Source organism: Cajanus cajan, chromosome 9 (genome assembly GCF_000230855.2).
Source record: "Cajanus cajan strain Asha chromosome 9, NIPB_CcT2T_4, whole genome shotgun sequence".
NCBI lineage: Eukaryota > Viridiplantae > Streptophyta > Magnoliopsida > Fabales > Fabaceae > Cajanus > Cajanus cajan.
The window spans coordinates 2,762,378-2,904,542 of record NC_138525.1 but is presented as its reverse complement, the minus strand read 5'-3'; the positions used below and the strand labels follow the sequence as shown (position 1 = coordinate 2,904,542).

Here is a 142,165-nt window from a genome sequence, read left to right as displayed (position 1 = left end):
ATCCATGTAACATATATGTATATGGTGTTAAAAACCTAAAATAGTCCCTACCAATTTTAACTTTAAAAAAATATAAATTCCTTTATGGGATTACAATAAAATCCTATACATATATAACAATATACATATAGTATAAAATACTAAAAACACAAAGCTCTAACACTAACCAAGCATTTCTAAACATACATGTTGTGTCAGAACAACACAACAAGACATAGAAACTATCTCTAGCATAAGTGTACTCTTTAACTTAAACATGTTACTCCTATGATAAATATGATCACTATGGTCCACAATGAGAAAAAACAAGAGTAAGGTTGTAAACAACAAAGCATACATATAATATAAAAGTAAGATACAACTATATCAACAATTTCAACATATCACTATAACAACTAACTTATCTTAGCAACACACACAAATCAATTCATCAATCTCCAACTTCATATCAACACTAAATAACATATATATCCACACACAATTATTCAACTCAATATCATATTAACTTAACATTGTATAACTCACAACTCAACAACATATCAACATAGTAAAATATGCAACACAACTTAGCAACATGTTAACTTGAACAACACTTCAACATGGCAACACAACAACTCAATGTGTTGTCATCCATTTCAACTATGAAATCTCTTACAATACATGTCAGTAATCCAACTTAATAAGACGATTTTCTGGACTTGTTACATCAACAATAAATTTGGATATAAATCCACACAACATAATTTCTTGGATTTCGTCACTTAGACTAAGAAAGTCTAGTATTTGGTCTTATAAATGAGAATGGAGGTAGTACCTTTTCTCGCATGTGTATGATTTTTTTAAAAAAAATTATACTAATGAAAAAGAAAAGAAATTTAGAAAATCTTAACCCGTATAACTTATTGCATATCTTTTAGTGAATATTTATAAAATTTATTATATAAAATTAGTTTTAGTTAAAATTGATTGAAGTAAAATAATTTATATCCGGTTGTGTTTATTCTAAAAACAAGTTACCTGTAAAACTAATTAAGTATAATCATTTTCATTTGCCACAAGATCTACTACTTCAAATTAAATTCAATTTTATATTTAGAATCAAATTCTTAACACCAGATTAGATATGCGAACAATTAACTAAAATTACATTAATTAAATGAATTTATATGAAAAAAATATTTATTAAGAGAGATGAATCCCTCAAATAAATCTCAATATTTTAAAAGGTTAGATTTTAGCTTCCAATAAGGAGATACCTTAATTTAAAAATAAAAAAAAAACTAAAATCACGGTAACTACTCTTTTAACACAATTTTAATTAATCTAATGTGAATTATGGTGTATTATCTACCAAGAAAAACATAAAGTGTATTAACTTCTATATTAACTGTGTGTAAGTACAATTTAATTGTCCAAAATAAAATTAGGTGCGGTAAAAGTTGACCAAAAAAAAGAAGAAGAAAAATGATATGTTAATTAGAATGGCTAGTAAAAGTAGGTAAGAAAAAAATTGTTAGTGATAGCAATTAGTAATACGTATATAATGTGGTCCACAACAGCAATATAGTGAGCATAAATGTGATTTGTGAATCACAAGTGAAAAATGTAAACACTAGCCAATTGATTTATTCATTGGGTGAGGGACCACGAGGTTGAAGATGCCAATTTGAATGCAATACTCATTCACCCATAAATGGCAATTAATCTCATTACAAATAAATCAACACTGAGGCATGGGAATGAATGATTTTGTTGAAAATAAATGTGTACTGTTAACGTCATTTAAATATATTTTCATTTCCTTTGAATAGGTATACTTGCAACATTGCAACCCTCTTTCTTCCTTCTTTTTGTTGGTTCGGAACCTAAAAGGAAAGGGAAATAATCTCTTCTTTCACAACCAAAGATATAATTATTTTGCTCAAATTTTTAAAATAGTTAACTTGGAATCGATATATAATAATCTACAAAATCAAACTAAATTACAAAGAACAAATTTGTTATGAAAAACAGTGGACAAGGCTTTTACTCTATTTCTACGGATACATATATAAAAAAAAAGTTTTGTTCCTTAATCGCATCATTTATTACTCTTCCTATCGTTCCCTTAGTTGCATGTGTTGTTTTTCAAGTAACATTTTCTTGATTTAATAACACTCCTCATACTTCCAAGTTCCAACCAAGTTGCTCTCAGATCCGATGCAGAACTAATGTTTAAAGGCAAAAGACATAAGCCAAGTGAAGTATTTCAAGTAACTATTGCTCAAGAGTGAAGAACTAAAGAGAGAATTTCATGAAAATTTTAGGAATTAAAATTAAAAACATAATTTACCCAGCTTTTTACACTTCCCGTTATTACTTCACGATAGGAACCAAAAATAATAAATAAAAATTGAGAAAGATATAAAATTCTTAGAAACTTAAACTGGAATTCACAAAAAAAAAATTTAATTCAAATATAAACTTGTAAAATCAAAAGGGCCTCCCTTCTATAGTTTGTAGAGCATATGGGCTAGGTTGAAAGGCCCAATAAATTTATGCTCTGAAACCCAAATGAAATGATCCCTTCTTCATTTTAGTTTCTGCCTCTCTTCAGCTCACTAGATCAAGTAAACCAATAGTAATACTTCAATAATTTACAAAAGCCACCTACAATTGTGGGATTTTCAGTAAAATAATCTTAATCATGGTCAAGATGTTACGTCAGTTCTCACTTTTCCATTAAATAAGCACCCATGCCCATTATATTTATTGCTAATATAACATATTTATGGTATCATGATAATACATAATGAAATTTGAATTTGTGACCTTATAAGTATATATTACTTCCGAGTGACTAAAATCACTTTCCTAACATCATTCAATCTTATTTAATAAATTTGATTATATTAAACCCAAGAGAAATTAAAAATTAAATAATGTGACAGCACACATTAAATGATAATAATAATAATAATAAAAGTAGATTCTCTCCGTCTCCACGCACAAGGTAGGGCTTGAATTGAATGGGTACTATTTTGTCATGTATATTGTACTTTTTGAGCAACTCTACTGGTAAAAGTGGAAAACAATGAAAAGGGCAGACACGCTGGTCCGCATACATTATGTTGAACATTTAATGCCACAAACTTTAAAGCTTAGAGTTGAAAAGGTAAGGCATAATATATATATACGCAATATATATGCACGAGTTCCAAAGCACGTGAAATTCCAAACTTCTGGAATCCTTATATTCCCCTACCCTTTTGTTACACATACCATACCTGATACCTTAATCTTCAAGTCCTAAGACAAAAGAAAGGAAGACTTTTGGCTCATCGCACAAACATTCCTTCCTTCCTTCCTTCTGCCCGCTACTAAACTTCATATATACATCTAACCACTTGCATGCAACCACAACACAACTCACATTCATTCATATCTCTCACTCCAAATCTTCCTAAAACTTTAATATCGCAGTTTCTGCATCATGGGTGTCCTTGGAACAATGGCAAGACATTTGGACACAATAATAGGGTCAACAAATCTCTCTCCATTTATTTGCTTTTAAAAATATCAGTAATTTATTTGTTTCTAATGTGTCGTATGCATGGGTTGTATATATTCATTCCACTCCAACACATGCATTGTTATATGTATAAAATTCATTTTATAAAAACAGATTCACCAAAATACGTACACTAGTGTAGATTTTAAATTTTGTTTTTTCCCCGTGATAACAGCCTGCTTTTTGTTTTCTGCATAACAGGCCTGGAGTGATGCTTCTTTATCCTCTGTAAGTAATAAATGTCATATCATGCGATCACGTGTCATTTTCACACTTTCTGATTCATGTAATTAATTCTTAGTTTACAATTAATAAGAAACCAATTAAGCATCCTACGCAGAGCCATGCACATTTCATCTGATCGATTACATGACTAACCATTAAATGCTTGACTTTGGAGTAAATGTAATAGGTACGCATCAATGAGGGCGATTGAAAGTCCTTCAACCTTAGATGATCAACAGTGGCTAACGTATTGGGTTTTATACTCCTTCATAACCCTCTTTGAGCTTTCCACTCATAGGATCCTATGTTGGTACGTTCACCTTAATTTCATGTCAAATTAAGTTATATATAGACATAAATACTCACAGCAACTTGATACAGGTTTCCCATTTGGCCATACATGAAGCTTGTATTTTGCGCATGGCTGGTACTGCCAATGTTCAATGGAGCCGCATACATATATGAGAATTTTGTGAGGCAATACATAAAGAATATTGGAAGCTATGGAGGTTCCAATTATCCTGAGGAGTACAAGAAGGTCCTTCACATGATGACCTTGGATGCAAGGAAAGCAGTTGAACGCTATATTGATAGATATGGCGCTGATGCCTTTGAAAGAGTAATCAGAGTGGTATGATATATTCAAAACAACTATGAGCCAAAGGCAGCATATTGCTTCGTTATAAAGCTCATCTTTTTGTGTTTAACCGTTTTCAACATTTTTTCTAACTTCATATGTGCAGGCTGAAAAAGAAGCAAAGAAGCACTGAGCGATTATAGATTTGGAATGAAGAGAACGTAAACATGTTGACATTTGTACTTTCTGTGTGTACTTCAACATGAAGAAGACGGAGTTTCAGAATTATATAATTAAGACGGCAATAATTATAAGCTTGGTATAAGTTTTCTGTGTACCTTCCGTGGTTTAAGAATGTAAGGGTTTCCAATCTAGTTGATTGATTTGATATATATTTAACATTAAATGACGCTATTTCCTGATTTAGTTAAGACAACATTATCTCACTTTTTCTTTAAACCCTCCAACCAAAATTCTACCGCAAGGATTTCGAATCGATTTCCTAACCCCGATACTCGTGCTTAATTGGGATGAATCATCATGTAAGTAACAAGCATATAACATAAACGATTAAGGCCAAGCTTGAGGATCGCATAAATCATAATTAATGCTTTGAGAGCAACTTCAGCAGTTGCAACATAAAAATCGCTTTAGCTATTGTGCATAAATTAAATTAAGTTGCAAAAAACCCAATCTTGTAATAAATGAAAAAAAAAGAATTTAAATACAATTCCTTAAGTTATAAATATTGTTCTTCGATCACAATCAGAAAACCTCAATAATTTACATGATAAAATTTTGTATCAAAGATTAACATAGAGTATCGAAATAAAATTTCAATTTTAATTAAAAAATATTAAAAGTACATTAAAAATTACAACAGTTTTTTTTTTCCTAAAAAAAACTAATACTGTGTTGGATGAAGGTTTAACAGATAATAATCAGGATGGGGCAGAAAATAAAAATTTAAACATAAAATCACGCAGTCGTAAGATGAATTATCCTAGACTACTCTTCCGGTTTTATATGTTTAGCAATCTAAAACCTAACAACTTAGAAAGATACTGTGTTGGTTTTCTTCATCACTTCCAGCTCAGTAATATACACAAGTTTAAAAATACAAGTTAGGCCAATAGAATAGTTGGAGAAGTACGATTTGTACGGACAACGATTCAGACAAGAGGATCGACGGCAATACTTGCCTACTAACTTTTTCGTTGGATTTTGATAAAATTTTATGTTTATATAAGCGCTAGTATACCCGACAATAAAAGAATATATCTGACAGGTCATTTGTACATTTTGAATCAGATGAATTTGAAATTCATTTACCGATGTAATGTCTGCTTTGTGATTGAGCTTGGAATGTATTAATGGAATTTATTTATTTTAATACATTTAAAACAATTACAAAGACTTAATTCAGTTTAAACTCTCACAACATAAGATGGGAAAGCAAATTAAAGCTATTTTTTTTCCATCAAATTAACTTATTTCATATCCAGAACAGCTTGTAATATTATTTTTTTTCAGAAAAGATTTTAAATAAAAAATTATTTTCTCAAGAATAATCAAAGCCAAGATGGTAGAAATCTTTTTCATAAATGTATTTTGCCAATTCAAATTAATGTGATCCAATGGTTTATTGATGAATAACTAAAGGTCCAAATTCAAGTTCTATTGAACGAGTTTAGTAATATTATGAACTATTATTCCCTTATTCTAAAGACCATCTTTCATTTCTTTCTGCTGTATCGGAAAAAGCACATCTTTGCATAGTCATTGAACAGATGCCATGTGGGGAATACCTGGCTCAAAAATAGATATCGAAAGCGTCATCTTTGGGTACAAAATTCTGTAAGGATCTAAAACTTCAAAACTGAGAAGCTGGATGGAATTTATATCAATTTTCCACCGGTTTCAGCAACCTGGCAATATTGATACATGGACAATCCTGTTATGTTTTTAAATGGATATATACTATGGAGGAGGAAAAACAGATATGATAAAATGATGACTTACACCTAAAATCAGTATACTTTTGTCAATTTTCTCTGAATTTCTACATCACTATCACTGTCAGTAGTCACGAATGAGAATATGGCAGAAAAGTTTGTCATCCTGATCCATACTTCAAGAGGATTTTAGGATGTGCTTGGCTCTTTTAGGACCAAGTCGGACAGGACCTGACGTTACCATGCCGTCCAGTTTAAAAGAATTCACAGCAGGATAACTTACAGGATTTAGATTTTGTGCCTCATGCTGACAACATCTACTCCTAGTACTGCCCATTTGCGGATCCAGTTCGAGTGCACTTGTGTTTCGCTGCAGTTCTGCGCTTGACTTTTCTCCGGTCAACCTAGTCATACAACTCAAGTTTTCTTGCACTTGTATATGAGGTAACTTGGTAGGTCTTCTGGAATCATCAAGATTAGCTGCGGGTCTCTTCCTGGTATTTGTGCACGGATGATGGTCATCCAACTTCAATCTGTCAGAGACCTTATTTATGTTTCTATTGCCACTATTTATGGTAGAGGATGTAACTGGAACATGTAGAGGTTGAACAATTGATGCTGGAGAAAGAGGAGTCGTCTGCATGGGACTCAGAGAAGTCAGATGATTAGAAGGAAAGCGAAATTCTTCTGAACGATTCACAGATGGCGTAGTGAAATTATTTCCCCACGGATTTGGAGGAAAGCTTTGACTACTTGCGCCAGAAAATTGCTGAGAAAAGGTCCCTGGTAGCATTTCATCTGTTGAGCTTGAGAACCATGACGGTGAACTTCTGTAGGGCTTATGAAACCAAGATGTTTTGGCCTGTTCATTGACATTGGGCTGCAAGAAAGGAAATCCGAAGGCTGATTTGGTAACACTTGGATTTTTGTTTCTGTCATTCAGCTCGCCATTGCTTAATCGGGTCGAGTGACTAAAATTGCCAGGAGTAGGTAGCACCAGTGATTCAGAGCTCAATCCTAGGGGTTTAGCTCCAGGTACAAACTGCTCTGGAAAGTCATTAGATGCCCCATTAAATAATGCATACGATGTAGACTTTTGAGTAATGGGATTGAAATAAGAGCTTCCATTTCTGTTGACTCCAAGACTTCCATTTTGAGATAACTGATTACTTTGCAGATCAATAAACTGTTGAGAGAATCCAGAGTCTGTACCGCTCATCAATACGGTGCTTTGTAACGCTTGATTGCTTTGAATTTTTGCTGATTGCAATACATTGTCAGATGATATTTGCAAAGGTGAACCAGATATCCAATCCTGCTTAGAACTTCTTCCAAACAAAGAGTGTTCTAAAGCAGCATATTCAGAATAATTCCTTCTTCTGGATTCCTCATCAGTCCAAACATCTCCCACAAATTGTTGCATCTCTTGGCTGCTTCTACCTATTGGAACATCTTTGCCCATCAACCTCATTGTTGGTTGGCTGGAACACAGTGAGAAATGATCCGAACCTTCTTTCACAGAAATCACCCCATTTCCATTGTGATTCCGGACCTGGTCACATTGATTTTGTTCAATGAACGAGTTTTTTTTAAGGTTCAACTCTGAATTAAGTGGCGGGACATAGTGACTGGAACGCATATCTGAGTTAGGTCGCTGGATATCTTCTCTCTCTCTGCATTGTAACTCAGTGACAGCTAATCTGGTTGGATGATAAGGAAATGGATTAAGACCATCTTTTGGAAATGTCTTCGGAACAACATGATTCTCATTAATGCTTATATTTTCCTGGTTACTTTGATGGAGAATACTATTAATGGGTAAACCACTTAAAGAACCTTGTAGTGTACTTGATGCCTCTGACTGTTTCTTCCCCAAGTTTGCACTTGAACTGAAATTGATTAGCTCGCCATGAGAATTCAGTGGCAAACCGAAAAAATTCGGATCCAAACAGCTACTTTTAACACTTCCTTTCTCCCAGCCTGTAAAGGGGAATGAGTTATCAATCATATCTGCCGAAAACATATGAGACAACTGTCTGTCACCCATGGCCTCACCACTATTATCTTTATCTCCATAAGTTTGCAATGGAGATTCTGGTTTTTCATTTGCTTTATTATATGAAGCAGAATAAGATGACGAAGGCTCCAGAAAAGTCTTTGTAATTTCATTTAAGTTAACAGCATCAACCTGTGGATCATCCAGATGGTCCAACTTTCCACTGTAGCTGAAAGATCCAGATTCACACGATTGTGTATTTATACCAGACATCTGCTCTTCTTGGACTGCGGAAAGAGGTCTAGAAATGTCGGCATACGGAGAACAATGCAGGGTGGTTCTGTTGCCCCCATAAAAGAACTCTGAATTATTATTGTCACAAACTGCCACCTTGGTCAACAATTCTGACTTCTCTTCTAAGTGCTTTGACTTCTCTTCACTGATACTCGGCTTCAAGAAGCTTTGTACAGTAACTTGTTCCAGAGTGTTAGAAAACTGTTTACTTTCAACTATAGGGCTAACCTCCTCTCTCTTGTCGCTGTCTATATTAACGGCAATACGGTCATAATTTTTGTTTGGCTCCAAGCTTGCAGTTTCTTCATCACTTCCAGAGGACTTCTCCTTTACTACAGAAGAAGCCAGCACATCCGAAGATATTTTGAACATGGTTTCATCAAATGAATTTGTCTTTTTTGGACCAAGAATATCATCTTTACCAGAGAATTTCACATGTCTGTCCAAGGTTGGCTCTTGATAATTGTAATGCCTTTCTTCAGTACCATCTCGAATATCACTGTCACTTGATGTCTGTTCAGAAACATGTTTAAAATTCTTCTTAAGAGTGCCATGAACAGGAGATACTGCTTTTTGTTTCTTTCCAACTGAGTTGCAGTTTTTAACTTTTTGCTTCTTTTCTACCGATAAACAATTTAAGCCCAATTTCTTTCTCTCGATAGAACGATCAACCTCATGGAGTGGAACCATTTTATTACCAACTGTACCTTTTAGTTTTCTGGAACTATTGACGGCAGTTTGCACCATGCGCTTGTAAGCATCATCCTGAGAAGACAATATTAACAAAATTATGGATGTTATAATAGAATCAAAAGAAGCTGACTAAGCTTTAAGCTATTCAAAACACTCATGTCCAAAGAGAATTCACTATATCTCCAATCCCATGCTTAGGAAACGTAAAAATAATAATACCTTACGAAGCTTTTATATCATTTTTTTGCAATAAATAGTAATAAATAAAATGGCACACCAAAAACAAATATTCAAATGCTTGAGAAATGGTTAACAAATTGTATGATATATCAAGATACAGCAGTTCCAAAATTTAAGGAATGAAAGATGAAGAAACTAAATAAGATTACGGCATCATTTCATGTATAGTGATGCCAAGAATAGGTCTGTTTTACAAACTGCCACCGTAGAAAATCAGCTTTTCATATCCTTTCAACGATTTCAGCCAGCAACTTAGAAAGGATTTAAATTGTCTAAGACCGTTACAATTTATAATGTCGCTTCCAGAACCATAGTATAATGTCTTGTCAACTTGATGTCCAAAGATGAATGTCCCTAACAGTTTACTCAGAGCATTGGTTTTTCACTTATTCCAACTCTTATTTTTTCCCTCCTCAAAAAGCTTTTTGTTAAGAAACTCCGCTCATGCCTGTATCGTGTGACTGCTTGAGATGAAATGGCAGAGGAGTTTTCGAATGGAATTTATGGTTAAGTAAAAGTAGATTTAAGACAAAAAGAACAAATCCACCATATAGATAGTTTCATGGAACTACACAAAACTATATTTCCAGAATTGATTAGAAAATCACGATCTAAACTTCTCGATGAACAAACTCTTAGATTATTAACTGAAATTTTTTTTTTTTTTTTACTTTCAATCACAACAATGAGGAAAAGACTCTAGTAGCATTTGAATAATAGATTAATTGGGGTTTTAAGTGCTCCATCATCCATTTAAAAAAAATGTCAAAACGTAACAAATTGGAATAAATTAGAATCAATTACTACAAAAACTTCCCTAGTGTTTCGGAAAATTTCAAGTAGAAGCTTGTAAGATTGAAACAATTGAATTAAGAACTAATTTATATCCTTATTTTATTATGATAAGAAATTTCATAAAGGCTTAAAAATAAAAATCTTGAATTTGTCATTTTAGTAGCTATTTTCAGAAGAGCGAAACATAGAAATTTATAAATGTACACATCGTACATGGATAGATCATATGCTTAAATAGACATAAAATACACTTAGATAAAAAGAAAAGCTATGGAAATTTTTGTTATTAATCCATCCCAGAAAATGCTCGTAGTTAATAAATATAAGGTTATTTGAGCTTATATATTCTCGTACAAATATATTATTTTTAAAGCTTTAACGATTTAATGGACTTGAAAATAACTACATGAACACATATCAAACTAGATGTAGTTAATAATATATATATATATATATATATATATATATATATGAATACCAGCAAGAATGCATGAGTTTCAATTCAAAATCTTATTTTTTGATTATAAAATATATTATATTAAAGCCTTTACGCACGAATAGAAACTACATATCCCTAAAATATTTTACTTAATAATAGAACGCTAAATTAGCCTGAAAAATTAGGTAAAAAAATTTATTTTTTGAAAAAATCTAGTTGTAACCGAAAACTGGGGCTTAAAATAATTACATAATATTAAGATATACAGTTATAAGAAGAAAAACTTTACAGTTCCGTACCTTCTAATTAAGTTCTCACAAGAAGTTTTCTACTTTGGTCTCCAGTTACACTTCATGGCAAAATAAACAAAAAATGTAAACATGTAATGACAATTCTATATATTTTTTATCACAAATTTCTACCTTGTACAATTCCATTTGAGGAATCATACAGGGAGACTTTCGTTTGAAATCATAAGAGATTACTTCTAAAAATAATAACCCAGTAAAAACCGTACTTCTCTAACAATATATATACATTCGTATCCTTGTTTATACGAAGTAGAAGCTAACGAAAAACACATGCATGGATATAGTAAATATTGTTAGGACAAAGAACTAATCAGATTAAATTAAATAATATCACCATGTGGTTAAAATTATTATTGTAAGATATATTTTTATGATTCATATCTTAGTTCTTTTAGAAAAGGCAATTTCAAGCACAAGTTAATCGATCTTTTAAAATGAGAAAGACTCTAATTATAAAGGAATAAAGTCATCTATTTTAATTAAATTAAAAACTTAGTGGGACTGTAAATGAATTTTATTAGGAGTGAGGGGATGGACAATGGATGCATGAATCATGATGCTTAATTTTTTATTTTTTACATAAAATGGAGACTGCTACGTAAATGTTCGCTGTTGAAGTTCACATATAACACACCTTTTGTAGAAATTGTATTACGTGGTCCAAAATGTCCCCATTTTAAACCTGAGGTTTCCTGTCCATAGAATCTGAATGCCACAAAATTCACTAATTCACTCTTGAAAAAAGAAAATGATGGGCTGGAAAATAAATATATGATTTTAGAACCAGAGTGAGAGATTATTTTTGGAAAATAAAGTACTCCGTATTTACTAAGATTAGTCTATAAACTTATGTAAAACAATCTAGACACTACTAAGATGCCATTACCGATACAGTAAGAACAGACAAGTTTACATCACTTCTAAGGATACAGTTGACAGCAAGATTATATATCATCCTTATATCATCATCGAGTAACCTTCATGGCTAGCCAGGTTAAATATTTGATTACTTCCACTTTCAAATTTCGGTCCACATAACCATGAACTGACATTATTTTCGGTCCTCTAATGGTTCTATATACTTCCTAGGTTGGGTTCTGATAGACACTCGCATTGATTTGATCGTATCTCAAAATTGTCTGCACATAAATATGTACAAAACAGGAGTCACTTAACTTTTGTTAATCGATACATCCAAATTACTACTATTCTCCCCACAGACCAAAACTTCGGATCAGAATATGATCAAGTGTCTCACACGACGACAGAAAGTCCAAAACCATTATACCATACATTACCACCCTCTACTTCACTAATACGTCATAAAATATGCCCATGCGATAATGATCCATATCAACCCAAGTCAGAGCATTCTTTTTCTGATGATACATACCCATCTGGAACTGCATATGCAAACGTTCATCAATCCAAATCACTACATATAGATACACATCTGACAGACCCAATAAATGATCTATCAAATTCTGGACCTCCACTTGCAGATATCCCACTCGCCAAAATACATCCAGCTGTAAGCTGTGTATAAACCTCTACGTGCGAAAAACTAGCCACAAGAGATGAGAATCTGTTGATCTACCCATGGCCCATACGATAATTCCCCCGCAAATAATTAGTTAATAGTGACGCGGCTACAAAAACCCCTCATCATTAGGCTCGGCTCTTCTACCTCGTAACCCATGAGTGGCCCCTTCTAGCTAGGGTACTTGTACTGATTATACACACAATACACACTCACCCTACAGCTGGAGCAACATTCTTGCAGGCTTCACTACCCTTCTGAATTCCTTCCGCGCACGAAGGCACTTGTCTTAATTTTCTTTTCCATAACTCCCCTTTCCCAACTTTTACTTGCCGCGTATTTCGCTCAAGTACTAAATTAAAAGAAAACACACTCACTTTCTCCACAAATGTGTAGCTCTCTCTCTATAATCAGCTTTTTCAGCAGTAATTTTATGCCGAAAAAGCAAGACATATAGAGCAAGCAAAGCCGTAATCTACAGTGTCGAGTAATATTTTATGCTCAAATTCCATGAATTATATCCTTATCTGCAAGGAATTAACAGCAAATCGCGGAAACACACAGCAAATAACGAAAGATTAACTTATATTTTATGAGACGCAAACCACATACCTTCTTAACATTTGGTCCGTTGTTGAAGACATTCTTCTTTTTCTTCTTCTTCTTCTTGCTCACAACCGTCTTCTTCTCATTGTTCACGAACGACACGCCACTCTCAGCGTACTTTTCCACCTTGCTTTTCTTCTTCTTCACCTTCTTCGTCTTCTTCTTTTTCCTAATCTTGTTCGTACTGTTCTTGATCTTAATTACCGAAACGACGGGAGCCACAGCAACAGTAGGAGCAGGAGCAGCACTCGTTGAATCTCCACAGACATAATCGGATTTCTCTTCATCTTCCTCAACCTGAACCGCCTTACTTTTGCCGGCTTCAATCGGCGGCGCCACCGTGAGAATCTCCGCGATGGAGCGCTTCTTCGGCGCCTTAGGTTTGGGCTTCCAACCAGTCCTCCTCATCTGCCGCCGCTCCTCCCTAACGGCCTGCGCGAGGCAACCGTCGATGTGCGCGTTCACCGCCGTCACGGTGGCGGCGTTGAAATCTCGACAAACAGGACACACCATCTCCAGCTTCTCCTCCTCCTCAGCGGAATCTCTTCGGTCCGGTTTCGCCGACTCGCCGCCCCCGCGCGTAGATCTCAGCGCCTCGAGGCGCCGAGAGAGCCACTCGAACTTCGTAACGGTAATCGACACATCGTCGGCGTCGTCCTCGTGGAACGGCCAGTACTTCAACACGCTCTCGATTTGCGGCGACGACGACTGTGGTTGCGGCTGCGGCTGCTGCTCCTCCTCCACTTTGAAAATCTCGGCGATGGAGCGCTTCTTCGGCGCCTTGGCCTTGGACGCAGACGAGGAGGAGGAGGAGTTGAAATTCATTATCCTGATGTGGCGACGCTCCTCCCTCATGGTCTGCGCGAGGCAGCCGTCGATGTGCGCGTTCACCGCCGTGAGCGTGGCGGCGTTGAATTGGCGGCAAACCGGACAAAGCATCTCCAATTTGTCTTCCTCGTTGGCGGCGTCCTGAGCAGGCGCGGATTCTTCTTGGCTGCAATAATCGTGGTGGTCGTCCTCGTCTGTTCTAGAAAGTTCCTCGGCAGAAGGCGGATTGTGGGGATGGTGGTTGGAATGGTCGGATCTAGGGCAAAGCGTCATCGGAGGAAGCCAGGACTGAACTTCCTGACGAGAGACGTCCGTGGAGGTGGTCGATGTGAAGGGCCAGCACTTGAAGACGTCGACGGACCTCATCTTGGATGTGTAGTCCCTGCAACACCGAATCAAATCAGCCTAAACAAAGGAAATCCACATAGCACAGATACTTGGTCCGATAGATATACCTTATGGAGAATCCATCAAACGCAGCCGCCATGATGAGTGGTTACAAAGAGAGAGTCTAGGAAGACGATGCAGAAAGAGGAGGAACGAGGAGCATCGATGATTGTGATTCTATCAGTATGAGTATGAGTATGAGTATGAGTGAGAGAGAGAGAGAGAGAGAAACTAATTATCGTTCCGTTCCAAGAGAAGAAGCAGCAATTGCAATGGGAGAGGGAGAGAGAGAGTCTTGTGTGTAGCTGTCTGCTTGCTTTTCCCTAATTTATGACTGAAAGGGACGTATGAGAGAGAGAGAGAGAGAGAAAGAGCTCTAAACTCTAAACTCTAAAGTCACCACAGATACACAAGAACAACAATACAGCCACCCAAGCTCAAACAATATTTTATTATTAATGTTTAATTCTCCCTATTTATTATTGCTAATCAACTCTCCCGCTTTATTCTTTTCTTTCCATGCATCTTCTTTTTTTTTTTTTATTATTATTATTATTATTTATTTCTCTGCTCTTCCTAAAACTTTAAATATACCTATTTACTCTATTCATTTTATCTGTAATTAAGTTTTTGTCTAAAAAAATCAACTCAGTATTTAAAACGAAATGTAATTTTTTCAACGGAGATTTTATTTAAAAAGGTGAAATTCACTTAAACTAATTTTGATGATAGTATAATTAAAGGGGATGTGTATTTGTATTTGTTAAATGTTAATGTTAGATTTGTAGTATGATCTATTGTGTTATATGCCCACGCTCGTGTACTCGTATCGTATGAAACAAAGATTCTGCTGTAAGACCACAAACGAACCACCCTACGCGATCACCCCCCCACTCCACGCGCTTTCTCGTTTCTACCCCCTCTGTAATTAGAGTCACCTCTAAATAACTAGAGAATTTGCATTGTCACGTCATTCATGTGAGTAATTAGAGTCCTTTGTCCTTTTCTATCAACAGCTACGAAACATATTTTTATCTTTGGTGTTAATGTTAAACTACTCTTTTTTATCTTTATTATTAAAAGTTTCAGTTTAATTCATTCTTTTTAAAAATAATGTAATATATTTAATTAAGACTATTAACGTTAACTTTGCGACATGTAATATGTTAAACATCTAACATATATTATTATAAATAAATAAAATTCTAACACCACGTTTCACATTAGACAAAAATAATCACATTACACCATTTTTTTTTTAAATATAAGAGACTATATAGTAGCTTTTTAATAATAGAAGAATTCAATTAAATAAAAGACAAAAAGGGTAGTTTACCTTTTTAATTCTTTTTTTTTTTTGTACTTTAAAACATGTATCTTAGAAAATATGGAGAATTTTAAAAAATATTTTTTATTTGGCTGAAAAGTAACAGAAAAGAAAACATTTTGTAGCATTTTTTTCTCGCGTTGAAATGATTCAATTTCTGCTCCTTCTCGCTTTATCTATTCTCATCCAAATGAAAAGGAATGAAAATATGATAGGAAAGAGATCGATACTCTTGATCAAAGAAAACATTTGTAGTGTGCTCAGTGAGCATGAAATAAGATAAAAGAGTGAAGATATTAATTAGTGAGATTTACTATCTCTCTCGTTGATGACGAACAAGTTATTGTAATGATTTGCAAAGAAAAGAATGTGATCCCAAAAAACAAAACTTCCATCCTGTTTTCTGCAGATTTATTGAAATGGACAATGGTTAACTTGTCTCGAAATAATCAGTGGTAGACAAGTTCAGTACGTCTTCAAGTAGGGGAGCATAGTTGGATCTCAAGCAAATTAATAGCATCTTACTTCAAATAGGCAAAGATCCCCTCAAACAAGTCCTGGGCCTTAACCATTCACCTCATGTTGTCTCAATAAATATGTGATGATAGTATTAGTTACTCTCCGTGATTTAAAACTCGGATCCAACTGGTGGATTGGACCGGGAACCGGTGGTCCAGCTGATCCGAATCTTAAGTTAGATCGGTTATGTAGTCGATCCATTTTAAATCGGATTGAACCGGTCAATTTTCTGGTGAACCGATGAGTCAAACCGGTTCAATCACTTTTCTTTCTTTTTTTTATTTAATTTTTTTAAGAGATCATAAACTATAAAAATAATAATGAAAATTGATTCTCTTAATGAAAGAGCAAAGAGTCTTATTAAATATAACAATGATTACTTGTTTTAATGTATTTGTTTGTAATATATACAACTTAAATAACTTTTATAGTATATTATTAATTTTAATTTATATATTTAATAATATAATATCTATGTAGATATTACATATATTATTTTGTGATATCAATTACAAGCATATTATATATGTAAATATTATTTCTATTTTTAATTTGTATTAATATACAGTTTAACATGTAATTTTTTATGTATTTTTTTACAAATAAAAATAAAAATAATTTTAAATAATTTAAATAAGATATGAATTTATTAAAATTTATAAGTATAAAATATATTTAATATGAATATTTTTTTAATAAAAATAAATAAAAATCAAGTCATGCGGTTCAACTAATGACCCACCAGTTCAACTTTTAACCCACTGACCCGATACCTTAACCGGTTCGATGATCGGTCCGATTTTTAAAACTATGGTTACTCTTTTTGAATCTTTATATATAAATATATATATATATATATATATATATAAGTAAATAAAACTAATTTTATACGGATTAAGAAAGCTTATTAAATATTTTAATTTTTACAATTTTACATAAAATATATATAATATTTCTTAAAATATCTTTAATCAGGTAGAAAGTGTTTTTATTTTTTTATCATATGAGTATTTTTAAATTAAGAACATTAAACTTCAATAAAATTTGCTTATGTTTTAATCCAAAAAAACTTTTAAAAAAAATTGCTTTTAAACAAGTCTAAAGAGAATGTGTAATTTAAAAAAAAAAAAATTAAAGTAGCGTTAATAGATTTTTGCATTCTAAATATTTATTTATAGTTATATTATTTTTGAAAAGAATATATTTGAATATTTAATAGAAATATTTTGAATATTAATATTTACACACCAAAATCGAAGGCAATTAGGTTAGCTTTTTTTAGCATAAGACGTACTTGTTGTCGAGGCCATAAAAAGAATTGTAAAGAGCAGGACGCATGCACGTTGGTCGCAGTTGAATATAAGATGCATTCAATCTGGACATTCCTACATAAACACATACTCAGATCAATGCATCAAACATTTACATATACACAGCTCAACTCATTAATTAAACAACCTACAAAATCATTTAACTTTTCATCATTTTTCTTTTCTTTTCCATTGTTTTTAAACCATTACAATGTAATCAAATATTATTATATACCACTTAAATATATTTTTAGTCTCTAAAATTTAAGATAAATTTATTTTTAGTCTATCAAATTTAAAATTAATTATTTTAATTCTATAATTTTTTAAAAATTATTTTAATCCTTACATTCAAATTTTATTAAAAAATTTGTCAAATATTATCGCATAAAAATTATTTATTAATGTCTCTGTTACTGAAAATATTACATTAATTTTAATTAATACTGGATAATTATCTTAATCTATTATTTTTGGATATATTATCGGGACTAAAATAAAATTTTAAAAAATTACAAGAACTAAATTATTAATTTTAGATTTGAAAAATAAAAAATAATATTATAAATTTAAAGAATTAAAAATATATTTAAATTTATTATATGGATAATTTTACCCATATTAGTTCATATTTGATATTTCTTAAACAAAGTCTCTGTCTTCAAAATTTATAGATGTTAGTTAGGTGACGGATCCACTAGAAATGGTTAATCATGTTAATAAAGATTAATTTTTGGAAAAAAAAAATTAAGATGATTATGCTTGGAATGCACTAATCAATGAGATCTCCGGTTCTCTCCAACCCCTCTTCTTTCTCTACTTTTTTCCTTATTTCTCTATTGTCTATATTCCTTTTTATCCTTTGTGTGTTTCTTCTTTTTAATTTACTGGCTAGAGATGCAAGAGAATATCTAATGCATGATCACGACCTTATAGAAATAATAATTTGTTAGTATTTTTTCTTATTCCTACACAAATTGATCCAAGACTTTAATTAATAGACACACCAAAATTTCTCCTATATATGAACTATAAACACACCTACCTAATATCCATTTAACCAATTTCACTCTTAAATTTATCTTGAAATCACTAATGCATTGCATTAATCTCATTTAAGTAAAGGTGTGTTGGGAATCTAATAAGGATAAATTTCTCAGGTTATAAACATTTATAAAAAGATTACATAGAAAGAAAGAAAGAAGGCTCTTAGATAAGTAAAGATTAACTTATATATGGTAAATCGTAAAAGTTCTACCATGTTAATTATTCTAAAATTTAATTTTTAATTTATGCTTAGTTTAATTTTAATTTGCGATATTTTTATTTTTATTATTTATTTCTCTTATATGTATTTATGCATAAATTTATTCAAATAAATCTAAAATCTCTTTTGATTTTATACTTATTAAGTAAAAATATCTTTAAAAAAATTATTATCGATAATGTTGTCAAAGTGGGTCACTTGACTTGACTCAACCCACTATAACGGGTTGGTAGGTGGGTTAAACAAGTTGATTTACTTAAATTTTTAAAAAATGAAAAACTTATTAAACTTTATTAGAAAAAAAACTTCTTATAGTATTGTATGTTAAAATTACAATTATGTTAACAATAAGACAAAAAATTTGTCAAAAAAAAAAGTTAAATATCAATCACAATTATAACTTAATCAATTTATAACATCAAGTAATATTTAAATAGTTGCATAAAATATTAATAAATAATATGAAATTGACATTGTTTATCGTAATTTATAGTTAATATATATCATTTCGGTTTAAAGAATGTATTATAGTTAATCTAGTTACTCAACTAAAGTCAGAGTATTCAAAAGCGTATTCTGTCTTTCTTTGCCCTGTGGTTAGGATTTTATACTTGATTGTCATGACTTTATGGTCCCTGAGAATTTTGGGATTTCATTAGATCTTTACCCATTATTGGGTATCATATTTTGATATATAATTATATGATCATTCATTATTAAATTTTGTGTCGTATATGTGTTTCAAATCGGATAAATGAGCTGTTGAGACTCAAGTCAAATAAATACTGTTATTTTACAAGTAAGCGCATGATTGGCAAGAATTTTACCAAACCTTCTTGCTCAAACCCTTTTGGTTAGGACCACTCAACATTTTTTGAGAAGGTAAATGTATAAGATTTATTCAATAACAAATATATAATCACATAAATTAATATTTAAGAACTAAAAAGAATTAAAAAATAAACTATGTAAGTCAACTTACAAGACAACTTAGCTCATCACAAGTTATTTGTGATGAATTAAGTTATCTTGTTAATTGATCCAATTATTTTATTTTTTATTTTTTATTTTCTATTTTTTAGGTTCTTAAATTTTAGGGTTGTAAGTGAATTAAGTCAACTTTTTTATTTATTTATATAATTAAAGCAAAACAAAATTTTATATTTCAATTTTACTTAGTAATTGATGTGAATCAAGAAGAAGCAATAATGGACTAGGAATTTAAGTAGTTTGAGACTGAATAATTAATAAGTTCATTATCTTATTTTTAATGTAATTTTCGTTTTATTTTATTTTATTAAATAAATATGATAGGTTGCCTTGCCTTTTAGGTTGCTAAGGGGAAATAAATGCTAGTGGGAATTTATTGCTTAGTTAGTGGGCTAGTGAAGAGTCAATATTAAGTGTTAGTGGGAATTTATGTCATCTTGCCCATCTAAGCTTATAAATAGGAACCATTTGTAAAAGTTTGGGGAGAAAAATGAATTATTCAGAATTTGGATATTTTTCCAATTGAGAGGATTTTCTCTCTCTAGGTTCTTAGGAACTACTTTTGATTCTTATCCTTGAATTTCCTAATTCAAAGTGGCGAATCTTCCTCAACTTATCAATCTTTAGGGATTGTGGCGTTGTTCTTCCATTTCTTACCTCAATCCATATTTTTTTCTTTTAATTTCTTAATTATGAGCTTTCCAACCTAGATAGATCCGTAAAACGAATCCATCCCTCTGGGTTCATATCATTTGGTATCAGAGCTTCGGCTCTGGGTTTGGAATGGAAATGGAAATTTACTATACAAGATGTTTGGTTGACGACTCTCTATTCTTGGTTGCAGTAGATGAATTTAATTTCAGAAATGTCGTGAGCAGCAGGGCGGTTGAGAAATTATGTCTGCCCACTACAAATGGACAAGCAATGATTAAATTCTCTATTGGAACATATGAAGATGAAGTTCTTTGTGATATTGCCCCCATGGAGACATGCCATATGTTATTAGGGAGGCCATGGTTGTATAATAAAATTATAAATCCTGAACGACCTTCTATTTCTTTTGTGCATGGTGGACGAAGGATTAAGTTGATATGTCTATCATCCGACGATGTACATGAGGATCAACTGAAATTGAAAATAAAGATAGAAAAAGAAAGAGAAGAGAAGAGGAGAGTAGAAGATGAGATACATAGAGAGGAAGATGACAACTCTAACGTTACATTTTCTTCTTTTGATGTGTCAAATTTACAGGAACAAGAGGACAAGTTTTCTTGTTTGAAGAAGCATGTAAACATCATTCCTAATGCACCTTTATACATTCAGTCCACCTTTCAAAATAAAATTCAAGAGACCTTGCACCTGGAAAATGGAGTTGATTTGTTGTTTGAAGTTACTATTTTCCAAAGCTGCCACTTGAATGGGATTCAATTCCTATTCATTGAGTACGTTTGTGGTTATGAGTTTGAAGAGGTTTTATTTGTTTCATTGATGATTAATAACTTACCAACAGGTGAAGCTAGAGATGGATACAAGCGAGATGTCTTCGACCCAGGAGGAAGCATTTACGTTTCGGCAGTAGTTAGTGAATTAAATAAATTAGGAAATAAATAAAGTCTAAAGATTCGGGACGAATCTTCTCAAAGAAGGAGGGTATGATGTGAATCAAGAAGAAACAATAATGGACTATGAATTTAAGTAGTTTGGGACTGAATAATTAATAAGTTCATTATCTTATTTTTAATGTAATTTTCGTTTTATTTTATTTTATTAAATAAATATGATAGGTTGCCTTGCCTTTTAGGTTGCTAAGGGGAAATAAATGCTAGTGGGAATTTATTGCTTAGTTAGTGGGCTAGTGAATAGTCAATATTAAGTGTTAGTGGGAATTTATGTCATCTTGCCCATCTAAGCTTATAAATAGGAACCATTTGTAAAAGTTTGGGGAGAAAAATGAATTATTCAGAATTTGGATATTTTTCCAATTGAGAGGATTTTCTCTCTCTAGGTTCTTAGGAACTACTTTTGATTCTTATCCTTGAATTTCCTAATTCAAAGTGGCGAATCTTCCTCAACTTATCAATCTTTAGGGATTGTGGCGTTGTTCTTCAATTTCTTACCTCAATCCATATTTTTTTCTTTTAATTTCTTAATTATGAGCTTTCCAACCTAGATAGATCCGTAAAACGAATCCATCCCTCTGGGTTCATATCAGTAATGAATTGAATTTGCTCACGAATCCTAATTTATTTTAACAGCTTTAAATATTAAAATTAATATATGATATCTTTCATTAGAAACAATATAATATTTAAGTTAGATAAAATCACTGCTAATAACAAAATTTTATTCACAAATATTTAACATATAATTAAATATTAAAATCTTGACCTTTAAAATAACTAATAAATTAAATCAATTTTTTTTTGATAAGCATAAATTAAATCAATTTTAAGCCAGTTAATTTACGTACTTCACATTAATAAATCTTAAATTATCTCTTCCTTACATTTTTTAATTTATATATATTTATGCCATAATATCTCTTGTGAGCTTATTATTGATCATCATTGAAATTGACTTTTGTTTTAAATTGCTCTTCCAAATTGTTTTTATTTTTTTGAGTAATATATATCGTTAGTATGTTTGTGTTGCATTTTTATTAATTTGCATGTATTAAAATACGTAAAATTATAAAATAATTTCAAAATTAACATGTGATTGTTCAGAGTAATTCACAACTCTCTAATTTTGTACTTCAAGTAATTGGTGACAAGTGGCAATAATCTTGCTGTTGTTACCCCTGGGTCCAAGTAATTACTCGGTAAAAATCATGAATTTAAAAATGAACAACAAAAAGAAAAAATCTCGAAGTAAACTTTTTTAAAAGTATGTTTAGAATAAAATAAAAAATTTTAAAATAAAAAGAGATTCTTTATAACCTAAAATTAATTTATACATAAATAAAAATAAAATTTCAGAAAAACTAATAGAAAAAAGCTTTTACAAATTAATTTATATGTAATCTAATTTTAGTTTATAGAAAATTTTATTTAATTTTTCTTTCCGAAAATGCTCAAGAAAAAAATTACAAAAACATGAAAGAAAAAAAAATTATTTAGAGAGTCAAATTAAAACTCACATTCATGCTATGGGATCAAGTACTATTTTTTATTTTATTTTATAGACATTTAGAAAGGACATTAAATTTAAATAGCTTGACGTACTTTTCTTTGATTACAATAATGTTTTCACATTAGAAACGCTACTAAAATGGTTCCATTAAATGTCATGTTTGGCATAACGTTTTCGAGTTGTGGATCGTGTTTAGACATGACAATTTATGGGTAATTGTCCGAACTTGTCCTGATTTGGACGAAAAAATTTGTATTTGTCGGGTTTGAGTTCGGGTTCAGATTTTTCTCGATTTATAAAATCAGGGATGGGGCGGTGTGTCCCGCTTAATAATATAATTAAAAAATTATTTATATATATATATAAACCAAAATTAAAAATATTTATATATAAAAATTTATATTATTTTACTTTTTTTTTTTATTTTTTTAAAATTGTTTATATTTATTTTAAAAAAAAAAAGAAGAAAAAAAAAATAGGAGCAAGAGCGGGGTGGGAGCGGGGGCGGGGTGGGAGCGGGGGCGGGGCGGGAAAACCCGAACTCCGCCGCGGACAGGAATGTGGACCTAGATTTTACCCAGGCAGGTATCTGGAGCGGAGCAAGGATAGTTTAAATTTGCGAGGACGGGACAGGGAACGTAAAGCCCCGCCCTACCCCGTTACCATGCTTGATCGTGTTTTAAATCACACTTGTATTCGGCTGTTTCATGAATCTTGAACAAGATTATTTTTCAAATATTTTATAGAAAAACAAATTTAAATATATTTTTAATTTGATCTCATGTATAAATAAGAGCCAAAATTAATACAATAAATAAAAAATAGAAATGTGTGATTATCGATTTCGAACGTTGTAGTAGTTGAAGTGACTGTAGATGGAGATGGAAGTATGAAGAAGCGCGTGAAAGGGAGGCGCGTGAATATGTGGCGCCCCCACAAACAGTGCATCATTTTGACTTTAAGAGCTTTTGGTGCAAATGACCAACTTCTCCAACACTCCTTCTTTATCTTTACCATCTTTCAATCATACCATGCAAACACCATACTCTCTATTTTTAATTCCGGTAGATACACTTCTATTCCAAATTAAATATGTTAGATATGTAAAGATATTGTTGCCTTATGTTAAATGTAATTTTAATCACCAATTCTGATTTGTGTTCAAAGTAAATTAGTATTATTTGATAATGTCACAATTTAACAACCCAAAAATATTTTAAGAAAGTTTTGGTCTCTTTATTTTAATATAGAAAATAAAAATATTTATTTTTTAAAATATAAAATTTTGGTATCAAATTAATTTATTGATAGTTAAATTTTAACGTTTACTTATATTTAAGTAATATGATATTTACTAACATAATATTTAGAAATAAAAAATTTAAAAAATATACAATTTTTTTTATTAATGAGATAATTATCAATTACCCGTTAAAATAGATATAAATTAAAAAAAATTATATTTTTTTATACATGTATATTATACAACTAAATATCGCATGATTTAAGTGATGACAAATTATCGGATAATATCAAAATTTAACAATTAATAAATATTAAATTTATAGAAAAATTAAAACTTTATATTTTATAAAATATGAAAATTAAATATTTCTATTTTAAAATACAAAAAATTAAAATTACAAATAAATAAAAATAGAAGAATAAAAACACAAATTAACTTTTAAAATATGTCAACACTCAATTGCACAAAAAAATATCTAAGGTAATACACTTGTATTTAATTTTTATTAGCATGAAAAAAATGTATAATGTATTATTACACTATTTTGTTTTAGTAACTATTATTACACTATTTAATAAGACTAATAATATATATTATAATAGTAGTAATTCATCTCTCCATATATATATTATAAATATTTAACTTATGTATTTTACGTACTTAAAATGTTACTAATGTTTAATTTTTTTTTAAACTCTTAAAGTTATAAGGTATTATGAATTTAATTTTAATTATTTTTTCCATAAATAAATCATGATATCTCATTCAATTATTCAAAACGAGAAAAAACATATGTAATCTATCATCTTTTATTAATTTAATAAATTTAAGTATTAAATATACATTTATTCACAATAATTTTTTATGAATTAAATTTTTGTTAAAATATTTTATTTTAATCTCTATAATTTTATTAACTTAATTTTTAGGTCAGACGAAAAAATAAAGTTTATAAAATTATAAAGATAAAGTTAATACTTAAACTTAAATTTAGTTATAGTAAATATGTTTTATAATATCATTAAATTATAAATTATTATGTATAATAAATTTATAAATTTATAATAACTGTTTTAAAAATTATAATTAATTAATGACAATGTATACAACTAAAAAAATATATTATCATCTTATGACAAATTATTACTTGTAAAAAAATTATTCATTTTATTTTGTAAGATTTACTTTAAAGTTCACATATATATTGATTTTTTTATAGGAAATTTTGCATTCAAATCAATTTGACAAATTTATCATCCAAACTAAATTAATTAAATTTTTTTAATTGTTCTTTTCTTAATTTAAGCTTGACCTAAATTAAATTAAATGATATCTGTTGATTAATTCAGTTATCAGTTCAGGCATTTGAAACTGAAACCAACCTTAATCAAAGTAACTATTAATGTATTATTATTTTTTATCGGATAATTTAGTTTGTGTAATTGAACAATTAGGTGTATGTTGATAAATTTGACTTTATTAAACAACTTTTGATATATGTTAAACACTTTTAGTTAATTTTCTTTTTATTATTATAATTTTAATATAGTATGATTTATTAAATTATTCACGTGTCATTATTTTTTTATATATAATTTATGCTATTATTTAATTAGCATAAGTTAATTACACTCAAACATAAAATTTACATTTTTATAATAATATTATGTCAATTTTAAGATAAAATCATATTTATTTTTATTTTTAAAATATTTATTTTTAATTAAATATATGATGATCCCAATTAACCCATTAATTAAACATCAAATTAATTTGGTTTGTTTTGCTCAAACAAATTATAAAAATTGAATCAAATCCTAAACCATAATCCAATTTGATTTTGATTTCATTTTTCATCAAACTAATTTGGCATGGGAACTCCCTTACTTTCCGATTAATTTATAGTGTAAAAACTTTTTCATAAGATTAAACTCCTGTAGAATAAATTTAAAATTATGAAAGTATTGAATGGTAACTTTACATAAAATGAAAGTTTATTGTAATATAATTATTGTGAAGAACATGGTTGGGGCGTGGCAAAGTGCATAATGATAGAGGAAGTGACTGAAAATAAGATAGATGCATGCGGTCAAAGAAAACGACAAGAAGGTGGGACCCAGGCACTAATGATAATGCCAATGGTATTCGTGTCGTCTAGTGCAAACACAGATTATTCTCTTTCTCTATAATCTAATCTCACACTTTGATTTCCTTTGCATCATTCCAACACCAATTTTCATCTCTTATCTTAAGCACTTCACTCTGTTTCCCTCAGCTATATATATAAATAGGTATGTGCCTACAATATATATGTATTTTTTATTTATTTTCTCATATCTTCTGCCTAGATTGGAAACTCTTTCATTTTTTATTTCTTTAGCATATGTATGTAGCTTACTGCTACCATGCCATATATATTATTATTTCCTCATTTTATTTTATACCTGCCCCAATCCATAGTCAAGGGATCGGATCATTTCAGTGAAGAAAATGAAATATAATTTAATAGTCTGATGGAGTATGGACTTGCTCATAAAAATATGGATTTGCAGAAGTTTTTTCTTTTCTTTCTGGAAGAGTTTAAAGTTAAATATTTTTTTTATTATTTTTATTTGTGAGGGGGAGGGACTTACTGAGTAACACAGCGGTTGTGTTGAATTTTATTATTTTTTGAAATTTCAACCTTGTTTTGGGTATTTAATTTATTTGAGGTTTTTGGTTTTCTCCCAATGATGTGCTTTCCTCACCCTGTGATAGTTGAGGGGTCAGATTCAATAGCATCATTTTCTGACCCTGAGTGATGAAGAAGTAGGAAGAGATCAATAGTTGAAACAGAATCTACAGTACAAGCACCCTTCAACAAAATGAAAGGCCCCAAAGACTGTTAACTGAAGCCCCCACAACTGAGTCTCAGGATCAAACAACTGCAACACAAGATACAGCAAGAAGGTAACAAGAAATTCCTACTAGACTTTCACCATGAGAGTGGGAACATTTTGCTCAAATTGTTTTATGCATTCAATCTAGGATAGAGAAATCTTAATGATACACTCTTCATTTGGATAACTTTTTTATGTTTATTAGAAATTACAAAATCATGAGTCCGTTAAATGAGAAGACTGACAAAATTTTATTTTATTTTTAATAAATTTTAGTTAATAATGGTGTATTTAAGATAATATATCAGAAAATGTGTTACTAGCATATATCAGTGGCGATGTATGTGTCATAATTGCAATTGCATGAGATTAGTGTGCTTCTGTAGGAACAAGAAATTGAAAAATAGTGGCATTATTGAGGCAATGTTACTATAGTTTTTCTGAAGCTCTTGGGAATCATCAGTAAACCATATTATCTTTCCAACCAGAAAGAAAAGATCAAGGAGATGGTTTTCTGTTTGCTTTGATAATTAAATGAACACTTAATGATAGAGAGGTCTTGAGTAGGATGAGCTACCCTTGAGGTTTGTGTGTAACAGCAGAAAGATTTAGATGCAATAGGAGTGTTGTTCGGCTTTTATCTAATGTTCCATCCAGGACGTACAATGGTAACTGCCAAGGAACCATTTTAAATTTTTACATAAATGAAAGCACTAGAAAGGGCTCATTATCTCATATATATATATGTAGAATACCTTGTAAAGTGTAAGCCTTATACTACTGATTGCTGGACATGGGTGCAAAATCTGAATTCATCATTTCCCCTTTCATAGATAAAGAGTACACAGCCTACAAGAGGATTATGAATTTGTTAAATTCCTACTAACAGGAAAGTGGGGGAGTTAATTTGACAATAATAATACAGTGAGATTAAAAGTTCAACCAATTGTGCATAAGAGTGGTAAAAGAGTGGCAAAAGAATCTTCCAGTGGGCTAGTTAGGGATGACCCTAAATCCATATTCTCAATGTTTATGAAAAAACAAATGTCAGTCCCTTAAATATATGTTATATTTTTTAAGATTAGTCCATAGTTACCTTGGGTTTACCCAAAAAAGAAAATCCGTGGATAACAAAATAGCATTAAAGCATGACAAATGTTATTAAATGGGGGAAACTTGGTTACTTTATTTTTTATACCAAGTTTTTGTTGGAACCAATATATAAATTAAGCATTTGTTGAGTTTTCACTTTATGGTTTTGAAACTGCAAAAGCACTGGCTTCCAATTAATGTGAAAGAAAGTTGTTTGAGCATTGTTGCTTTTATTTTGAGGTAGCGCAAGAACCTTAACACTTACGAGTTTCAATTTTATGGGGCTTCACCATGGATGAGATTCATTCAATATTCATGAATTAATCTGCTAAATAAACGGGTAAGGAATATCTATTTGAGAACAAGAATGAAAATTGAAAATGAAACCTATTTGACTGATGAAGCAAGAGAGGAATTATCTGTAAATTGGAATTTATCAATTTGTGGAAAGGTCAACTCTTCCAAATTAATTAATATATTTCTTTCATGGTAGCAACCAATACTCTTGTTATCCCAATGTCCGTACAGTGGCTTCTGATCATGTCTACTTTTAGCATAAGATGACCCTTGTATATGTATATATATAGAAAAATTAATCATCGAGTCTAATAAGGGTGTAGACACTTGTTTGTTTTGTGCTTAAAACTGGTTTCTGTATATATATATCATTTGCAAGGGATATGGTGAGACAAGGTGGTGGATGAAATTGATGATCATGGTAATATATCATAACACTTTCAGTTCATTCTTGAACAACACCAATATGTTGGAAAGATCACAGGTAGCTTTCTGGATCTGGAAATCTGATCATGCTAATTACTCAATAAACAAATGGTAGCTTATTCACATTTATGAAGTTATGTCTTATAGCTAGGCTGAGTATTTAGCTTTTACATCTGTTGTACATGCATGATGGCTATGACATAATTTGTTGACATTTAAACCTATCAGATTTCAGTGTTGATAATACAATTCACGCTGTTAGGTTGTGTTGCTGCTGCCTTTAGTTATGCAGGTTTTAAATTTTCTGCTGGTTAGGATTTCTAATTTCTGTTGTTACCTTAATTTTATGAAGAAGTTGGATTATCTTTTGATAATATTTGGTTTCACAGCACGTTATATGCTTTGTGGCATGGTAAAGTCATACTTCTTAATTTTTTTTTATCAATACTTTTGTTAATTAACATTGTATTTTAAAAAGTTACAATCTTAAAAACGTGAACATAGATACTTAAATATACATAGGAGATATTTCTGTAAGAATGAAAAAAACAAATAAATATTGACTATTAAATCTTATTATGAATAGCCAAGATTAAAACACAATTTATGTAACTCTTAAATGATCATTTGATATTAAGAAACTGTTCATTTTCATCATCTATATATTATATAACTTAGATTTGTGACATATTGTGACAGGTATGAGCTACAATATATGTGACATCTCCAGGATCATTTTTCCTTATTCTAAGTTTTAATGTGAGTGACAAATAGCTTGCCTTTGAGCATCTTACTATTGACTTTATCACTATCAGATTTAGAACTTTATGTAAACTCTTTATTTTATGAAGTCTAAAAGACGATAGTAGGCGTTTAAAATTGGCCATCAATAAAGCTGAATTGAAAATGAGATAAATTACATAGCAACATATACTCGTTTACATTAATATGACCATATTAATCCCTTGAAAAGAAATATTGTAAATGATAACAATAAAAAGTATTATAGCTTAAACATCTATGAAAAAAAAAATAAAAGATTGTAATTTTTGTCATATATCCTTGACAAATAATCAAATACTAATTTTTTGTGAAATATAAAAATTATCAAAATAAATCATGTTTCTTTCAGCGAAGTCTTTTTTAATTATAGGGTTAAAAATCAAACATCTAACAACATGTCTAAATACTTAACTATCTGTCATCTTGATGGCATAAAAGAGTGTATTTACATATTGAAACATAGTCATTCCAAGTAATACAGAAGAAAAAGAGTTCTTACAAATTACGATTTACAAATCCCTAAAAGTAAAAGGGTGAGAAAAGTAGGAGTGGTTATACAGCTCCCAAAATGGGACACAAGTAGGAAGAAGTTGTAAGCTAAAATGGGCCTATAGACAAGACAAGGTTCCCTACTTCTTTTCACCGTACGTCTCTACTTTTCTTACTTTACATACAGTAATTTTTTGGTACCTTTGTACACTCCACTTTAGTATTAAACATGTTTAAGATTGTGTATGTGAGCACATGATAATTAAAATGCAATTAACAATCTCCATAAACAAACAAACGAGACACCGAAACCCAAGAAAAGTAAGATTCACATTAGCTTCGATATCTGTCTCAACCTACCATTCCAATTCACTTCTTTATTCAGTTTTTTTTTCTGAGCCAGCTTGTGTTGTCTGCTGCACAAAAGCCTCATGAACATCGTTTATAATATATTAATAGTGAAAGATTTTTTTACACCCGAATTTAATCATTAATTAAATATCATTTACTTTTGTAGTAATTACTTTAAGTTAGAATAATGTCTAACTAGTTGGTAGGATATAGATGAGTGTTTTAATTATAGTTAAACTATTAATTTCTCTCAAAAGTAACATTGAGTTATTGTTTTCATTTGTGTCTGGTGATCACTTTCAGGTTCACTGTTTGATTCAGATCGTACTAAAGCAGAATATGTAGTTGTGACATGTTATGGTGTCAGGTGTGTGTTGTTGCACTTGCAGCAGTTAATTTTACGTGTGAAAAATTAAGAATGAAGGTAACATTACGCTAGGATCACAATGATTGGTGTTTCAGAAACATGAGAGCACCGTTAGAATTGTAGCATAGCGTAAGCTGGGAAAGCTAAGTCATGCTCAAATTTTCATTTCAAATCTTAAAAATATTTATTCATGATTTTTTTTGTTTCATTTTTACTTTATTTTCATTCTTTCTCTATTAAATTGAAGATGGATGAATGTATAGATACATTTATCCTTTTCATTCAAGGCCTCAATGAAAGATCTCATATGGAAGATAGTTTGTGGAGTAGGATTAATTTCTCCCTATAGATCTGCATACAAAGAAATATTTAAACATTTCGGGATCAAATTATCTAACATCTTCTGTTTATTTAAATAGTACAAAGTACAAACGTTCATCTAATTTAGCCTTCTAATGGGAAAAGAAGCAAAAAGAACAATATTCAACGTGTTGTTTTCCGTGCTACCTAGTGCTTATTGCAAACTAACTACTTGACTGATTAAAAAAGAGAGATAAAGAGATACTAAACCTTAAACCCTAAGGGTGTGTTGGGTTTAGGGAAGAAAGTAAAAAAAAAAAAAGAAGAAAAAATAGAAAGTGAATTAATTTTATATGGTATAGAAGAAAAACAAAGAAATATTATATAAAGAAAAAAAAATAAAAAAAGGAAGTCTATTCTTTTTCCTCTAGTTTGATTGTATAGAAAGTAAAAAATGATTTTGTAAGTTATTTGATAAGGAAAAAGGAAGTTTTTTCCCCTCATATTTGTTTGTGAAAGAATTTTTTAAAAAAAGTATATAAATAACAAATATTTCTAATATTGTTTTCTTACAAAAATAAAAAAGTAATTCTTCATTTATTTTTATTATTTAAGCTACCTTTTTCTCACGTTTCTGTCCAAAATCAGATGAATTATTATTGTGTATGAATTCTTCTATTTTTTCCTTTATTTTCTTTTTAAAAGATTCCAAACAATATTGGAAGACATAAAAGGCTTGTTTGACGACAAACCTCGGTCCAATAAAAAAGTTAAGCTACCATTTTCAAGTACTGATATGTGAAAGCGATAACGAGTCCATTTTACAGTCCAACCTAATTTGTAAAATATGCTCGGCTCATGGAATGCACATTTAAAATGAGTGCTGTTTATAATCCACAAAATGATTTTTCTTTTTTAATACTACAATTTACGAACGTCCTTTTCTTCTAAGTTTTTGTTCAAGTAAGTTAACATTGTTGTTGACTTTTGAATTAATAAAGAATTTAATTATAATTCATCAATAATGTAAAAAAATCATATTATTCAACTATAAATTGAGATATATAATGAGATTGTTGAATTCTACAAGAATTATTTTAGAAGTTCTATCTCAAATGGTTTTTAATTAATTAGCAGTATAAAAATATTTATATGGACAATGTATAAAATTAAACTTGTACAGGTAGGGAAGTTCGACCACCACCCCATCGGCCGCCGAATGGCAGAACCAGGAAGCCGAATGCCAATCGGCCACCAGGATCGGCCTACCATCATTTGGCACTATTAATCAAAGATTAGAGGTTAATTAGTCGATTAAGGTGTATTACCTAATACGGTAAATATGTCGCAGGGCCCATGGGGTCCAAGGCCCATAAATGTCAGTATAAATAGCTCAGGACAATTATAATTAATGAACAGTGACGTTACCTTTTATCCTGAGCTATTTATACTGACATTGATGGGCCCTGGACCCCATGGGCCCTGCGACATATTTACCGTATTAGGTAATACACCTTAATCGACTAATTAACCTCTAATCTTTGATTAAGAGTGCCAAATGATGGTAGGCCGATCCTGGTGGCCAATTGGCATTCGGCTTCCTAGTTCTGCCATTCGGCGGCCGATGGGGTGGTGGCCGAACCCCCTACCTGTACACTGCCCCCCAGCCTTGAGGAAAGGTGAAGCTTTCTTTAAGGGTAAAATGGAGACAGTTGCTAGGGTAAGGTGAATGGTTGCATGCCTCTAACCGTTGGATTTCGGGGATCGAACGGTTACATTTTTTCAAAACTTGAATTTTTTCCCGCCCGTTTTATGAGCTTATAAATATCTGATTGGTAGGGCCATTCACACGTATTGCTCTCAACCGAATTGTGGTAGCAGAAGGTCTGAAGCCGATCCGACTAACGATTGTGGTTCTGTGAAGAAATTGGTAAGTTTTTATCGCTATGGTTAATACTTTTGAAAGTTCTTCGGCCAGTAGCTCTCGGTCATCGTCGTCGGAGGGGGCCTCGTTCGGTAGTTCGAGCTTTTCTAGTGTGGTTCGGTCTTCAGATCATGCTGAAAGGCCGAATGAGACTACTTCGGAGGAAACTTCTACTAGCGGGGTTGCCGAGGTACAAGGGAAGTTGAAACGCGTGTCGAATCGGCAACGGTATGGTCCGTCCGAGGTGCCTGGCTACGAGTGGGTGAACGGGGAGGTGACCTCCTACTATTCACGGTACCAAGACACAAGCATGATCACCAACCTTCTAGATTATACAAATTGCTTAACTTTTAATGCTAAGGAGAATCCGTACCCGATCGGTATTCGGTCGTGCCGAAACAATGCCTTTCCGAACCCTGATACCGTTTGTCTTGATCAAAGTGGGGCGAAAATGGAATCGTTCTACATATATGATTGTCTCCTTCGGGATCTCAAAGTAAAACTACCTTTTGATGAGTTTACTATGGGAGTGTTGAGGGTTCTCAATGTTGCCCCAACCCAATTACATCTGAACAATTGGGCTCAACTGCAGGGTTTCAAGCACTTGTGCCGATGTATTCACATTAGGCCTTCCCCACTACTCTTTCTTTATTTCTACTCGTCCAGACCCTCCATATTGGCCAAGTGGTTGTCATTGAGCCGAGTAGGGGAAAGACAATTGTTGGATAACTTTACATCTTCCTATAAGAATTTCAAAGCGGGATTTTTTCGAGTGACCATTCGTCCGAATGGGAGACGTTTCTTTTTTGGTGAGGATAACAGAAGCTTGTTTCCTCTATACTGGACACGTGCCCCTCGGCCATACGATGTAGTACCGAAGAGTCTTCTTTCGGCTGAAGAACGGAAAGATTTAAAACTGTTACTCCGCCTTCCTCGGCGCTTGCCGACCCGATCTCTAATTAACTTGGTTGAGTCTCCCCTATGGGAGAACGACCTGATAGGTACGTTATCCATCCTATTTCGGCTATTGGCTAAATTCCTATTGATGTTTACTTTATCTTGTTGTAGGAATTATGGTGTCCAGTGGAGCTGACGAACTTAACATCCACAACTTGTTGGCCGTTAGAGTGAAGCAGGTTAAGCAAGTCGGGGGTGTTGGTACTTCGAATGTTGCGCGCACTCCCCAACGTGAGCAAGATAACCGAGAGCTTCCTTCGCCCGAACGAAAAAAGAAGAAGGGGAGGAAGGGGAAAGAGGTTGATCGGTGCCCGAGGCATCACCCAATCGGACCGTGATTGTGGTGCCGCCCCAACTAATGTCTCGGGCTTTTCTGAGTGATGATGTATCGGCCGATACCCTGATTCGGTCCGATGCAGTGTCACCGTTCGGGCAGGAGTTCTTGGCCGGCCTGGAGACGAGAACCAAGTGGAGACTTTTCTGCGAGATGCAAGGGTGTTCGTTGGCCTTGGCTCATCACCTAGCCATGGAGCTTGTCGGCGAGGTGATGCATCTGAAACAAAGTCTCGAAGAAGCCGAGAAGGCCACAGCCGAAGCTATTTCGGTCACCGAACAAGCAACAGCCAGAAATCGCGAGTTGGCTGCCGAACTGGATTCTGTTAGGCGGGAGAATGAAACTCTTCGCCTGGATCTACAAAAGGCAATCAATGAAGAGCGTCGCCGAGCAGAGATCGCCCAAGCTGAATACAACTGCCTGAAAGAGCAGGCTAAGGAGAAGATCGTCGCTCAGCACGAGGCTGGATTTAAACATGTTGTTCGGCAGGCAAAGCACTTCGGCCAATTCCCAAAGGACTTTGAATTCGACATGACCCAGGATTTTTATCAAGGGTCATTTATGTCCTTTGCTGAGATGCCCGAGGGGGCAAAACCTGATGACTCGGAGCCGGGAGCTGCCCCCAGCTGGAAGGAGATGCTGACGCTTCGTCTGGTGAAGAGGAAGATGAAGAACATGCCAATCTCGAGCCAGAAGGGGAAACTGAGACTCATGCTCAGGATGACACGGTCAGAAATTCGGAGGAGTAGTGTTGATATTTTACAAGGTTTTTTGTAACAAGGGGAGCCGATAGAGCCTCCATTTTTTTAATTTTTGTAGCAAGGGGGCCGATAGAGCCTCCACTTTTGAATGAAATGGCACTTTCTATTGAATCATGTGGTGTATTTTTGAATCAATGCTAATTCGGATCGTCTCTCTTAACTTAAAAACTTAAAACGAATTTATTCCAAGAATGTTTTATATAAACTGTTCCGAAAGAATTGTCGAAAACCGAGTGGAGGTTACTCGAAAATGCTTTGATTTCCTAGCAAAATCGAGTGGGCGTCATTCGGGAATGCTTTGGCAGTCATAGCAAACCGAGTAGAGGTCACTCGAAAATGCCTTGATTTCTTAGCAAAACCGAGTGGATGTCACTCGAAAATGTCTTGATTTTTTAACAAAACCGAATGGGGGTCACTCGGAAATGCTTATAGCAAAATCGAGTGGAGGTTACTCGGAAATGCTTTGATTTCTTAGCAAAACCGAGTGGGGGTCACTCGGGAATGCTTGTCATTCTAGCAAAACCGAGTGGAGGTTACTCGAAAGTGCTTTGATTTCTTAGCAAAACCGAGTAGAGGTTACTCGGAAATGCTTTGATTTCTTAGCAAAACCGAGTGGGGGTCACTCGGGAATGCTTGTCATTCTAACAAAACCGAATGGAGGTTACTCGGAAGTGCTTTGATTTCTTAGCAAAACCGAGTGGGGGTCACTCGGGAATGCTTCGCATTCTAGCAAAACCGAATGGAGGTTACTCGGAAGTGCTTTGATTTCTTAGCAAAACCGAGTGGGGGTCACTCGAGAATGCTTCGCATTCTAGCAAAACCGAGTGGAGGTTGTTCGGAAACGTCTTGATTTCCTATCAAAATCGAGTGGGGGGTCACTCGGGAATGCTTGGCATTCTAGCAAAACCGAGTGGAGGTTACTCGGAAGTGCTTTGATTTCTTAGCAAAACCGAGTGGGAGTCACTCGGGAATGCTTTGATTTCTTCGTTGGCCGAGTTAAGCAATTCGATAGAGAATCCTTTTTGACATTTGTGAAGATGCATCTTTGGCCGAGGTGATCGATTCGAGAGAAAATCCTTTTTAATAACTTGAAGGTACGTCCTTGGCCGAGCTGATTACCTCGGGAGGGAAACCTTTTAAATGATTGCGAAGGTACATCCTTGGCCGAGTTGATCAACTCGGGAGGGAAACCTTTATGACTTATAAGGTACATCCTTGGCCGAGTTGATCAACTCGGGAGGGAAACCTTTATGATTTATAAGGTACATCCTTGGCCGAGTTGATTAACTCGGGAGGGAAACCTTTTATATTACTTGTAAGGTACATCCTTGGCTGAGTTGATTAACTCGGGAGGGAAACCTTTTATATTTTGTAAGGTACTTCCTTGGCCGAGTTGACTAACTCGGGAGGGAAACCTTTTATATTTTGTAAGGTACTTCCTTGGCCGAGTTGACTAACTCGGGAGGGAAACCTTTTATGATTGTGAACAAGTAGATGAGTAAGAATAAGATGAACTACTTTTCATTGATATGTGCCTCGTTAAAAACCTTGTCGGCCAAAACCCCTTTTCACTTTTTTATAAGGGGAGAAAAGACCGATCAAGGAAAAGAGTGCACTCTGATTACATTGTTACTTGTTACAAAATTCAACTATAATATGCTTTTAAATGGGACGCGTTCCATGTTCTGGGGATGACTTTTCCCGAGAGCTCTTCAAGCTTGTATGCACCGTTGTTGAGGCTGTGGCGGACTCGAAACGGGCCATCCCAATTCGCCGCCAATTTGCCTTCTTTCGGATTACGTCTTGCCGATCCTTGCACTCTCAACACCAAGTCTCCCTCTTTGAAATTTCTTCTAATGAGATTGGAATTGAATCTTCGAGTCATTCTCAGCTTGCATGCTTCGGCAATGATCTGAGCCTTAGCTCGTACCTCATCAACCAAATCAACTTCTACCCGTAAGGATGCATTGTTGGAGAGCTCATTGAAATGTGTTCGGCGGAAAGAGGGTTCTCCGACTTCTACAGGTATCATCGCATCGGCACCATATGTCAATCGGAAGGGGGTCTCCTGTGTGGTGGATTGAGGAGTGAAACGATACGCCCATAATACTTCGGGAAGCTCATCGGCCCATGCTCCCTTGGCTGTCCCTAAGCGTTTTTTCAATTTCGAGAGAATGACTTTGTTAGCCGCTTCAGCTTGGCCATTTTCTTGTTGATGCTCAACCGATGTGAATCGGTGTTTGATCCCCAAATCCTGAAGGAACTTGTTGAGATTCTGATCCACGAACTGAAGTCCGTTATCTGTTATAATGGCATGAGGAATGCCGAAACGTGTGATGACATTCTTCTAGAGGAACTTCTGAACGTTGTTCGCGGTAATTGTTGCAAGAGGTTCGGCTTCGATCCACTTGGTAAAATAATCAACCGCAACTAGAAGAAACTTGCATTGCCCTTTGGCCAGTGGAAACGGTCCCAATATATCCATTCCCCACATCGCGAACGGCCATGGAGAAGTGATGTTATGTAGCTGCTCAGCTGATGCATGTATCAAATTTCCATGCTTCTGGCACTGAATACATTTTTTGACGAACTCCATGCAATCAGATTTGAGTGTCGGCCAATAATAGCCGGCTCGCAGAACCTTTGCCGCTAAAGTCCTCCCTCCTGAATGAGAACCGCAGATGCCCTCATGCACTTCCCTTAGCACGTAATTAGCCTCTTCTGAGTTTAAACACTTGAGTAGGGGAGACGAGACACCTCTTCGGAAAAGCTCCCCTCCTATAACAGAATACCTCGCTGCCTGGGTTCTCAACTTTCTGGCTGCCGAAGGGCATGTCGGCTCGACACCTTCAATGATCAATCGTAGTATATCGGTCATCCATGTTGTTGGCTGCTCGACGACTGTTAAACATTCAACTGCTTCGACACTTGGGGTTGAGATTTCCAAGTGAAGAGTTGTTCGAAGCTGTCCCGGTTTCCGATTGCTTGTCGCCAATTTGGCCAATTGATCGGCTCTGTCATTGTTTTCGCGGGGAGTATGTTTCACCACCACTTGCTCAAAATGTTGACACATGTTTTGGAAGGTGTGATAGTATTTCAACAGTTGCGCATCTTTAACCTGAAAGTTCTCGTTCACCTGTTCCGAAACGACTTTTGAATCGGTCCAACATAGCAGTTTCTGAACACCCACTTCCCAAGCCAACCTCAATCCAGCCAATAACGCCTCGTATTCGGCTTGATTATTCGAGGCTTTGAAAGCGAAGCGAAGAGATTGTTCAAGTGCCAAGCCTGTCGGTCCCTCGAGAATTATTCCAGCCCCACTGCCCTGGTTGTTAGACGAATCGTCGACACAAAGTGTCCACTGATCACTTTCAAAATGACCTACTGGTTGCAACTCATTAACGAAGTCGACCAAACATTGAGATTTGATCGGGCCTCTAGGTTCAAATGCTATGTCAGATTCGGATAATTCTATGGACCAAGCCATCATCCGTCCTGCTAGCTCGGGTTTTCGTAGGACTTTGGCAATTGGACAGTCAGTCCGAACGATAACCCTATGGCTGTGAAAATATTGCCGAAGTCGTCGCGCTATATGGACCAAGCCGAGGGCCATCTTCTCAAGAAGTTGGTATCTTCTTTTGGCGTCTTGTAGCATTCGACTCACAAAGTACACCGGTTTTTGGGATTCTTTCTCTTGCACAAGGACCGCGCTGATCGCTTCATTGGAGACGCACAAGTAGACGATCATGTCAAGACCTGGGTCGAGTTTTGAGAGTATGGGAGGTGTGCCGAGTCGCTGTTTGAGGGATAGGAACAATTCTTCACATTCCGCTGTCCATACAAACTTGCTAGCCTTTTTCAACAATCTAACGATGAGTTTTGTTACCTTTGCAAGGCAAGGAAGGAATCGAGAGAGGGATGTAAGTCGTCCGGATAAAACTTGAACTTCCTTAATGCTATTCGGGCTTCGTATGCCAATCACCGACTGACATTTATCCGGATTGGCTTCAATACCTCTAGTGGATAGCATAAATCCGAGAAATTTTCCTCCCGCTATGCCGAAGACACATTTTTCAGGGTTCAGCCGCATGTCGTGCTTTCGGAGCTGTTTGAAAACCTCAACAAGATCACTCTTGTGGGTGTAAAGGTCATCTGATTTAACTACCATATCGTCAACATAAACCTCTAAATTCTTGCTGATCTGATGCCTAAAGATTTTGTCCATAAGCCGCTGGTACGTTGCTCCTGCGTTTTTCAATCCAAACGACATTACCCGATAGCAATAATTTGTCGAGTCAGTGATAAAGGCTGTCTTGTTTTCATCTTGTGGGTGCATGCGAATCTGATTGTAGCCCAAATAGGCATCCAAAAAGGTCAATAAACGATGTCCTGCTGCCCCATCTACCAATCGGTCAATGCTGGGTAACGGGTAGGCGTCCTTTGGACAAGCCTTATTAAGATTAGTGTAATCTGTACACATTCTCCATTTGCCGTTGGGTTTTTTGACCATGACTACATTTGCTAGCCAGGTGGTGTACTGCACTTCCCTAATGAAACGGGCTTGCAAGAGCTTGGCCACCTCCGATTCAACGACAGTTTTTCTCTCCGTTCCCATCTTCCTCTTCCGTTGTGCGATTGGTTTGGCATTCGGGCAAATTGACAATTTATGGCACATAAAGTTCAGATCGATTCCTGGCATGTCTGACGGCGTCCAGGCGAACAGATCCTTGTTCGATGCAATTACTTGGCTCAAGTCTAGCCTTTCGGTGTCTGTCAAATTGACACCGATGTATGTGACCTGGGATGGTTGTGATCCGATTTGTATTGGGACCTTTTCTTCTATTGGTTCAGCCCTTTCATCATTCATTCTTGGGTCGAGGTCACATTGTGAAGCCCATTCCGAGGAAGGAGTGACCGCATGAACTCTCCTGAACTTAGTCTGCTTCTCTTGCACAGGTTGTATACGTAAACTCGCAAAGTAGCATTCCCGAGCTGCCTTTTGGTCGGCATGTATCATGAGAATGCTTCCTTTGTCCGATGGGAACTTCATAGCCAGGTGAGGTGTTGACACAATCACCCCCAAAGCGTTCAATGATGGCCGACCTAGCAGTATGTTATAAGATGTGTTGGCTTGGACTACAATATATTTCACCTGGACATCTCGATGCTCTCCTTTGTCGAAGCAGAAGCGAGTAGAGAGTTTGATGGATCCCTTGGTGTCAACTCTTTCTCCTGCAAAGTCGACCAGTGGTTCAGTGTAAGGGGTCAACTCTTCTTCGGATATGCCGAGCTGTTTAAACGTGTTCCAATACAAAATGTCAGCCGAACTACCCTGATCTATGAGCTTGACAATACAATTACGTATCTCCACACTGATGACCATAGGATCATCCTGAATCGGATCAATGCCTTGGAAATCCTCGTCAGTAAATGTAATGGCGGGCAGTCGCCGAACCGACCGTCGTTCAATAGCGTTAACTGATCTGACAGCCCGCAGATGTCTCTTTTGAGCTGATGAATTTGATCTGCCCCCTGTGAAACCTCCGGCAATCGTGTTGATTACCCGCCAGTGTGTCGTATGAGGTTCTTCTTTTCGCTCCCTTGACCGGCTACGTTCACGGCGGCGCTCACCTGATTGCTCGGGCCTATCTTGTCGGCGAGCTTGATACGCGGGTTGATGTCGAGATGAGTTTGGCCGATCCACGAAATTTCTGAGTTGCCCCTGTTTAATCAAATCCTCGATTTTATCTCTCAACGCTGCGCATTCTTCGGTAGAGTGCCCGCGGTTGCGATGATACCTGCACGATTTATTAGTGTCAGCACGGGGTGGAGTGGACGCCCTCTTCGGGACTGCCAACACTTCTGATGCCAAAGCTTGCTCAAGTACTGCGGCTCGGCTCGCATTAAGGGGAGTATAATGGGAATATTTCGGTCCTCGAGTGGGTCGGTCCCGAAGAGCTATCTCTTTACCGCGCCCCCTGTATGGTTGTTCTGCAGTCTTCTCGGGTTTTCCCCCTGGTTCGGCTCGGGCTTGGTTACGGAACTCAGCTAGCTCTTCCATCTGCATGTATTTATCGGCTCTCCTTCGTAGGTCATTCATATCCGAAGGAGGTTTTTTGCAGATGCTGTTAACAAACGGTCCGGGTTTCAAAGCTGTTGTGAGGTGGTGGAGCGCTACCGCCGGATTGAGATCCCGGATTTCTAAGGTTGCCTTGTTGAACCGTTCCATAAAAGCTCGGAGTGACTCCTTCTTGTCTTGCCGGAGGCCGACCAGCGACAGGGACGTCAAGCTGTGAGGACGACTTGTTGCAAACTGAATGGTGAACTAAGATGATAAAGTGTTAAACGAATCAATAGAATTGGGGGGGAGTCGAGTGAACCAGCTCAGAGCCCGGCCCTTAAGGGATGTTGGAAAGATCCGACACAACGCTGCGTCATCCGTTGTGCTTAGTGTTACCTGCGTTAGAAAAACATCCAAATGTTCATCAGGATCTGTTGTACCATCGTACTTGTCAATAAGTAAGGATTTCCAATTATTCATTATGGGAAGTTGCATTATGGAGGGGGTGAAGGGTGTCGGTGCGATCCGATAGTTGTCAAATCTGCGGGTCGACCGGCAGTGGGTAAGGCCGAGGGGTGCTTTTCCGGTGCCACTTCCGAGGCATGAGGGCCCGAGGTATGGATCGTATGGGATTGATACGACCCTTGAGTTTGTGTATTTGTGGCCTGGGTAGGTTTTCATGAGGTATCTTGATTCCTTAACATCTCATTCTCAGCTCTCAAGGCCGAAAGCTCCCTAGCATCTTTTTCTCGCTGCTGTTTCATAGCTTTCCATTTCCTGTTTCAACAAACGAACGACTTTAGAAAGATCCGTTTCGTCCACAACCTCCACTTGTTCTTCCTCTTCCGCTTGATGGTCTTGTGTGTTTGTTCTTCTAGTTATCGCCATGATTGTATGTGGTTTGTCTTCCAACTTTCTTCGTTCGGCCCCACGGTGGGGCGCCAAATGTACCTGTTTGATGGGCACACTAAGTCTTCTGGTAGTCCAAAGACCGAACGAGAGCTCCGATCCAATGCGCTGGTGAAGGGGTTGGTACCTGCAAAAGGCACTCCAACGCTCAAGTCAGGACAAGCTCGAATATCTAGGATAATTAAAGAACAGTGACGTTACCTTTTGTCCCGAGCTATTTATACTGACATTTATGGGCCCTGGACCCCATGGACCCTGCGACATATTTACCGTATTAGGTAATACACCTTAATCGACTAATTAACCTCTAATATTTGATTAAGAGTACCAAATGATGGTAGGCCGATCCTGGTGGCCGATTGACATTCGGCTTCCTGGTTCTGCCATTCGATGGCCGATGAGGTGGTGGTCGAACCCCCCTGTACAAAACTCATTAACTACAATCCCTTGGACTTATTTAATAACTAAATTTGAATATTAAGATAATTTTTAATTAGTTTTTAAAGTTTGTCTATCCGTTTACTTATACTTTCAATTTATAATTCAAATCATATCCATCCAATATGTATAATAAAATAGAATCATCATTCTTAGAGAATGATGTAATATTTTATTATACTCATTTTTTTTGACTTGCGATTTTACTATTATATAAATATTTTTGCTTTTAAAAACTCTCAAATTATTGATTACTGTTTTTTTGCATTAAAAAATATTTTTCCTCCTTAACCTCAATTGCTTATATGATGAAAACAATTATTTATTGAATTTTTTTTCTCTTCTTAAATTAATCCAACTTTTTAACTAATAATAAAATAATTTATTCTTTACCCCCGCCGCCGACGAACTGAATTCGTATGCTCACATCACATTTCTTTCTGAAGGAAAAAGAAATATACAGGTAATAGGTAATAGGTAATAGGTAGTGGCAGACGGTCAAAATGGTGTCCATAAAGCTTATTCATGGCATTGCGTCTTTGTGTCCATAAAGCTTGTTTGCAGTTCAGTACAAACCCTAAGAATGCCACTGAACCAATCTACCTACACATAAGAATCAGATAGGTCAAAGTACGCGACAAGACAACATCCACAAAACATTGCAAAAGCAAAGCCCGACTTACGGGTGGAAGCACTTCAAATTATATTGGAAAGAAAATAAGCAACTGTTTGTTAGAAACTACTAAGAAAAATGTTAATGCCTAAACAAGAAGACAACAAAATGACCCATCGTTTGTTATTCCTTAAATTCTTTTGCTTTTGTTTCTTTCATTATTATTAGTAGTTCTTTACGCAATTTTACTTCAAAAAAGACATAAAAAGACGTTACTCCACTAAAACGAAAGGGGCAGAGTCGTACTCGTACATGTGGCACTTGCAGCTTGTATCCATCAACATCATTCAGCATTCTGATTCGCAAGGTTGTCTGTTATCAGAATCATCATGACTAAGGAAGAAACTGATCCGAAATAACTTAACACATCTCAATCGTTGAATTTGTAATAATAGATCCGATTATGACACGTGTACAAAATATATTTTAACTTAAATGTATACGTGTCACAATCTGATCTACTATTACAAATCCAATAGTTTAAATGTGTAAAGTTACCCTAACTTTTCCCCTCCAAAGTCAGGGGATCTATTTCTCGAAGAAACTTAGAAGCAAAATTTTGGCAGGGCTATATTGCAGAGACAATTTTCCTTGTTTTAACTTGGCAGCAAAAATATTCATATCCATATATAGATGGACGGAAGTGGTCAGAACTCTACTATCAGAAGGGTTAGTGTTAAAAAGTAAAAACTGTCCACCGGTCCAAACAGGCTCTCAATTTTGTTGAGGTCACACATGAGAATGCTAGCAAATCTGCTTTGAAAATTTGTCTAAAACGTTAAACTTAGAAAAGAACTATTATTTTTTTTATTTATTACAAGCTAGAAAGAATAACTCTGGGCAAAAGTACACAGAAGGGTATGTCACATTCTTTTTAAAATTTATCCAACCGCACGTCAAAAGAAAGCAAGCTATTTACAGAAAGCTATATATGGAATATTGGAAACTACAATTTTTTTTCTTTTCTTTTCTTGAAAGTGCATGATCGAAAATCTTGCAAGAATCTTGATGGCAAATATTTATCTGTTCGTAGAGCGAGATGATCGGCTACTTGGGCTTGTGCCATTACCCCTAAACAGGGTCTCCAGGTTCTGGATGCATGCAGGAGCCCGAATCTGTGTATCCACAACAAAATATCACACCTTTGAAAATAAAGAACCACACATAGACTGTATTAAAATAACAATCAGAGTGTTTCGTTTAGTGGGTGAAAACCATGGCGGGTACAAAATTATGGTAAGTTCACCAAAAAAGTAACTATTTATTGCTTCAAAATTCACTGAAAGTTTAACTCATTACCAATTCAAACACATACTATACTGCACAATATCTGCACTTTTCTAAGTATGAGAGCATTCAACTAATCAGATGGATAAAAAGTCAGAAAGTCGTTATGAAATCCATACTATTAATCCTTTTTAATTTAATTAAAAATGGGACACGAAGCCCAAGAAAAGACCATGAAATCATACGCGCGAAACCAACTCCAAAAGATTATGGACAAAAATAAAATACTCCCATAGGTCGGTCATCTTTTGGAGTATTGTGAAGTGTGACTTGTGAATGAGACTTCGACGTGACAAAGCTCTTCCACTCTTTTTCAATCAACAAATATTAAAAAAGAAAAACCATCTGAATTTACTTCAAAATTCGTAATCTAGTTTGGTGTCCAAGTATGTAGCAATTATATTTTCAAGGATATATATAGATCATAATCGATTATATATACATAATCAATTATATAGACTCAATTAAAAAAAAATTACTGAAACCAACAATCTAATTGTAAAGGACATTTTTGCAAACTAATATATAAAACCATTTTAACTTATTTATTTAATTTAATATAAACCAATAAAAAATTAATCTTCCGTTTAATTCTTATCTACTTTTTTAATTCTTATCTACTTTTCTCCTATCAAACAACCTCTATTTTCACTTTATTTCTTGCTATTCTTCTTTTCTCTCTCCCCTTTTCCCTCCACTTCTTTCCACTTCCATTCTCACTACCACACAGTACCACAGTGTGAAGGGATTAATGGTGGAATGCAGAGGAATAAGATTCTTCCCACTATAGCAATCGCTCTTGAGGTGGCAACCACAGGTGCTCAATTGCTCATTGTCAATATCCAAAGATTCAGGGAAAGTCCTTAAAGCTTAAATTCACATATTCTGGTAATTTTTAGCATTTCAAATTACTTCTAAAAGTTAAAATTATACCACCACAACTAGGTCAAAAAATTGATAAAATAAATGTTCACATGAAAGAAGGATACCTTCCAGTGCCTCTTTTGAGCAAGATGGTAGCTGATGTCTTCCAATCTCCTAATTATTTCCCTAAATGTTGGTCTTCTGTATGGTAGTTCATCCCAGCATTCCTCGATTAACCTATGGACAAATATTTCGTGAATGTAAAAAAACTACCATTTTTATATACAACTTGTGGTAGGTTTTGAAACTAAACATGAAAACCATATATAAGTTGTGGTAGGTTTTAAAAACCCTCACTGTTTTAGTCCATAAGCATAAAGCTTTGGCAAAGCTCTAAATGGTGGACGCTCATTTTCAACATATGCTTTAGGAACATCATTTTCTGGCTTAGCATAAAATGGTGGACAACCTTCGATCATCTAGAGCAACAAAAAACCATATATAAGTTCCACTCAATATTTTGCTGGGCATCTCTACAAATAACAACACACTGCTGGATGTCAATCTGTATACTCAAGATTCAAAATTCCCCAATGCCCATGAATAAAATAAACATATCAAGAATTTCATCAGTAAAACAGTTAAACAAAATGTAAATTTTGTCTTTATATTAAAAAAACGCAAGAACCATGCAAAATATAGGTACAAGCAACAAACTGTGGCGAACTCACTCTAGAACTACTTGTCCATTAGATCAACGTGAAAAATATGCAAACATTATATTATGAACATATATTTAGGATCATCTGATGGATAAAAGCAGCCAGAGCTCACGAGTCTCGAGTGCTTGAGCTGTTCATAGACTCATCCGATACATACACTTGATAAGTGGTCTTATGTGTAAAAGAAACCATCAAACATCTAGAAGGTTACAATAATGAAGGAACTTGAATGATAAAAGAAACAAAGGGTCCAAAACAATAAATGATACACCTCTAAATGCATTCCTTTTCCTGGACTTGAAATTTTCTACTGATATGAATAATCCAAATGTATGTAGGATTCCATAACAATAAATGCTTTCAATTGCTCAAAATAAACAAGTTAAGAAAAAACACAAAACATAAAGTAAATTCTCATCCCATTGCTAAAGATTAGATCAGGTTATCACGGATGCTTCATGCTTCAGAAAGCAAATGCAATTGACAGCCTTCTAAAAGTTTTATGAGCTGAGATAAACAAAAAATAACCAGGATGGAGATTGGAGAGTGTTGAATTAGCATGTATTATTTAGTCAAAAATATCACAATAGTCTTCATCAAACAAGTTGTATATTTATTAATTAATTAATAAGTTTACGATTTAAAAACTTGTGTCAAGACCAGAGAAGAAACATCCATTCACATAATAAGGAAGGGTAAATAATTAACATAGAAGTCATTCAAAAGCTCTAAGTTCTAAAAGAAAATCTCCATGCATCCGAAGGTGAGAAAAAATGATTTTACCTCCTGTAATATGAGAGCAAATGAAAACACATCCACTTTTGTGTCATACTCCTCATTTCTATACACCTCTGGAGCTACATAACGCCCTGTTACATGTTCGAATAAGTTCATCAGTACAAACTACGAAATCAGAACCAATCACAATAGGATAAAAATCAAATCAGTTTAAATATAAGAGATGGCAATATTAACAAGTTATTTGCTAATTCAAATTAGCAAAATTGAGAGCCAGCTGACAAACTGTCTTTGGTCATGTGTAGAGTGTAGACAGCATCTCTTTTCTTTTTTTTTTCCTTGCAGAATATGCAATATATTTTACGATACACCCGTCAAGAAATAAAAGTTTAAAATATTGCTTTTATGCAGAACAACATGATTAACAATGAATATTACAAGGCTCCAATGAAGAAGAAAACTTACATGATGTATCCAGGCATGTCACGGGTTTGTCTTCTTTGACTGTTTTAGCAACTTTAAGCAACTTGCTAACTCCAAAGTCTGCAACTTTCAGATGCCCAGAATCATCCCGCAGTATATTTCTGTTATCTTACTCATGTACAATGAAGAAACTTTAAACAGTTTCAATCATTCAAGAATGAATGAAAAATGCATGCTTCTACTGAAAAATCCATGACACTTCATACACATGCTGGAAGAATGATAAAATCAACTAGACAGGGCAGGAGAACATAAAACATACGAAGGCTCAAGATCTCGGTGTATTATGGCTTCTGGCTTATGTTCATGCAAATAGTTCATACCCCTGCAAGATATACATTAAAATACTGCATTTATTACAAATATTCAAATGCAAATTTTTAATTTAACAGGTAGTTATCATTTAATTTTCAACTCTTCCAAAAAACAAAATAATCAGCAGCTCATTTCCTTGTGAACCAACTGAAAGCTAGAGATGTATCCATAATATAAAAGAGCTTGACTGACCTAGCAATATCAAGTGCAAACTTTACAGCTGTTATTGGTTTTAATGCACCTTTCCGCTTCAAGTAGGCACGGAGATCCCCCTGAAGAGTTGATAGTCCATTCCAAATAGTCAGACATTACATTTACGAAAAATAAAGGGTATAGTTACCCAAGTAGAGGAGAATGAGATATCCACTAAATATTGGTACAACAAATGACTTGTGAGGTACAGATGAAATGATAATCCGAGTTTAAAGATCTAAGGAATTTCAAGTAAATAAATGACAAATGGTAGGAAAACAGGGGATATGCACGTATCAGAAATTGTACACATTCTATGCATGTATCCATGTTTATTTATATATATCCAATATCCATACATATACGTGTATGCATTTATGGCCATCATTTCATATGCCATTCACTATTCTTACTGTTTCACTAACATGAAGTGAAACCCCAAATAAAGTGAAATGAAACCCTTACATCAACATTTATCAATACTAGGTTAAAATGGCTACCTATTATTATTATTATTATTATTATTATTATTATTATTATTATTATTATTATTATCATTACTTAAATCCTTCAATGTAAAAATCTATAACTTCTGGACAGAACAGGAACATATTTGTCTGACCCGATTCAGCTCCTCTGAAGTGAGGAGATATCTAAAATGAGAAAGTGATAACCTATCCATCATCAGCTTGAATTAAAGCATTTTGTAAACATAACTGACTTTAAATCAACGGCAGATTATCCCTCACTTTTTTCACTTCACAAATCTCCTTGCTTTAGTGAGGCCAAATCCAGTATGATAAATGCAAATAACTCCTGCACTTCAACAATTAGTATAAGTCCTACTATAACTTTTTATCATATTAAATTCTTCATTATCACTTTGTTACTGACCACATTTTGCTCTGCTCACTATTATCTATGATAACCACAATCCAACTAACCAATATAATTTGATCATCAACACCATGAGCAAATTAACTGATCACAAAAGTCTTCCTTATAACCAGTGTAGGATCAAGACTAACCTGGGGTAGATATTCTGTGACAATCATCATCGGGGTGCTTTGAGTTACAGCGCCCAAAAACTGTACCACATTTGGATGCCTTATTTTCTGGAGTAATGTAAGCTCATCATGAAATGCCTTTCTGAGAAACAGTCACAAACAAAAAGAAACTCACTATGAGAATAAAAATTGAGAACCGAATAACCCATGAATGAAACAACGGATTGCATAAGTAGACCAACCCACACTTTATCATCATCAGTGAACAATTCCTCCCCAAGTGTCTTGACGGCAACCTGAGTTCCGCGCCATAAAGCAATCCGGAAAGTTCCCTAAAACATTCAAATGAATATATGCAATGCAAAATAAGCCAGAGTATATTGACTCAAGAGAATGTCAAAACAAGGAAAAGGGAGAAATCAAGTTCCAAAACATGATTGACAGCTTAGAGAAAGGAAATTTGAAGGCTTACCTTTGTTATGCAAACGCTATTAGTAAAATCAAGCTCAGAAGGATGAATCTCATACTCAGGGACTTCGCGAGCATTCTGCACATGCATGGGAGCCATCTACAAAAAGAAAAAAGAAAAAAGAAAAAGTTCACAATTGCAACATGATGTCATAAACTAACTATTTTAAAAGCTTGAACTGTTAGGCCCCTTAGAGCCGCAACCAAACATAACCATTGAAAGTGTAAAGATTTTTTATATCATCATCTAATCACAAACCGCTATGTTCATGTTTATAATAATTACCTTAATAGTCATTCTAAATTTCCAATTTATAATATCTGATTGATTAATAGTATAAAAATTATTACAGTATCAGTGCTTTGGCAACGCATATCTATTGAACACTCCAAATCAATTGAGTAAATAGTGTATGTCCCCCGACAATATAAAGGATTTTAAATCACAAATTTAAGTTTGTTGACTTTTACATTAACAACTATAAAGTCAGATGATTTTTTATTTGTTGGCGGTGTAATTTTGTTTTATTTTTTCACTTAAAGTACATATCAATTAAACGAAAATGAATAACACAAATGTTTCTACATCTAAGAATACCAAGGAAATGGAAAAAACACAGACCGGGGGTTTTGCACCGTGTTTCTCCAAAAGCTTCACAACGTCGTGATTCTTGTAGTACAACGCATCGGCCAGTGGCTGTCAAACAATGCAATTCAGAAATGAGTATGCAATCAGAGAGAAAGAGGAGAGGGCGAAATTACCGTGCTGCCCCAGCAGTCTCGGGGATCGACGTGTGCGCCTTGCCGGAGCAGCAAATCCACGACGTCGGTGCGGCCCTGGCAGGCGGCGACGTGGAGCGCGGTGCGGCCGTCAATGTCGGTGAAATTGACGTCGCTGCCTGCGTCCAAGAGCTCCTTAATCCCGTCCAGGTCGCCTTCGTTGGCGAGATACATCAGCCGGACCGCCGGGTCCAGCACCTCCGACGCGGGGGCGGCGGCGGCGCGGTCCGGCGCGAGGGAGGATTGGCGGCCGAGCGAGAAGCGAGGGTGGAGCTTCTTGTTCTCCATTGCGACGGCGGCGAGGGTTTTGGGAGAGAGAATGCGATGCGTGTGTTGATACGAAGAGAAGAGGGGATAAGAATAACAAGTTGGAGAGAAAAGAGAGAAGAATAATGAATTGATTTATATGCAGAGAGAATGTGGATCGGGTTCCTTTTATGTGTGACTGAAAGTGACTAGTTCAATCTTCACGTCACTAACTTTCTAGTTTCTACACACTCCAACGGGCCGGTCCTACCCATTCCAATCGGGAAAGCTTATCCAAAACGCGCTTCCTCCTAATATTTAGCGTCAGAGGAAGGTTGGGTAAGCACACTTTTTTTAATATATTATGTTGTAAATTAGTAATTAGTTTTTGTAGAATTGGTAAATTAATACTACACTTTTCTACGTAATTTCTCAATTATTGAAAAATCTTTCAAATTAATATTTTGATATTAGTGTGTAAGACTCTTTAAGAAGATAATTAAGGAAATGAATTGGTGATTTATTTTATTAGTTAACTTGAAACTGAAACTTCGTTATCTTTGATTTTTTTTTTTTTTTTGCTTCGTTATCTTTGAATTGGTGATATAATATTTTTTTTTGTGATTGCTTCGGATATCTACTTATTCTAATATTTTTTGATAAGTTATAAAAAAAATCTTACGTGGTTAAGTTGACTTTGTAAAGAAAGTACATTTTTTAATATCTTCTAAGTTGACTTTCTAAAAAACAATTTAACTACAACATTAAAGACTTGTTAAAACTGAACCTTACACGAAGGTTGTATAATAAAAAATAATGAATGAAAAAATTTAACTAATATATAAATTTATAATAAAAATTATGTTCATCGTATGTATATGTGCATGATTTGAGATGTAATTTCGTTGAGGAACTTCTATAATTTTTTAGTATATACTCATACATATATATGTAATGTTGGATATATATTTAGGAACTAGCATAATAATTATAGTTTAATTAGATTTATATTTTTTGTATTTAGTGATTCTTTCCTAAACATCTATTTATTATTGATTTGAAAACCACTAGTGCACTACACCCTACTAATAGATCGTCAATATTTTGAACCCGTTTTTCCTAATCGGGTCGAAACAGGAGCTCCGACACCGACGGGTCACACAGCTGAAGAGTGAAGGAAAAAGGAGAAGAATTTGAGCGGCCATGGCATGGAACCATCTTCGAAACCTGAATCGCATCTCCATACACCGCATTCTTCATCATCGTTTTCAGCCTCTCGTCAACGCTAGGTTCTTCTCCGACGCTGCTGCTTCATTGCCTCAACCGCAACCCAAACAGCCTTCGCCTCCCTCATCCTTGAAGGACAATGAACTCGCCAAGTTCGCTGCCATCTCCGATACCTGGTGAGCTTTCCATTTCGGTGTCTCTCGACTATGATTGCTCCCAAAAACCCCCAAAATGAATGAGAATTTGGCTTGTCTTTCAATTGGAGATTGTCAAATTGAAAGTTCGTTAAGTTGGTTGTTATAGACACACCAATAGTTTTGCTAGGGATGAATTTGTTCGTTATCTATTGAAATTGCTACCTTGGGCATAATTTTGCGATGTATGTGTGTTAGTCCATGACTAATCTCTCGAGACACAAATAGCCATTTTAGGGACTGACCTTTTCCAACATATGCTCTTCCATACACACAAACACTCACGTGAGAAGTGTGAGAAGAATAGCTATCTGTCAACTATACTACACCATATTAGTGTATGTGTCTTAGTTTGAGTTTATGGATAATATGTATTTGTCCTTTCCTTGATGTGAATAGGTGGGATTCTGAAGGCCCCTTTAAGCCATTGCATGCGATGAATCCTACAAGGCTTGCTTTCATCCGCTCTGCACTATGTCGACATTTTAAGTAAGAAACCTATTTCATTTAGCCCTTGTTATCTCCATTTTGAGTCTGGGGTGTTTGTTCTTGAACCGACTTTGGTAGAATGCTCTATTATCTGTACTATTTTTAATTCCTTTATTTTTTTGTGTGGAATATTTAGTGGCTGTACTGGGGTCAGATGACTACTCTATTCTACTCATTTATGCTTATGCAGCAGTTATAACTTACGAAAGCAATTGTACTCCGTATTTGTGACACACATTAAGTATAATGAAGGGAAAAAGTTATTACTGTAGATAATATTAGGCTTGTATTTTATTGTCTCTTTGGGGTTCCAATCATATAATAATTAGATTTCCCTTGTCTCAGGAAAGATCCTTATAGTGCTAAACCTCTCGAGGGACTTAAAATTGTTGATGTAGGTTGTGGAGGTGGAATTCTTTCTGAGGTATATTTTTTCTCCATTTTCTTGAGATGTTTGGAAAAGACTTTTTCCTTTTTATCTTCTGGCCTATGATAAACTTTTTTGGGGGGAAAGGGGGGAAGGAGGGTTCAGTTCAGAGGTTACTATATGTATTGACTAGAAATATAGAAATCTAAATGTGCTGACGTTTTTTTTTATATATTTTCTTTTATCATATTCCTCATGGGAATCTTTAGTATCATGATGGATTCAAAGGTGACTATATTTGTTAGCTAGAATTGTGGAAATTTGAATTCTTTCTTTGGTGCATATTCTTCTCCCTCTCCCTTGTAGAGTATTAAGATCGTTATATTCTTCTAATTGCAAATTTGTGCTTCTTTTTATTCTTTTAAACCTATGCTTCTCGTTTTTTCTTCAGCCATTAGCTCGATTGGGAGCTACTGTGACGGGTGTTGATGCTGTAGAGAAGAATATCAAGATTGCTCAACTTCATGCTGTATGCTTATTTTATAATTTGACTATTGATATTTTGCAATAACTGTTTTCAATTTGAAGTTTGTCAGTATTGTCTTCCAATTCATTAGATTACTGTAAATTGGTGGAAGTAGTTGCTACAATGGTAAATTACATCTTCACCATTAGCTGGACAACTTATTATTTCCTGGTAACAGGGTTTGGATCCAGAAACTTCAACTATTGAGTTTTGTTGCACAACAGCTGGTACATATGCAAATCTTGAAGCATTCTTGTATACATTTGTTTTACATGCTCTTTTAACATTTATAAACTATTGCTGAAATGCCCTACTTTTCCTGGTAAACACTCTTACAGTTTAGTACACAGTCTGGATAAGAAGTTCAAGGCTGACTGGCATAATTTCCTTTTAATTTTCTGAGTGGTCTTTCCATGGATTGCTCATTGCAGAATTTTTCTGGATGATTTTGTTTCAAAAGTTATGAGGTTTTGATGCATTAGCATAAAAAAAAAAAGTTCAATATTTTCACTTCCTATTGGTTTTTGTGATTAGGTTTCTTATTATCTTGTTATACTTGCAGCTTGCAGTTACTAACCATTTTATGTTATTTACCTATAGCTGCAGAAAAGTGATATTTTTGCGTTGATCTTTATTCCGTCCCACGAGGATCTTACATTAAAGAAAGTTTTTCTCTATACCTTAATGTTTTCTCATTAAATAAGGTGTCATTCTTGTACATACTAAACCACTCAAGTGGGAGAATAAGTTTTCAACTAAAAGAGGAGTTACATATTACTTTATGGCTTAAGTACCTTTTTGAACTCTATAATTTTATGAATCTTACCTTTTAGTCTCTATAATTTAAAACATTCCATTTTAGTCTCTATACACACTGTTTTTATTTTCTTTTTATCCCTATGGGTTCATAAACTTTACCTTTAGTCTCTAGTAATAGACAACAGGAAATAAAAAGAACCAAAATAGTATGTATATGGGCCAAAACAGAATATTTTAAACTATAGAGATTAAAAGGTAAAGTTCATCAAACTTTAAGGACCAAAATGGTATTTTAAATCTTGCTTTATTCTCTCTTTAGTCGGAAGAATTCTTGTTTTCACTGGTGATGTCCATCGAATTTCTTTGCTTGCAATTAGGTAGCATGTTTGTGAAAAATTAAATGCTCTTTGTACATGTCTGATGGCTTCAGTAATAGTTGAAAAAGTAGCTTGCACTCATCTAGTTTGTTTAGACTGGTTCTTTTATTTTTGGGTACTATGCTCCGTATTTTACTACTCAAACAACTCTTAAATTGTCTGATCAGAGAAGCTTGTTGAAGAAGGAAGAAAATTCGATGCCGTTATGGCCTTGGAGGTATCTTGTCTTTCACTCCTTCCCCCCATCCGTCTCTCTTGTTGTGTGCTTGGATTGGGAGTGCATAAATGTTGGTGGATATATAAAGATATGACCTGTGTATAATATGTAGTATAAAATCTTTGATAGTAGAACTCAAGTGGAGTTGAAGGGTTCACTTGCTTTGAATATTGAGCAGGTGATTGAGCACGTGGCAGATCCTGCAGAGTTCTGCAAATCTCTGGCAGCATTAACAATTGCAGACGGAGCCACTGTGATATCGACAATCAATCGTTCTATGAGAGCCTACGCAACTGCAATTGTTGCTGCGGAATACATTCTCCACTGGGTAGTATTCTGAACTCCATTCAGCACTTACTCTATCCTACATCCTTTGGTATTTCAATTGACACATTCATTATATATATTGGCAGCTTCCCAGAGGCACACATCAATGGTCCAGTTTTCTCACTCCAGAAGAGCTCGTCCTCATCCTGCAACGCGCCGGTATCAATGTACGAGAAATAAATGCATTCATTAACAACATATTCAATTTCATTAGTTACAGCATGACGTTTGATTTTGGTTGCATAGGTGGAGGAGATGGCAGGATTCGTGTACAACCCGGTGACAGGACGGTGGTCTTTGTCAGATGATATCAGCGTAAATTTCATCGCCTTCGGTACCAAATCGAGTAACAACGAATAAGATACACGATAAAATACGCACTACTACGATTTATAGTTTTTAGTATTGAAATTTGTAATGAATGGTGGAGGGAGGAGTGAATTGCATGATGCAAGACTTGATGTAGAGGATTGCGATGCTGTCGTCAAAGTGCAAGAGGCCAACAAGTTAGGTATTGTAAGAGGAATGCCGGCAATAACACATTTTCTAACATACATTATCGATAGTCAATTTTTTAAAACTACAAGATCATCATTGATAGGAGTTAAATAAGATGAATCACTGAAAAAGTGTAATTTTCAATAAATTTGAATCAATTAACAGGTGTGTTCAGTTGGATTTTATTAAATCAATCATTAAATTAGAATTTTATATCACTTTAGATGTGTATGTCATATTTTATTAAAATTAAACAACAATAATAAGGTAATTAAAGTATTCGTAATTTAATATATTCTTTTTGCTCTTGTATTGTGTTTTAAAATTTTGTTTTAGACTAATTTGATTTGACTGAGAGATATGTAAGATAAGATCATACCAATTATTGTATATATGAATGAAGTATTTTATAATTTTGGATTAATATAAATTTTTGTATATATTATGTTAAATTAACTTTTTATTTAATAAATTTTTTTTAGGGGAATATTATTTAATTGCAGAATGGTGTAATAGTTGTCAAATTATACTAATATAATTTGATCTATTCTTTTTATTGTACAAATAAAATATTCTATCTTTTGAAAAAATTAAATGAAAGAACTTTTTACCAAAATTAAGAGAATTTTTAGATAAATTTCGCTAAAAATAATTTTATAATAAAAAAATGAAATAATTTTTTATAAGCTAAATTAGCTTATGATATGTTAGTTTGTAAAAACTCTTATATAGTTTCATCAAAAAATTATAAATTAGTTTAAGTAAAAATTGATTTTCACATATAGAAATGTTTATTTCATTATATATATATATATATATATATATATATATATTCAAAATATTTTTGAAGAAAATTATCCAAATAAGTGGATTTTAGCTTCTAAGTTCAAATCATTTTACTTTTTTTAAATAAAGTTTTTATCTTGTATATCGTTCTAAAGAAAAGTTTCTATCTTCTATATTACTTTGTTCTATATGTAGTTCGTGATGTGATTCCAATTTTTTTTTTTTTTTTTTGCTTGCAATTAGGTTATATGTTTATAAAAAGATTTAAGTGCTCTTTTTACACGCATGATGACTTGTTGAAAAAGGTTGCATTAATACAGTTTATTACCGACAATGTATGACATAGAACGACAAATAATTTGGTCCTTAGGTATAGAGTATGTGTTTTGAAAAACATTTGTTAAAATATGTTAGTAAATTTTAATAGTTTGAGAGAGTAGTTCTTAATTCTGAAGAAAGAATATCCTAATTAAAAAAATATAATCTGATTTGCTTAGACTTTTCGTTTCATTTTTGGGTACTATGGTATTGCTTTTACAACTCTTAAATTGACTAATTAGAAAAGCTAGTTGAAGAAGGAAGAAAATTGGATGAAACTATGAATATCTTTAAACCTGAATAGTTAGAAGATTATATGAAATGAAATGAAGACTTGTATTATAGATTTTAAACATAGATATTAAGATTGACGTGATTTGAATTAAGGGTACAAGTGTATAGAAGATATTATGAATGAAAAATAGTGTTCAATTGAAGGGTAGCATAGCAGAAGGTGGTCTCTAATGGGAGGATGAGAGGAGGAGCTTAGGAAGTGAAGAAAGGGGAGTAGTAGTATTAGAATTATTGAAATTGGAGTTTCCTTAGGGTAATAGAGGTGCGTTTGGATTGAGTCAATTGTTGTCCCTTCCATATCTGAAACCCTGGCGTGGTGCGATTAATCTGGTGTTTCCACAGGTACCTGGCTTCTCCGGACATGAGAATCAAGGAACCCGGCGTGAGCAAAACGGGAACGGAAGAAGCATCGGAAGTGAAGTGCATGACGCAGGAAGACTCCAGGGACAGGATTGCGATGCCGTCGTGGAAGCGCAAGAGGTCAACGTGGGGGCATATGCCTTCGCCCGCCTCGTACACGTTGGCTATCATCTGGTCGAAGAGGGGTTCTCTGCGGAGGATGTGCCCCGGCAAGGGCGGCGGCTGGTGGGCCTGGGCCGAGCGCCGAATGGTGTGGGCCAGGGGGAGGGCCCAGGAAGGGAGGTGTTGGAGTCCGAAGCGCATGGCCTGGTTGATGGAGGGGTTGGGGAACCACTTTTCGTCTTCGATGGCTGAGAGTATGAGTGATTGGCGGCGTGTCGAGAGGAAATTGGGGCACAGCCATAGGCCCTTCACTTCTTCTATGGATTCCCACTCCCACTCCCGCTCGCAATCGCTCTCGCTCTCGCTCTCCGAATCACATCCGAACACTTGTTCCAACACTGCTTTCTCTTCTTCCTCATCTCTCATCTTTCTTTCTCTTCCCTCGCCAAGCTCATGCTCTCCTCCTTCATTTTATCACACATGTCAACTTAATATTTTTATATTTTTTTACTCAAATGGTTAACTACTCTATTTTAGGAGTGGCAAAATGGGTCGGTATCTCTATTTTGGCCCGGCCCACCAATGACAGGTCAAAAATGGGGCAGACTGCCCCGCTCGCCAATAAAAAACAGGTTGGGATAGCTAGCCTGCCCCGCCTAAAGACAGGCTACCGAGTCGGCGGACCAGCTTGCATACCACAAAAAAAAATATTTTATGTTCAAATAAAAAGATTGTTACAAATAAATAAATATAACTATATAAAATTAAAAATATATACAAATTATATATAATATATAATTATATATAATATATGTTCAACAAAAGCAAATTACAAACTTATAACAAAATTAAATAGAAATTAGTTCACTTACACCAAAATCAAAACCAAATTATAAGTTTATAAACTATTAATAAACTAAAATTTTGATAGTCTACAAAATAAGTTCAAACACAATTAATCAACTTTAACTTTCTATTTCAAGAACATTAAAAGCTCCCTTAGAAGAAATTGTCTCTACTTTTTTAATCCTCATCTTCTACATCAAAATAAATTAAATATAAAAAAATTTAATAAAGAAAATTAAAATATGCAGGTTGGCAGGTTGTGACGGGTCAGCCGCTATTTGGCCCGGCAGACTGACAGGTTTAGCAGGTTGACGGGTTGAAATATTTGGCCTAACCCGCCAATTTTTGGTGGGTTATGGCCCATTTTGCCATCCTTACTCTATTTCATTTTTAATTTCTTTAGCACTATAGTATCAATTTTTTATTCGTTTAAATTTAATTAAAAAATGGTTATTTTGTAATATCTGCTTTGAAACTCGTACGTGCACGAGATGATCTGTTAGTTATTATTAGTTGAGTTGAGAACGTATACGTCTCTATTTGCTTCTTCTGTTCTGTATGCATTCTCTCGATTTCTAATTGTTCTGGAAAGAGAAAATGTCGAGTGATTCGGATGCAGCAACTGTGCTTGCTCGTGGCCGTTTGGCCATGCTCACCGCTCACCTCCTCCCCTCTGCCTCTGAACCCGTTGATGGCGTCTTCCATCCTCTTCCTCTCTCCGCTCAGTTGTCGCCGGCCAACTTTAACGGCACTCTCACCGTCATGGACGACAGAACCGGCAAGAAGTACCAACTTCAGATCTCCAAAGAAGGCACTCTCAAAGCTTCTGACCTCAAGAAGGTATCTCCTCCTCATGCATCAAATTTTCAATTTTCATCTTCGTTTCCCATGGAGTTTCATATTTTGCCAAATGGGTCTCCTCCACCAATTCTGCTCCTTTCATCTTTGTTGAATGGTTTGCTAAATGGGCCTTCTCTCTTTTTTCTTCTTCTTCTTATTGTTAGTTACGTGGTGAAATCATAGGTGGGATGGTTTGTGATCATGGTATTGGTTATTCATTAAACGTTTTTAATTTGTATTCTTTGTCCTTGTAAAAGATTTTATATTATCAATCAATCAAAAATCATCATTAATATGAGCTAAAACCTGTTAATAAAAGTCAATAAACTTATACTAATTGTGGTAAGAAGTAAGATTGTGGTCTGTGATCGGAAGATACTGTATCATCATTTAATATGACCTATTTCCTTGTAGTTATTGTAAAAGACAATAAATTTATCACAAACTGTGTTAAGACGTAAGATTGTGGTGTATGATTGGATGATACTGTAAAAATCTTTTACACGCATGTGCATACACTTTCACTATTTCCCCTTATTATATTTATATAATATATTATGTAGTGGGGTTTTCTGATTTTGGATTTTGTAGATATCGGCTGGGAAGAATGACAAGGGACTCAAGCTTTATGATCCTGGCTATTTGAACACAGCTCCTGTTCGATCAACTATTAGTTATATTGATGGCGATGAGGGGATTCTTAGATATCGAGGTTATCCTATTGAGGAGTTGGCAGAGAAAAGCACTTTCATTGAAGTGTCCTATCTCATAAGTGAGTGTTGTGTTTTGTTGCAAGTGTGTGTATGGGGCTTCTGTGGCATTGCATTTGGGTATCAGGAGATAGAACGTTTGGACTGATGATTCACTTAAACACAGAATTTTTGTTGTTGACGATTCTTGAATCTGGGCATAGTTCTGCTTCTAGTTAATTGTGTGCTTTGATATGTACTAGAATGAATTTTTGTTTAATTTAATAACTGGCAACTTCTTCTTTTTTCAAGTGTATGGAAGTTTGCCTTCTGAAAGTCAGTTAGCAGAATGGAAGTTTGCTGTATCTCAGCATTCGGCTGTTCCACAAGGAGTTTTGGTGAGTTTTTATGCAATATCTGTTACAGTGGTTTTATGGTCCCAAAATCCCATCTGCCTAGTGATAACTTCTCTGTTTCAGTCAGTGACAGCTTTTAGATTTGTAAACAGTTTATTGTTTTACTGCCTGCAATTTAGTATGCCAGTGGTATTTTATATTGTTAAAGAAATCTAGTAGCTCTGTAGTGTTCTCAAGAGAAATCATGTGGAATAATTTTTTAATCAGGTTTTGTTGAAGCATCTTTTATTTCTGAAGTATATTTTTTTTTTCCTCTTTAGTTTCTCTTTCTTTTCATTGGAGTAGAATTACAGCTGGTTTGAAAGTAGAACTAAAGCACATATCCTGAAAGATCACTTGTTGATTTTCCAGATCGGTTTGAGTTCCAAAGGACAATCTTTTGAATTTCTTTTGCAATCACATACAGTATTCTCTTGTGTTGGGATACAAACAAGTCCCACATCGATAAAATAAGATAACAAATAGCAACTTATATAGCATAAACATACTTCAATGATTGAGAGGCCTTTTGGGTAATGACCAAAAGCAAAACCGTGAGAGCTAAGTCTCAAAACAGACAATATTTCATCATTGTGGGGTATGTTTGTGTAATAACCTTATAAAACAACCCTCATAAAATATCCCTCAGACAAATACCATAAAATAACCCCAACATCTTGAAGTGATCATATAAAATAGATTACGTTGTTTGTTTCTTTAAGTGAAGTTTTTTTTTTTTTTTTAATTGAGTAGTGTTATCATCTTACATTTGGTTTGTAGGATATCATACAATCCATGCCCCATGATGCACATCCCATGGGAGTGCTTGTTAACGCCATGAGTGCTCTTTCTGTTTTTCATCCCGATGCAAATCCTGCTCTCAGAGTAAGTAACAAAAACTGCTGTCATGTTACTCACTGTTTGGACTGTTTCTTCATTGATTAGTATAAATAAGGCTTAATACTGTAGGCTCTATGATCACATCAACATATCAATTATAGCATTTCATTCTCTTTTATCTTTCTTTCTCTATATTGAAAACCTTGTAATTTCAACAGATTCAAACATTATGTGGGTTCTTGTAGATTTTATATATCTATCAAATTGATTTTTATAATTTAGGTATCATTAATCTAGAAATTAATTTCAATTCTGCAATTGTCCTGAAAACCTTGAAACAGTGGCAATTATGAGAGTTATTAGAATAAAGGGAAATCGAGTAGTTATTAGTTAGAAGGATATCATGGGCTAGGTCCATCACATCTATAAATAGAAGGTTACTTTGTAGAGGGGAGACATTCATATCTTTTCATTTGTAAATTGAGCTTGGGCTCTTTGTGAGAGGAGAAATCCTTTGGGAAGGGGAAACTCTTGGGGGAGATATTTCTCTCTTATTTTATGATCTTTTGATCCTTTTTAATAAAATCTTTCTTTTCTTTCTCTTTCCCAATTCTTGGTTCCAAACAGTGTCATGAAAGAATGTTGCATATGGTTTTTTTTTCCGTATGAAACAGGGTTTACCTCAGCCTTGAACTTATTAATAAAAACAAAAAATGATGATCTGTTGTTAAAATCACTAGATAATGCTTACTGTTAGTGATATAAAAAGCCAATCTCAGGCTTCCTCCTATTAGCTTACTTTTGGAAGAGTTGGTCTTCGACATAGTACTAAAATTTAGAATATCCCGACCAATCACTTAAGTGTTTGATTCATGCCGCTCATGTTCTTCATAATAAGTTGAATTCTATACAGATTACAATGGGTATGTACACTGTTTATGCTTTGAACCGAAAGGACTCTTGAGTGAGTGAGAGGTCATGTTAGAGATATAATAAAACTATAGTTAATCACCTATACACTGTCAGTATAAAGTTTTTTTTACACTGATAACCAATTATATCTTTTAATTGTGCCATGTCACTGTTAAAAGTAAATGTGTTTACAGTGACATGACACAATTAAAAGATATACTCCCTCCGTTTTTTTTCAAAGTCATTTAAGGTTTTGCACGGGACTTAAGGAAATAATTGATATTTTAGTTTTCAAAAATATTTATTACTTACTTTCCTATTTTACCCTTTATTTTATTTTTTTTTGCATTTTTGAGACCGTTGAACTGCAATTTACTCCATTAATTATTAATGCATTGATTATACGTGAACTGTAACCTACTGTATTTAATTATACCTGGCCCTTTTTTTTGTTTTTTTATAGTATTTTGTTGGGAACATATTACTCTTATAAATGCACATTAACTTTATATGGGTAGTTGAAGAAAAAATAGGTAGACATTAAAAATAAATACACACATTGTTCAGTAAATATGTATTAATTATCAAGGGTAAAAATGGAGAAAAAAAATTAACAAGTCATTGATTTTAGTAAAATGACAATGAAAAAAAAATAACAAATTCTGACAAAACAACTATGAAAAAAAAAACAGAGGGAGTAATTGATTGCCAGTGTAAAAAAACTTTACACCGGCAGTGTATAGATGATGATTAACTCATAAAACTAATCTTGGGATTCATTTTGGATACTAGCTTTTTCCTGTGGGTTAGTACAATATATGTGTGAGTGGTACTCGTTCTCTTATTAGGATTCAACATGTTATATTGTTATTGCTCTGTTATATTTTATTAATTCAGATTAGACTCTTTTTCATTTAATTAAATTTTAATTATAATTTAACGCAGGGTCTTGATATTTACGACTCAAAGGAAATAAGAGACAAACAAATAACACGGGTTATTGGAAAGGTGTGCTTATTCGGTTCTTTTCTATTTTTTTTTTTGCACCATTCGGTCTCTGATATTTACAAGTTATTTGAATGATCTAGCACTGGTTTTACTGATTGTGTCTTGTGGGATTTTATGCACTATCTACACAATTCAATGCTTATTTTCAATCTATCCTACTGCTTTATTGAAATATCATTTATTTTCTTTTTTATGTATGTACTGCAGATAACAACAATTGCTGCTGCAGTTTATCTTAGAATGGCAGGAAGGCCACCTGTGCTTCCATCCAACAACCTTTCTTACACAGAGAACTTCCTATACATGCTAGATTCTTTGTATGTATGGTATTTTTGTGTTTGATAGATAATTTGGAATAAGTCAAACTTTTTCAAATATATTTTTTCTTTATAGTTTAATGATGGTTTTTTATTTTGTTCATATATAACAAATCCATTTTTTTCCAAAGAATTATAATTCAATCTTAGATGATAGAGTGGTAGCCACATACTAGCTTTTTCTTCTTTTTTTCCCCAGTTTTAACACAAATAAAACCTTCACCGTGCATGTTTCAGTGGCAATCGGTCATATAAACCCAATCCTCGCCTAACTCGTGCACTGGACATTATCTTCATCCTGCATGCAGAACATGAAATGAATTGTTCTACATCTGCCGTCCGACACCTTTCGTCAAGGTAAGTATCTTACTGCAATACTACTTAAGAGATATAAAGCAGTCTGATAGTGGTTAACTAATATCTTATTTCTTATTTCAGTGGTGTTGATGTGTACACTGCAATTGCTGGGGCTGTTGGAGCTCTATATGGACCTCTTCACGGTGGAGCTAATGAGGTAACTATAAGTAGTTGATGAAGCTGTCATGATCTTTTATGTATTGCTTGGTTGAATGTAGTGAGTAAACACAAACAATAGTGTTATTTAATACGTGAACATGCTAATGTGACCTTCCACTCTGCAGGCTGTCCTCAAAATGCTGAGTGAAATTGGAACTGTTGAGAACATTCCAGAGTTCATTGAAGGTGTCAAAGCCAGGTGGCTATTACAGTGTTTCTTTTCATTATCTAGTTCTTACACTTTCCCTAGTTAGCTTATTGCTTATACCCTGAAAGGATAGCACGATACCTGCTCTTTTTGTCTTCTCTTTTGAGTGTCTTGTTGCACTAAGTGAAGAAAATGACAGTTTTAGTTGATACTTTTGTCCTGTGTTTTTCCTCCAGGAAACGAAAGCTCTCTGGTTTTGGACACCGAGTGTACAAAAACTATGACCCCAGAGCAAAGGTCTTAAGAAAACTGGCAGACGAAGTGTTTTCCATTGTTGGCCGGGATCCCCTGATTGAGGTGCTTATCCATTTTGTAGTTATTTTCTATGTGCTTCTTGTCTGTTATATATTCCTTAATCTTGCTATGCTGGTCATGAAATGAAGCCTATGATTAGGGTTGTGAGTACAATGACAAACTAGTACATTTAGAAAACCTTTTAGAAAATCTCTTCCGATTTTTTATTGAAATGTATTTTTTGTATTTTTAATTTTGATTGTATAACATTGTGCATAGTGTATCTCGTATTTGTTTGTGCATATAGTACTTACTAACTTCTCACCTACACATGCCCACACATAATTAAAAGTTTAAATGTTGAGTAATCATGTTGGAAAAGAGGGATATTTTAAGGCGCTTGCTTAAAGTTTTTTAGATACAGGTTTGGCATCTATTGTGTTTACATGTTTAATCATTAGATGTCTTGTTTGGTTTGAAAGTAAAACGAGAGGATCAACTCAAATGAATCTGAAGTAAAATCTCTAGCAATTCCGTTCACTTTCATATTAAAAGTATTAATAGGGTTGGTATCATATTAAAAGTATCTATGTAATTAATGTAGATTTGTTCAGTATATTTAGGTTGAACTTTAAAAGTTCTAACTTCTGTATGCAATTATTTTGATTGTTCAGATTGCAGTTGCCTTGGAGAAGGTTGCACTATCGGATGAATATTTCATCAAGAGGAAGCTATATCCAAATGTTGACTTCTACTCTGGATTAATTTATAGGTATTCTATTGTTACAGACTAGTTGTTCTAACTATGGAGGATAAAATATGTTGCCACCCCCCCCCCCCCCCCAAAAAAAAAAAAAGAAGAAGAAGAAAGAAATCATAGAAGGCTTGAACTAATAATTTTATGCAATCAGGGCTATGGGGTTTCCACCCGAGTATTTCACAGTTTTATTTGCCATCCCTCGAATGGCTGGGTACTTGGCACATTGGAGAGAGTCCTTGGATGATCCTGATACAAAGATTATGAGACCTCAACAGGTTACTTCCTTTCTATAAATTGTTTTTCTGGTTATGACTTGCATATTAAAAATATATTGCGGTTATTGTTGGCTGTATTGTGCCAAGGTGGCTGTACATGTTGTGTACCATTGTTTTACTGGAAAATGCTTTTCTAGTTGTATCATGGCTGCATTATATTTCATAACATTGGTACTAGATGATATTTGTGTAATACATCAGAACTATTAAGGTAAACTTTTCTAGCAGATCCGTCTATAACTATTACCACGTCGTTCACTTCTTCCTAAAGATATTCAGCATATGATAAGAACCTTGGGAGAACTACACCATAAAAATTACCTTGGAGTTTTGGGGAGCACAAGGCCTTATAAACCCTACATTAGAATTCCATACTTCCAGTGAGAAATTCAAGTCCCGTGCCTTGCATTTGGATCCAAAATCTCATCACACCCTGCAGCACTTTGATTAGTCCTAGGCAAACACTACGAGGCAGCATCACTATCTGCATTGTTCTTATGCAGCTGAGAACATGGTGAAAAACTCCGATACAAATTGATAAGAAGCTTGAGAGAAGCACACCAAAAAAGTTAGCCATTGTAATTGGAGATTAAAAGTCCATATAAATCCTACATTAGAAACCCATACTTCCTATGCAAAAATTAAACCCTAAACCCTAAACCCTAAACCCCGTACCTTTCAATTGGATCCTAACAATATATGATGCATTTCCTATTGCAATCTCTTCCCTAATTTCGTCATATCTATTTTATGCTTCAGGTTTACATTGGAGAATGGTTGCGACATTATACACCAGTCAATGAAAGGACTACATCAGGTGATGCTGACAAGCTCGGTCAGGTGGCCATATCAAATGCATCAAAGAGGCGGCTAGCTGGATCTGGGGTATAGCCTACAGGCTCAATTTAGTTTTATGAGCGACATCACCAAAAGGTGATATAAAATTCTCACCAATGTAAAGGGAGAATACAATTCTTTGTTGATGACTTTTTATAACCCAAAGTTTACCTTACTATGATCAGGATGTCATGTCTCTGCATAAATAATGCTACTGGTGTCCATCCATCACCTAGCAGAAGAACGATGCTGGTGTCATTTTGTTGAGCCATTATGTGCAAGTTTCAGTATTTCTACTTTTAAATTATTTGTTAATTGTTACATGGGAATAATTAATAGATAAGCAAAGTTTACCTATCTCAAGGGAGTAGTAACATATATATCAGTTCAAATTCTTTCCTTCCTCCCCCTTATAAGTTGGGTGCACTAGATAAATAAAATTTGCTGAAATTCTTTTAGCCTTTTTTTTCATTTGAACTATGGAGGGTAATGCGTAAGTGTAGCACGAATATGGCACCTCAAATTTCGTATAATAGATGACAAATATGTGATGGGAATAAATATATGATATAGCACGAATATGGCACCCCAAATTTCTTGGGAACGGGCCACAAGATAAAACTCTTTACATAGTTATTAGCTTTAGTTGTCTGATCCATCTGAATTAACGGTTACAAGACGATAGCTTTTTTCTGTTTCAGCATGTGAGCCAGAGGAATCAGTATATATACTAGGTATTGACATGCTATGTGTTCCGCTTGGATTCTGCCAGAAGTGATTTCTTATACTCTTCAATTTGGAACTGGAACTTGCAGCTGAATATCCTGGGTCAGATAGTAGGTCCTGAATATCAGTCCAACCTTCAAGCATGCTCACAACTTGGGACATAGTTGGTCTAAGTGTAGGAGATGCATTAGTACACAAGAGAGCCACATTTAGCACCGCCATGGCCTCCTCAGTTGAATATTCTGAACCCAAATCTGGATCAACCAGCTCCAAAAGACTTCCTCTCTCTTGCAAAACATAGGCCTGAAAGAACCTCAAATTTTACACCAGGGTTACTCAAATTTATGTACAAAGATTATTACTGAAGCTATGATATGGACTGGAAATACAAAGTGGAAAATGTAGTTTGATTATCTAAAAGCCTATGGATAACATTGGGCAAAGTTCCGAGTAAAGAAATGCACATATATGTGTGTGTGTGAACTAGTAAAACCCACAATCCATTGGTCTATGTTTTGTTTATATGAGCCCGTTATACTAGGCAGTTATTGGAGTAGTATAAGAAAAAGAGTCAGTCTAATGAGAAATAGTTCTCCAACTTTTTCATGTGAGCATTATGATAAATTCTAATTACCCAATCAAGAAGGTAAACAAAATCCTCGTTAGGCCTGTAATTTGTGTTGCTCTTTCCGCTGACAGTTTCTAGTGCAACCACCCCAAAGCTATAAACATCTGCCTTGTTAGTTAGATAGCCACGCATTGCATATTCAGGAGCCATATAACCACTACAAAAAGGACAAGAAAAACATCCTTCAAGCTATCATGAGGATTGCATGCCATGTTCTGACAAGAAAAACATTAGAATTAGAAGCAAAATATGAACTTACATTGTTCCTGCAACTCGAGTGCTAATATGGGTTTTGTCATCTTCAATAAGTTTTGCCAAGCCAAAATCTGAAACTTTAGCGTTAAAATCCTTGTCGAGCAAGACATTACTTGCCTTTATATCCCTATGTATGATTTTTATTCTGGACTCTTCATGGAGATAAGCCATAGCTTTAGCTATACCAAGGCAAATTTTCTTCCTGGTTGGCCAATCTAGTTTTTTCCTACTGTCTGGATCCTTCCCTGTATGTGATTGGGAGGATAATCAATTAGTTGGTCATGTCAAATGTTTGATTCAAATGGTAAGTATGCTAAAGTTTATTCATTATGAAGCTTACCGAAAAGAAGGCGAGATAGACAATTATTTTCCATATACTCATATATCAGTATAAGCTGGTTCCCCTCCACACAACATCCATAAAGCTTAACAAGATTCGGATGCTGAAGTCCAGATATCAATCCCATCTCATTCACAAACTCACGATTTCCTTGTTTAGATTTTGAAGAGAGCTGCTTTACTGCTATTATGGTACCATCTGATAGTAGGCCCTGAATCATGAACAAGGTATATTTTTGTCTTGCATTACAATTACTCTGATACACATCCTACCACAGATAGGACTAAAAAAACTCCATTACACTTTAACCAGCATTAACAAGGATAAATTTTATCTTTCATTAACCACCAAGGTTATATGCTTGCTAATGAGTACAAATTATATTATTTTTTTTTTATTAAATTGTAAGCATTAAAATTAAATTAAATGGAGATATAGAGACAATAAAGTGTGTCTTGTTCTTGTATTTCAAATCAAGTAACAAATGAACTAACCATAACCTTGGACCATAAGGTGGAATAGGTAACCGAGAATATAAACTTGAGGAAGATCAAAATACCTTGTAAACACAACCAAAGCCACCTTCGCCAATTTTATTTTCCGCATCAAAGTTTTTGGTTGCTGCTTTGATTTGTCTTAGCGTAAATAATCCCGTCTGCAAATCTATACCTCTAAGCTCTGGAAAAAAACAATATATTGAAATTTTGGATTCAACAAGAAAGTCTATAATTTTCTCTACAATATCTGCCACCATAGTTCATTTTATTTCTATCTAGCATATAAATATATAGGGTGTTGGACAAATGGTAATATTTAAAAGATGGTATGTTGGACAAATGGAAATATTTATTCTAAATAAAAGAATTGGAAGAACTTCATGACATAATAGATACCTTTGTACACTGGGTCTTTGCCTCCTAACCATCCCATTCTCCTCAAGACACCCAGCACAAGAAGAACAACAACTACAACACCAGCAACTATGCTAACTGCCAGTATGACATAAGTTCTGTTGCCATCCCCTGATGGAGGTTTAAAATCTGTGCAAGATAAAAGTATTTATCCATAGCTTTTTGTAGAAATGAAGAACAAAATTGATAGAACTGGATCAGATAAAAGGAATGACTGATGAATTTTATTTATCACAGAAACATTTTGGAGGTCTATCAAAAACTAACAAGTGTATAGGTATACTTGAAAGGTAATATTTCCCTTTTCCTACAATTTTTAAATTCTTTAATACCAATTAGTAAACTCTAAGCTGAAGTTAACAAATAATTGCTCTGTCCAAGTTGATTCTTTTTCCTTTAATCTACTTGTTAGCTAGACTTCGAATAGATTTGTAGCTTGGCATGCACATACTTCATCAAGTTTCTGTTACACATAACACTTGTTTGAATCTGCTTGATACTGAAGGGAATAAGATCTCTTCTCAAACATGATCCACAACACAAATATGATCATTTGAACTATTTTTAGTCAGAAGATATATGCAACAGTGGGGTATGCTAAGGTTAACTAAAAGGAGGTCATAGTGCTGTAAGCTGTTAAAGATATGAAAAATATGTAAAGCTAAAAATTAGGATTACGGATCTTTATCTTATTTTTCTTTCCTGATTTCCTTAATTGTAATTTATTATAAATAAAGTACGATATATGTGGATCAATACACATGATTCCTACAATTCTCCTTTAGAAGCTTTGAGACTGGATTTTTCTTATAGCTCGGGATTCTCTACAAGCTAGAACAAAGATTTCAACAGTTAACTTTGCACATGTCTTGTACATTTTATTGATTTATTGCTTTTTCCTTCGGCTGAAAGTAAAGCATAGTAATTTGTTTTTCTCTCAATGAAAAATTAGTTAACTGAAATGGAAATACTATTTTGGTTTTAAGATTTAGCCTTCTAAAAAGATTGACAAAACTTATTTTCCTTTGTTTGGTTTGGTTCCTAAAATAATTTTCTTTGCTTGCGACAATAACTTCTTTTCCCCTTCAACAGAGTGACAAGGTCTTATTTTTCCTCAGAAACATGATAAAATCTTTTCCTTAGTAGGAAGCATACATTTGCTATTAAAATATAAAACTTCATAATAGCTCACTCTAGTTTCTGTAGCAGGCCTGAATCCATATATGTTTAGTCAGGCTAGTATTTTTTATTCTTTCTTTAATTAATAATAGTGCCTTAAAATATAGACATATCTCTTGCAACGTTGGTTCAGCATCCCCTCCATAACAATTCATATTGCCATATTATGGTTTCAACTGCAGTTTTATCAAGCAATAACACTAAAATGCAGGATACGTGACTTACTAGGGTTTACTGAAATAGCAGATACTAGAGGTCCATAAACTCCTCTTGTGGGTATGCCAGTGGTTCCTTTTCCAGCCCAGTAGAAGTGGATCTTCAAAGTATGTTGGGTGACAGTTGCATTAAATGTCTTCACAATTGGCTTGCCAGTACCGCCAGCTTGTCTTTGGATATCAAAGTCTTTCAGCACTAAATTCCCCTTAATTTAAGGACATAATAATATATTCCATCTACATCAATGCACAACTCAGTGCGAATCAATTATTTAGCAGCATGTGAAAATCATGCAAGTAACTGTTACCTGGATATAGACATCAAATACTCGCCTCCCAAGACTGTTAAATGACTTATCATTGATGAAAATAATCTCCGCAAAGTGAAGATTAACGGTGTAATTTCCATTTATCAGGCAGAGGCCATAGTATGTGAGAGCAAGGGGAGACACCCGAGCTGTTGTGTATAGCTGTGAATTGACTCTAGAGACATTAAGTCTAGAAGTATTGACCACAATATAGGGATCAGAGTCAATATCATTGTCCATGAAGTTTCCAGTGCTACTTAGAGCCCAATCCTGGCTAGTGTAATATAACATTGCAGCGCCTTTTCGTTCTCCATCAGCTTCATAAATATGACCGCTAATATTTGCTTCGTTACCACCACAGTTGATGTTCAGGGAGTACTGATCTATTGAAAAAACAATGAAAAACAAGATTGAAAAGAAATACTTAAATTCAAAATCTTTCAATTGTAATGGTCTAATGGTAAAAGACAGCAGCATAGAAAGGTAAAATTCACTAACATAACATGATTATTATTTAAATCTTTGAAGCTTATACTTCAGTTACATGAATTTATTTAATAAAATGTCATTAAAATCATCCAATGGTTGTAATAATAAAGAATGCTGAATTATCTTCCAGTTTTATGTTTCTTAGAATTAGTCAACCTTTTTTTATTTCAAATAATCGGAAAAAGAGGAAATTAGTTTTAACCCCTTAGAGAAAAACAGATGTATTCATGTTTCTTTCCTTATGGACATTTATCATTTTCATTTTATTTTGATGTTAATTGAATTTCTGTACAACTCTGAGCTTAAGATCATTAGCAAAGAAGTAGGCAGTGTACTTTTTGCATAAATAGAATCATAAGCAGATTCATGTTATATGACTATATCTTAAATTTTTCTCGTTACGAAATCATGTTGAGTTGAGAATTTTTCATCAACCTATTTCACTCAATTTCAGTTCACAAAATGAGTCACTATTTAAATCAGCCTATCAGATAAAAGTAATTTGAAACTTGTAGTATGGTCATACACTTACATTGGCTTACTGAAGCAGGGCATGGAAAGTTTCTTTTTAAGCATGAATGAATCTTATTTCTGCGACAAAGAGAGAAATTTAAGGTTATATACTAGGGCTAATACCCAAAACTAAATTTTACAGAAAATCCCCCGGAAAGGAAAGGGTAAAAAGACTGCAGATTCCAAGTACAACAGCTTACTGTGTATCCACGGATGAAGAGTAGCTCTCAACAAGGTTTCTGGAAAAACAACAAAAAAATGTTGAATTGATAACTGGTAACTACCAATCATTGAGGACAACTTTAACTCAAAGCATAAATAAAACTTACATGCTCCCTCGTTGACATTCAGTTGGACTTGAGCTATCCCAGGCGAAGTTATTGTCAGAGATATCACTGTGCACCAAAATATATGATGAAAGATGTTAATCTCATGTTGGTAATAGAGGGTAAGCCATCCAACTATATATATCATGTTTTAAATTCTCTAAATGGATTTGTTGAAAAATTGTTTTATGATAGAACTTAATGGCATCATTTTAATCATTGTAGCAGACTTCACCTTGTGGAACTAGACTTAGCTTCTTGTTGTTCTATTCTAAATGCTCTAACACATAGAGAGGGATCCGTTTACTCCAAGAATAAGTTTACCTAGACTTACTTCATTCAATAATTCATATTTTACATCAAATTTTAATGATTCAACCATTGAATTTAAAATTTTTAATACATAGATTAAGTCTGCAAATTTTTAAAAATTTGAAAATCATTTAATATTTCATTTCATTAATTCAAATTGACGGATAATCATAAAATCATTTTATATGTTGATTTGAATTAATGAAATGAAGTATCAAATGATTTTTAAATTTTTTTAAAATTTGCAGATTTGATCTATGCCTTAAAAACTTTAAATTCAACGGTTGGATCGTTGAAATTTGATGTAGAACATGAGTTATTGAACAAAGTATGTCTAAGCAAACTTACTCTTGCAGTAAATGAATCTCTCCTCATATATATATATATATATGTGGCGCCTTGTTTCTTGTGGCCACTGAAGCAAATATTAAGATGAAAGATTGAAAATTGAAATATAATAATTCTAGGATTTAACGTACATATTCTTATTATTTCCAAGGACCCAGCCAGGTATAATCCCTGATAACTTGTTCCCAGTAAGATACCTGCATTATTTAATAAATATATTGTTTCATCAGAATTAAAAATGAGATATGCCAATAACAAGATTCATTCAATCCATCCACTTACATGAAATCTACTTTGTCCAGTTCGGCAAAAGATTTGGGTATCTCTCCACTCAAGCCATTGTAACTCAAATCTCTACAGCAACGAAGATAAATAAATGAACTATTTTATCATGTAAGGAAAGGGTTAGCATTTTTTTTAAAAAAAATTGCATTTCTCTTCAACTTGAAGACAGTTAAAAATATAAGCATGTTCTACATTTTCATGTTGATGCAGGCTTGATAGTTGTCTTTATAATCTTCCTCCAGCATTCACAAGTTTCATTATTACTCAAAGAGACAGGCATGAATAGCAAGGTCTATGTTAGAAGTTCAAAAGAGACACATAGATCACTAGAGCAACAACCATTCAACTTTGAAAAATTAATCTACACAGCAAAGACAATCTGTTTCATTTACACAAGAATTTCAACGTAAAGTACAATCATAGGAGGAGATGATAAGAGTACTTATGCCAAAATTACTAGTTGTTAACCTGATGCACACCACTGCTTGCTTTGTATATTTTCCTACTACTTTGGAGCAACATTTTCTGTATATTTGGGCAGAAATAAGATCAAGGGAGATAAGTTGTTCTGTTCTGCAAACTATTTCTTAGACTTAGAGCTATTTTAGATAAGGACTAAAGAGAAAATAATTCATCATTTTTCTTTGTCTCCTTGTCTTAACATTTTAGTTTACTGTTTTCTTGCATTTCAAGTTTTTGTTTCTCCTCTTTGAATGAAGTTTCATGGTAATTATTATTTACTCTAGCCCATTGCTATCAACATATTATACCATCATTGACATAATTTGCACCGGAGAATTTCAGATCTAGATAAAATAATATAATATTATCATGAACATAATGTCAATGTTATGCGCAAAGAAGAACAAGACAACATTGAATTGATTCTGGGATCATTTTATTCATGAGATCTTCTGAAGTGGAACATGGTCCTCAGTAATTTATCATGTCAAGACTGTTGTAAGTCACAACTTACAAAATTTTCAGTTTATCCATTCTCCCAATGTAATCTGGGATTTTTCCTTTAATCATGCATTTTCTCAATATCCTGCATTTTGATGTCCAAGGAAAATACGTCATTTTATGAAGAATTTAAGAGAAAGAGAAAACATTTAAGTCATTGAACTTACAGTGTTTTCATGGATTTCATATTATTTAGTGGTGGGAAAGTAGAGCCTTTACTACCTTTTAGGTCAGTTATCCTCCTAAGTATCAAAGAATAAACAAAAACAATCACTTGATATATTCATCTTCTATAATCAAAGTATGACTAAAATAAAGAATTACAAACATACAAATCACTTAATCTTGTCAAAGCAGAAATGCTAGAAGGTATGGGCCCCTCAAGAGAGCAACCGTGCATATGCCTGTAACCCCAAAAGAGAAAAGGTTGACATGATAAAGTATAGTGTATACAGCAAATACAATAAGAAATAGAGAGGTGGAAGACTTACAGTTTTTCAATCAATGTCCAATTACTAATAAAATCAGGTATCTTCCCAAAGAAATTATTGTCGCTTATTCTCCTAAAATGTGTTTCCCAAAGTTTAATCAGTATGCAAAGAAATTTAAAAATTTAAATAAAACAACAGTAAAAGAACTTGAGTAACAATTAATAGATAAAGCTACAAAATCGTTTTTTATTTATTTATAGAAAAGCTACAAAATATTTTGGTTTTGTAGCTCTTTATAGGAATTAATTCAAAACCCTGCAGTGACTTTCATTTACAACCTCTCACTACCCAATACTAAAAACAATTCAACTGGTTCTTCTTTGTGCATATTTTACTATCAGGTTGTAATCATGTGCTAGAACTAGAAGATGTCAAAATTTGTTTATTCAACGATTAATTTTATTTCAGATTATAGATAAATTAAAATTGATAGGGGAGTAAAGACTTACAAATCAGTCAAGTTAGTCAACTTGGAAAGCGCAGGTGGTAATGCTCCTGTGAATGCATTGGATGACAGAATGCTAAACAAACATGATTTACTCATGTTAAAAACACTAGAATAATATGTTTGGGGGGGGGGGGGGGGTGGGGGGAATAGAAGCAGATATTGTGATTCCAATAAGCAGACAAAGAAGGTCAAAAGAATTACAGTTTTTCTAAATTGTTCAACTTCTCAACCGCCGTTGGAATGAGGCCTGAAAATTGATTTCCTTCAATACTCCTGTGATATTCACACAAATATTTAAATGAAACAAAACTACGGAAATAAATTGGATATTACACTAAATTCGCAATCTGGGATCTTAACCAATTTCTCTGCCTTTGAAAAACGTTATATTTATGACTATGCTAAGTGATTGAGTCAACAAACAATTCATTTGAAAATAAAGAAATGATTTCAACATACAAGTTTTTGAGGGTTGTAATATTGGTGAGAACTTTGGGGAATGGCCCTGATAATCTGTTTCCCATCAAAGAGCTGCATATTCAATTAACAAGAATCTTTAACATCACTCTCAAGTTGTTTATATAATTACATAAAAAGAAGAAATTGAAGAGACAATGCAGAGAAACCAAAGGATGCAAAGCAAAAATTCTTACAGCTCAATCAAGCTCATGGTAGACCATTGTAGTGGTATTGAACCAGTGATGATGTTACGACTAAGGTCCCTGTTTCAGAGTGAAAGACAAAGTTAGTGCATTTCACCAGAAGTCAGCGCTATAATGGAATAGAAAAATATCACACAAAATTTTATTTACCATGTTTCAGTCCTTCATGTCTACATCCATAAAGATATTCATTATTACAAGTATGTTCCTAAAAATCCTCCCTTCAAGTTTTGTAAGTGAAACTTAAAAATTCATTCTTATAAGTTTTATGGGTGAAGCTTAAAAATCCCTCCCTCACAAGTTTAGTTTTATATGTGAAACTTAGAAACTTCTTCCTCACAAGTTTTATGGGTGAATTTTCTAACGAAACTTAGAAACCTCATTTGATCTCCTTTATCTCATTTAAGGTGATGACCCCTCATCAGGTGGGATAATTTTTCTCATCTCAAGAGCATTTATTTATTATTGTTTTAAAATATCTTAATTTTAAAAGAAGAAACAAATTTTTAAAATAAATATAAGATTTTTAATTCTAAATAATATCCTAAAGATAAATAATATATTCCTATATCTCAACAATATCTTACATATTTAAAATTGAAAATTTGAATTGTTTTCCAACTCATGAATATATGGATGGCTTGGGAATAACATGCAGAGCAACGAGACATGGCTTCAAAACTGGGGTTTGGTATCTTACAACTGTTTGAGATAACGAAGCTTGGAAAACTCTGGTGAGAGAGTACCAGTCAGATTCTGAGCCTTCAGGGATCTGTTGATTTATAATATGAAATAAAAATCTGAGATATAGAATTTATATGGTGGTAACATGATTATTCCAAGATATCCAACCAATAAACAAATACAGTACATGAAATGAGAGAAAAAACAATCTTGCGAATCCCAATTGTTACACTCCATTGTGTATAAAACTTAGGAAGTCCTAACACACGGATTTTAATCTAAAATATGTTTCGGTAGAATTTATAGTAATTCAAGAATTTAATTAAATTGTATTGACAGGATTGAAGTGTTTTATACTATTAACCAATCACGAATTGTCATATATGTTAAGACGGTTGACTTTAGTAATATTTGATAGTATAAAAATCTTTACACTAACCATGTGTTATCAAAGTTAAACTCTTCATTCATTTGCTTTCTTTTTATTGAAAAGAAAATGTATTTTGTTCATATGGAATCAAGGAGCCTAATTTGTACATGCCCCAAATTTTACACCCATCTTCCTATCCTGTTTTTTCTCTCTCTTCTTTTTAAATCACATTACTTGTCAGAACTGTCATTTTCTTTTCCTATCTCTCTCTCTTAAACCAAGGTATGTACACCTATTGAAATATGAAATGATCATTTTTTTTTCTGAAAACAGATTGTGTTACCTACCCAAAATAATGTATATTTTTGGTCTTTGACCTGTCTGTGAGACTAGTGACTAGTCCCACTTCTGTGAACAGTTACTCATTCTTTGAACATTAATTGATCAATATTTCCTAATTAATAAACAACAAATTACTTTTTACTAGACACACAGTTTGATGTTTTCCTCTAGTGTACCAAAGAATAGACACAGTTTGATGCAACAAAAAAAAAAATAGTTTTAAGCAAAAACGTGTACGTATGGCCCAACAGATGAACGTTAATAATTTACAGAAATACGAGAAAAAATTATAGAAGGGTTTTTTTTGACAGATAGAACTTTATTGCTGCACTAAATGAAAGAGATATAGACAGCACATCCTTTTCAGTTTTCAAAGTCAAAGATCTGCAACTTGCATTGGGTCGGTTGTGCTATCGAGACCCTTGTCCGAAAAAACTCCGTTTTTTGTATATTAATGAGTTTTGTTACTTAAACATAAAAAAATTAACATTAAACATGATACGTATATAATTTTTTTGGTCACTTATTTTTTTCACATATTTATTTTAAAAATATAATATACTCCAAGAAACATTTTCCTCTTCTCACTCAGCGTGGTGCTTTACAGACGACAAATGTGCATGATTAAGATTCGCGACAGTAAACCTTTCAATAAGACAGAATATGCATGACTCATTGGAAATATTCTAGGTAAAAAGAAAATAGAGAAACACCCGTTACCCTTTTCTTCCTTTTTGTTTCAACTAAAAGAGTTATTGGAATCCAGCAAAGAGGACATGAATTTATAACCAAACAATTTTGTTCTTAAAAAATGAATTTGGAGCTGCACGTGAAGTTTGATGGTAACTTCAGGTGCTGTCTGAAGTAAAAAAAAATACTCGAAGCAATATTGCAGTGAAGATTAATTAATCAAACAAAACTTGAAGAAAATCTTCTTCGTATCCCCTAGTTCTAACTGCACACGTGATTCCATGTGATTGTGTGCCATAATTTTAGTTCTTGAAAACACAGAATCTATTGGGATTGGACCAAAAAATTGATGTAAACAAGAGAAAGAGAGAGAGAGAGTGCATTACATGCTTACAACATGGCAAGAAGAATTCTGATTGAAGGAACAATCACAAGTCACAGAACTCTCAAAGCCTTTCCTCACATCAGACACATTCCAATTCCCTTTTCCAGTGCAAGGATCCACCCCAAAGTCCCAATCCTTCTTCCCAATCTTCATCCCTATCTCTTTCAATGCCTTCACTGCACACAAATCAACTCCATCAATCAGAAAAAATTAACATAACGACATTCAAATGAATCTTAAGGTGCCACAGATCCATATGCATAGAACTGATTGAGGCTATGATGAAACAACCGATTCTTGATTGTTTTTCCAGTCCAACATTAAATATATATATATATATATATATATATATATATATATATATATATATATATATATACATATCCAAAGAAAAGAGTTTAGGGAGACAAGTTTTGACGCTGCCTTACTTTGCAGCTCCATGTTCCAACAAACATGGGAAAGTAGTAAGGATTGTAAACCAATCTGATGAAGTATGAACTTGATTTGAATCTGAGACAATTATACAAACACAAAGAGTGTGTGAACATCAATGAGAGAAGGAATGAGTTTTACTTACCCTCTTGAGAGTTGAGCTTGGGAGTTGCTGCATAAGCCAAGTGTGAGAGGAAAAATAATGAAGTGGAACAAAGGAGTAAAAAGAGCATCTTGGAATAACCCAAGTTGGGTTCCATGAATGTGTTGAACTGTTTGGTTGGTTTTGCAAGAAGAAAAGGAAAAATGAGAGACTAGTTTATCAGAGTGGGATGCATAAATGGTGGTGTTGCAATTGCAAAGTACTATACTATGGTTAGGAGCATGGGACAAAAGGAAACTATGCCAAACCCAATATGCGTCTTTATATTGAAAAATACTTTATTTTTCTTTTAAAAAAAATATTGGAAAATGGAAAGTTGCAACAAAGATTTGACACAGGTTGTGAAATCCAGAATTAACTCTCGTTCATTCATTATTTTTATGCTCGAATGATTCTTCTTAACTTTAAGTAATGACCAATTCTTAGGAAAGATTTGTCGGCACTCAAAACTAGTTGAGTAGCTTTAAGGGATAAATAAAATTATTTGCGTTGTAGATCTATGGTGTAAATAATTTTCTAGGTGAACATATATGATGGAATATCAATAAGGCCACGAAGCCCAAGGGGTGACATTTTGAAGGAGGCAAGAGGAATGGGTTAGACTTGAAAACCCATGAAGAGGAATAAGCCTACTTTTTGGGCCTTAACTATGTTTACTTCCAAATTTTACCTTAGGGGTATTTTAGGTATAGAATTTATTTTCTTTGTATTTCCAATTTTACCCTTGTATTTTGGGGTATTTTAGTCATAGGATTTATTTCTTTGTATTTCCCATTTTGCCCTTGTATTATGGGGTAATTTAGATGCTTAGGACTTTAATTGGACTAGGGTGCATCCATTAGGAGGTGACGTATTTTTGGTGACCATTGGACCTATTTTTGGTGATAGAAAGGCTTAGGCCCAAGTGGAGGTCAAAGGTTGCATGATCTTATCATGCACCTTGATGTAGCCAATCTAGACCCATAGATTCCATCCTTGGGCACCAAGTTGCATCTAGGGTTCATTTGCATTTCATTTGGAATGCATTTGCCTACTCCAAATGCAACCCTAGATGCCTCCCCTCCTATAAATACCCAACACCCCACCACTTGTAAATACTTTGGATTATAGTGATATTGAGTGTGCATTCTTGCCTCATTGTCATTCTCCTTAGTCTTAGGAACTCCACGGCCCCTCCCTTCTCCTCCTCCCTAAACCACCGTGAGTGAGTGAGCTTGGCCTTCCTTGGTTGGCCTTCACCACCCTAGTGAAGTGAGCTAACCAAAAGGAGCATCACCTCCACCAAACACCTTCCCTTCACCTTGTGCGCCACCTTCAACCACCCTAAACACCAACCTTTCCATAGTTCTAGGTTGCCTTTGGCTAACCTCCTTCCATCTCCACCATAAAAGCAAAACCCTACTTAGGTCTCATCCTACACTTGGATGATACTCCCTTGAGCAAACCATCTTCACCATCATCTATTTGTGCTTCCGCCAACATCACCTCCATTTTGGAGTCTCCCTTGTTGAACCAAGATCAAGGGCGTGCATGGAACTAAGCCACCTTCCATCAAGTGGTATCTAGAGCCATGGTTCTTCAAGGGTAAATGTTTCCTTTCCTTGTCTTTCCTTTGAGTCTTCCTTGTGCTCTATTTTTGTATTCGGTCATTTCACTTCTTCTCCTCTCTTGACCGAATATATTTTTGTGTGGTTCATGCTTGTTTTCCTTGAACCTTCCATGTTTTAGGTTCCATTGTTAGGTTGTCATATTTCTATGCTAGGTTGAGTATTACATGATCATGCATTTTTCTTTTTGAATCTACCTATTGTTTTGTCAATTTACTTCCTATATTTTGTTTTACACATTTTCCATGTATGTGCCAAACACCTTGCATGAAAACATGAAAAATACCATGATGCATACATCTTAAAGTGGGCGTGTCATATAGAATTCCTATCTAGGTCATTCATGCATGCTAATAGATTCTAGCATGTTCTATGTTGCCATGATTTTCCATGTGTGAACCTCCTTGCACATGCTAGAAAAACCGCCCATCTTTACCCTTGCATTTTCACTTGTTTAAGTTTATCTTTTGTTTGCCAAGAACCCTAAAAGAATCTAAGAGGTGCTGGACTTTTTGTGCTAAACAACTTGACCTAAATAGTACAAAAATCCACTCAAAATATTCCCTAAGGACCTCTAAATTCACGCCACTTGTCTTGCTCCTATGCTACATATTTTTGACCTAATTTTGTGCCACCACAAGTGCAAAACCTAAGCAACTATTTGGGCTGAAAACTTAAAAAAAAAAAAAAAAAAAAAATTGGACCCAAGGACATTTTAAAAGCCAATTGCCGTGACCAAAAGAACAAGAACAAAAAAAATCTTGGACAAAAAAAAAATACCTTGGACAAAAAGGACTTGTTGCTTGACTTGTGGACTTGGACCAAATTACCTTAGCATTGGAGTTGGAACTTGACCATTTTGGACTTATTTTGGGACTTATACCTTGGCTGGACCGAAATTACTAAAGGACTTAATCAAGTGAAACTTAAACACAAACCATTCTAGTGCCATTCTAGGTTTAATTCTTTTGAGTGCTAGCTTCTATTGATTGAGTCTTAATTTTTTTTTGCTTGTCTTTCCTTTGATCTCTTTTGTTTTGTCTCATCTTAATCAATCTGAGTTTAGCCTTTCATAATTAGCCTTTTCAGTTTTTATTTCTTTGGAACTCTTGCTCTTGGTTGTTCTCATTGACTTGTAGGTGAAGCACCTAACTAGCAAAGTAGCAATCCTTTGGTGGATTGAGTGGAGGAGTGAACCAAAACCCAACCTAGCCTTTGGAAGGGTTTTCACTAAACCAAAAGGAGAGTAAACACTTTGGAGAGGTGCTAACACGTTTGCTATTTGTGAAGGAGCCAAAGAGAAGGAGTTTTGAAGACTTAAATTTCTTGCTTTCATTTTTTTTTTTTACTTTGTTTTTCTTGCTTTCGGCCTCTTTGTTTTAGGCCATTCCTCTTTCCCATTTGGTTTGTAATTTTTGGCCATTTTAAACCTCTACAACTTGGTTTTTAGTTCGTGTAGAGAAGGTGATTTGAAAACCTTCACTAGGACCTCGACTAGTGTCTGTTTTAAATTGCTTTCCATTGCATGCTTTATAGCTTTACTAGTATAATTGTTTAAGTTTTTATCCTTTGTTTCCAAAAACGTTTAGAAGGCTTAATTTTTGCCTACTAGGGGTGCGTGCACACACACACTTGGTAGTGTCAAAATTGTTTTGTAAGAAAAGTGGTAAGGGCTTAGTGATTCCTACTTAAGAGGGCTTGGTTATTAAGTGATTCTTTGTAGTCCACCTCCCCTTGAAGGTTCAATTTGTGCATTTAAGCCTTTCCTACTTATCTTGCACCTTTAAAAACTTTTTGTGAAAATCTTTTTATCAATCAATCTTTGTGAAAACCTTTTTAGCTCTTTGTGAAAATTTTGTGAAAACCTTTTTGATCAAAGATGAGTGAGCATTCTAGTGTTCATAGTCATAATTCGCGTAGTTCTAGATCTAGTTCTAGGGATGAACTTAGGCAAATAAAAGAGTACCTAAAAAGAAGTATAAAAAGAGAGGAAGAAGCAAGAAGAAAAGAAAAAGAGTTAGAAAAGAATAGTGAAGAAATAAAAGGGTTGCTTATTACCTTAGTTGAGAGGAAAGAAAATAGTGAATCCAAACATAGGGTTAACTCAACTAGGTATCAAAATCAAGAAAAGGAACTTAGAAAGAAAGAAAAGGTAAAGAAAAGTGTAGAAATAGTTAAAGAATGGTTAGAAAAAGAAACACAACCAACACCCTTAGAGAAGAGTAAGGAGGATAATATTTCCTCCAAAGGCCTTATGCTTGAAGAAAGTCATTTTCCCATTGAAAATGATTTAACAAAGACTTTCTTCATTCATCAAAACCTTAACTCTTTTTCTTATGATGCCACTAATCATGAAGTAGAGAATCAAAAACAAACTCTTTTTAAAGCAAACAAATCTCAACTTCAAGATTTGGTGAAGAAGAAGTGGACTTCACTTAATCTCACTTCTTGTGCTACTTCCTTGGTGGTGCCCAAGGAAAATAGCATTCCTTTGTGTAGGATTTTTCCTACCTTGGTTGTGTCAATAATGCACCCAACTTCAAAATTGAATAATTTGTTGGATACATCTCATGGTGTCTTATCTTCTAATTTTGATCTTGAAGGAAGTTCAAACTTATTTACACTTAACTTGGCTACTTCCCTACAAGACAAATTTAGATTATATGATTTTTCTAAACACATCTTAACACCTTTTTCTCTTACATATCCAACAAATAATGCAATAAAAAGTTGTCTAGGAAATTTTTTAGTGGTACTTTCTTTGTTTCCTAGCACATCTCTAGGACATTACCTTGTACACTTTAGGCAAGATATTTTAGTTTTTAGGACTCATATGTTAGTGTGCCATAGTTTTAGTCTTTTTACCTTTTTAGGTTTTAGTTATACACATAGACTTCACTATGGGAAGGATCCTATCCTTAACATTAGTGCGTCTAGTCCTTTTAGTTTAGACAAGAATTTTAGGAGAATGTGTTATAGTTTTAGTGTTTCTACCTTTTTAGGTCTCATTTATCCATTTAGACTTTACAGTAGAGAGGATCTTATCCTTACTATTGGGGAGTCTAATCCTTTTCATTTAGACCATCTTTTTCGTAGGATACATTTTCCATTACTATCATATACTTTTACATCTAACGCTTATTTTTATGTTTTTGTTAATCAAAAAGCCCATCATGACGAACCTCTTGATTTGAGGTCAAATCCTTTTCAAGAGGGAGGGAATGATGGAATATCAATAAGGCCACGAAGCCCAAGGGGTGACATTTTGAAGGAGGCAAGAGGAATGGGTTAGACTTGAAAACCCATGAAGAGGAATAAGCCTACTTTTTGGGCCTTAACTATGTTTACTTCCAAATTTTACCTTAGGGGTATTTTAGGTATAGAATTTATTTTCTTTGTATTTCCAATTTTACCCTTGTATTTTGGGGTATTTTAGTCATAGGATTTATTTCTTTGTATTTCCCATTTTGCCCTTGTATTATGGGGTAATTTAGATGCTTAGGACTTTAATTGGACTAGGGTGCATCCATTAGGAGGTGACGTATTTTTGGTGACCATTGGACCTATTTTTGGTGATAGAAAGGCTTAGGCCCAAGTGGAGGTCAAAGGTTGCATGATCTTATCATGCACCTTGATGTAGCCAATCTAGACCCATAGATTCCATCCTTGGGCACCAAGTTGCATCTAGGGTTCATTTGCATTTCATTTGGAATGCATTTGCCTACTCCAAATGCAACCCTAGATGCCTCCCCTCCTATAAATACCCAACACCCCACCACTTGTAAATACTTTGGATTATAGTGATATTGAGTGTGCATTCTTGCCTCATTGTCATTCTCCTTAGTCTTAGGAACTCCACGGCCCCTCCCTTCTCCTCCTCCCTAAACCACCGTGAGTGAGTGAGCTTGGCCTTCCTTGGTTGGCCTTCACCACCCTAGTGAAGTGAGCTAACCAAAAGGAGCATCACCTCCACCAAACACCTTCCCTTCACCTTGTGCGCCACCTTCAACCACCCTAAACACCAACCTTTCCATAGTTCTAGGTTGCCTTTGGCTAACCTCCTTCCATCTCCACCATAAAAGCAAAACCCTACTTAGGTCTCATCCTACACTTGGATGATACTACCTTGAGCAAACCATCTTCACCATCATCTATTTGTGCTTCCGCCAACATCACCTCCATTTTGGAGTCTCCCTTGTTGAACCAAGATCAAGGGCGTGCATGGAACTAAGCCACCTTCCATCAATATAGTTCTAACATGATATTTGCTTCTTGCTCCATGGTATAAGAAGTCTCTTTTCATTATGTTATTTTACACAAAATTGGTATTCCCTTCATAAAATATATATATATATGTGTGTGTTTAAAAAGTGTGATGCTTTTGTTTACACTAAGCTTAAAAAAACTTGGAAGAAGAAACGGAGTTTGCAATCTAGCGTGAGAAACGTGCTTTTAAGATGTGAATGAAAAAGGGCAAAGTGGGATGTGGGAAATGTATTCAAACATTAATAATTATAGAATTGAGATTTGGGATTGGTTGTGTTGTGCCATATATATCTTGATATGGGTTGCCTTTCGCAGTTTAAAAAACAGAGAGACTCCAAATTTAAATTAATAATATTTTTAAACAATAAATAAAGTATTCTGTACTTATATTTCAGTAGTATAACTATTTTTACAATTTAATAGCATACTAAATCGATCACAAACATTGTAATTTTGAAATGTGCAACAAATGATGAGTAGATAAGATTGCGTATAACCTCCAAATTTATCTTGAATTGGTATGTAGAATTGAGCATGCCCTAACATGAGAGACTTCAACATCACAATCATTGGCTCTGTTAATTCGAAATTGTTAAACGCACTATCCTGCTTTGCATATGCAAATATCATAACGCGTAACTTGCACTTGCTCATTCTTTAATTTATTTATCCTATCTTTAACATTTCTTTTATTAAATGTAATAAACAGGTGGTACCGTAATTAATGTATATTTGATATAAAAGTTTAAACAACATGATTAATAATACAGCAAGTATAAGCAGTAAAGAAAATAAAAATTCGAGGACTTTCATTTATAATTGTTTAATATATATATATATATATATATATATATATATATATATATATATTAATAATTACTTAAATTAAATAGAAATTATGTGCATATTTCACAATTAATGATTAACAATGAATATTACAAGCTTCAATGAAAAAGAAAACTTACATGATGTATCCAGGCATATGTCACGGGTTTGTCTTCTTGGACTGTTTTAGTAACTTTAAGGTTCGAATCATGATATAATTATTATAATTTTATGGATAAAATTATAATTTTGATGTAATTATTATTTTCACAATACTAGCCTAAGCTCAATCCATATCATTACATCAATGTACCTAAACGTTAGGTCAACTCTAGATTATCGTAATAGACCGAAACCAAATTATGGGTATTGAATGCTTAAGTTACACTTAAGAACAAATGAATCACACATCAATTAGGAGTAAAGTTACCCTATATATTGTTAAAAAAGATATATATGATATTACTACTCATGAGAATCCTTAGCCCATGTGCACTAAATAATCTGACCTAATTTTGATTCTATACATATAACTGATGTCGTCATTTGTCATATTAACAAGCATTCTTATTTTGATGTAATTTTTACTGACTTGAGACATCGAAGTTTCATTTACAAGTAATTACAATTATTTTTACAACAGATGAGTAATTACACTTAGATTTTGGTCAATTGAAACACACCTAAGTCAACACTCTTCTAGAATATACGAGTACCCTTATATTTTCAAATTGACCAAATATACTTGAAGACTGTAAATATTTTAAAATATTAGTTTGATTAATAGATAACTATTTTGTTAGTAATAATCAAAATATAAAATAAAAAATTCAAAATTTTCAATTTAATATTTTTGAAAGTTCATTTAATTGATAAAATGTTATTTCAATACTAATTTATACGCATCAAGACAAATAATTAATTTACAGAATTTATTCAATTTAACATAAAAAAAAATTTATAAAAAAAAAGGTATATAACTTACTAAAAATGAGAGCATGTGTTGTATAAAATATTGTCTCATTAATTTTAAAAATGAACACTTAAATTTATCAAATAAGATTCCGTAAAAAAATATATATATTTTAGTTGAATGATAATGTTAATGAGTTTCCTTATTATAATTTCTATGTGGACTTGTAGTGGGGATGGGTAAGCGATGTATAATCTTATTAGAAATCTTCAAAGATATTAATGGTTGACTTAAGCTTCATATGAGGTAATGCCTTATCTTAATTTAAAATTTTCAATATAAAAATATTATAATTTTTTAATATTTCTTTTTTAACAAATAAAGTTATTTAATAAAATATGTGAATATTTCTTTATCACTAACCAATAATATATATATATATATATATATATATATATATATATATAAGATACTTAGCAAAACCCTTAATAACCTAAAAAATACATGATGACCAAAATCCAATTCCCAAACCACTCGTGTTTGTTCTAAAATGTACTATTTATCTCTATATTTTTTTTTTTTTTGATATTGTACTTAAAAGAATAACAATTTCTTTGTATTTTTTTTTCATACAAGCACATATTTTCTTTATTTTGCGGAATATATTGCTTATTTATATCAAATTAAATCAATATTTTATCAATTAGTAGACAAAAAAAATATTTTTTCTTAATTACTTTAATAAATATATAGTTGAAGTGTAAGTGTGAAAAAGAGTCTCACATTGAACAAAGTTGGAATAAGTGAGAAATACTTACTTACATAATATCTTAAAATTTTGAGTTAAAATATGGTGTCAAATTCATATGTATAATTTAATTAATATCTATGAATGGAGTTTTCTTTGTGTTTAACTCCCTACTGTTAAGTCTCAATTTTACCTCTTTTTGAATGAGACTTATTAAACAAATTCCGGTCATCCTCTGAACCATTGCAATATAATTGTTCTCTTTTTGGTTCATTTTGTGTGCAGATATAACTAACCCAAATTTAGATAACAATACCTTAATACATCTCAATTTTTGTGCAGGTATTGAGCTAGAGACTTGAGGATTGAAGACTCATAGGATTGGAAACCAAAGAGGCTAAGGAGCAGAGAAGAGGTGCTGCGCCGGGCGCAATAAGACCCGCGCCGGGCGAGCAAAGCAGAGTATTTCGTCTCTGGAAGCCAATGCGCCGGGCGCAATATGAATTGTGCCGGGCGCGTGTCTTAAGGCAGAGAGTTTGTTGGGAAGGCTTCGCGCCGGGCGCCAAGACTTACGCGCCGGGCGCGGAACCCTAATCTGATCTCCCAGGCTCGTATTTGAAGCCATTTTCGGGGGAGAAACCTCCATTCACACATTGGACGAGTTTTAGGAGCTGCGGAAGGGATTCCCAGGGCTTGGGATCGTCCGTGTGCAGATCTTTCCTTCGGTTCTTCACTTCCTCTTCCATCTCTATTTTGTATTTGCCCTCATTGTTGTGAGTGGTTTCACCCATTTTGTGGGGTTAGATGTAACCAACGTACTCTATTGTAATCTTTACGGTTTTAATGATATATATATATGTTGTTTTATTCTTTGTTGTGTTTGTTTCTATTCTTAATGCTTGCTTTGGATTGATCACCCTTTGCATGATTTAAGGTTCCATGGGTATTGGAAAATAACCTTTGAAACTAGTTATGAAACATATGCCTAGTGGTGATTGTATCTAGGGATAGAGCTTGACCCATTAGTAGTCTTAAACCCTAGCCCGTAATGCGGGTGTAGATATTGGGTACTCAAGGGATTGATATTCAATATCCGCACCTAGGCTCTTTCTCTAAGGGATCAAGTTTGAGTAAACTCTTGGGTTGACTAAGCAATGAATTCAACAAGAGATTAAGGATACATTAGTGTTACGTTTGGTGAAATCTGACCCCCACAACCTCACAATACCATAATACCATTCCTTACCTTTTCCACTCACAAAACAATATTTATTTACAGCTTTCATTCCAATAGTCACAACTTTGAATTCACTGCACAAACTATGAAATTGGAATTATTCTTTAGTCACGAATAGTCAATAAATGCTTATGTTACCTTCTAATCCCTGTGGATACAATATTTTTACTACTTGAACGGCCGATATACTTGCCGTGTTTGAGACCGTTAATAGAATCTAAATGATTTATAGATTAAAACAAAAGTGTTTAAACGGAAATCTCAACACCTACGCATCAATGGTATCAGAACCAAAGGTAAAGGTGGCTAGCTCAGACAAATATTAGCTAATAGAATTCATCGAGTAATGAAATTTGATAAAAGATCCAAGAGTGAAATCATCCTTTCTTCAAAAGTCTTCTTGAAGTGTAGAAGATGTATTTTGTTAAAATGTATTATCGGTAATGTAAGTAGGTCTTGGAGGGAGCATACCTTGTAGGTGAGACTTACACTTGAGAAAAATATTGAAGTTTAGCTGTAAATAAGAAAATCTTACTTGATTAGAATGAGGGTATTGAATAATATAATATGAAAACGGTTCATCAATCTAATATTTTAAAGTTTTGAATTATGATGTAATATCAAACTTATTAAATATCATCAAAATAATATTATTTTAATAAAAATATTATTAAATTAAGAACTTAAAAAGGTAATAATGATAATGATAATGGATGATCATTAACTTTAAATATATATTCGTACAATGTGTTAATAGTTAGATGTAATGAATGATCATTTCGTGTGCATGAATTTATTAATAAGCCTTTAATTGCAACCATTATAATGAGGTCAAAGTCCATGCTCCGATCATCTTTAGGCTTGGGTGGGAGTCCAAGTCTTAATCACTGATTTGATAATTTTGTTTAATTGTGAGCTAGACAATTATTTAAATTGATCATTAAAATCTTATACGTTTTTCAGTTTAATTCGTTTGAATTATATAATATTAAATTAAATTTAGATTGAATTAATATTTTATAATTCAAATTAAATGGATTATTTTGTTTTTATTTTATTTGTTAATTCTATTAAGGAGAAACACTCTTAATGAAACAAATGAAAATTGACTACAATTAAGATAAATATTGACAACCTATTTTGTCTAATAGAATAATTTCAAGTAATGACATTTTTTTATATCACATGTATTCTATACTAAAAACAATATTGTTTAAACTGTTAGAATTATTAGGGCAACAAATTAAATTTTCTCTCAAAATATTTAATATACTAATTATATATTCAAGACACGAATTCAAGATTATTGATTAAATTAAAATAATCTTACAATAATTGATATACACACTTAATAGTGTATTGACATATAAATGGTATTAAGGTAATTGGATCTTGTAATCCAAATTAAAATGGATAAAATGATTGTGCAATTTATATGCTGAGTAAATAAATAGTTGATTTAAGACTAATTAAATTCCTGTAACTTTAGTTAATGTATCCAATATCTCTCCCTTCAGTCCCTTGCTTGAAATTACAAGAAACTAAAATTGCTCTAACAACCATGTAATTAATTTCCATAAAGTAAGCGTCAATCATGATGTTAATGCTTGTCCTTAATTTAGAAACTAAGGTTAACTTTTAGTTGATGCTAACGGTAAAATTTCTTATATAGTAAGAAGCGTGAAGAACATATAAAGAAGAGAACTAATAGGAGTTGCGGAGGAGGGAAACATGACAACTATTAACCCTATTTATACACTCAAATTTATTTTTCTCATTCAATGGCTTTGTTCAAATTCCACTAACTCATTTTCAAGTATACCTTAATCATTAAATCAAATCAACTTTTTTAATTGATTGATCATGAAGATATTTAATTGATCATTATAATTAAAATATACCTAAGTTATTACTATATATATTAACATATTATTATAATATTAATATTTCCAAAGCAGCTATATATATAGAATAAACGTAATAATAATGAGGTGCAGTGATAGATATAGAATAAAGTGTGGATGAGAAAGCAAGAATTGGGAAGAGATAGCATAGCATAGCGTGTGGGGACGACTGACTGAAGTTGCCAGCTGCAATCTGCAGCATTCCAATTTGGACTCTGCCATCTCCATTCGCGCTACTTGAAAATTATAATTACAAGACTATAGTGAATGAATATTGTTTTGTCATTATGTAATAACTATTACATTTTTTTAAATAATTCTTTTATCACCAAATGATAGTAATGAATATACTAATAATAATCGAAGGAATTCGAACATATTCTCTCCTTATCATTTCATCCCTATAATAATCTTTTTTCATATCACCATATTTTAAATATGAGTGATGTTATATTTACAACAAAAATTATATAAAAATATCTACATAACATTATTTTTATGTTAATTTTTTTCATCATTAATAATATTTCTTTCCATAATAAATGAAATAAGGAAGAGAGATAAACATAAAAATAATATTATATTGTAAATGTAACATTCTTTTTTAAATTAGTCTAGTCGATTCGAACGAGTTGAATCGATTATGTATTCAACTCATTATAAATCAAAGGGTCAAATCAGTTCAACCATAAAGTTATTTTTCATCAAACCTTATTCATGTAAGAGTGAAAAGTCTTATCAAACATAACAATAATCACTTGTTCTAATATATTTGTTTATAATATATGTAACTTAAATAAGTTTTATAGTATATTATTAATTTTAAATTATATATTTAATAATATAATATATATATAAATATTATATATATACATATTATTTATATTTTTAATTTGTATTTATATACAATTTAACGTGCAACTTTTTCATGTATTTATTTTATATAAGATGAAAATTAAAATTTATAATACGATATAAATTTATTATAATTTATAAATATAAAATATATTCAACATGAATATTTAAAAATAATAATAATAATTAAATTATATAATTTAATTAATAATTCATTAATTCAATTTTTAACTTACTAACTCAATATTCTTATATTGATTTGACTCAATATTGATTTGATGATGGATGTAATTTTTAAAATTGTGGTTTAATCACATAAAAAAAGGTACTCAATCCATTATTTTAATCCATTTGGAAGGCAGGGTCCAACATATTTTGCTATGTTGATTATTGTTGGAGTGATAATATATTGGTTTTGAATTATAGGTGGAGAAGGAGTTTTTTAAGAAGATTGTACAGTTATAGTTAATTTGCAGACGAAGCTGTGAGAATATCGTTTGCAATAGGGGGAGGCCCAATAAGCTACTTAAAAACTTTCTTCTGGATATCTAGTTGGGGTTTGTGATATATGCACCTCCTTTTTTTTTATAAGTACACCTCCTTTTTTAAAAAAAAATAATTAAATTTTAAAATATTCTTAATTTTTTTATTTTAAATTTTAAATTTTAAATTTTACATCCATAATATTTAATTTAGTACTTTTTTTCACATATCTTTCATCTTTTTTTTAATTTTTACATGCACCCCTTACCTTTCTTTCACTACACCTATTTTGGTAGCATGTGAAAACTAAAAGAGAAAAAAAAAGTGTGTGAAAAAGGGTACTTACCAGAGTCAAATCCTTCACCGGCAAAGAGCCTTTCTTATGCTAGTTATGGTGGGGCTAGTCCTTTTTTTCTATTCAAAATGACTGTAAAAGTATATTCATATTACTCTTATAGTGACATTGAGCGGAAAGAGACTTTGGGAAGAAGAGGGGTGTGGAGTGTGGGGGTGCAGGGAAGGGGGTGCGGAGAAGAGAGGTGTAAATTTAGGAATTAAATTTTTTTTTAAAAAGGTAATTTAGACATTTTATATATTTTTTTTAAAAATGGGGTGTGTTTATACGAGAGTGGAGGTGTGTTTAACATCTGCCTCTAGCTAGTTGGGTAATGGTTTAGCAAAGACCCATTATTTGGGTCCAGAGAAAGGCTTTGAAGCAACTAATTGGGCCTGGCCTTGTGGTTTACATTACAGACTAGATTTTTTTTAAAAATTAATTACTAGCATGGGTTTCTTTTACATTACTAGACACTAGTATTCATTTTTTGACGGTTAAATTGGGGCACGTAAGTGGCTAGCTCACCAATATAAGAGTTACCATATTTTCAGGGAAATGTTTACTTATATTCACCGCAACTCCTTCTCTTTAAATCTGTTTAGTGAATTGCTTTGCCAAAAATTATTCTACGCTTAAACTCATATTTTTTATAATATCTGCAAGATAAGTTAATAGCTCTTTAAAATTGTAGACAATCAAAATCTTAAACTCTAAATCGATTATAACATTTTATACATCATAGATGAAATAATAAATATAATCATGTTATTATATGAAATATATATCTACTTGACTGGTAAGTAACTTTTATTAGAGAAACTGATTGGTTATCTCAATATTTTACTTAAAAAGTCGACTTTACTACTATTTAAATTAATGACTTGTTGGTATAAATTCTTATATATAAATAATTTTAAATATAAGTATTTATCACATAAAATTAGATTCATGATTTAATTAAAAAAATATGTTTTATTATATTAAATAAATAACAATAAATTAATAAATCTAAAAAATATGTACAATTTTTTTATTCAATTTACTTTTATACTATCATTTATTATAAGTTGTTATATAAATAATTTTGAGGATCAAAAATGGTGCATCTTCGAATTAAAAAATCAAAATAGGATAAAATTTTTAGAAAACTAAATCCAAACTTAAAAAATTCTATAGAAAGAAAACATATTTTTCTCTTTAATGAACATAATACATAAAAAAAAAAAAATCTAATAATAAAAAGAATTTACAATCATATCACAATTTTTATATTTAGAAATAAAAAAATAAGTATATAAGTAATAATTTTATGACTAAAATATATATTTTTAGTTTAGTGAGAGAATTTTGATTTTGGTTCATATATATATATATATATATATATATATTATTTTTCACCCCTAAAAATTTAAAAATATATTTTTAGTTCATATTATTGTGTAATCATTTTTAACTAATTATGTATTTATTATAAGATTAAGTAACCACCTTAGGTGGTACTGTGACTATATGTAATACCATGTCAATATGTTACATCTCTAAAAGAATTCTAAACTATTAAGATATATGTTATTTATCTACCTTAAAATGAACATTAAGGACCAAAATCATGAATTTAGATTTTAGAAAGTTGAAAAATAAATAAAAATATTTTATAAAAATCAAAATTAAAATTTATTCATTAGCCAAAAATAATGTTTACTTAATTAGAATCATAAGAAGCAAAAAAAAATATATAACGACCAAAATTAAAACATATTCATTTTGTAGATATTAAAATTATATTTAAGTCTAATTTTATTTTTAAAAGTAATATTAAAATTATTTCACAATTATATATATATATATATATATATATATATATAAATGTTTTAAAAAAATCATGGCCTTTCTTAGTCATAGATCTAAGGTAGTCTCACCTCTAGCAACTAAACTCAAATTTATTAGTTAAGATCTCTTGTATAAGTCCTATAAATGAAAGAAATGTAATTGAGAAAAAAAAATTATTAAAAGAAGCCGGTTAGAGTTTTTTGTAGAGATTTCAACAACAAAATTTAGTAAATATTTCACATCAATAACATAGTGATGCAGAAATATTCATTTTTATATAATAATTTTTTTATAATATAAATTATATTATAATGAATAAAATTTCTAACGATAGGTACAATTGAGTTCTAACCATATGTTAGAAATGCATCAGAAGTTTGAACTCGCACACTTTTATTCAATGCAGGGGAAAAGCTTACAATTTAACAACTTTAAAAATCAGATACATCGAAATAATTAAGGAGGGGAATGTGATGAAAGGATTTAATGTCAAACTCTGAGCTGAGGACATGCATTCTTAATTAAGCCATCGACCATTAAACAATTTCTTCCCTAAGAACATGGTACGTACCATTTAACTTCCCAATTCTGATCATAAAGTTAATATGATGATTTTATGACGACCATAATAATTTAATGAATTCAAATTTGATTAAATTCAAGAAATATATAATTCTATGGAAAGCGTTTGTCTGTAATAACTACAACAATGAATATCACATGAATTTAATTTGAATGAGAGTTACTTATAATTGAAACTCATGGTCATTTATTACCAGCCTTAGAGCTTAATTAGTTTTGAAGGAGAGCTGCATATAAAAGCAAATTCCAAGTGTCAGGAAGACCAGGTAGACACCAGTGGCTGCAATCCATGTCCCTGTGTCCACCATGTCCATAAACAGAAGGGTGACCATCTTTCCTCATCTGTGACAACGTTGTAATATTTAGCAAATACACATGCTTTGACTTTGACATGCCTCCTAACACTTTCTCTAACACTAACTCAGCTGGGTGTGTACCCCCTGGATACTCAAATCCAAATACTGGCACCGTTTGCCCCTCACAGAATCTTGCACTTGGCTGCCCCCATTTTGCTCCACTGCATTAGTTGACACAAAGTGAAAGTGATCAATGGCAATTCTCCAAATTTCTACATTAATAGATAAACTTAATTACATGCATTATTATAAGTATATCGTTGTTATTTTCTAATCAGAATCATAATTTTAACTCAATGACAATTGTAATAGAAGATTCTATTAAATGTCAATACATGTTACAAAATCCAATTCTGATAAAAAAAAAAAGAAGCACCATTAGTACTGAGTTCTGTTCTATATTAATTTCTTGTTTAATTTTTGTACTTATGCATGAGCTATTCTCCTTTGTCAAAAGTGGTTTTACTAAATAGCTTCATTTTTGTCACTATAATAATTCATTTGAAAAATGGCTTTAAAGAGTTTTGTTAATGTTCATACAATTATGGTCCATTTTGGTGGTGGTGGGACAGATACATACTTGAGATGATCTGGAGATACTCCTTGAAAGAAAACCCTTGTTTTGTTAGGGTCAACATTGTCTTCAACCCATTTGGCCCATGTTTTCAAGCCTTTCTCATAAGCAACCAAACGATCCATGTCCTTGTATGTATGATTTCCTTCTTGAATGAAATCCCATCTGCAAAGTTGAAGAATAAGAAGACTTCATGATGTTTAAAATGTTAAGCTTGCATGCATGTGGAATTTTACGTACGGTTGTTTTCTTCCTACGTGAAGCCACCAATGCCAAGAGTCGAATATCAGTATGTCATTTCCTTTCCACATTTTTCCACCTTCAATTGAATCTAACTTCAGAACTCTACCAATACTCTCATTTACAGTATCCACCAAAAATGCGTTACGGGAAAGCATCACCTTAACATCATAACTCTGCGTATTACGTGCCATGCAGCAAACAGTGAATCATATGGTATTTGACTGAGAACTCAAATTATATTATATGAATTGTTGTATGAATAATATTCTCTTTCTACAATAATTTCGTTTAATACTAATCTTCTATCTCTTAGGGTCACATCACTTGTCTTGTCATCTTCTCTTCTTATCTCTTTCCATAAATTGTTGTAAAAATAACATTATCTATCACTTCTTCATAGAAGTATTCTAAGGAAATTGGCCTAGAAAACCATTGTACTAGACAGGGGTCCTCTGTCAAACTAGACCAGCGCCTGATATTACAAAATACCAATCACAACTCAACCACACATTACATGCATATGCATGGTTAACCACTAGGTTGTGGGCCAATGTAATGATTAGGACTTGGTTCAATAATCGAACAGATAAACACCAAGTTCTTTTATCAATATTTCGATTAGATCAATAATTTGCTCTGTTTCACAGTTTGCTTGGAGTGAGTCCTTTACAATCTCTAAAATAATTTAAATGAGAAATCTCTCTTATCTTATAAGTAACACGACAATATCATGTAATAAGAAAGTGAGACATAAAATTAATTATAATACCACTTGTCATTATTCATCTAGGTTCTATTAGCGTTATTGTTATGTCTTCTCATTCGTTATGTGACATTATTACATTACTAGTTAACATGAACAAATTCAAATGAAGTTATTGTGGTTAAAACCTTGACAATGATTATGGATATAGTAACTAATAGAAGACACGAGCAAGGAAGAAAAGTTAATGTAACAGAGATCTAACCGGGAAGGTGAAGGTAGATAAGCCTCCGGTTCTAACTGAAGTGTAATTTGCATGTGGCACAGCTATGTGAAGCATGCAAGTGAGTGATTGCCATTGATTCAAACTCAAAGAGTCCCCCACGAACAGGATACTTTTCCCTCTAAGTCTTCTCAAGAAATCTTCACCATTGAATCTGTGCACAAACTAAGTTCATTCAAGTCCAAGGTGGGTCCATTTAAATTAATTGATTATGTGACCATATTAATGACCATTTAGTTAGTATTTTGGAGTGATCAAATGTAGCATGTGCTTTCTATTTAAGGACAGAACAGGTGAAAGCAACGTTACAACAGTGCACTTAACTTTATATATATGTTGGTTGAAATTAAATATGTAAATATAAAGCCTGACAACCGAAGCCAACCATTTGGTGAGGAACACCTTTCAGAGTCCAGCAAAAAAGATGACAGATTAATTCTAGCTAGGAACATTAGTGTCTTCTGGTAATTAGTCAAAGGTTCACGGTATTATATATCATCGTTGGAAAAACATTTTAAAAGTACAAGTATATTCATAGTTGATTTTTAACAAAATAAAATCTCCATGTACTTTATATATATACACGCTTTACATTAAAGCTCACTTTAGAAAAATCATTTCCATTAGTATGATTAATAGTAGGTAAGAGCAACCCAAATAAGTTGAGGATTTGCCAATAAGCTTGTATCTCTAATGAAAAAAATAGAAAAAAATATTATAAAATTATCAAATAAATAATATAACTATAATTTATACTTTCTATAGTGTCTTTATTATGATTGGTGGTTAGCCCTTTTAAGTGGCTTAGAAAACAAGTAAATCGTTTTCCTCTAACATGTGGTTTTCTCTTAATTGCAGTAACAAGTGGACCCCAAAGAAAAGTGAAATCTACATCAAATGTCATATTCAAGTCAATGTCCGCTGTTAAAATAATTTCAATTTTCAAATTCAAATATATGAGAGTTTAGTTAGATTTTAAAAGATATTGATTATTTTAAAATATTATTTAAAATTAAAATATATTATATTTATTTTAAAAAAAAATTAAAAAAATTAGAATATAAATACAATAAATAGATAATATTGAGATGAGAATCACAAAAGATTATATGAAAAAGGTTTTTCAAGTTTCGCCAGAAAACTTGAAAAAGAGTTTTCAAGTTTTGTTAAAAAACTTGTAAGAGAAAAGTTTTCAAATTTTACCTATAAAACTTGAAGGAAAAATTTCTTAAAAGACACATGTAATACATTTTCAAATAATGAATATTATTGTAGACGCAGATATGAAATATCAAACCAAGTTAAATAAAATTTTGTGTGATTTTTTTCATTTCTTTATGAAGTTGACTTATTTAAATTCTCTCATCCTTATCCGTGAAGAGAGAACTATTTTTGTTGATATAGAAGAAATCCAAAACTAATGTTAACCTTTTGACTCGTTGCTTGATCTCAGTGTTATTTTACTGATTTTTATCGAAAACATAATTAATTCTCAAAAAAGAAGCACTGATTAGTGGTTGATTGGTACTCTTTACATATTGTGTCCCAAAATTTTAATTTGAGAGCACAATTATTTACAGTGGAGTTGTTTATAGTTATTTCTTCTCTAGCATCAACTGTATAAAACCATGACGGAAATTACCGTTGAATTTGTTGAAATTCAATGACCTGAATATGTGTGGTGAGTCTTTTCTAGCTCTCAAATGGCCATCACAAGTATCCAATTAATCTAAGTTACGAAAAACAATAAAATTTTGCGTATTTCGATCTTGGAGTTCCTAATTACAAATAGAAAAAGACAAGAGTACAGAACATGTATTTTTATCTCAGGAAGACTAAATTGTAACACATGCCAAATGATAGAGAAATCTAAATTTGATTTGAAGAAAAGGGGAGGAATGATCAAATGGTACTATGTTGTCCTATAGCTTAGCTGGTTAAACAATGTGTTTGAATTGTTATAAACTCTCTTATACCGAGGTTAATTCTCACAGATAAAAATAAATGATACTACGTAATGAAAATGTAACTAAAAATAGGAAATAAAGGGTGTGTACCTTGGTAAGTTGCAGCTTTTGGGCTGCCATCTGTACTTGACATAGAGTTGATCAGGACGACCATTCTTTTGGCAATCAAATTCCTTGATAATAAATGGACATTGTGAGGTATTATAAAGAGGGTATGAATCATCAATAACCCAGTTACCTTGAAACAAATCACAACTCAGTGAATTTCCTCTTGCCTCTTTGTGATGATTATTGCCATGTATATGAATGAAAAGCAAAATGAGCAGCACAATCAATATCCCCATTAGTGTGGAAACTGAAAACAAGGATTGAAAAGGTGGCAGGAGTGGTTGGTGGAGTTTCAATGTAATTGTAAATGACAAAGTATATGGAGGGTATGCTTCCCTTTCTAATTTATTGTGTTTGGAATTTTATTAGCAACTGTGGCATAATGGTTGAATAATTGAATTGATATATGCCAAAATGGTGATGAAAAGATTGATTGAAAATTTTTCTATACTGGTGGATAGACTTGTGCATAAATTGTTATAATAGAGGACTACAAGTGAGACAAGCAAGAGAGGGAGATGGCACTTGAAATGGATAGGAACCAAGAATTAATCAGAAAGAATCTTCCTACATATGGAGGTTACATAATGAAGTTTGCACTTGAAATGGTTTAAGTGGGCCCCACCTCCCAAGGGTGGCATGCAGTGCTCTATCCAATATTCATAGTAGTTAGAAAACGAGTGGAGGGAGGAAAGAATATCATATGTGAAACTTTCTTTTTTCTTTAAAATTATAAATATTATTAAATTTTCAGTGTGTAACTGTGCAAGAGAATTAGGAAAATTTGATTACTTCACATTGAAAATTCCACATTAATCAGTGAGATAATCATAATAATGTTTATAAGTGGTGAGTAATTCTCATAACTTTGCTTCTTAAGATGGTATAATATGTAAAAATCTTAAACTTTTTTCCTTGATTTTAATTGAATATCCAAAATGGTGTGTTGGAGTAATGATAAAATACTGCATCTAGCTTTGAGTATTGTCCTATCAGTATCAGTTATACCAGACAAACTTGCAACAGTTACCGATTTTACTTTCTAGACTAGCTTTCAATTTTCATGAGTTATATTGGATTTTTTTTTACTGAATATTGGATATTTTCACATAAATGTTGGCCAGTTATAGAAATTCATGTAATGGCTCTGGCCAGTTTGCAATCTTAATAATATTTCTTCTTTTTTTAAAAAAAAAAAAAAACTATAGTACAAGGTGTACTATTGATACCGGTACATGAAAAGGTTACAAAAGGCTGCATATAAACAAAGATATGAAGTGCTCTTTGGCTCTAATTTTTTTCCCATGTAATAATTTTCAAAACTTATTCCTTTATGGCTTCTTGATCTTTGATGTCATTAATTACACAAATGAATTATAAGTCTAATTCAATTTAACAAAAGGTATTTATTAAGAGAAGATTATTTTTCACTTATATATACTATTAGCAATTACATTAGATAAAAAGAACTTTAAAACAAGATAGAACAAAATTGTTTCCACCAAATAACAGTAGCTATGATGACTACAAAGGTGATAGGTGACACCAATAATAAAAATGACAATTGTCGTAATGATGATAGAAACAATAATTATGACAATATCATTGATATTAGGAAATGAAATTATGATAATAGATGTGATTATTATAATCAAATCTTATATTTTAATATAAGAGTAGAGATCGATCATTCTGATTTTTTTGAAAGAAGATTATTCTCATATTTATTCTTTTCTTCTGTCAATTTAAAAAATAAGATTTCAAAGGGAGGAGAACGTCATGATGCATGAGGACATTTTCTGTTCAACAATAAAATTGTATATGAAGTCAAAATTAACCCATCATCTGTTCATTTACATATATGAATATAAATATAGGAATAGGGCATGACATGGCTCATGCAGAACAATGCCCATTTCCTCTCCATTTATATGCTAGAGGTATACGTATACATATATGTGGTACAAATCAATACTGCTCAGTCACACTCAAACTTTAGGAACCAGAATTTGTAGAAACCCATCCCTGAAAATGGAAAAAGAAACAACAAATTATCAGCTTCAAATGTATAAAGGTACAGCACATATCTTTGAACTTTTAAGGTTACAATTTGACTCACCATTTTCTGTTATTATAAGAGATCACTAACATTCTATTGTTGGCTTTTCGCAGTGTGAAAACTTAAAACCAAAATCTCCAAAGAGAAGTTCTTCCTAATGTATGTTAATTACCAAGGTACTATTTTATTACTACTTCCAAATTGAAAGGTGATTAATATTGAACTTCTATAATCATTTAAGAGTCTTGCAGGTGACCAAGAAACCAAAATTACTAGAAAATGCAACAGACCAAATTATGAAAGTTTTTGAAAAAATGTGTGTAAATATAGTTTGTGAAACGAGTTAAATTAAAATATAAGGCTATAACCAAGAAACATATGATATAACTTACAAAAATTCAGCTGATATTCTGTCCTTGTTCACACCAGCAGGAAGCTGCCAGACCACCTCATATGGTCCATATAGTATTTCCCTCCGATGATATGAAGAAAATGAAGCATTTGGACAACCTGACATTGTCCAAGAGCTAGTAGAACGTCTACCTTTGACACACAACCTGTCACAGTTCACATATTGCCTCTTTTATCACAGAAAACAGATCCTATACTTCAAAAGATTTATAACCATAAATGTCCAACATTAAAACTTCCATTTAGAGTTTAGAATTTATGCATTACATTATAATGCAGAAATAACAAATAAACTTTGTAATTGTATTGACAGACTAGACCCTCCCCTGGTACACAAATGAGAGAAGAACTCAAACACAATAATGATTTATTGACAAGAGTTATATCCAACAATATTTTATTCAGCCTTGTCTTTTACAACACCACTCCCTTAGTCCCTTTTCTATTAGGAAAAACTAAATGCATACACCATAAATTGCAAAGAGTATTACAATTAATACGAGGATATATATAAGACATGTTTCTTACTTTTGATCATCAACCTCCACTCTTATGTCACTGATACTGACACCTGGAACTTCCACTGTGATCACATACTTGCCTTCTGATTCTGCAACATCCATCCTTGGAGACCACTCAATGCCTGCAAAAATTAAATGTCACAAAAATTATATACTTCTGTTTGTTAGCTAACCAGCTATTATACCTTCAAATAACATTGAGTTCAAACTGCTAACCACCAATTTCAGAATAGCACATTTTCTTTTCTGAAGGCAACTGATCTCCTCGTTGAATTTGTCTGCTTGGCCTAGAAAATGCAGGAGGATCAAGTGTACTAAAATCACAGCCCTGCCCCTGAGCCATTGGTTGGACCACTGAATTTGTAAGGACTGATTCTGCTCTTGCAGGTCTAGCAAAACATGGTGCTCTTGCATTAGAAGGACATTCAGATGCAGCAGCACCATGGCTTTTTGGAGCAACAAAGGAAGTTGAGCCACCCTGAAAATTTATTGAATTAAATAAGCCAGCGAGAAATGAATTGTTTACAAAAAAGTATAAAAATTACATAGAACAGTGAATGTATTTCAATAATAAGAACACTCAAGTACCTCTTCTTCAATTGAAGTCTGCCTCATAAAGTAACCAAGAGAAGCAGATGCTTGGCGCGCAAAATACACCTTATTATCGCATCTCCGGAGCACAGAGTTCAGACTGCCACTGCAATTCTGAAAGTGGTAGTTGATGAACAAAATGAATTGAAACAAATTTTCAAGAAACAAAAAAGGATACTATAGACAGATTATTTTATTAGTGGTCTGCTAAAAATATATATATAGAAAGTAAAGAAAGTGTAGCATACGCATATTCTGAATTAATTTCCTCACAGAACTGATTTATTCTGTCCTTTTGGTTAAGGAAATCCTGCGAGCTTACAAAAGCATTCAAAAAGGGACAAAGATGAAACAAACACTAGGGTTTTAAAAATTTGAAGTTGATTGTAGCCTACAAAAATGCATTGATTTGATAGTGTTCAAGTAAAGAAAAGGCCAACTTGAATAATTAAATTTCCAATACTGAATCTCAAGATCAATAAACACATGAGCATAATTAATAGTAACATCAACGCAAGCTAATACTTCTCATAAATGCAAATATGCAATATCAGTGAGATCAAATTATTCAAAACTAGCTACACAATGACATCAATTGATGAAAGGGCATTCCTTGTATTCAAAACCAATGAACAATCTACTTTCATTCTTTAGCCAATAAAAAATAAAAGAAAAATATTTGTCCACTTTACAATACTCAAATAGTCAAATATATACAGTGTGATTCTCCCATGATTACAATTTACAACAAATGAGGATCCCTATTAGATGGCTTTTCTGTTTAAATGGAAAGGAGAACAAAGGCTACTTAAGCTCTGAATCCCAACAAAAGGTGAGGAACAAAAGTTCAATACCATCTTTCCCCCACCTACTAACAATATCTAACTAACTAACTTATAATTCCTGTGTCATAAAACCCCATAATTGAATTCAAAATAAATTCCTTTATTTTCCATCATTATATAGGAAACCAACCACAGTAACAAGAAAATAGTGTTGATGAAAATAAATAAAAGGGCATAATATATTACCATAGGCAGAACATGGGTAGTTGAAATATCATCAGTGGGTGCAAAATGGGCAGCAATCATGTGAATTCTGCGTTTCACCAACTCACTCTCCATTTCTACGTACCAATGAAATGGTTCACAAAAAAATCAGCTGAACGGATAATGCAGGAAGCATCAGAGGATCAAGAATATATGCAGAGGGAGTCAATTCTGAATGGAAGATATTTTTAAGAAAAGAACATTAGTAGGGCCTATTGAATCTAAATATCTTTGTGAAGATAATGAAATATGGCATGCCACCTGGAAATATCAGTTCAGTACAGTTTGAGACTGAAACACTTTCTTCTTTTAAAGTGCGATTTATCCATCATATACAAACAAAAAAGTAAATAATATATCTTATAAAAAAAATGTAATTGGAAATGTTTGATTTTTATTAATGTAATATATTATAAAGTGAGTATCAATTTATTAGTTAAAAATTATATTTTAATCATTTTATATAGTATATTTTTAACCTATGTCTGTTCTTTATTTTTTTAAAAAAAAATTTGTACGTTAAATATGATTACATAGTTTATGGAAAAAAATTAAAAATAAATAATGAACTTTTACATCAAATTTTTTCTTCATTTGAAACAAATAATACTAAACACATGACTAAAGACAAAAATCGATAATATTGTTAGCATACAAACAAAGTTTCATTGATAAAATAAGAGAAGAAATAATAATTTATAAAATATACATATACTTCATTGAATGAGAAATTTTTTGAGTGATAACTAAAAGCAAAATCGTGAGAACTTAGGCTTAAAGCGGATAATATCTCATAATTATGAAGTTATGTGTGAAATAACCTTATAAAAAAATAATAAAGTTATAACCCTTCTCTTGATATAGAATATCCCCCGAAATAAATATCAACAAAATAATCTCAACAACAGTAGTAGACTCATATGTTAGATTCAGTGACAACCAATAAAAAATAGGCACACATACTCCAATGATTAAGAAGATATAAAATAATAAAATTATAACCATTCTCTTTATAAATATAAATATCCTCTCACATAAATATCATAAAATAATCCTAACAAACATGAATAAGTATACATGAAATGAGAAAAGGGAGAAAATCATAATAGATTTAAACAGAGGTATTGATTTTTTATAGAGATGTTTAAAAACTAAATGCTTCTAGTATTTATTAAACGAGAAGTACATATTTCTGTATGTGCATACTCTGGTACAGGTTTTGGCATTAGTAACGTGTTAATTTGAAGTGTTTACGAGATGAATTTGGTACGAGTTTTATTTTTATTCTAGTTCGATTTGAAACTTTCAAATAATTTATTTAGTATCAAATTACCTCGATTCAAGACTTAATAATATATATTAATATAACTTATCTCAACATATATATAGTTAAATCATGAAATTAAAATGGTATAAAACTTAAATTAAAATATATTTTACAATAAAGATTATAAAGTGAGTTAGACTGAGAGGACCCGAAGTTTAATACTTGTTTAAAATTCGTGTTTAATTTTTAAAATTTGATTCCGTCAAAATTAGTTTCTCTAAAACAGAGAAGGTTACTAAAAGGAGATATGCAAGCTATTCTCACGATCTTACGGTAATATGTAGAAAAAATTAGGTTAAAATTTTTATTTGGTCTCTTATAATATTTTTTTTGTTTCAATTTAGTCTCACTTTAATTTTTAGTTTCAATTTGGTTCCCAATAATTTAAATTATTATAATTTGAAACTTCCGTCCAAATGATTTAAATGGAGTTAATTGTTGGTCACGTGAATGTCAGGTGGGTGCCACGTAAATGCACATGTGGATGCCAAATTTCATGAATACACGTAGAACCAGAATGGCCCGTTCTGAAACCAAAACGGCCCGTTCTGCTTGCACATGTTATGTGTTAATTTTGCAACTGAAACGGGCCGTTTCAAATGTAAATTTAACATAACACGAGTGCATCAGAACGGGCCGTTCTGAAACTAGAACGGGTCGTTCTGCTTTTAGAACGGGTCATTCTGGATTCAGCCCGTTTCTAGAACGCTAACTTCATGCTTTTTATTATATATTTTTTTCATTGTATATGTATTAATAAAAATACAATAAATTAATATTCATTTATGAATAAAACTAAAAAAAAATCAAATAAATAAGATCTTCCAAAATCCTTCTTTGATTTGAACTTATCTAGTTCAAAACCTTGACCAAAATGTCGCAATGTGATTCAAAAATTATAAATAAAAATTCATAACATATCATAAATTTAAAGACAAAAACATGGTTCAGAAACTGAAAACAAAAATTCAGAACATAACATATACTAAAAAAGTTCAAAGAAATTACTGAGAATGCACATGAAATAACATATACTGAAAAAGTTCAAAAATTCATCTTTGACTGTATAATGTCAATTTGGTAGTAAGTGATTCACTCCTGTTTGACTAACAATGAAATAAAACCTGCTACCATTGTCCTTAGTGATACACTGCATTGTCCTTAATGATACACTGTATAGCCTAAATGTTTAGCAATTGAAGTTATTAATCCCCATTGATAATATTACCAAATCTAGTGTTTGAAATGCTTTGTAACTTTTTTTTTTTTGCACAATTGTAAAATTCTGGAACCAGAACGGCCTGTTCTGAAACCAGAACGGGTCGTTCTAATTCCAGGTGTATTCAAGAAATTTGAGATCCATCTACGTGGCATCCACGTGGCCACCAGTTAACTCCGTTTAAATTATTTGGACGGAAGTCTCAAATTACAATAATTTAAATTTTTAGAGATTAAATTAAAATTAAAAATTAAAATAAGACTAAATTAAAAAAAAAATTATAAGAGACTAAATAAGAGTTTAAAAAAAAAAAATTACTAACAAGTTTGGCAGAAAAGGTGGAATTAGTAATATCACTCAAACTTACCAGAGTCCCTGTCCTCTGGCTTACGAGTTACGAGTTTGAATGAATGGCCAAAACAGGTCGTGAATTTCTAAAAACCTAAAAGCGATTATTGATACAGTGGCCGAATTTTTGTCCGAATAAATAAAATAATAATATTTTTTAATAAATTTATTATAAAATAATATTTTATAATAAATTTATTAAAAAATATTATTATTTTATTTATTCGGATAAAATTTCGAACACAAGATTCGAAAGTTAAATCATTACTCATATGCGATAAGCACAATAGTACAGAATAAACTGTTAATAAAAAGTGCGTGCTTATTTGATTGTCACTCAATCAATTTCACACTCTGTCACGCTGTAAAATTTGTGGCTAATGTTCTTTTAGATTATGCCAGAATTATTATGTTTTCAAATTTCATCAAAATCTAAAACAACCAAACACTAACTAGTAAATATTAATAATAGAAAAATAGAAAGAAATTCACATCCAGTATTTTCATTTCAAAGATTAAAGACTTTATGTTCTAATTGTAGAGGGGGGTTGTGAATTTGAACGTAGCTTATTTTATGGTAAAATAAAGAACTGTGCTTCCTGTAGAAGTCCAACAAGATGGTACAGTCTTCGCTTAAGGTGATTTAAAGAACAAACCAGATATAGTAACTTAATAGTTAAACGCTTAGGAAGGCAGAAAAACTAAAATTAAAAAAAAAATTCTATAGATTTGTCCCTGATTAATGATTATAGTCAAAATTCTAAATTATCAAGAATTTTGTCCAATACAAGATAATGAATACGATTTGTGCCAACAGAGATGATACACGAGAAAGATACATACGAACAAACACTCCAAGTCATGAAACTAAACAGAACCAGAGTTATTATTTCCATGATTCCATCAATTTCACTAGGCCACTTTACAAATGTCCTCATATTCCATGGCTTTAAGTACCCTACCATCATAGGGACCTTTCTCAATCTGCACCTTGGCACAAAACTTATCTGTATCCACCCCCAACAGCTTAGCAATTGATCCTCGATATGCACCATTGACTATTTTAACCCTACCCCCAACTTGGGGAATCACAGTTTCAAGCTCAGCCTGATCAACTCTGAGCACATGCTTGCTTTCAAGCATTTCTATTTCCCCAACATACTTATCAATCACCTTCCGAACAACACCCTTTTGTTTGTAATACCCCTTCTCTGCCAAAACTTTGCTCATAACCTTAACAACAATTCCCTCGTGCAACCAATAATCCTTCCGGTTAATTTTTTCCTTTTTCTTCTCTTCATCCCTCATCATTTCATCCAGAGTTGATTTTCCACCGCCACTTTCTTTCCTCTTCAAATTGTTTCCACGATTCCTTTCCTCATATTTCTCTTCATCAACCTCATCAAACACCACCCTTGAAGCCTCACGTTTTTCCTTGACCACTGGTCTAGCTGATGATGACCCAAGAGAAAATCCTATCTTAATTCCATCTTCCATAATTAGTTCCCTTGGAGGCTCAACTTGTGAAGGCTGATCAATCTCAGGATTAGGCAGCTGCATCATTTGCTCAGCCATTTCAATCTGTTTCCTGATCTCCTTCTCTTGCTTTTCTTCATCCGCCATATCTGCCTTTATTCTCTTATTCTTCATCCTCTCCTTGAAAAGGGTTTCAGAATCTCTATCTATGTATGTAATGAACCATCCCTTGGGTGTCTCCTCAACCTTACATTTACCGGTTCGACCCAAGTACTTAACAAACTCAGTAAGCGTAGCCCACTGAGTGGAGTTCATATGAACATGGTGTCTATCATTTATGTATTCGTTATAAACTACAGTGGCTGCCACACGGCTGAATCGGTGGCTGCGCTTCATGTGCTCCAGAAAAGATGTCTCAAACTCTTCAGAATAGCCCTCAACTATTCGGTGTGGGTTTTGGCCAAAAATTTGCATTTGACGCTGGTGGCTTTCACTCATGCAATGACATTTAAACCCATTCTCATCTCGGCATTGCTTCTGGCACATCTGGCAATACCACCGAAGCTTCTGCAATCCTTTTGCTTTGATTCTATTGGCAATTGCTTTAGGTGTGAGAAACTCATTTTTCCCCATCACGAATCTGGATGTAACATTTCAGATCAAACAAAATGATATTATTAATCCTTCCCACGCAATAAAAACAGAATTGCAACAACAGCTAAAATTCTTAAAGCATTGGAATTGGAAAACAAGAAGCAGCAGAGTTTTGGAGCAAGCATCCATATTGAAACTAATCAATCAAATTTCATGTAATTATGACAAGCACACTATGAATAATATTTACTTCTGCACTCAATTGCTAATTAAACACATGGCTTTGTCCAAGCAAACGAAAACATCTAATGTACAAAACATTCCAACACAAACGAATCAGGTCAGAGCTTTTTTCATTATTCAGCCATTAGCAGACTACAGTCATCCATTACAAGGACTTCATTTGTTATGCAGCTTTGTAGGCACCTTAAATTCTATTCCTGCCGCAGTTCGCTGATATTACATTTCTTGAGTATGGTTGGCTTCAACAAAATATTGAGAGAAACACAAATAATGCAAAGATAAACCATCCCATCCCTATTTTATAGAAGGGAGCCATCACATAACAGTATCATGTTCCGGGCATACTACAATTACAAAACAAATAATGCACAGATGTTTCAAAGCAGCATCATAAATCTAAAATTAAATAATTAGGATATGATAACTGAAGAATACAACATAAACAAGTTGACCTTCTCCCTCACACGTTAATTGAAATCCTTCAAAGTTCGAGCTCATCATAAATAAAGCAAAGATACGGATGCAAACTCAGAGGAACTCGATTATTTAGATTCCAAACAAGATGAGTGGGTAGTAAGCACTAATCGATGAGGAATTCCACTGGTCAAATAAATAAATACAGAATGAAAATAAAAGAGAGAGAACGGACCTGGCGGTGGCGGCGTGAGCAGCAGTGATGTATTTGATCGGAACGGAGGCCTCTGTATAACAGAAGATTAGATGTTTAGAGAATGAAAATGAAAATGAGAAGAAAAGGAATCGGAAGAGGGTTGGGAACGCCGGCGTCGAAGAAGGAGAGGTTTGTGGCTGTTTAGGGTTTCAAATCAATCCAATCCCTAAACCAGTATTCCTCAAAATTTATCTGAGGACTGGGTTTTTAAAAGTTAAAACTTCATTGTGATAAACAAAAAAACAAAAGCTACATAATTAAATATTTATCTTGAAACATTAAATATTTATTTTACATAATTAAAATTTATAATTTACCATACAAATAAATATTATATTTAAAATTTGTAATAAACAAATATTTTTAATATATAAGTTATATTTAATATTTAAGATAATTATTTATGCTGTAATATAAGATTTTTTAATTATTCATACTTTATATAAAAATATTGAAATTTAGCTTAGTAATTACAAAAGGGTAAATTGAAATAGATAAAAATTATCAATAAAAAAAAAATCAAAAACTTCTTCATTTACTCCTATGTATTAACTATTAAGCACAAAAACTTCTCACAATAGCATTGCTAGATTTTTTTTTTTCATGACAAGATTTGTAAAAAAATATTTTAACTTCTTATCAAATTAAAATTTTATTTATTATATTTAATTATAAATTAAATTTTAATATTATAAAAATAACTTGCATTAGAATATAAATTATTTATTTAAAACATAATATATATGTTTAAAAATATTTATGTATACAAATTTTAAATATAATTTATATATTTAAATATATATATATATATATATATATATATATATTTATATTAATTTTAGTCATATATAATAAAAATCAAATTTGTGTTTTATACAAACTAAAATACTAATTAAAAAATATTCATTAAATCAAAACTTCTAAAATATTTTATCATATAATATAATTATTATCATTTATACACATTTGTATGATATGATGTAAAATTTTATATATTTTATCTAAAAGTTTTTTATAATTAAATTTGTATAGTTTAGATTTTAATGAAATGTGTATTACTACAGTTTATGAGATTTTTTTTATTTAATAAGGAGATGTAACTCTCTCTTATTCCATTGCTACTTTATAGTTAAGTTGAAAATCGAATCACAGTTATTAATTAGGGAAATTTAAAAAAAACTTTATAAGTATGTACAAGTTTTAGTAAATATGTAAACCTAATTAGTAAATATTTATAAACATGTATTATCAATTTCTTCATAAATTTAATTGTGGTGTACAAACAATTTTATATCATCATTCAATCATAAATTATTTTTATTAAATATTATAAAATTATCAACTTTTATAATAATTATTAAAAGTCATATTAACAATAAATTTTAATCTCTACCATTACACTCTTCATTCTAAATTCACTTACCTCGATTTAATAGTGAGTGACTAAAACAGTATGCTCAGATGTTGGAATCATATTATCGTTATTATAATTATAAATAAATAAAAAATTAAAATTTTTTTAAAAAAAACCTTTATTCTTTATGTAATCATTTTTTCACCGAGTTAACGGACCAACAGGCAACGGAAACAGAAAAGACAAGTAACATGAAATATAAACAATTGGTTATGAATAATTAGTAAATATGTGCAATTGAAAAGAATAAAAACACTTACTTTTGCCGATTGGCAGTATTTGAAAACTTTTGAAAGGGCTAACTTTTATATTGTATGGTAACTACCACTTATTTCTTATAAAAAGAACAGGTAGATGTTAAATCCACAAAGCAATTTCCGTAAATAAATATATTATTAGAAAGTTAATATCACCTGGTTCCTCGTCCACAAACAGAAATTCCCATACTTTAGTTCTAATAATCTACCGAGTTACTGATTAATCTTCCAAATACATTTGTGTCTCCACGAAAGTTAAACTATTAAAAAAGAGCCCAAACAACTACAGATAGATTAAAAAAATGGTCATGAAACATTACCCAAGTCATAATTATGTTATATAACTCAAATCATGTAAGGGATCCTTTCCTACATTCAAATCAGTACGCTGTCTATGCAATCCGGCATTTTTTTTCCCCTGAAAATCTACACAGCCGACTTGTATGTCCAATACTCAGGTCTTAGTAGAATAGTTTCCACCAAATCATAAAGCTGTTCTAACATTACATATTCTCATCAAGACATAAGAAAAAAAATCCTCATAACAAGAGAATGACTCAAGGTTGTACAAGCAACAATCACTTCGTAAGTACAAGCTGGATATTAAATCGCGCGTAAGATGTCCAGCGTCAATATCTTCAGATTACCAGCAAAAAGAAACCTGCCATGATAGTTTCAAATTTTCTATTTAGTACGAACAAATATGAGAGACGTCAGATAACCAATTAAGTCACAAGATAAAGCACGCCAAACATGCACAAGATGTTTAAAAAAATATATGCGACACCATAGGTACCAAGCTACTACACGCAAGCAGAATACAGTCAGTTTCAATCAAATGCAACCATAATTTTCCAATAAACGGTGAACTTGCTGAAATAACGCAGTCCAACAATGACAAACGTCAAAGATGTGTGAAAGAATATACAGGAAATGAAGGACAAAAACCACATAAATCTTTTTCAACAATCATACATAATTCTACCACGTCAAGTTAAATATGAACAACCAAAAATGAAGTTGAGAAGCTAAATAATATTAGGAATGTCAGTTCAAGTTGCATAATGAGACAAGGATGGGCACAAATAGAGATCACGTTAAGAAAGTAACCAAAAAAAAAGTAGTAAATTACATTCTATAGATCACGTAGAACACCACAATAATATCCCCCACCAAATATTTTAGAAAATCGACCACTAGCATGTAATAATATTTTAGAAAGTAACCATTGCTGAATCACAAGTTAAAATATAATGAATATATAATGCATTCCCTTAATAACACATTTGAATTTAGGTGCCAATTATGGAATCTTAAGTGCAAATCACCAACATGTCAACCATATTATTAGATTACTTAGTATATTATAATTATACATGAAATTCAAATATTTTAGATAGAAACATAGGAATTTACATTGGGTATTATCAAACTAGGGTATGTACTATGATCAAAACAATCAACTATGCTATAATACACATAACATAAGCACTATACCAAATCATTTTCAAGGAGAGGCCAACCCTGAAATGATATGGCGAGTAGCAGGGATGGTAGTTATTATGACCAATTACAATAAAAATAAATAAATAAAAAATTAAAGGGCAAAACTTAGAGGAGAGCACGTGAAAGGAAGAAGAAATACCAGTATAAGATAAATTAAAAAACAGAAAAATGCATGGACAAAACAAAGCAAGATAGCAAAAGTCACGGGAGCTAAAAATAATGACAGGTTTTCCAGAAAATGACCACGGAATACTCAGGGATGATAGAAAACCATGGAGAATGGAAATTGGAGATGAACTATCACAGTAGACCAGAAAATGCTGGGAGATACAGGAAATGTTGCCTGCGAAGGGTGGGTGTTTGTCATAGAGAACAGTACGTGCCACTTCATAACAGAGTGTGCACAAGTGCCAAACAAAGAAAAATCACCATTATGTGTATAACAGGTAACTGGCGTGGTGTAATGGTATTATTTATTTTAAACATCCAAAGGATAAATTCAAACCCACCATTGCACATTAGATGAATTATTTCTTATTCATGAATGAATGTATGTGGTGCTAAATTGAATTTGAATTGTTGAACATTGGACAGTGTGTGTGCCTTGTTGCATGAGATTGTGTTTGTCAACATATTGGGCAGCATGTGCATGTGGTAGCATGATTTGCAGGACATATTGCACATTTGATGAATTATTTCCTATTCATGAATGATTGTATATGGCGCTTATATGAATTTGAATTGCTTAACATTGGACAGTGTGTGTAGTGTTGCATGGGATTGTGTGTGCATCACCGTATTGGGCAGTATGTGTGTGTGTATGGAGTAGCATGCTTTGTAAGACATTGAGCTAGCCAGACTGATAGAATAGAATGTCTACATACTAGTCAAGTTTCACCATTTATTCTGGTTTCCTACCAAGCATATCACAGCACCGAGTCTATTGCAGTTCAGATCCAATAGGCTGACTGGACGGGCTATAGATCCGGTTCCAGTACAAGGTTAATAATAACTATGCTCCCACCTAATTCTAATTTCACAAATTTCTTATGAACCATTCAAGTTTTCCTTCTACCCATCACTACCTCTTACAGAAGAAGTGATGAAAGAATGGGTATTAAATCAGGTTGAACAATGTTTTAAAAAATACCCCGTGGATTTCGGCCACAATGTTAAGGTTTTAGGAGTGCTTACACCGCAGGATCGCAGCCACACCTGTCCACAATTTTTCCCAACAGTAAAGAATGCAACAAACTTATAAACAGCAACAATGTCACTAAATAATATCATGAATGTTACTGCATCTGAAAACCATGAGGCTGAAAATTTCACATTGTATTTTAAATCAAACTTAATTTCGGAATAAAACATTCAAACATACATTACTTCACTTCAAAACAAATTCTGCTAACACACAGTCTCAACGAAACCTAAAAGAGAGGAATGAGCAAAACAGCACAAACCAACCTATCAATCCCTTCTCCCATTACTGTTGCTGTTGATTCGGAGGGTTTGGCGGAGGGGGCATGCCAGGTCGAGGAGGACCATACACCGGAACACCACCTCCAGGTGGTGGTGGCATGCCGGGGCGAGGCGGTGGCGGAGCGGGCATCCCGGGACGAGGCGGCGCCGGAGGACCCCTTACCATCTGACCAGGAGGAGGAGGCCCCATGGGACGCTGTCCAAACTGTGGCGGAACAGGGTAAGGCTGCGGCGGAGCACCGCCGGGCCTGGGAGCGTATTGCCCGGGCGGCATCGGCGGAGGAGGTCCCCTCGCCATGGGAGGCGGGCCCTGGCCGGGGTACCCCGGCATCTGGCCCGGCGGGCGCATCACCGGCGGCGGAGCGCCGGGGTAAGACACCGGCGGCGCGTTGAGCTGCGGCGGGCGCGAGATCTGAGGCTGCATCATGCCGGGAGCGGGGCCACCGACGCCGCGGACGGGGCCGGCAAGGCCGGGCTGGGCTTGGACGACGGGGGCGGGGGGAATGCCTCTGCCGGCGGCGCGGCCGATGCCGGGGCCGGCAAGGGCGGCGGCGCTGACGGCCTTGGAGCGGGACTCCTCGGGCGGAGGGGGGCCCTCGACGGTCATGGAGATGACCTCCTCGCCGCGGAGGAGGACGAGGCCGAGGGTGCGGCGGTCCTCGCGGTCGGCGTCGGCGGGCTTCTTGCCCTTGGCCGGAGGAAGCTTGCGGAACTCCTCGCAGTCGCCGAGGACGAGGTTCATGTGGCGGTCGAAGGCCATGAATTTTCCGACGAGCTGGCGGCCGTCCTGGATGGTGACGCGCATGCGGTAGTTGATGTACTGCAGCATCTTCGAACTCTTGGACATCGACATTTTCGGAGAACTCAAATTCTCTTCAGCGGCTTCTTCTTCTTCTTCTTCAGTGAGAGTGACTGTTTTTTAGGGTTTTTGAAGAATTGGGACTTTAGAGTTTAGATAGTGAGAACGTCTCTCACCATATTACCCCAAAACCAAACCCGTTAACTTTAACCCACCCACCCAACTCCTTCCCATATACAGTCCATAATTCTATGAAATCTAAATGCGGGCCCAAACTCATAAGCCCAAAAGTCATTTTTAAAAAAATTCAGAGGTGTCTCTCCTTTAAAAATAAACATGCATTAAATAAATTTAGAGAGATTACGACATTGTTCATTTTTCATTCTTTGGTATTCAATGTTTTATTTCTTATAAAGTTAAATTTGAATTCTCTTTATAAAAAATATATTTTTTTTAGGTTTTCTCAATCATAAGAAATAATATTCTAATCATTATCACTTAATTAAGCGATGTAAATATATTTTATTGAAATACCTACTCTTGTGCTAATTGGAATGAGTACATCCTTATTAAAAAATAGAAAACATCCTTAATTAAGAAATACTAAATTTACATTGACACCCTTATGGTTAGTAGCATGAAACAAAGGCTTTTACCATCGATTCTTCCCTACCAAACCAAGATAAAAAGGAAGAAAGAAACCACCAACTACGATTTTTGCTCTCGTCTCCTACTTCACAAAACCAACTCACTGTGTTATGTGTAACCTCTTTTCTCATTACCTAATTTACCCAAACTGATCCTGAGGTGCCTTGTAACTTTCTCTCATTCTGCCGCAGTAACTTCCATTTGCATTGCTCTTCTAAACCAAATCATAAACACATTCTCTCATCGCATAACAATAATAATAGTGCTCAGTCCGTGAGAGTTCATTTCACGGCTCTGACACTGACACAAACGCACGGGATCCCTAATTTTTCTGTTTCTCTTTTTGTTCCCTCCTTCAATTATTTAGCAACCCATTAAGGTTCTGCTCGCAAAGTTTCTCTTTTCTTTATTGTTTTTAATACTTTTTTTCATCAGTGATCACACCATGATTAGCACGGTGAAACAACCCGCCTCACCGATCACTACCAGAGGCTCTGGTGGTGTGTTTCTGCGGAAAAGGGGTTCACTTCTTCAGTCATGTTCCCTTGTTCCAGTGAAAACAAGGGAGAACAACGCTCTGCGATCTATGGTGCCAGTGCAGAAGCCACTGCACCTTGCATGCGTTGTTGGGTTGGGGAAATTTTCTGGGTCTGTGGTGAGGCGTGAGCGTGGTGATTTGGTGGCATGTGGGGCGTATGAGGCTGAGAGATCAGGGGTTGAAGGGGCTGGGGCTCCATCAGAGGCTGCTAAGAAGGTGAAAATTGGGATATACTTTGCAACCTGGTGGGCTCTTAATGTGGTGTTCAATATTTATAACAAGAAGGTGCTGAATGCATACCCTTACCCTTGGCTCACCTCAACCCTCTCCCTTGCATGTGGCTCTCTCATGATGTTGATCTCTTGGGCCACCAGGATTGCTGAGCCTCCTAAGACTGATCCTGAGTTCTGGAAGACTTTGTTCCCTGTAAGTGAGAGGCTTTTTGTTTGTTTCCTTGGAACAAAAATTGATGGGAGATAGTGAAAGCATGTTTTTGTTTGTGCATGTGTTGTAGACAAGGTTCTTAATTGTGGTTGTGGTTGTACTGTGGTTGCTTGATATTGTGGGAAATTGCGGACAAATGTGGTTGATGTTGCCACAATTGTGGTAGGCTTGATCCCAAAAACCTTGATATTGGGCACCTTTTTAAAACCTTGGTTACAACTGATTATGAGCATGTTTGGATTCATATCATTTTTGGTTGGATGTAAATCGGTGGAAGCAAAACTTAGTTGTTTTACCATAATTTTGATGTGATTCTTGGTTAAACGTGGATCATAGATGTAGAATCAAACATTTACTATATCTTTTATAGGAAAAAGTTTTTTTTTCCTTTTAAAAAACAATGTTTTCCCATCTCTTGATATCTATGTGGTTTGACTTTAGAAAAGCTTGATGATTTCATGAAGAAAAAAAACAGAGAAAAGTTGATCCTTTAAAAGCTTGTTGATGAATTAGGTGGAGCTCTTTATAAGATTTTTTTTTTTTCCAATGATGGAATTTTTAGTTTTGGAAGTGTAAATTTGCATTTCTTGGATTCAAATGAGATGTTGAATAGTTATGGCTTTCCATCTAATTATTTATTGATATATAGGGACCTTAGTGTTTGCTGTTTTTTTTTTCATTCAGGTTGCTGTTGCACATACAATAGGACATGTAGCGGCAACTGTTAGCATGTCAAAAGTTGCAGTATCATTCACCCATATTATTAAGAGCGGCGAGCCTGCTTTCAGTGTTCTGGTTTCCAGATTTATTCTGGGTGAGACCTTCCCAGTGCCGGTCTACCTGTCTTTACTTCCTATCATCGGTGGATGTGCACTTGCCGCTGTGACTGAGCTCAATTTCAATATGATTGGTAAAGAAGTTGATTTTCTAATGATCGTTTTTTGTCAAGTACATTCTGTTCCATTTTGTTGTTGAGCATAGCATAACAGTTGGAGACAAGATGGCAAACTGACTTGAACTTGAACTTCATACCTGGCATGAGAGAAAATAATTTGATGGCAAGTTATATAAGACGATATCACAATCCTCCCCTCCCCCACAAGCAAAATGTTTATTAGTGGATTTATATTTATTTAATTATTGTGCTTTCATGCTTGTGTTGAGCCACCAAGGAAATGATGATTTACTATCGTATAGTATACTTGGGTGCTTATGCCATTATCAGGGGTTATGATGGAATGTATTTCTTACAACTTTACATCTTTCTGCAATTGAGTTTACCACGCCCTCTTGATTTTGATTTCATAACTGCTTTATTATATTTTTCAGGTTTTATGGGGGCTATGATATCAAACTTGGCATTTGTATTCCGCAATATCTTTTCTAAAAAGGGCATGAAGGGAAAGTCTGTTAGTGGAATGAATTACTATGCATGTTTATCTATGTTGTCCCTTCTTATTCTGACGCCGTTTGCGATAGCTGTGGAGGGACCACAGATGTGGGCAGCTGGATATCAAACAGCGCTCTCTCAAATTGGACCCCAATTTATATGGTAATTACAAGATGTCTGTTCAATCTGATGTTATCCATGCCATACTTGCATAAAGGCGATATATTGACATTCTCATAGTGTTTTTTCCCAACAATTTTTGTCTACATGTTGTGTCCTTTTCATAAATTCCAATATATTTGATGTTAGCAAATTATTAGTCCATTTGATTATGAAATACGTGTACAATATCTCGGAGAGTAAAGGTAAGGAAGAAGGGATTGGATGAGGGAACTTAGGGTTTTGTATGTGACAATTGCTGTTTTTGTGACCATTGTGCCAAAAGTAGCCTATAAATTGTTTGTAGTTATTGATGATGGTTATTTTATGCGGTTGTTATTTAACAAAACAGGTACCGTACTTAATATGACTTAAATATTAATTGGTTGTGGATTTAATAGTTAATAGTTCGAAAGTCCATTGAACTGTCAACTGGTAAATGTTTTGACATTTTGCTTGGATTTCTGTACCCATGAAAAATAGATGGGTACTAGAGTAATCCCCTTAGTCTTATCATCTCCTTTTTGTTTAAGTTCCAAGTTGAATGTTTGTAACCTTGATGGATTTAGGATTCTTATATTGAATTGACAGTTGTTTTAACGTCTCAAGTATTTTCATTTTTTGAGTTTCCTCTCTAGAAGTTTGTCTGGCTGGCTTGGTGTATCTATGCATCTGCTAAATCTCTCTTATTTGTTTCTTCTCTAATAACGAGATAATACAATTACAAACTAACATCCAAAATGGCACCTAGAGTAGGGAATTAGCACATTTTTTCCCAGCTAGATTTTATTCCAATTGCCAGTGTCTACAGTTGCAAAACTGAGAGATAATTTTGCTCAAATCAATGATCATGTCTAATTTAAATGAGAGGCCAATATAATTTTATGGAGGAGCGATGAACATGTGAGATATGATTAAGTGTGTATATACACACACACTAAATCACTATGTGTGTGTGTGTAGTGCGAGAGCTATTTTTAATCAAAGAGCAAGAAGAGCAAATCTTAACCATAAAACTTTACATGGATGATCGAGATTAAAGGCTGCTTAAAAGTCTGATGATTTTGTTTTTTAATCTTGAGTATTCTTGTTTATTATGAGAAATGAGAATATTCAGTTATAACCAATTTTTTTAAAATTGATGGTTCAAACTGCATATTTAGTTATAATTTTCACGTGATTTTCTTTCTTTATAATTAAAGATCACTTGATATTTGTAATTAAAAATGTAATTTGAACCATTAATTTTAACCTAATTTTTGTAATTAAATATTCTCATTTCTCACAATAAGGAGTTCTTGCCAGATACGTTCCACATGCACACATGCTGCAAACCGCGGAGTTTTTGAAATAGAAAATTGACCTTCTGAGTTATTTTGTTTTGATTGAGTTTATCTTTTGTGATTGTCCTTTTTCTTTTGGTTCTCGAAGTTTCTACACTTCTTCCTCTCATGATTAAACATATGGCTTCTACTTGGTGTACAACAGGTGGGTGGCAGCTCAGAGCATATTTTATCATTTGTACAATCAGGTGTCATATATGTCTTTGGATGAGATCTCTCCCTTGACATTTAGCATTGGAAACACCATGAAACGTATTTCTGTTATAGTTTCTTCAATCATTATCTTCCACACACCAGTTCAGCCTATTAATGCTCTAGGAGCTGCTATTGCCATCCTCGGAACCTTCTTGTATTCACAGGTATTTTCTACATAAAAATTTTGTAGTCATATTTGAATTCTTCGACTATTATGACCTTTGGCCATGTCATGCACTAATAAAAGAAGAAATGAAACATATAGATGCTCATAGTCTTACCCCTTATTGGTTGGAGCCTTGAATGGTCCTTTTGCAAAGGTTGTATTAGGGACGTTTTGGAGGCTAACTTCTGGTCATCCATAGTTTTTATTCCTTTTCCAAATCTATTTAACATGAAGTATTATACCAAAGCTTCAAAAGTTGACTACCCCAAATGCTTTGGTTCTCACCTTTGCAATGAAGCTTTTGATTGGCACACATCTGTTTTGTTATCGTTTTAGGCCTTGAAAAATTAAGAAAAGAATATTGGTGGTAAGAAAGTAATAAACAGACTATGAGCCTGTTTGGATACAAGTTATAAATGTTTTTGAGAAAAAAAAAACTTTATTTTTAGTAATAAAGTTCTCAAAAGTGTTTTTAAGCTTGTATTGAAATAGACTTAATAATATTAACTACGTGGGTTGTTTATGATATTTTGTTTTGGAAATAAAAAATTTTGTTTAGCATGTATTCTTTGCTCTAATTTCGCATTCTAATCTTGTTTACAGGCAAAGCAGTAAGGTCAAGGAGTCAGAGAATTATGCTCTACTCAGCCAAAAATGAGATGAGGAAGATGATTTTGGAATGTGCCAGCTGGATATTGGTAAAGACTGGATGATCCGGCTGTTTGTCTATTTGTATATATTATAATAATGATGACACTACCGAGGAACATTATCATTAGAGATGATTAGTTTTTTGCCCTCCTCTTTTTCTGATATCATCAAGTTTGAGGAATAAACGTGTTTAGTCTGAGGAAAGTTTCTCAAGACATGGCATATTATAATAAGGTGTTATTGACTATAATCCGAGTATGATGGTCTGTTTCGATGCTTGTTATGGTTTATCAAATAATATACTAACGTCTGCTGACACTAGTGTAGATATTCTCTAATGCCACCACATATTTTCTAATACACTCTTTTTTATCGATTGAAATTTATTTAAATTTTTTTTCTTTTTTGTGCTCTTCTATCGTATAGTGAGACTCTTTTCTAGTTATGTAATTTTCAATAATTTTTAATTAATAGTAAAATGTTAGAAAAAAAATGTGTTGGAGAGTCTGTTGCCAACATTTTTTCTTTGTAGTAGGTGAAGTAATGGGAAGAACATATTAACCAACAATTTCGAAGTATTTTACAATCAGTAAAAATATGATGGTTTGTTGTGTTGATACGATGTATTTCACATCCAGAGTATCTTGTTATGGACACCGTGAGAGGTATTGTGTTGACATGCACTGTGATTTTAGTCAGAAAGAAAATAAATGGTAGAGGTAGATAAGAGAGCCAAACCAGTCTCATGGTGCTGCTATGCTATGCATTCGAACTTGAGCTTCCAACTGCAAGATGGTCACAAATGTGTTTAGAACAAGTAATCTGAATCCTGAATTTAATATTTAACATCATTATCTAAATTGTTCTTCAAGGGTGTATGAACTGTTTTCCAAAAATTCAAGTGTAGAAGAGCAGAATGAAGAAGCAGAAATGTGAAATTAGATGGGCCTAAGCCATTGTATGAGTATGAGATAATATAAGATATAGTAGCATAGATTTTGTCCTTTTTGGTCAACGCGTGGTTTGTATTTGTTATTGTGTTGTAGTTGTGGATGATATTTTAGAGGCTATTGAAGCCCAAAATTATTTTTATGGATAAGGTGAAAAAAAGTAGAAGCCGGACTTAAACTATTTTACTACCAATTCGCAACATAAAATGGGTCTTCTTATCATGAAAAATACCTCTATAAGTTTTTAATTTTTATAATATGCTTATTTTTTATTTTTGGTTTTTATATATATAAATGATTCATGTAATATGGTATTTTTCCTTTTCTCTTTTTGACGTTTTAACGGTTGTCTTTCGAATTAAGGAGATAAATGGATATTCTTTTGTTCAACATTTTTTTTAATATATTCCTTATCAAATATCTTTTCAGCTTCTACCCAAGCGTTGAGACATAAAGTATCTCGATCAGTCTACTAACCACTAATAATCATCTAATATCCTGTCTGTATAATTATTAGAGACATAAAATGTCTCGATCAGTCTAATAATTAATAGAATATAAGTTATAATAACATTTTAGAAAGTAGATTGTGGGTTATTTCTCATTTATAAAGTTTTTATTTGTTATATCTCTAGTTAATATAATATTTATGGTTACTAAAAACAGAAACTTTCTATCTATAAAAAGAAATAGTTGTGTTTATTATTTTTTTTAAAAGTGGTTAATTATTTTTATACATTTTTTTCTTTCTATTTTATCATTAAATATATATTAGTGCAAAAAAAGAAGTTAAAAAGAACATAAAAGTATAATTTCCTTTTAAAAAGTGAACACCAAAAAGTCATATGGACATATATATTCTTATAGATTAATAAAATATTTTATAAATACATTAACAAGAAACTTTTCTGTTATATACTATTATTTATTAATTGTAATATAGAATTTTTATAATAAAAAAAATAAAGATTTCATTATTACTCATATAATATTTAATAAATATTATATAATCAATGCATATATAGAATCTGAAGAAAAAAATACAAAGAAAAAAATCCAATTACAAGTATATGCATTTTTTTTCAAAGTTGAACCCATTTACTTTTCATTCTAAAGTCATTAATATTATGGTATTTTATTAATATTTATTTATATTCTGCCTAAAATATAAATATTTACTTCATGAATTCCCATGCGTACGTTAATGAAAAATGAGAATTTGAAAACAAAAATATTAACCATAGATCTAAAATTAAATAGATCTAACGACATATACTAACTTTTCCACAGTGGAAAACATGTTTAAGTCTCTCGCCATAGGTGTGGTAATACCAACAAGTTCGACCTAGGTGAAATTTTTAATATAAAAGGAACAAATAAATACTCAAATAAAAAATATTCAAGATTATTATCAAAATGATACAAACAAGATTTTGCCATTAAGAAATCAGTTATATGTTGGCTAATTTATCTATTTTTTTATTTTTATTATTTTTTTTATTGAGAAATTTCATTGTCCATTGGCCAATTTCTTTTTTGTTATTTTATTTGGAATTTCGTTTTTTTTAGTTTATTGTTATTTTTATAAATATATATTTTATATTTAATTAATTGAAGTAATAATAATATTTTAAATAAAACATTCAAATAATTTACTGTTTTTTATGTTTATTTTTTTTGTTTTTTAAATTTAAAGATTTTCAATTTTAAGAAATTTGAAATGTTAGTGTTTAAAGTTTTTCTCTAGGATCACTTTTGGCATGTTTTTGGTCATGTTTATGATTTATTTTTTCTGTGAACAATTTCACATTTCGGTAGTTTTTTTAAATGAATCCAGCGATACAATTTTCATACTTGAATTAGCCTAATTAAAGTCAATTTTAAAATTAAGTTTAGTTGTTTGAAAAAATTATTTTACTAACTATAATGTACTTTAAAAAATATTATTATCAAAATAAATTAACATTTTTCTCTTCTAAAAAAACAATAAACTACAAATTAAAATGAATATTTATATTCTAATTTGACCGTAAATGAAACACAGATATAATAATTAAGAATGTTAATATTTAAAAAAAAATACATGAAAATAAGAAAAAGAAAAGGAAATTATAAGAAAATAACAGTAGAGAAATCGGTGAACTGGCAACTAATATTTTTTTGAATGGAGAAAAAAATAAAAATAAAAATATTAAAGAGAGAAATAAGTGAATGGGTAACCCATCTGTGGATGGTGAATAGTATTTGTATGAGTTTGGTAAATAATGTTCAACATGTTTTATTTGAGTATTTATTCGTTTATTTTATATTGAAATGGTTAAAAATCCACTTCTCTCTGCAATCTGGTGGAAAGTCTCTCTACTGCTAGTTTTTACTGCATGCAGTTTTCTGCTTTCTTCATCACCTTTTCTCTCTCTAAATTAATTTGTTAATTGTTGTATAATAAATTATTACCAGCTTTGTAATTAATTATAAGAGTAACCTTGATAGACCCTAGCTAGTACGTGTTCACTCTTTTGAATTTACAAATGCTTTGAGTTAAAGTCTGGAAGTGGTGGAAATGAATGGCTTTAGAGAGGCTTCAAGAAACTTAAAGATATCAACCACTTAATAAATAATATTCCAACGTGTTGTATCGATTATATATGTGTTCAGAAACTACTGTGTCAATAATATTTCAAGTATGATATTTGGACACTTCATAATTTTATACATATCATCAATACTTATTATTTATTTATTTTTCTCTCAATCTTTCTTTTTTTCTTATCACATCATATCACTAAATATTGTCATTTTTCTCTCTCTCTCTTCTTCTCATAGAGTTCAGTGGGTAGGTGTCTAAGAATTGTTTTTGTATTCTATGGAAACTATAATTTTGAAGACAAAAAGATGTTAGTTGCATAAGATATATATAAAAAAAAATATTTATTGAAAACAAATAATCATTTAAATAAATCTCAGTACCTTCTTCTTATTATTATTATACATTTTCATTTAATACAATATGTTTGTCTAAATTATATATACGTCTTTTTTTGGATTTGGTAAATTTCATTAGATGCATATGGGTATTGAATTTGATTGCATTTACAAATATTCAATTTATGACAGCTTTTAATTGACATGTGTGGCGGGCTTGAATTTTTTCTTTCTTTAAGGCAAAATTCAGTATTTATATGCATTCGTTATATATTCAAGCGTGGTTATTCATACATAAAATCTAAAGGCTTCACAAGTTTATGTTTTGTAGTATTTCATCAAAGGATAAGGATTCATGAAGACAAAATTCAAATTTATTGTTTTAATGAAGAGAAATGATAATTTTGCTTGTGATAATTTTAATTTTTGCCAAGGTTGTGTAATTTAAATAAAATACAAGATACTAACTTCACGTAGATTATTAATAAAAAAAAAACTTTACATACTTTTAAACTAGGAATAAGTGGTGGAACAAATTGTTTTAACACGTGGTAAGTCATTTGTAGATGAGAAGTAATTGCTCTACCACTTGCACGATTGCGTGTGTATGAATAAGATTTTAAACTTTTATTTCATTAAATAATTTATATTTTATATAGAATTATAATGATTTAATTTATTAAATTAATTTTTTAATACATATATTAATTTTATAAATTTTTTAAAAGGTTAAAAAATATTTGATACTTTATTAAAATTAACTTATAAAATATTTTTAAAATTATCTATTAATTTAAATTAATGAAATAAAGTATTAAATAATTTTTATAAATTTACAGATTTGATCTATATCTTAAAAAAGTTTAATTTAATGATTGAATTATTGAAATTTAATATAAAATATGAATTATTAAGTGGAGTGAGTCTTGTAAGTCAACCAAGACTCACTCTTAAAATAAGTAGATCTCTTTCGTATATATGAGTCAAATCCACTAACACTACGTGTAAGTCTAAAAATTTTACATTAAATCTTATATCTCCAATAATTTTTTTGTATGATGAAATTGAATCAATCAAACTGCTAAATTATGTGATATTATATTCAAGATTATGTATATCAAATTTCACATAATTCAAAAATTATTTAATAATTCATCACATTTTTTTATTTTAACGTATAATATGATATTTAAAATATGTGTAAATATCCAATTTTAGGTAACATATCTAGAAAATTTCTAGATATGTTACCCAAAACTCTCACACACACACGCACACGTGTTCTACATAAATTTCAACAATCCGTTTAAAGTTTTTAATACATAAATCAAATCTGCAAATTTTTAAAAAATTTGAAAACCATTTGATATTTCATTTCATTAATTAAAATCAATGTATAAAATGACCTTATAATTATCCATTAATTTAAATTAATAAAATAAAGTATTAAATGATTTTTAAATCTTTGAAAATTTTGCAAACTTGATCTATGAAATACAGTTAACAGTAAATTAAGGATAAAAAAGTATATCTATAAGTAATTTTTAATTTATCATATTGTATCTTATCATATATCTTGGTCACCAAATAAGGCTTAAATGTATTACATTATATTTTATTTTATGTACATTCAAAGTAAAATACATAAATGCACAAAAATTAATATAATATCTTTAAATATTTTTTTCTATAGCATTAATTATTTAATTAATTTAATAATATTTATATTTAACTTTGATAATACTATAAAATAGTATATTGTTGATATATATTCATAAAATTAATAAATATAATAATATAATAGAGGAAAAAATGTATTTACATCCCTTAAGATTTTTTTAAATGACACATATTTTTTATCTAGTTTTTAAGTGAATGGTAACCTCTTTTATTTATTTATATAAGTAACACATATAATTCTTTATATAAGATAATATAATTTGTGTACTATTAAGAGAAAAATAAATTATTAACGTAAATGTACAATCGAACGAGAATTGCTCTCTTACTCAACCTTAAGTCTCAAATTATATTATAAATATAATGTATTGTAATTTTAAAAACATACTAAATTCAAGGAATAATTTCAAAGGATAAATTAAAAAATTATTATTTTTTAAAATTAAAGAATAATTAAAACTTTTATTAAAAAATATAAAATATCATATATAATTTATAAACGAAAGATAAATGCATATATGAATTGATTTTTCATTTTTTTTTCACATTAACCAATGATATTATTACAAAGAAAATGAGTTCTTTGTAAAAAATCAGAAGAGAAATATATATCATTTAGACTTTATAGAATGTGAGTATAATTTTTCATGTAATAAAATAATAAAAAGTACAAAAGAAGAAGAAAAAAACACAATTAAAATTAGATGCATTCTTTTTTCAAAGTTGCATCCGTTGATTTCCTCTAGAGCCATTAATATTACAGTAATCGACTAATATAAAATTAATATGTTTTCCAAAAATTGTATTTCCCTTCATCAAAAATTGTGCATGTACACACATAGAATAAAAAAATAAAAAAATACTGGTGAAGAAAAAAAATGATTATAAAAATGAATACATCTGAGAAACATTTTATTGTTGACGAAACACAAACACAGATGAGAAGGTGAAGGTGTGTCGTATTAGGCTAGCTAGAGTCCACTGCACGAGTTTCAACTTTGATTCATATTCCAATCTAAGTTGTAGTATTTAACATTTTTATTTCATTTATTATCCAATAATATGTGAATATCTATCTTCATTTATAATATTTTTTAATCATTTTTTAATTAAGAGATAATTCCTTTATAACGAGTCAGGAGTGTAAAATAATATTTTTAGTTTTCACTTGAAGTACAAAATTCAATTTAAATTCTAATTTTTAATAAGAAACATAGCTTAAGTTAATAATTTTTTTTTATAATAATCCTTATTTATTAATATTGTATATACGTCTTATGATATATTTTAATTTTTTTATTTGAATATTGCGTTTCTCTTATTAAGCTCTTGTATTTGGGGTGATTCAACAGCGAATGAAAAAGAAAATGAGTGATCATTAAGTAATTTAAAAAATAATATATATATATATATATATATATATATATATATATATATATTTATTTATTTATTTATTTATTTGTGTGTGTGTGATTTGTGAAGAAATTGTGATGAAACCTCTTTGAATCAATACATAGACAACATCACCCTAAAAATGTAATTATTTAAATAATATATTTTTACATAAAAATTTAATTCTATAAAATAAAATTTTAAAATATTTTTTTCTTCTATTTCTCATCTAATTTCACTTTAATAAACAACAATAAATTTCACATTATTTCTCACCTATTTTCTAGCAAATCAACTTTTTTTTTCTGGTACTTTCAATTGTTCTCCTCAACCAAATAAAGCATTAAAACAGTACCAAAGTTATATATATATATATATATATATATATATATATATATATATAACTTTTGTATATTTAACTTTGGTAATAGTAAGAGATATTTCATTTATTAAATTTAAAGAATTTAATATACAAGAAAAATCTATTAATACAAATCTATATATATTTAAAATATAACATTATAGTAAATTCTCAAAGCAGTAAAATAAATATAATATTTAATGATATTAGTATAATATTTTATAAATATATGAAAAAAAGAGGTAGATTTTTCCTTGTGTATATTTAAAAAATAAATAAAAATATAATATACTATTTACAAAAAAGTAAAAAAAATAAAATGATTTCTTTTTTATATAATATTTATTAATTTATTTAGTGCATATTATATATAATTTACTATAGTAATATAAATATACATTATTATATATTAGGAATATGTAAATATACATTTTTCTGATACATTATTATTTATATATAATATGATATTTAAAGAAATAAAAGGATAAAGTGATTTTTTTCTTGTTTAGTATTGATTAATTTATTTGTACTAAATAAATTAATGGATACTATGTAGGAAAGAAATCACTTTACCTTTTTATTCTTAAAATAAATTTTGTAAAACTGTATAATATTACATAAAGATAAATTATATTTATTCAGATATTATATATAATTAACTATGATAATATTTATATTATAAAATTTATATTTATTAAATGTATTATAATATCATTTATTGATTAAACATAATAAATGTGTGTTTGAAATATGTCAATATGCATTTTTCCTGATGCATTATTAATCATTTTTATCAATTATAATATGATATTTATAAAAGTAAAAATATAAAGTGATTTTTTTACTTGTGTAGCATTGATTAATTTATTTTATTTAGTAAATTAATTAGTACTATATAAGAAAGAAATCACTTCATTTCCAATTTTTTTTAATACAATCATGACTTTAATAAATGCATTACACGATGACAAAATATATTTATTCAGATATTATATATGTGTATACATATATGATTAACTTTGGTATATTTTTTATATTATAAAATAGTTTATTTATTAAATGTATTATAATATTATTTATTAACTATAATAAAGTATGTTAAAAATAATAAAATAAAGTTATTTCATTAATATAATATTAATTAACTTATTAAATAAACACCATATATACTTAATTTCATAATACTATAATATACTATATTTAAAAATAATATACTTATTAAATATTATATTTATACAAAAACAAGGTATATATATATATTAAATTTATTATTTTTATATCGTTACAAAGTAAAAGTAGGAAGAAGAACTTTGGTATTTTAGACAGAATAGAATGATCACACTAATACCATATAGTAATTGATTAAGATATTAATATGTTTCCTAAATTTTATTTTTAGCCTTGGCAATCATATTAGAATCTTCACACAAAAGTGAATACAGCTCAGAAGCATCATTTTATTATCACAAAACATATTAGAATAAGTACTCTGATGCATAAGGCACTATATCGTAACTTTCACACTAATACAGGTCAGAAGCATCATTTTATTATCACAAATCATATTAGACTTTCACTAATCACTATTCATTGTAACTTTCACTCTTTTGAATCGATCCATTTTTGTTTTTGGAATTACAAAAAGATGATTAAATTGTATTAGTTGACGAATGTTTTTTTTTTTGGGTCATATTTTATCGAGAAAAACTTTCAGTCTCATCTCAAATAAAAATTAATTCAAAATAAAATGTATAAGTGAAAATAATATATAAATCAGTTGTGTAGAGTTTTTTTTAAAATAAATTATTATATTAATATTTACGAAATACAAGTCATGTCATAAATACATATATAAAAAGTCTGATAATTTTTTTTAATATTTTCCTACTCTTCTAAATACAATAGCAAGAAAATCTCATCCATTAATTTTTTATTATTATTTGTGGAGTTGTTTTGAAAAAGATCACTACAAACATGTTGAAGGATGGTTCTGGTAGGACCATGGAGTCTCATTATCGTCAAGCCGAAGAAGTTTTATTGATAGTTCCAAGGTTTTCAAGAAACTTAGAGATATCAATCTCTTATTAAATAATATTTGAAAGTGTTGTATCACTAATATTGTTCTATATAATCTTCGGTTTTTCAGTTGTATTGGATGTACATGTGATGTGCAATGGGTTCATAGCTTTTATACATCTTGAGTTCTCAATTTCGATTTCTTTTCTCTTTAAATTTCACAATCTAATTGACATGCATTTCAGCTTTAGAATTTTCTTTATTTAAAGCTAAAACTTGGTATTTATGTGCATTCTAATAATATTCAAGCTTGGATATTCATACATAAAATATAAGGCGCGCTTTGCAAATTTAATGTTCTGTAGTATTGTTTCATCAAATTCAAAGGAGAAGGAATCATAAACACAATATCCAAATTTGTTGCTATTATGGCAAGATAAATGATAATTTTGTTTTTACCTTTTTACTCAGATAGTGTAATATAAAATAAAATATGATATACTACCTGTAATTTGAAATAGTAATCCAAATTTACTGAATTACTGAGATAGGTAAGTGGTGGAGCAATTTGTACTTCCCACTTATGACTTACTTTTTTTAAAAAATAAATTTAAATAGTAATAAAAACTTTAAAAGTATTGAAGTAATATTTCAATCCCATCTATGGCTTAGATTTATATGAGCAATTCAATTATATTCTTTATTAGTCACACAAGTACTCAGAAAAACCATGTCAAATTAAGAAATGGACCTTACGAAACATCCTACCCCTTAGTATTATTAAGTTTCCCAATTGAGTTTCACCAACATTTTTTCTTTACATTTTATCTATTAATATTCGCTTGTTATATTTTATTTGAAGTCCATTTATTTATTAAGTTATATTTGTAATTATATTGTGTATTTTTTTTCCATAAACTTATTTATGGTTGTACTGTACAGTTATTTTATTGTTAATGATAGATGTCATTTGAATTATGTGATTTATTACTAGTTTTATACTATTTTTGTTTTTTAATTATATGTCATCATAAAATTTAAAGAAAAAATAAAACAAATAAAATAAAATATAATTTATAATTTTTTAAATAAGTTTTCAATCCAACAACAAAATAGTTCAAGCTTAACTCAACTCAACATCATTTTTCACTAGAATAAGAGTATACTTAATTGAGTTGACTCATTTTTTACCCTTAGTGAGTAATCATACATACCTTAAATTAATAAATAAAAATAAAAATTTAATAAAAGATAATCATTAAATAAGATATATTATTTATATATTTTTATATTTTTTAATAAATTAAAACCAATGAAAAGAGAATGTATTCGAAAGAGTATTTACTAATGATAAAGAGAGCATTATAAAGTACTGTATTACTAAAAGTCTTCTAAATATAACATACAAAAATTACATAGAAATAGAATTTCTTTTTGCTTTTAATTTGAACATATTGAAAAATATGAATACCTGTGGGCTTTGACCTCAGCCACAACAGGGGAAGCCTATGGCGACAGACAAACTGAGTCACAAAATTAGTGATTTAAGGTTTTCACTCTCTAAAGACATGTGGTCAAAATGGCCTATTGAAACATGGAAATTAGGTACCTAGGTGGCGCTGAATGGTGTAAACAGAAAATTTTGACTTGTTTTCTTTCTCATTCTATTATTTATTCTCCTTGGTCCTGCTATGTACATATGAATCAGTGTAAAGAACAATTTAGAAGTCAATTATGGGTTCTCCAACCCTCAAATTTCTTTCCACTGTCCAAGGCAAGTTAAAGAGTTTGGCCATGATAAACTTGAAAATTTTGTTCACATTTATGTTGTGTGTAGCACTCGAAAAGAAAAGGGTTGCCTTCATCGCCCTTGCATATGCCCTTGCCTGTATGTATGTCACCAAGTTAAATTTTGAAAAGCCAAGGAATATGATCAAAAGTAACTTTATTCAAAGTGAAAACTCTGAATTTGTGCCAATGACACAGAACTGATTCAACTTTAATCAACATGTAGGCCCCACTGTTTAATGCCAAACGCGGAAATACACTAGTTGATAACTGACACGTGCTGAGGTTCCAAATAACAGTCCTATTTATTAGAAGAATTTATTCTTTGTTCCCGAGCCAATCAAGGATGCATCAAATGGGGAAAATACCAACATGCATATATGAGGCATGATTAAGAGAAAGTTACTAAACCTTATGTTGCAGCAGTAGTAACTATTACTCATTTACCTGTGTTACAATTGTCCATTGTACATCTGGGGGAAGTCTAACAAAATCATCAAACTTGGTTCCTATTAGAATTGGAATTGCACTCTGCAAGTGGAATGACATTCCATCAGAAATTTCACCCAAAAATGTCAAATTTTGGATATTATCAAACAGAATATATAGTTCTTATATTATCAATATAATAATGCAGTTACTCTATCCATATGCACTACTTGAAAACTTGGCTCGTTTTTTAAAAAAAGTTTTCGTGTGAAAAGCCATTCGAACGACACTTTAATTTAAACAGGGGCATTCACTTTACGAAATGAAACCAATTCAAGCAATACTACAAAAAAGTACAAACCATGTAAAATGAATTTATGGTACCTGATTCCACTTTCTTGCTTCACTGTACCATCCAACAACACTGCACAAACAGCAATATATAGTAAGTATTTGTACCATCACGTTTCAAGAAAGCCTCCACCGAACTAAGTACACAGATAATACCTCTCGGCCTACCTATTTAGTGTACAACGACTGGTGAGATCGAACATAATCAAAATAGCAACTGCATCTTTGCAAGCCATGGGAATTTGATCCAGGGAACTTTTATCACCTACACACGCCACATAATATTAATCAATTAACTCAAAACAAAAAAGCAAATGTAAAAGTACACTGGGAAGTAAAGTGAAAGGTAAAGTTTAAGCAAAGCACCTGCAACATCCCATATTCTAAACGAAATACGAGCTCCTTGAACAGACAAAGTTTTGTCCATCAGATTCAATCCTTCCATCTGTAGGCTCCTCTTTTCTTGTTCATTCCCTACATACTTGATCTGAAAATCGAAATTCACATAACCCCAAGACAGTTAGACCCTTCAGGAATTCATGAGAAATTATTACCCGACAAATATTTATCAAACTAGCACATAATTGAGTTCTATTAACTCTTTCTTAAAAAGAAAATTTTGAAAATTAGCTCTTAAGAAATTAAAATTATGCATGTAACCCAACATTAAAAAATTGGATTATAAAGTCAAAATTATTTCTTACTTGTACATATTATATTAACCCTTCCACTAGTCGGGAGCAAATAATTCTGGCTAAATTGTTCACGACAGTAGACAACTAGTAGCACAGAACATATGATAATTTCTGGTGTAAAATATTAATAAATTTGTGAAAGAATTGGTAAAGTAAGAAAGTTGCTGACCAGAAAAGTAGTTTTTCCAATATGGCAATCACCCAACAAGCTGATCTTGAGGTTCACCAAATCGGAGTCGGAGTCATAGCCGGTGACGGCGGGGGCGGGGAAGGCGTGGTCAGAGGTGGAGGTAGAGGAGGAAGAGGAGTCGTGGAGGGGTAGTTTCCGGTAGCGAGGTTGGCCCCCGGCGACGGAGCAAACAAGAAGCCTGTTCCATATGAAGCGGAAGAAGTTGCCGACGAAGGAGACCCTTCGGAGGACTTGGACGTGGACGATTTTCCGGCAGAGGTGTGACATGTTTGAGGTGGTTTGGTGAATGATCTTGGCCATGGAGCATGGTTTCTGGGTGAAGCTTCACATAGTAACAAGTTACAAGTTACAAGTAAGAAGCTATCTTGTTGTGGTGCGTTTGGTTTGGTTTGGTTTGGTTTGTGGCTCCCACTGTTTAATATAAAGGACAGTTGACCGGTATTTTTCACTTCGGTTTCCCAAACGTTCCCTAGTGCCGCCTTCTTGGTTTCTTCGTACCCCTCGGCTCTTCTATATCTCTCTTATTTAATACTACGCATTAATATTTAATAAATTTCTTATCCATCTATGTTATATACATTTTTAAAAAATATTAATAACATATTGTTTTTAACATATTATTTTAAACATTTTGTTTAATTAGTTGAAATTCATTACAAATATAAAAAATTGATTGGTCTTTTGTTTTATTTAATGAAAATGAATGTGTTAAGAAAAATATGTTAGAAAGTGTGTTATTAATTCTCCTCTATATTTTAATTAAATATTTCATCTATTTTATTATAATTAATCACTTCTTTTATTATTTATTTTTCTCTTGTTTTTATTTTTACTTAAATAAAATATGTAAAGATATGAAATGTCTCTTTTTTATTAATCAAGTATAACCACATATAAAAGGGTATTTCATGTTTTAGAATCCACTTTTGAAGACAAATATACCTTTAATCAACTATAAATAATAAAAATGTAATCACCGTCTAATATTTTTAAGTTAACAATTATTGATTAATCTATATTTATAAAATGTAATTTTCATTTACGAAACATTGTTTTAACACTTACAAATAGTTATAATTTTAAAAAAAAAACCACTTATTTATTTTATTTTTCAATTGAGACATGTACATAGTGTCTCATTCCCCATAGTGTTTAATAAGATGTTTGAAGTGAAAATTTAATTTTAATTAAAGAATAGTATTAAGAATAATTATGATATTATATTCGAGTTTAGTTTCTCCTAAATTATACTACATTAATATTATGCTAGTTTTAATGAAGATAAATTGAATTTTGTAAGATTTTATTTTTTTTGGGTTCAAGCATGTGGGGAGAAAAAATGTACTACTTTTTAATCTTATATATAAGATTCCAATTTAAAAAAATAAATAACAAAGTTATGGTGATTTTGAAAAAATGTTTATAGACATTTTCTTAGAATGGAAGAAACAAACAGACATAGTTTTCAAAAATTACTTAATTAGATGAGAAGTAATTCAGTAAAAAGAGATGACTATTTCAATAACATCAAGAATACTTTTGGCAAAAAAAATTAGTTTAAATCATTAATAAATTTAGTATTATTAATTAAATAAATTAATTTAAAAAAAATTAAAAATTAGTTGAAAAAGTCATGCATACGAGAACAAATATGGTAAATAATAGAGAAAAAATTATTCAAAGCAACTAGTTTATCAACAAAATCGATGAATATATTATATTTATAATATTGTAGCATAAATTCAAAATTTATACTATTATTTGTACAATACAATTCAATAATAATATTATATTAGTTTTTTTTTTATTTTTTTATCACATTTATATTTTTTATTATTGTATTTTAAACTATTGTATTCATAAAATGGAGTTTAGAATTGAGGTTAAATAATAAAATAGGTAGTTAACAATTTGACTTTGAGGATTTAAGATGATTAACTTATTTAAGTGATAAGAATGAAAGTAACTCCTAATATTATTTTTTATTATTTAAATATTTTAAAATAAAAAATATCTAAAAATTGTAGAGAGAAAAATCGATTATAAACAAATCTATTTTTTTTATATACATGTATAGATATATTAAGTTTCTCTTTCATCTTATACTTTTTTTTTTATTTGTAACATATTATTAATTATATTTATCAATTTTTCTTTCTTTACCTATTTTTTTTCTTACCTTTCCTTCTCTTCTAACTAGGCACTCGAAAATTGGAGTGTAGCTTTATCTTCTTTTTTTTTTTCCCTTTTTTTCTTGTATAAGAAATTGAAAAAATTTATTCTTGAAAATCCAATTCTTTGATATATACGAACACTAGATGTATCTTTGTCGTGCCCGCGTGGTGTTTTAGGATAGGATAAGAAAGAAAACCGTGTGAGGACCACGTGGCGTAATTTTATTTATTCTATAAATCCCCGTGCTTTAAATAATAACATTCATGACTAAAAAAAGTAGGAAATAATTTTATTTTCATATATTCTTGCTGATTATTATTAGCATTCTAGTATTACTTTGAATTGAATGTGCGACGAAAATGATTACATGTATTATTAATGCTATGCTTGTCAGAGGAAAATAAATTAACAGGAATGAAGAAAATATGTGATAATTAATTAGACAAAACATAGATAAAAAATTTATAATTAATTAGCAGAGTATAATTAATTAGATAAAAATTGACTGAAATTTATAATTGTAAAGTATATTTTATATTGTTACTTTCTTTTTATCTATAAAAATAAGATATTTGAACATTTTATATGAAATAAACGTAACAATTGTTATTTTATAATTTATTATTAAATTTAAAATTATATCATTAAAACTAATTATTTATTAAACATTATATATTAAAGTTATAAGGTGATATATATATATATATATATATATAAACTTACAAAAATTATAATTCAACAATTATATCGATAAAATTTATATTTAATATAAAATTATTAAATAATATAATAATCAATAAAAGTTATATCAATATCATACCTTTTTAATATATATAATTTAATTTTGTTTATATATAGTCGAATATAATTAGTATATATATAACATTAAATAATGATTATAAATATTTTTATTTATATAATAAATATAATATATATTAATATATTATTAAAAAATGTATTTACAAACTCGTGTGTGTATATATATATATATTGTTATATGTAACATTTTGTGTAGTGTGTTATCTAATAATAATATTAACATATAAAATATGTCGTTAAATTTTATTTTAAATAAATACTAAAATTATATATAATTATATATAAAATAAATATATCTATATATATTATATTTATAATAACTCTTTTTTATATATTATTATATGTAATATTTTGTGTAATGTGTTATTTAATAATAGTAGTAACATATACAATATGTCGTTAAATTTTATTTTAAATAAATATTAAAATTATATATAATTATATATGAAATAAATATATCTATATATATTATATTTATAATTATATTTTTTCATGTATCATTATATGTAATATTTTGTGTAGTCTATTATTTAATAATAGTAATACATTTAAACATGTCAAATATTTAATAAAATATTTGCTAAAAACATAAACATTTAATATTTATCATGTTAAACACGTCTATTGTTTAATAAAATAGTGACCAATTTAATAAACATTTAATATGTTTGAAGCTTAACGCGTATTTGAATTGGTTTTTCCCAAGTCAATCACAATCATCATAATAAAATTAATTTAAAGATAAAAATAAAATGTTTAGACTTGATTATAACCGGTTTGTAAAAGTGAAGAATAGAGCAATTAGATTTTAGTACTTAACAAGTTAATTTAGACACTAGAAATTGCAATGACATAATGTATGAGGGTACTATTATTAGTCGAAGTGGGTTTAGTTGAACATCAATGTGGTGTTATGATTAATGACAAATTGGAGAATGGTGTTGTGATTGGTGGATCTGAATCTAGTGAACATAAAGGAAAAGGCTGCTACAACCCTGCAAAACCTTCCCTGCAATCGAGGTACACATTAGTATAAAATTAACATACATTATCACATGTGGACACATTATGGTTTCCCAATTGCCATGAATCTCGTTTAATCATTTATAATTTATTTACATTAATAATTAATTATATTTTTTAATTATGTCATATTATTATAAATATTTACTTTTTAATAATAACATGACATAAATACAATTAATTATCGGTATAAAATTTTTACATTAACAGTATATAACTGATTAATTCTTTAAATATTACTCAAATATATATTTATATAGACTGATATAACTTAATGCACCAATCCTAGTTTTTACCTCTGTCTTTTGGTTATATCGAAAGGAACAAATATTAATGTTAATAAAAAAATATAATAATGGAAACTGCCAAGTAAATTTTTTGTATTTTATTTAAATTGCAAATATTTGTTTGAAATGTTAGAAGGGTTCTTCTATAGTCTCGTTCTGGGAAGTTTACATTGATTTTGATTTGGGGAACTAGATAGCAATATTTGGTACTACATGGATAAGTTTGTGGAAATCAATTTCACTTTAGAGAGAATACCGCATCAGATCTAAACCATACATATTAATTTATCATGGTATCTTCGTAATTCCAATTGTTGCCCTAGATGTACCTATATAAGTTTTTTTTCTTCTTCTAATCCAATGGATATAAAGAATAAAGTGATATTTTTAATTGTGACTTCATGGTTAAATTAGATAATTTTGTTTAAAAATTATAAATCTTGAATTTAAACTAATAACTTTTAGAGAGATGTTATTTTTTTATTATCCAACACTAGAATTAATTAGTATAATATTATTTCTATTTTTAATTAATAGAAATTTTTTATAATAGTCACAACAAAATTTAAATTTAAAATTTTGTTTATATCACGCTAACCTCCTTAGTACTAACCTACTCATAGTGATTTTCAGTTTAGTTAATAATTTTGAATTTAAATTTAGTTATATAATTACATTTAATATTTAAATAAAAAATCTGTTGTTCAGCTGAAACAAGGTTTATCTCCCATAAAAGATATATATTTAAGCTAGAGCAATAAAGTATAAAAGACAAAAAGGAATACTAGCTTTTTTTAAGGTGGACCATGTATAAAATTCTAGAGCAAGGTATCCAGGTAAAGTTTTATTGATTAATTAAACCCACCAACCTATCTTCATGTAATATATTTTATATACTTTTAATAGGATTTTATTTGGTTAGTTACATAGATGATGGGGTTTGGATAATGAAATGTAGGGAAAGGAAAGGTTCTCACCAAACTGATTAATTTAAGTATGTAACCACTGCTGATTTATTAACTGAATATAATTCCTCAAAGTTACACGTAACTACGAACACCGAGGCTGATAACTATGAATTAGGGTATAAATTTAAGTGAGGATGAAGTAACTACAACATATGTTTAATTACTAAAGTTTGTGTTAGATCGATGTTGATGTTTAGAAGACGAACACGAACACACGTGTTGGAAGGCAGAGAGAAAGTGAAAAGCACAGGGGTTGGAATTGTGGTAATTGATGTTTATTGTTATTTGATGATGATGGTGCAAGTTTGGTGAAGTTTCAAAGTGGGTTTTGTAAAGTTGGGATGTTTGTCTTCCTAAAATTTAATAATGCGTGTATTGTACGTGAAATGCTTTCGGTGCCTTTGCATTTCATCTTTATACAAATTGCCAATCTTCATTCTTCCACACTTAACCAAGAATCTCAAAACATGCACTCAACAAAATCATAGTATTATTTTTAAGAAATTACAAGCACTCATACATTCAACTATAGTATTATTGGAAAGATAGTTCCTCTACTTCTTATTCAACAATTTACTATATCTCGTAATAGATATGTTTCACACCTCTTGTAACTCGATTGGATGCCATTATCCAAATAACTATAGTCCCCAAGGGATTTTTGAGCTTGTAATAGATATGTTTCTTCTATTAGTTTTAATTCACATTATTTTTTGGGAAAGAAATCTTAATAAGTAGATTTTGTCCAATTTGATAATGACTTGTGTTTAGCCAAAATAGTTAATAAATTAGTTGGAAATTATAATTGAAGTTGAAAGTTGTTAGGAAATTGAAAACTATGAAGTTACGTTAGATAATTTTAATTATATGTTTTTAAGTTGATTTTGGACTCTTTTTAATTTATTTAAAATCAAATATTAAATTAAATTTAAAAATTCAAATAAATAACATAATGTCAAAGGAGACGATATGTGAGAAATTTTATTAAAATGTTGAGAATGAAAATGAAAAAAATATATTGTAAGCTGTAAATTATTTCCTGATAAAACCCAACATGAATATGAAATCTAAATATAAAAAAAGATAGATTGGGCCTTTGAGGCCCAGTTAAATATGAAATCCAAATATAAAAAAATGTGAGGAGGCCCAGCTTGATTCATGGGACCTTGGAAGACGATGTTTCGAGGATGTTTTGTGATAGAGATTAGAGACGAGAATAGAAAGTTGAGAATGGGCAACGCCAACGGTAGACAAGTGAAAAGACATGGTAGAGGTTCTTCTAGTTCTAGGAGCATCACCTCCACCATCTCACTCTTCATCTTATCCTCCTATTCTCAGGTAACACATTCAACTCTTTTCTCCCCTTTTTCATCCTTACCGTTACTTAATGTTGTAATTTGTAACTTGTTGCTGATTTTTATGTCCCTTTATTTGTTTTCCGATTCTGGAACACCCTTTAGATATTTTATTGTTTAATTTTATCCTAATTTGAGGTATTTTAACAATGAGTTTACTTTTTCCCCATGATTGTTGCGTTTTTTTTTTTTTTTGAATTTTTCCTTCGATTTTCAGTTTATGTAATGTAGCTTTTCCATATTCATGTATATACTCACTGTTCCTGAGTGAAATTTTCCTTTTTATACTCCCAGAATTTTGTCGTGTAATAAACAACTTTTAGTGAATTAGATGGTGTATTTTTTTATTTTTTTTCCCTCTCATTGTGGTCCTCCTTTATCATTGGGATTCTAAGTGCATTTCTAACCAAAATAGGATGACATTTTGTTTACAGACAACGCAGGACAGTGTCAGGAAGAACATTGTTGAAGTTGAAGTGCTCGTTGGAACTCCCAAGTAAGGTTCTGACCAAGCGTGTCTTATCTGGGCTTGCTGCTTCCTTGATATTTATTTCTCCAGCAAATCAGGTTTGTATTGTATTCCACAGTCCATGAGTGTTACTGTTGATATTTGACAATCATGCAATTTCATGATCTGATATCTGCGATACCCATTAGGACTTGGGGTTTGTTTCGATAAATTTCTCCTAAAATACTTATAGAAGTAAAAGTAGAAAGAAAAATCGAAACAAGTTTCTCCTTAAGGTAAAACTAGCTTATGCATAAATTAAATAAGATTTTGGAGAAATAAATAGGAGAGAGCTTTTACAAATTAGTTTATGCATAAACCAACTTTATCTTATGAAGAAGCTGATTTCGTTTTTCTTTACTAAAAGTGTTTGAAAAAGTTTATTCAAGTATCTCCTTGCTTAACATTCTCACAATATTTAATGATAGTATATAAGACTTTAGCGAGAGTGGTGCTTGAGCTTAACCTTTTTTATGACTCCATAATTACATGGATATTGGCCAAAGCAAAGGTCCTACTAATTATTGTAATTTTGCATTATTTGGCGCCGTTACATTCTTATGTGGATATCTTGTAAAGATATTTTTTTTCACTCTTGAATTTTCAGCATATTGGAGTTCTTACAAAGGCTGGATGTTATTATGGTCATGGAAATGCAGCGAATAGAGAATGCTATTGTTTGATAAAAAATTCTAGAAAATAGATGTATATTCTCATGAAGAATGAGCTGTAATTTGTTTCATCAACAGTCTGTTGCTGCAGATCTATCTCATGCACAAAATAATATATGCCAGCTTGCCAGTGCCGGTGACAATGCAGTTACTTCACCATTTGAGACTGAAAAAGGTGCAAACCTAATGATGATGAGAGGTATGACGGCCAAGGATTTTGACCCTGTAAGATATTCAGGAAGATGGTTTGAAGTTGCTTCACTTAAACGTGGATTTGCTGGACAAGGCCAAGAAGATTGTCATTGCACTCAGGTAAATGCTAAAATGAACATAGCAGTGAATATTTAGATTCTTCCAACATCTTTCCTTGATCAACTTTATATTATTCACAAGAAATTGTTGAATTTGGAGGCACGGACAGAATCCTAAGGTTATTCTCTATTTATTAGGCACATGTGGAAAATTCTGTCATTCAGCATAATAGTTAGTACATCATTGAGATAAGATTTGTCATGGACAATTTTCTTGATATTAATTTAGGTATAGCGATGACATTTCAGGGTGTATATACATTTGATAGGGAAGTACCATCTATCCAAGTTGATACTTTTTGTGTTCACGGAGGCCCTAATGGATTTATAACTGGAATTAGGGGAAAGGTTCAATGTCTTTCAGAAGAAGATTTGGAGAAAAATGAAACACGGCTAGAGATGCAGGAAATGATCAAAGAAAAATGCTATCTCCGTTTTCCTACATTGCCATTCATTCCGAAGGAGCCTTATGATGTGATTGCCACTGATTATGACAATTTTTCTCTTGTCTCAGGAGCTAAGGATAAAAGTTTTATTCAGGTATTTACTGACACTAAAAAATATAGTTTAAATACTCTTGATCATGTGTTAAGCTAGCATCCTAACTTTGTACAAAAACAAAAGGCTTTTTATGAATTTTCAATGATGGCATATAGGACATTTAATGTTAATTTATCATTTTGAGATAAATAAAAGAAGCAATACTGCATCAAGCAATTCTTTAATTAATAGCTATTATATATTGTGGGAGCATATGATTATGTTTCTGCATTTAGTGTTGATTTCCCTGTGATCAATATCACAGATATACTCAAGGACACCTAACCCTGGACCTGAATTTATAGAGAAGTACAAGTCTTACCTTGAGAACTTTGGATATGATCCAAGCAAAATTAAAGATACACCCCAGGATTGTGAAGTAATGTCGAATAGTCAGCTGGCAGCTATGATGTCTATGTCTGGAATGCAGCAGGCACTAACAAACCAGTTTCCTGATCTAGGACTCAACGCCCCTATTGAGCTTAATCCCTTCACAAGTGTATTTGACACTTTGAAGAAGCTTCTTGAGCTTTATTTTAAGTAGTAACTGTGTTTTGTTTTAATACATTTACTTTTGCAAGTTGTAACGAATATCTAGCTATCCTTCATAACAGCCTCTGTAATATTATGTAAAGTATTGACTACCTGTATATGGGGAAATCATGCGTATATGGCGTTTTATCTTATATGAATGTTTGGACAGCGTTTGGTTGCTCTGGTTAGTAAGCAAATTACTATACAATACAAGTTAACATGTAATATTATGGCGTGTACCAATTCAAACACACTAAAATGAGAGGGATTGAGAGATTTGTATAAGTGTGAAGTTGTGTAGTTGATGATGATTTAAAGGAATTAATATGTATTACTTATACTAATAAAATATATTTACTTTTCGATAACTCATCATATAAGATTTTTACAGTTAAGTGTGCTTGATTGGAGTGATTTAGGAATAAGTGACCTTCTGAATTTTTTTTTAAAAAGTGTGTTAAGTAAGGATAAAACATACTGAAAAGTCTTGCATTAATTTGTAAGGTCAGTTATTTATTCTAAAAGT

General features: G+C 32.2%; 14 protein-coding genes and 3 long non-coding RNA genes across 27 annotated transcripts; 7 read left to right on the top strand and 10 right to left on the bottom strand.

The window, feature by feature from the left end:
• Window positions 1-3,377: 3,377 nt before the first annotated feature.
• On the top strand, window positions 3,378-4,766 carry LOC109795255 (HVA22-like protein f). The gene is made up of 5 exons (XM_020354702.3): window positions 3,378-3,519; window positions 3,752-3,778; window positions 3,963-4,085; window positions 4,157-4,406; window positions 4,519-4,766. Exons 1-5 carry the CDS (start codon window positions 3,473-3,475, stop codon window positions 4,543-4,545), a joined length of 474 nt encoding a protein of 157 aa, XP_020210291.1. The 5' UTR covers window positions 3,378-3,472; the 3' UTR covers window positions 4,546-4,766.
• Window positions 4,767-5,970: 1,204 nt separating this feature from the next.
• LOC109807414 (uncharacterized) lies at window positions 5,971-14,844 on the bottom strand. Of its 2 annotated transcripts, XR_002240452.3 has the most exons (4): window positions 14,505-14,844; window positions 13,228-14,431; window positions 6,375-9,362; window positions 5,971-6,280 (listed from the first exon to the last, which is right to left on the bottom strand). XR_002240452.3 is itself a non-coding variant. In XM_020369932.3 (3 exons), the coding sequence occupies exons 1-3, from the start codon at window positions 14,534-14,536 to the stop codon at window positions 6,486-6,488; spliced, it is 4,113 nt and encodes a 1,370-aa protein (XP_020225521.1). In that variant the 5' UTR covers window positions 14,537-14,844; the 3' UTR covers window positions 5,971-6,485. The 2 variants fall into 2 exon arrangements, 1 of the variants encoding a protein (XP_020225521.1); XM_020369932.3 differs by having other exon boundaries at window positions 5,971-9,362.
• Window positions 14,845-26,374: 11,530 nt separating this feature from the next.
• On the top strand, window positions 26,375-31,119 carry LOC109795276 (uncharacterized). Its single transcript, XR_002239540.3, has 4 exons — window positions 26,375-26,518; window positions 26,985-27,176; window positions 29,621-29,680; window positions 30,848-31,119. It is a non-coding gene; the product is annotated as an uncharacterized LOC109795276 (long non-coding RNA).
• A 12,933-nt stretch (window positions 31,120-44,052) lies between these two features.
• LOC109808889 (Integrin-linked protein kinase family) lies at window positions 44,053-50,594 on the bottom strand. 2 transcript variants are annotated; one of them, XM_020372065.3, is made up of 12 exons: window positions 50,107-50,572; window positions 49,967-50,041; window positions 49,349-49,444; window positions 49,123-49,208; window positions 48,898-49,018; window positions 47,870-47,949; window positions 47,625-47,687; window positions 47,345-47,463; window positions 46,925-47,010; window positions 45,777-45,898; window positions 45,545-45,656; window positions 44,053-44,383 (listed from the first exon to the last, which is right to left on the bottom strand). In XM_020372065.3, the coding sequence occupies exons 1-12, from the start codon at window positions 50,410-50,412 to the stop codon at window positions 44,288-44,290; spliced, it is 1,362 nt and encodes a 453-aa protein (XP_020227654.2). In that variant the 5' UTR covers window positions 50,413-50,572; the 3' UTR covers window positions 44,053-44,287. The 2 variants fall into 2 exon arrangements, 1 of the variants encoding a protein (XP_020227654.2); XR_002240629.3 differs by lacking the exon at window positions 45,777-45,898 and having other exon boundaries at window positions 50,107-50,594.
• Window positions 50,595-51,430: 836 nt separating this feature from the next.
• COQ3 (coenzyme Q 3) lies at window positions 51,431-55,569 on the top strand. Its single transcript, XM_083063907.1, has 9 exons — window positions 51,431-51,773; window positions 52,191-52,280; window positions 52,626-52,704; window positions 53,099-53,176; window positions 53,352-53,400; window positions 54,477-54,526; window positions 54,705-54,854; window positions 54,940-55,020; window positions 55,100-55,569. The coding sequence occupies exons 1-9, from the start codon at window positions 51,574-51,576 to the stop codon at window positions 55,211-55,213; spliced, it is 891 nt and encodes a 296-aa protein (XP_082920033.1). The 5' UTR covers window positions 51,431-51,573; the 3' UTR covers window positions 55,214-55,569.
• A 1,198-nt stretch (window positions 55,570-56,767) lies between these two features.
• Window positions 56,768-57,704, bottom strand: LOC109795028 (2-oxoglutarate (2OG) and Fe(II)-dependent oxygenase superfamily protein). Its single transcript, XM_020354436.3, has one exon. The coding sequence runs from the start codon at window positions 57,635-57,637 to the stop codon at window positions 56,978-56,980; it is 660 nt and encodes a 219-aa protein (XP_020210025.1). The 5' UTR covers window positions 57,638-57,704; the 3' UTR covers window positions 56,768-56,977.
• An 864-nt stretch (window positions 57,705-58,568) lies between these two features.
• Window positions 58,569-66,245, top strand: LOC109788936 (citrate synthase, glyoxysomal). Of its 2 annotated transcripts, XM_020347811.3 has the most exons (14): window positions 58,569-58,897; window positions 59,489-59,669; window positions 59,899-59,984; window positions 60,762-60,866; window positions 62,679-62,741; window positions 62,949-63,058; window positions 63,296-63,415; window positions 63,497-63,572; window positions 63,700-63,773; window positions 63,959-64,079; window positions 64,691-64,788; window positions 64,928-65,051; window positions 65,811-65,984; window positions 66,074-66,245. In XM_020347811.3, the coding sequence occupies exons 1-13, from the start codon at window positions 58,655-58,657 to the stop codon at window positions 65,940-65,942; spliced, it is 1,533 nt and encodes a 510-aa protein (XP_020203400.1). In that variant the 5' UTR covers window positions 58,569-58,654; the 3' UTR covers window positions 65,943-65,984; window positions 66,074-66,245. The 2 variants fall into 2 exon arrangements, with proteins under 2 accessions (XP_020203400.1, XP_020203393.1); XM_020347804.3 differs by having other exon boundaries at window positions 65,811-66,245.
• Window positions 66,246-66,436: 191 nt separating this feature from the next.
• Window positions 66,437-78,601, bottom strand: LOC109788925 (Leucine-rich repeat transmembrane protein kinase). 3 transcript variants are annotated; one of them, XM_020347795.3, is made up of 24 exons: window positions 78,336-78,601; window positions 77,760-77,934; window positions 75,988-76,059; window positions 75,279-75,347; window positions 75,085-75,156; window positions 74,827-74,898; window positions 74,627-74,698; window positions 74,178-74,249; window positions 74,019-74,090; window positions 73,854-73,928; window positions 73,700-73,771; window positions 72,721-72,792; window positions 72,570-72,635; window positions 71,782-71,847; window positions 71,653-71,691; window positions 71,472-71,530; window positions 70,451-70,833; window positions 70,153-70,348; window positions 68,731-68,877; window positions 68,397-68,515; window positions 67,838-68,048; window positions 67,502-67,742; window positions 67,249-67,399; window positions 66,437-66,917 (listed from the first exon to the last, which is right to left on the bottom strand). In XM_020347795.3, exons 1-24 carry the CDS (start codon window positions 78,448-78,450, stop codon window positions 66,531-66,533), a joined length of 3,075 nt encoding a protein of 1,024 aa, XP_020203384.1. In that variant the 5' UTR covers window positions 78,451-78,601; the 3' UTR covers window positions 66,437-66,530. The 3 variants fall into 3 exon arrangements, with proteins under 3 accessions (XP_020203384.1, XP_082919376.1, XP_029124546.1); XM_083063250.1 differs by lacking the exon at window positions 75,988-76,059; XM_029268713.2 differs by lacking the exons at window positions 75,988-76,059; window positions 77,760-77,934; window positions 78,336-78,601 and adding an exon at window positions 75,875-75,956.
• LOC109788954 (uncharacterized) lies at window positions 68,877-73,360 on the top strand. Of its 2 annotated transcripts, none has more exons than XR_014429503.1 (5): window positions 68,877-69,038; window positions 71,595-71,728; window positions 71,804-71,900; window positions 72,741-72,831; window positions 72,934-73,360. It is a non-coding gene; the product is annotated as an uncharacterized LOC109788954 (long non-coding RNA). The 2 variants fall into 2 exon arrangements; XR_003802774.2 differs by lacking the exon at window positions 68,877-69,038 and adding an exon at window positions 70,793-70,933.
• Window positions 78,602-94,045: 15,444 nt separating the features above from the next.
• LOC109794024 (protein trichome birefringence-like 43) lies at window positions 94,046-98,736 on the bottom strand. 2 transcript variants are annotated; one of them, XM_020353495.3, is made up of 5 exons: window positions 98,157-98,736; window positions 96,082-96,253; window positions 95,111-95,286; window positions 94,877-95,035; window positions 94,046-94,457 (listed from the first exon to the last, which is right to left on the bottom strand). In XM_020353495.3, exons 1-5 carry the CDS (start codon window positions 98,408-98,410, stop codon window positions 94,151-94,153), a joined length of 1,068 nt encoding a protein of 355 aa, XP_020209084.1. In that variant the 5' UTR covers window positions 98,411-98,736; the 3' UTR covers window positions 94,046-94,150. The 2 variants fall into 2 exon arrangements, with proteins under 2 accessions (XP_020209084.1, XP_029124559.1); XM_029268726.2 differs by having other exon boundaries at window positions 96,082-96,264; window positions 98,157-98,331.
• A 1,233-nt stretch (window positions 98,737-99,969) lies between these two features.
• On the bottom strand, window positions 99,970-102,948 carry ACD32.1 (alpha-crystallin domain 32.1). 2 transcript variants are annotated; one of them, XM_020354805.3, is made up of 6 exons: window positions 102,788-102,948; window positions 101,754-101,870; window positions 101,382-101,643; window positions 101,173-101,287; window positions 100,626-100,790; window positions 99,970-100,199 (listed from the first exon to the last, which is right to left on the bottom strand). In XM_020354805.3, the coding sequence occupies exons 1-6, from the start codon at window positions 102,878-102,880 to the stop codon at window positions 100,163-100,165; spliced, it is 789 nt and encodes a 262-aa protein (XP_020210394.1). In that variant the 5' UTR covers window positions 102,881-102,948; the 3' UTR covers window positions 99,970-100,162. The 2 variants fall into 2 exon arrangements, with proteins under 2 accessions (XP_020210394.1, XP_020210395.1); XM_020354806.3 differs by having other exon boundaries at window positions 101,385-101,643.
• Window positions 102,949-106,401: 3,453 nt separating this feature from the next.
• Window positions 106,402-108,879, bottom strand: LOC109804926 (DNA/RNA-binding protein Kin17, conserved region). Its single transcript, XM_020366855.3, has 2 exons — window positions 108,662-108,879; window positions 106,402-107,815 (listed from the first exon to the last, which is right to left on the bottom strand). Exon 2 carries the CDS (start codon window positions 107,806-107,808, stop codon window positions 106,612-106,614), a length of 1,197 nt encoding a protein of 398 aa, XP_020222444.1. The 5' UTR covers window positions 107,809-107,815; window positions 108,662-108,879; the 3' UTR covers window positions 106,402-106,611.
• Window positions 108,880-110,669: 1,790 nt separating this feature from the next.
• Window positions 110,670-114,343, bottom strand: LOC109810629 (small nuclear ribonucleoprotein associated protein B). 3 transcript variants are annotated; one of them, XR_014429891.1, is made up of 3 exons: window positions 113,327-114,343; window positions 113,010-113,074; window positions 110,670-111,014 (listed from the first exon to the last, which is right to left on the bottom strand). XR_014429891.1 is itself a non-coding variant. In XM_083064491.1 (3 exons), exon 1 carries the CDS (start codon window positions 114,192-114,194, stop codon window positions 113,346-113,348), a length of 849 nt encoding a protein of 282 aa, XP_082920617.1. In that variant the 5' UTR covers window positions 114,195-114,343; the 3' UTR covers window positions 110,670-111,014; window positions 113,054-113,074; window positions 113,327-113,345. The 3 variants fall into 3 exon arrangements, 2 of the variants coding, with proteins under 2 accessions (XP_082920617.1, XP_082920616.1); XM_083064491.1 differs by having other exon boundaries at window positions 113,054-113,074; XM_083064490.1 differs by lacking the exon at window positions 113,010-113,074 and having other exon boundaries at window positions 113,327-114,341.
• Window positions 114,344-114,825: 482 nt separating this feature from the next.
• LOC109791398 (glucose-6-phosphate/phosphate translocator 1, chloroplastic) lies at window positions 114,826-119,924 on the top strand. The gene is made up of 5 exons (XM_020350692.3): window positions 114,826-115,752; window positions 116,455-116,680; window positions 117,100-117,322; window positions 118,808-119,021; window positions 119,627-119,924. Exons 1-5 carry the CDS (start codon window positions 115,234-115,236, stop codon window positions 119,636-119,638), a joined length of 1,194 nt encoding a protein of 397 aa, XP_020206281.1. The 5' UTR covers window positions 114,826-115,233; the 3' UTR covers window positions 119,639-119,924.
• LOC114914950 (uncharacterized) lies at window positions 119,139-121,114 on the bottom strand. The gene is made up of 2 exons (XR_003802789.2): window positions 120,413-121,114; window positions 119,139-119,361 (listed from the first exon to the last, which is right to left on the bottom strand). It is a non-coding gene; the product is annotated as an uncharacterized LOC114914950 (long non-coding RNA).
• A 9,219-nt stretch (window positions 121,115-130,333) lies between these two features.
• Window positions 130,334-132,894, bottom strand: SGP1 (Ras-related small GTP-binding family protein). Its single transcript, XM_020350572.3, has 6 exons — window positions 132,428-132,894; window positions 131,930-132,050; window positions 131,732-131,828; window positions 131,597-131,636; window positions 131,231-131,314; window positions 130,334-130,881 (listed from the first exon to the last, which is right to left on the bottom strand). Exons 1-6 carry the CDS (start codon window positions 132,746-132,748, stop codon window positions 130,717-130,719), a joined length of 828 nt encoding a protein of 275 aa, XP_020206161.1. The 5' UTR covers window positions 132,749-132,894; the 3' UTR covers window positions 130,334-130,716.
• A 6,003-nt stretch (window positions 132,895-138,897) lies between these two features.
• On the top strand, window positions 138,898-141,791 carry CHL (chloroplastic lipocalin). Its single transcript, XM_020384322.3, has 5 exons — window positions 138,898-139,058; window positions 139,510-139,642; window positions 140,333-140,566; window positions 140,815-141,105; window positions 141,371-141,791. The coding sequence occupies exons 1-5, from the start codon at window positions 138,985-138,987 to the stop codon at window positions 141,647-141,649; spliced, it is 1,011 nt and encodes a 336-aa protein (XP_020239911.1). The 5' UTR covers window positions 138,898-138,984; the 3' UTR covers window positions 141,650-141,791.
• Window positions 141,792-142,165: the final 374 nt, after the last annotated feature.

What these genes read in the sequence shown, in the direction of transcription:
- LOC109795255 (XM_020354702.3), top strand. Translation starts at nt 3,473, where the DNA reads ATGGGTGTCCTTGGAACAATGGCAAGACATTTGGACACAATAATAGG. An exon ending in CATTTGGACACAATAATAGG is followed by an intron (nt 3,520 to 3,751) that starts GTCAACAAATCT and finishes TCTGCATAACAG; the next exon opens with GCCTGGAGTGATGCTTCTTT. An exon ending in GTGATGCTTCTTTATCCTCT is followed by an intron (nt 3,779 to 3,962) that starts GTAAGTAATAAA and finishes TAAATGTAATAG; the next exon opens with GTACGCATCAATGAGGGCGA.
- LOC109807414 (XM_020369932.3), bottom strand. Translation starts at nt 14,536, where the DNA reads ATGGCGGCTGCGTTTGATGGATTCTCCATAAG. An exon ending in TTTGATGGATTCTCCATAAG is followed by an intron (nt 14,432 to 14,504) that starts GTATATCTATCG and finishes TCGGTGTTGCAG; the next exon opens with GGACTACACATCCAAGATGA. An exon ending in ACGGACCAAATGTTAAGAAG is followed by an intron (nt 9,363 to 13,227) that starts GTATGTGGTTTG and finishes TTGTCTTCTCAG; the next exon opens with GATGATGCTTACAAGCGCAT.
- LOC109808889 (XM_020372065.3), bottom strand. Translation starts at nt 50,412, where the DNA reads ATGGAGAACAAGAAGCTCCACCCTCGCTTCTCGCTCGGCCGCCAATCC. An exon ending in CACCGAGATCTTGAGCCTTC is followed by an intron (nt 47,464 to 47,624) that starts GTATGTTTTATG and finishes GTAAGATAACAG; the next exon opens with AAATATACTGCGGGATGATT. An exon ending in TATGCTTATGGACTAAAACA is followed by an intron (nt 45,657 to 45,776) that starts GTGAGGGTTTTT and finishes ATTTGTCCATAG; the next exon opens with GTTAATCGAGGAATGCTGGG.
- COQ3 (XM_083063907.1), top strand. Translation starts at nt 51,574, where the DNA reads ATGGCATGGAACCATCTTCGAAACCTGAATCGCATCTCCATACACCGC. An exon ending in GCTGCCATCTCCGATACCTG is followed by an intron (nt 51,774 to 52,190) that starts GTGAGCTTTCCA and finishes TGATGTGAATAG; the next exon opens with GTGGGATTCTGAAGGCCCCT. An exon ending in AGATTGCTCAACTTCATGCT is followed by an intron (nt 53,177 to 53,351) that starts GTATGCTTATTT and finishes TCCTGGTAACAG; the next exon opens with GGTTTGGATCCAGAAACTTC.
- LOC109795028 (XM_020354436.3), bottom strand. Translation starts at nt 57,637, where the DNA reads ATGAGAGATGAGGAAGAAGAGAAAGCAGTGTTGGAACAAGTGTTCGGA.
- LOC109788936 (XM_020347811.3), top strand. Translation starts at nt 58,655, where the DNA reads ATGTCGAGTGATTCGGATGCAGCAACTGTGCTTGCTCGTGGCCGTTTG. An exon ending in TGAAGTGTCCTATCTCATAA is followed by an intron (nt 59,670 to 59,898) that starts GTGAGTGTTGTG and finishes TCTTTTTTCAAG; the next exon opens with TGTATGGAAGTTTGCCTTCT. An exon ending in AGATTATGAGACCTCAACAG is followed by an intron (nt 65,052 to 65,810) that starts GTTACTTCCTTT and finishes TTTATGCTTCAG; the next exon opens with GTTTACATTGGAGAATGGTT.
- LOC109788925 (XM_020347795.3), bottom strand. Translation starts at nt 78,450, where the DNA reads ATGGAACCCAACTTGGGTTATTCCAAGATGCTCTTTTTACTCCTTTGT. An exon ending in TTGACTAACTTGACTGATTT is followed by an intron (nt 74,250 to 74,626) that starts GTAAGTCTTTAC and finishes AACACATTTTAG; the next exon opens with GAGAATAAGCGACAATAATT. An exon ending in CTTGGAAATAATAAGAATAT is followed by an intron (nt 71,848 to 72,569) that starts GTACGTTAAATC and finishes TTTGGTGCACAG; the next exon opens with TGATATCTCTGACAATAACT.
- LOC109794024 (XM_020353495.3), bottom strand. Translation starts at nt 98,410, where the DNA reads ATGGGGATATTGATTGTGCTGCTCATTTTGCTTTTCATTCATATACAT. An exon ending in TATCTACCTTCACCTTCCCG is followed by an intron (nt 95,287 to 96,081) that starts GTTAGATCTCTG and finishes CGTAATACGCAG; the next exon opens with AGTTATGATGTTAAGGTGAT. An exon ending in GTATCTCCAGATCATCTCAA is followed by an intron (nt 94,458 to 94,876) that starts GTATGTATCTGT and finishes CAACTAATGCAG; the next exon opens with TGGAGCAAAATGGGGGCAGC.
- ACD32.1 (XM_020354805.3), bottom strand. Translation starts at nt 102,880, where the DNA reads ATGGAGAGTGAGTTGGTGAAACGCAGAATTCACATGATTGCTGCCCAT. An exon ending in GTGGAGGTTGATGATCAAAA is followed by an intron (nt 100,791 to 101,172) that starts GTAAGAAACATG and finishes GAACTGTGACAG; the next exon opens with GTTGTGTGTCAAAGGTAGAC. An exon ending in AGAATATCAGCTGAATTTTT is followed by an intron (nt 100,200 to 100,625) that starts GTAAGTTATATC and finishes TTCCATTTTCAG; the next exon opens with GGATGGGTTTCTACAAATTC.
- LOC109804926 (XM_020366855.3), bottom strand. Translation starts at nt 107,808, where the DNA reads ATGGGGAAAAATGAGTTTCTCACACCTAAAGCAATTGCCAATAGAATC.
- LOC109810629 (XM_083064491.1), bottom strand. Translation starts at nt 114,194, where the DNA reads ATGTCGATGTCCAAGAGTTCGAAGATGCTGCAGTACATCAACTACCGC.
- LOC109791398 (XM_020350692.3), top strand. Translation starts at nt 115,234, where the DNA reads ATGATTAGCACGGTGAAACAACCCGCCTCACCGATCACTACCAGAGGC. An exon ending in GCTCAATTTCAATATGATTG is followed by an intron (nt 116,681 to 117,099) that starts GTAAAGAAGTTG and finishes TATATTTTTCAG; the next exon opens with GTTTTATGGGGGCTATGATA. An exon ending in ATTGGACCCCAATTTATATG is followed by an intron (nt 117,323 to 118,807) that starts GTAATTACAAGA and finishes GGTGTACAACAG; the next exon opens with GTGGGTGGCAGCTCAGAGCA.
- SGP1 (XM_020350572.3), bottom strand. Translation starts at nt 132,748, where the DNA reads ATGGCCAAGATCATTCACCAAACCACCTCAAACATGTCACACCTCTGC. An exon ending in TTGGAAAAACTACTTTTCTG is followed by an intron (nt 132,051 to 132,427) that starts GTCAGCAACTTT and finishes TTCGATTTTCAG; the next exon opens with ATCAAGTATGTAGGGAATGA. An exon ending in AAGCAAGAAAGTGGAATCAG is followed by an intron (nt 131,315 to 131,596) that starts GTACCATAAATT and finishes TTCCACTTGCAG; the next exon opens with AGTGCAATTCCAATTCTAAT.
- CHL (XM_020384322.3), top strand. Translation starts at nt 138,985, where the DNA reads ATGGTAGAGGTTCTTCTAGTTCTAGGAGCATCACCTCCACCATCTCAC. An exon ending in TCTTATCCTCCTATTCTCAG is followed by an intron (nt 139,059 to 139,509) that starts GTAACACATTCA and finishes TTTTGTTTACAG; the next exon opens with ACAACGCAGGACAGTGTCAG. An exon ending in TTATTTCTCCAGCAAATCAG is followed by an intron (nt 139,643 to 140,332) that starts GTTTGTATTGTA and finishes TTTCATCAACAG; the next exon opens with TCTGTTGCTGCAGATCTATC.